The sequence below is a fragment of the Pelobates fuscus genome, chromosome 4, assembly GCF_036172605.1.
Source record: "Pelobates fuscus isolate aPelFus1 chromosome 4, aPelFus1.pri, whole genome shotgun sequence".
NCBI classification, from domain to species: Eukaryota; Metazoa; Chordata; class Amphibia; order Anura; family Pelobatidae; genus Pelobates; species Pelobates fuscus.
In genome coordinates, this window is record NC_086320.1 from 221,013,509 (window position 1) to 221,157,687 (window position 144,179).

At 42.6% G+C, this 144,179-nt stretch overlaps 2 protein-coding genes across 2 annotated transcripts in view; both read right to left on the minus strand.

Annotated features, from left to right (window-relative positions):
- Window positions 1-7,899, minus strand: part of GALNT12 (polypeptide N-acetylgalactosaminyltransferase 12) — an 80,534-nt gene extending 72,635 nt beyond the window's left edge. Inside the window, exon 1 of the mRNA XM_063451897.1 lies at window positions 7,195-7,899. Coding sequence (XP_063307967.1) covers window positions 7,195-7,592 — 398 coding nt within the window. The 5' untranslated portion in view covers window positions 7,593-7,899. The remainder of the gene's footprint in view (window positions 1-7,194) is intronic.
- Window positions 7,900-58,511: 50,612 nt separating this feature from the next.
- On the minus strand, window positions 58,512-117,577 carry GALNT4 (polypeptide N-acetylgalactosaminyltransferase 4). Its single transcript, XM_063451890.1, has 11 exons — window positions 117,310-117,577; window positions 100,693-101,123; window positions 97,219-97,388; window positions 93,584-93,773; window positions 85,361-85,546; window positions 67,870-67,987; window positions 66,430-66,606; window positions 63,378-63,509; window positions 62,260-62,370; window positions 60,747-60,899; window positions 58,512-59,822 (listed from the first exon to the last, which is right to left on the minus strand). The coding sequence occupies exons 2-11, from the start codon at window positions 101,070-101,072 to the stop codon at window positions 59,691-59,693; spliced, it is 1,749 nt and encodes a 582-aa protein (XP_063307960.1). The 5' UTR covers window positions 101,073-101,123; window positions 117,310-117,577; the 3' UTR covers window positions 58,512-59,690.
- Window positions 117,578-144,179: the final 26,602 nt, after the last annotated feature.

Here is a 144,179-nt window from a genome sequence, read left to right on the forward strand (position 1 = left end):
GTAGAGGACGTCTCTCCGTATCCTGGCTCGTTTGTTGGCCCAGACAAAGCGGTCTATTTGTGATTGCAATAGTTTAAAGTCCTTGGCGACTACTTGGACCGGTAGTGTTTGGTATAAGTATAAGAATCTCGGGAGGAGATTCATCTTTATGCAAGCTACCCTTCCTAGCCAAGAGATGGAGTGTGATTCCCAGGTTTTGAGGTCGGCCGTTGCTTTTAGCAGTAAGGGGGAGTAATTGAGTTGGTATGTCTTGGATACGTCTACTGGTAAGTCTACACCTAGATAGTGTATGTGTGTGAGGTTGAAGTGGAACGGGTAGTCTGATTTTAGTGCGTCTAGGTCCTCTGGGGGGATTTGTACCGGGAGTGCTTCCGTCTTGTCTAGGTTAAGGCGGTAGCCTGAGACCCGTGCGTATTCTTGTATGGTGTGTAGTAGGGATGGGAGTGAGTTCCTCGGATCGGAGATGGTGAGGAGTAGGTCATCGGCATAGCCTGCCACTTTATATTCTTCGTTTCTAATGCGTACTCCTTTTATTGATGCGTCAGTGCGCAGGGTTTGGAGTAGGGGTTCTAATGAGAGGGCAAATAGGAGTGGGGAGAGGGGGCAGCCCTGTCTCGTCCCGTTGAAAATGCGGAAGGAGGGGGGCTGAGCATTTGGGATTAGGAGGTTTGCTACCGGTGTGGAGTACAGGACTTCTAGTGCGTTTAGAATTGTGTCCGGGAATCGGAATTTGTGCAGGGTGGCAAAAAGGAATGGCCATAACAGTCGGTCAAATGCCTTTTCGGCGTCTAGGGATAGGAATAGGGTGGGAATTTGTCGGTGAGATGTCGTCCATAGGAGGTCGAAGGTTCGTCTTGTGTTGTCGTATGCCTGTCTAAGGGGTATGAAGCCCACCTGGTCTGGGTGGATAAGTTTGTGTACGTGGGGGTTGATCCTGTCCGCAAGTAATTTTGTTAGTAGCTTTACGTCTACGTTTAGTAAGGATATCGGTCTGTAGTGGCTTGGATCTAGGTGGGTTTTGTTAGGTTTGGGGAGAAGGCATACATTTGCTCTTAGGATGTCGGGGGGTATGGGGTGTCCTTGTAATATTGCGTTAAAGAGGTTGCAGAGGTGGGGGAGAAGGATGGCGGGGAAAGTTTTGTAATATAGTCCTGTAAAACCGTCCGGGCCTGGGCTTTTATTTGGTTTGGTATTTTTGATGGTTTTTGCAATTTCTTCGATGGTGACTGGTTCACTTATTTTGGCTATTGCTTCCGCTTTTAAGGCTGGTAGGGGTATTTTTTTTAGGTATTCGTCTATGGATCGTCTGGTCTTGTCGGGGTCTAGTCGGGTGTTGGGGCTGTGGTCGTATAGCGTGGAGAAATATTTTTGGAAGACCTCCCCGATCTGAGTTGGTGCTTGGTGTTTGGTGCCGTCTGGTGATTGTATTGTGTCTATTCGCTTATGGTCGGCCCTGCGTTTCAGTTTCCTGGCAAGTAGGGTGTCGGCTTTGTTAGATTTTTCATAATAGGTTTGTTTGGTCCATTGCATGGCTTTGTGTGTGTCTTTTGTCATAAAGTCCTTGATTTTGGATCGGCATTCTGTGATTTCTTTGAGAATGTCTTGTGTGGGGTTTTGTTTGTGGCTCGTTTCCAGGGATCGGAGGTTTGTGAGGGCTGTAGTTAACTCTGCTAGTTGGGTTTTTTTCAGATGTGATGCTAGGCTTATAAATTTCCCTCTCAGGACCGTCTTATGGGCAGCCCATAGTATGCCTGGTGAGGATGCTGTGGGTGCATTCAGTGTGAAGTAGTTTGTCAGTTCCGTGTGTATTGCCTCTGTTATTTGTGGGTTGTGTAGTAGCGTGGGGTTAAGTTTCCAGGACCAAGGTCTAGCTACGTCGGGGACTTTGATTGATAATGTAATGTCTGCGTGGTCTGACCACGTGATGTTGCCTATGTCAGCCGCTTGGGTCATGTGCGTGAGGGATGGTGATATCAGAAAAAGGTCAATGCGGGAGTACGAGTTGTGGGGGTGGGAATAGAATGTGTAGTCCTTAGTGGTCGGGTGGAGTATGCGCCAGACGTCTACCAGTCTCTGTCTTTGTACGAATTCCTGTAGTAGTTTGTCCATCTTGGTTGTTGTGTTTTGATGTGTCCGGGTTCGTCTTCTGTCCACTGTAGGTGACAGTGTGGCGTTGAAGTCGCCTCCTACGATTTTGAGGTGGCCTGGGGTTAGAGCTAGGTGGGCTTGGAATGTGTCCCAGAACTCTTTATTTGGGGTGTGTGGCGCATATAGTGAAGTTATGGCGTAGCGGGTGTGTCCTGCTTGGCCTGTGATCGTGAGGAATCTACCTTGTGGGTCTTTGAGTATTTGTTTTATGTTGAGGGGGCAAGTTTTTCTCAGTAGGATAGCCACTCCGTTTTGTTTGGTCATGGGGGAGTTTGCTGTGTAGTACTCTCTGTAGTGTCTGCTAGTAAGGGGGAATGGTTTGGATTGTGTGAAATGGGTTTCTTGTAAAAGAATTATGTCTGCGTTGGTACGGTTTGCCCATCTCATTAGTTTGTGTCTCTTTGCGGGGTTATTGAGTCCTTTGCAGTTGATAGATACGCATGTCAGTTTGGTGTTCATGGCGTCTTGGTGTGTGTGGGGTGGGTCGGTGGGTGGGAGGTGAGTGTGGGTCCGGGGTGGAAGGGTTATCTGTTCCGTTGTTGGCTGTTGAGTGTGAAGAGTCGGGTCTTTGAGTGAGTGAGGTCAGGGGATCGCCTTTGGGTCGGGAGGAGGGTCGGATATGTCCTGGTCTTATACCTACGCTGCCAGGTGAGGTGGGGGCGGAGGCAGAGGGGGTGTAGGTGCCCTTGTATCGGTGCAAACCTATTCCAGGTCCCTCGTGGGTGTTCTATGGGCCTGTTGGAGATGGAAGCGGGTTTGGTCGCTTGTTACCAGGTGGATGTAGTTAAGGGTAGGATGTGTGAGTTGAGTCGGAGGAGTCTGGAAGGGGTAGAACCTCGCTTCCCGTCCTCTCCGAGCCATGGGTGTGTTACCTTGATCGTTTTCTTTTGGCGGGTCATTGTGGCCCGGTGACTGGGGTTGCGTTTAGGAGGAGGCCTCGGCATGGCCGGGTGTGTAAAGGCGGAATAGGTTCTGCGGATCTGTGGAGAGAGTGTAAATATCGTTAGGCTTTGTTATCAGACGAGGGGTGAGCTGAGGTGGCTGGGGGTCCCTGGTGGGTGGTACCCTGGGTTGTCCTTTATGTTGTAGGCTTTACGCCTGAGTGGTGATTGTGCGTTAGTAATCTCTGAGGGGGGGACCCCCTGTGCTGGTGTATTTTGTGTACCTTTACTCTAGGTTGTGTCTCCCTTGGTACTATCACAGGTGGGGTGAGCTTGAGGAGTGTAACCGTATAAAAGTTACACGGTGCAACCTGTTGGGGTAGATAGTTCTTAGTCCTTATCCGGGGTTTAGCGGTAAGATCTGCTGGGTGAGAGGAGTGTCCCTTGGCTTTTGTGTCACAGTATAGAGCGAGTTATAACCTTTTGGTCCTAGTATGGGCAGGGTATTGCTAATTTTTACTCATGTCGTAGTGGATGGGGGGAACAGTGCCTCCATACTCTTGCGTCATAATATCGGAGGCGTTAAACGTCGTGTGAGATTTTTATGCTCGTGGCTCTTTGGGTGGCTGGTAGTAGAGAATAGTGGTCTTGTTGGCCCGTGGCATGTCCGCTTTTCGTGCTGGCGGGTCGTACCATGGCCTGCTGAGCATTGGGGACCTAATTTGGGCTGTATAGAAGTACCTGCCATACCCTCGCCATTTTGGCGGTTCGATGCTGTGGGGGATTGTGAAAAGAGAGAAAGGGGAGAGGGTTGTCTGTGGCCTAGTTGCAGTAGGCTTGGCCCTCTGGTCTGGCATATTTATTATGCTGGTACATCAGTCTGTTACCTCTCATATAGACTTAGTAGCAAGGGTAAGCATAAACAGTATAACAATAAGATATTTCAACATTGTAATGTAAATGGGTGTAGCTGTCTACGTCCCCGTAAGAGGCATAGCGGTAGGTTCCGCTGTAGGGAATACGTGTCTATTGACCTTTGTGCCACCGTGAAGGGGGGATAGTGATACCGCCGGATTTGAGTCCTGGCAGGGTGATTACTGGTAACAAGGGGGTCAGCGTTGTTTGGTGCCCCCGTCTCAATTGGGGGGGGGGGGAGATAGCGCCTTGTCATTTATGAGCCCTGTTACTAGTAGCGTAGTGCTACCCAGGGTAGTTGTGTTGGGCTTATTCGCGGGGTGGACTAGCGTGCCCGGGTGGCGGGTTATATCCTGGCTCTCAGGGTAGAGGGAATGTGAGGTGGGCCGTAGAGTGGTGTCCGCCAAACCCTCATCTTCCAAACGGCCCAGTATTGTGGGTGATTATTAGGGTATCTCAATAAAAAATTGGGGAGGTAGGGACGGGGATTTTCGGCTGTGCTGGTGGCTTAAGCCTTTTTCCCCCGGGTCTGGTGTGTTTTGCGTGGGGGTGCGCCAGCCTATGATTTCACATATTAAAACCTCTTAACGGGAGTGAGTATTAACAGAATAGAAAGTAAACATTAACACAATTCAACATTTCGGTCCTTTAAGGTATACAGGCCTGAGTCCTTGTAGGGTTTACAGCGGTATGGTCCACTGGATAGAGAGAAAGTCTACGGGCCGTGAACGTTTTGATCAAGTCCCAGTGGCCTGGTTTTCAGTCCCGGTTGTCGGTGGGGGCCCATTCCTTGTTTGGTGTCGGTGCGATGGGTGAGGGCGGTTGGTCGCGTTGGCCTCTCTGATTTCGCTGTTGTTGCGTCGGTCTCTTGGCGGTGCTACGGTGGCGAGCTGTAGTCCCAGGGCCGCTGCAAAGTCCTCCATGGCCGTTGGGTGATGTAGGACATGCTCCTGTTCTCCAATGCGTACTTGGAGTTTGAAGGGGTGGCCCCACCGGTATCTTAGCCCTTGTTGTGTCAGGGCCACTGTAAGGGGTTTTAAGTCTCTTCTCTTCCTCAATGTTGTAGGGGCTAGGTCCTGGAAGAAGGCTAGTGTGTGATTCCCATGCTTTGGTTGTGTTGTTCTGGCCGCCGCCATGATTTTTTCCTTTGTGGCAAAGTGTAAGAGGCGTACTATCACGTCTCGGGGGACTGATGGGTTGAGGGCTGCTGGTCTCAGGGCCCTGTGTGCCCTGTCTATCTCCCTGTCTTGGTCTGAGGAGTGTGGGAGTAAGGATCTGAATAGATCTTGCAGTGTGGGTAAGATGGCGTCAGTGTCCACAGTCTCTGGCATACCTCTTATTCTGATGTTGTTCCTGCGTGAACGGTTATTTAGATCTTCAAGGCTGTCTTCCAGAAATTGCACTTTATCACTTAGATAATAGATGTCTTGTTTATGCTGGGTGGTGTTCGCTTTAATTTGTGTGATGTCGGTTTCTGCCTGGGTGGTGCGGTCGTTGAGGGCCTCGATTTCTCCTTTTAGGCCTGAGATGTGTCGCTCCAGTTCTGCAGCCGTGTGTGCCTTTATGTCTGCCGTGGCGTCTTGCAGCATTTGGCGGAGGTCGGCTTTGGTGAGCGGCTCTCGTGGTGTGCGGTAGGTTGTTGATGTGTCTCTGTCAGGGGCTTCACTTTCGTCGGTTTCTGCCCCGGATTCTTGGGCCTCTTGTGACAAAGATGGCCGCCCGTGTTCCCTGGTGGCTCGGAACATCGAGGCCACTGTTAAGGGGGTGTCCTTTTTTTTTTTGGTGCCTCCCATAGCGATGTTGTGTGGGGGGTTCACTGGCAAGTGTGTACCCCTGAATTTGGAAGCAGATTGTCGGATAAAGGTGCCGATGTTAGCTGATTATGGCTCGTGGACGGGAGAGCTCAGGCTTCACACGTCTTTCTCCATTGGCGTCCAGGCTCCGCCCCCATCTTGTTGATTTTTAAGTCCTATGAGTGTGTTTTTCACTTTGGCTTAGATCATCAAACTTGATGATCTCAGCCAATCCAATGCTTTCCCATAGGAAAGCATTGGGAGGCTATATGTGTGGCAAAAAGCTGCGCGGCTAATCAGGATCTCCTTTGGACGCGTTCAGCACCTCCATGGAGACCCACTCTAATACATTACCACCCCCCCCCCTTTCTAAAACACTGCCCCCAAATCCAAATAAACTGCCCATCCTCCCAGCACACAAACTGAATCCCTCCCTCCCCAATTTAATACACTGCCCTCCGCCCAAATTAATACACTGCCCCCCTACCTCCCTCAAATTAATACACTGCCCCCTACCTCAAATTAAATACACTGGCGCCCTCCTCCCCCCAATTTAATGCACTGGCCCCCTTCTCCCCCCAATTTAATACACTGCCCCCTCCCTCCCTCAAATTAATACAATGCCCTCCTCTCCCCAAATCAATACACTGCCTCCCTCCCCCAAATCAATACACTGCCCCCTCCGTACCTTCCCCAAATCAATACACTGCCCCCCTCCCTCACTCCCCCAAATTAATACACTGCCCCCCTCCCTCCCTCAAATCAATACACTGCCCCCCCTTCCTCTCTCAAATCAATACTCCCCAATTTAACATACTACACAGGAAGGTCTCCCAAGCCCCTCTTCCACTACCTTAAGATGAGCCGCCTGTCCTCCAGTTCCAGCCCTGCTCTTCTCTGCTCAAGCGAGCCAGACACTCCTCTGGCACTGCGAGCAGGAGGTAAGGGGAAGTGGCTGGCCTGCGGGAGCACGCGATTGATCGCAGCCACAAGACAAAGTTGCCGCAGGGCATGCGGGCCGTAAATATATCCATTGTGGGCCGCAAGTTTGATATGCTTGCTCTAAACAAAACGCATGTACACACAAAACTGTCGCGCACAGAACAATAATCTATTAGTACAAAATATAAATAATAAAAGGAACATAAACCATAATACTTAACTGGTATCCAATCATCTTTTATTTTATAATGGCTCTTACCTGTTCTTTATAGTCATCATGTATTGGAGTATCTTTGTGCTAAATAAAAAAAAAAAATGCAATGGCACTGGTTCTTGGGCGGAACTAGATTTTGCCCACCCTCTAATAAATGCTCTCTTTTACCTTGCTCTATTGAATCTTGTGTAAATGTCATAATCTGTTGGCATGATATTACGCACCATGGCAATATTCAAGAAATCTCTTGGTACTACAAATTAATGAGTTCCCTAAGCCAAGGCATAAGAATGTGACTTACTTTGGATTCCACCTCTCCTCCAGCCGGCGATGTAGGGAGATCTTGTCACTGAGGTAGATGTTGATTTGGTGCTTCTTGATGCTCTCTTCCTCCAGTTCTTTTTCTTTCCCAAACAAGTTAAGTTTCACAGCTCGTCCAAATTCACCCAAGGCATTGGGATCCAAGGGTGGTTTTTCATACACTGGCCTCTTCAGCTGCTCATAGAATTGTGGGACCGGAGGAGCCTTGTGTACCTCCCTGCGGTCCTCCATCTCCTTGGTTTTCTCATCTCCTTTGCGCAGTGATATCAAACCCCACAGAAATAAACAAGCAATGGCCAACAGGCACAGTCCCCTCTTTCGTCTTGATGGCAACAAAAAGTTTAACAAACCCCTCCGCCTTTTACTCATCATGACCATAACTGTGTCCACACTCACACACTGACTTAGTTTGAGTTAGAAAACTGCCACCAAGTGTATCACTAGTCACTTTGGAATATAAACAGAATATGGCTATGCTTTAGTGAACACCCAATCTTTAAACCAGATATTTTAGTGTTTCATTAAGACAATTACTACACTAAAATAGCAACAGATCCTGACCATGGTGATTGTGAATGATGAATGAAGGGTGTGCCTTTGGGGTTAATTGTGTCAAGTGTAATTTAGTAAATACCAGTTGATCTAGGTTTATGTGTGGCTTTGTACTTTATATTAATACATATCTAACACATACACTTATCAAAGTGATCACACTATAAGTAAGTTAATTATTATTACTAAAATTTGCTCATTACTGGAAATATCATAAAATCAAGTGGTGAAAGAGGGCTATCTACCTTTGCTATCTATGTGTGTGTGTGTGTCTGAAAGGGTTATTATATGTGATTGCCTCAATGTGTCCTAGTAGGTCACACATTTAAAGTGAGAAAGTGCTCCATACATTGGGTCTTACTACATACATCCATTCACACACACATACACACACTAAAGTTCCTAGTTACCAGAGTGCCCGGACAGATCCACTCTCTGCTCACTCTCAGCCACAAACGAACTTCACATGTAACTCTATCCAGGATCTAGAACACAAAGTAAAACCAACTTCCTCCCCAGTTTCTTTACCTCCTCTCTCTGACTCTAAGAAAGTTTACAGTCCTGGGTCTGAGATCACACCCCCCAGCCTCGTACTGCTGAGCCTGCTGTCAGGGCTGGATTAACCCCCCGCCCGCTGTGGAAGCTGTGTGTGAGCCGTCCCAGCTTTAATGCCTCCTTTACACTAATTATCTCCCCCCTCCTCCTCCTCCTCAGCACAGTCACAGCACCTCCACTTCTTCCTCTTCCTTCTGTCACCTTATCGCTTCCCTCCAGGCCACACCCCATCCCAGCCCACTGCCCTTTTCAGTCCGAGTAAGATGTGGCACATCCTAACTACAGCTCATCTTAAAATGGTGCAGCTTACATAGCACTTGTTCCATTATATCTCTATAGTGTAAAGTCTGTCCTTAAACTGCATTATAAGTGTAATTAGTACTCTCTGTCCTGTTAAAACCAGTAAGAAAGAAAGACTTTTACCAGCTCTGTGTAAAGCAGGGTGGAGATTCTTGGTGACAAAACCATAGTTTCACAAATTATTAAATATTTAAATACTATGAATTGGTGCCCTGTTTGAATATTAATAAGAACAGGGAAATCTTCTCACACTCCTTGAACTGCAAACTGTTAAATATATTCCGCTGTAAGGTGGGTCGGGAGATTGTGAGTTGGTAGGGGGACTGTGAGGTAGGTAGAGGGACTGTGAGGTGGGTAGGGAGGTCTGTAAGTGAGTAGGGGGTCTGTATGGTGGCTAGGGGGTTGTAAGGTGGGCAGGGGGTCTGTAAGGTGGGTAGGGGGACTGTGAGGTGGGTGGAGGGACTGTGAGGTGGGTGGGGGGTCTGTATGGTGGGTAGGGGGTTGTAAAGTGGGCAATTGGTTTGTAAGGTGAGTAGGGGGGCTGTGAGTGGGTAAGGGGACTGTGAGGTGGACTGTGAGGTAGGTAGAGGGACTGTGAGGTGGGTAGGGAGGTCTGTAAGTGAGTAGGGGGTCTGTATGGTGGCTAGGGGGTTGTAAGGTGGGCAGGGGGTCTGTAAGGTGGGTAGGGGGTTGTAAGGTGGGCAGGGGGTCTGTAAGGTGGGTAGGGGGACTGTGAGGTGGGTGGAGGGACTGTGAGGTGGGTGGGGGGTCTGTATGGTGGGTAGGGGGTCTGTATGGTGGGTAGGGGGTTGTAAAGTAGGCAATTGGTTTGTAAGGTGGGTAGGGGGGCTGTGAGTGAGTAGGGGGACTGTGAGGTGGACTGTGAGGTAGGTAGAGGGACTGTGAGGTGGGTAGAGAGGTCTGTAAGTGAGTAGGGGGTCTGTATGGTGGCTAGGGGGTTGTAAGGTGGGTAGGGGGACTGTGAGGTGGGTGGAGGGACTGTGAGGTGGGTGGGGGGTCTGTATGGTGGGTAGGGGGTCTGTATGGTGGGTAGGGGGTTGTAAAGTAGGCAATTGGTTTGTAAGGTGGGTAGGGGGGCTGTGAGTGGGTAGGGGGACTGTGAGGTGGACTGTGAGGTAGGTAGAGGGACTGTGAGGTGGGTAGAGAGGTCTGTAAGTGAGTAGGGGGTCTGTATGGTGGCTAGGGGGTTGTAAGGTGGGCAGGGGTCTGTAAGGTGGGTAGTGGGGTTGTAAGGTGGGTAGGGAGACTGTGAGGTGGGTGGAGGGACTGTGAGGTGGGTGGGGGGTCTGTATGGTGGGTAGGGGGTCTGTATGGTGGGTAGGGGGTTGTAAAGTGGGCAATTGGTTTGTAAGGTGGGTAGGGGGGCTGTGGTAGGTAGGGTGCTGTATCGTGGGTAAGGACACACACACATACATACTTATACACTTTTTTTTTAAATCCACCCAGCCTCCCTACATTTGGGAGAACTGGGTGGATTCTTTTTTTTTTTTTACCTGGGGTCCAGTGGGGCTGCTGGCTGGTCTGTGCGTGCAGTTAAGGTCCAGGCGGGTGGCCAAGGGATCGCTGATATGTGAGCACTCCCTGCTCAGCTCCCTCGCGCTCTGCAGAGTGATGGTGGGAGCCGGAATATTACATCATATACCGGCTCCCGGCATCACTCTGCGGCACGCAAGGGAGCTGAGCAGGGAGAGCTCACAGATCAGCGCTCCCTCGCCGCCCGTCTGCCCGTGAGGCTAACAAGGCAAATGCCTCATGGGCAAACAAGTCCTACAGGACTACAAAAGGGAACGGCGTTCCTGCTGTGGAAAAAGTGCAGTAACGCCATTCCCACACATTCCTGTAGGACTCGAGCATTGATACAAACATATACACACACAGACAAACGGACACACGTACAGATCAACACATATACAAAGACACATGCGGATACACAGAGACATGCAGATACACAGGCACACAGATAGATACGCAGACACACATACATACACATGCACATACACACAAAAGACACACAGATACCTATGCAAATAAATTCCCATACACACTGATATACAAACAGACATACATATATACATACAGACAAACAGGTACACACACAGACACACATACAGGCGCACATATATGCGTACAGGCACACATATATGCGTACAGGCATACAGACACACATGCACGCACACAGATACACATACAGGCACACAAATTCACATGCAGACACACAGATACATATACAGACACAGAGATCCACATACAGACCCACATTCACATGCAGACACAAAGATTCACATACAGACACACATATTTACATACAGACACATATATCTAAATACAGATACATAGATAGATACACAAACAGACAAACATGCAAAAAGTTATTTTTTTTAGTCAAACAAATCCACTGCAGTAGAGGTGGAACCGCTATTAAAGGCAAACTATAGTGCCAGGAAAACAAACTTGTTTTCTTGGTACTATAGCTTCCCCCTTTGTCAAGCCCTCCCTTCCCCCCCGGTGCAGAAGGGGCTAATAACCCCTTCTGTCACTTACCTTGGTCCAACGCCATTGTCCCTTGGTGCTGGCTCAGCCCCGCCCACAGTTCTCCCCCGCCGACATCCGCCAGTGGGGGAGAACTAATGCGCATGCTGCGCTCCCATTAGGATCTCCCCATAGCATTGAAAATTTCCTTTCTGGAAGTACTCATGCATAGCGTGATAGCGTGAGGACGTCCAGCGTCGTTTAGACGACCAAAGGCCTTCTAAGAACCCGGAGGTCCCTCTAGTGGCAGCCACTAAAGGAAGACTTAACCCTAGCAGGCAATTATTACAGTTTATAAAAACTGAAAAATTATATGCTCAAGGTTAAGGGTGATGGGAGTTGGCACCCAGACCGCTTCAATTAACTGAAGTGGTCTGGGTGCCTACAGTGTCCCTTCAAACTCTTGCTATTTTAAAAATTCTCAACCCACCAAATTATGTTCTTAAATGACCATTTCAGACACATAAAGCACTTTCGCTCCTCTTTTTTTTCAGTTTACAAAAAAGTGCAATAAAAATTGGCACTTTTATAAATTAACCTGATAACACCTCCTGGTGCTCAATCAGGTAACATGTCCTGTTACTTCCTGGTTTGGTTAGCTCACTTGCCTTGCAAAGACTTCTCATTCATCTGCATTGGGACGTCTGTGATTGGACAACCACAGAATGTCTGAGTGATGGATGAAGAGAAGGGTTTGTAAAGGCCGCTGTAACGGATCACCTGGCACCCCGACTGAGTACCTCCGTTAAAGGATGCTCCTAGTGCTTCCTGAGGACTCCAAGCACTCTGGCAGACACCATAATCACCGAATCCAAGAAACCTTTAAATTCTCCCAAGAGTATGAATGCTGTAGACCATTGAATAGGAACCATACGAATAGGCTTGTACCCCTAGCAGTCAACTGGAACAGCATACAATAAATCCTTCCCCCAATAATGAGACGACACATCACTTTGAGGTTAAAACAGGAACTCTGGACTGGCTCATCCAGCCTGGCTTTTATTACACTAATCCACATACAGGCCACACCCAGGGGGAGGCATAAAATAACCAATCACATACATGGTTCAGCCCACACATCCCCTCCCCTCAGATAACATTAAACTCAATTATCCGGTACACTTTTTCAGCCAAGTTCTGGATGTACCCCAAAACCCGGGGGTACACCTTTAAATCCAGCATCGCTGGATAGCCCTTATTCAGGGGGACAACATATCCAAAATTCAAGTAATTCGGATGAATGGTTCGTGAGATATGGGGTTCCAAAGATTTGACCGACCGCATGGGTAAAGTATCCGAAAACAGTTCCATGTGTTTTGGCCCTGCGGTCGGTCACAAACAAGGGAATGAAAACAGGCAAATTGCCTGTGTTATAGAGCCTGGAGAGGGTTTGAATGAATTCCCTTGTTTGTGGGGTTCTTTCTACCGAACGGCGGGTCATTCGGTAGTTTCCATACGAATTTCTGGAAGTATGGAGGTCTCAGCGGTGTTTGCCTAGTCAAGTGTCCGATTTTAGTTCCAGACACTCGACGGCAAAACACCGCTGTTCGGTAGTTTAAGATGGCCGCCGCCACGTGTTTGTTTCCCGAATGGCGGCCACCCAGAGGACAAAGAATACATTACACTGATTGCCAATTACCCGTTTGCAACATTGTTGCAAACTGTAATTGGAGGCACACTTATTCCTGGGTGGTCTGGTTGTTCGGTAGTTTCACTCAATATAATAAATGGAGGGATTCTACCGAACAATCAGTTGAATGCTGCATACATATCCCAGGTTAAACTTAATACACATATAATATTACAGGCAGTACACTAGAACATGCTTCACAGTCTTAAAGGGACAGTAGTCCCAAAAGTCCCAATGTGTCCATAGATGCTGTTAAAAGGGCCAGTAGCAGCGATATACAGTACAATATGCCCAAATATAAATCTTTAAGTGTACCAATTTTCCAGGGGCCATAGTCAGCAGGTAAGAGGCAGGCAGCCAGGCCCCTCCAATGTCCAGTGGCGAGGTGGGTTCCGCCACAGCCGCAAACAAGAGATCTGCAGCTTATAAAAGCTGTTTTTAGATATACCCTAATGAAAAAAAATGCATAATTAAATGTATGCATGCTTTTATTAGATGTATGTCTACTAAATAGTGATTTATTTATTTTAAAAGGGGGTGGCAGTGGAGTGTCTCTTTAAGTGAATAGACAACTGGACGTATTTTACTGCTACATTGCTTGTGTACATGGTGTTTTTTTTACAAAGCAACCAATGTATTACTGCATTGCAAAATTCAGGCATAATGTGCAAAGCTGTGAGGCGTTTTCAATTCAATAATAATGTTTCAAACACTTTCAGTATTTGTTTAACTGTGAAAATAGTGCTTAAAAAGCCTGAATTTTTCAATAAATATATGTAAATTCTAGTAATGCAAACATTCATCAGTCTTCAAATTATGTTATTCGATGGCTCTTTGAGGAACTGACATACTGAATCCCCCCAACCCCACTGTGCAAATGAAATTAGTTCTCTGGATGTATTATGCAAAGCATTGGTACTGAAAATTAATATATAAAAGAATATAAGTTGGCAGGTCTGATTCGGAGACAGAGTGGGTGGGTGTGGTGCCAGCAGATGGGCATGTTCATGATATAAGTAACAACTTTCCCACCCATATAGAGGGATATCATCCAGAAAAGCATGCATGACAGGCTAATAATTAAATAAATGGTGGCAGCGCATTTGTGTACCAAAAAATGTGTAAAACCAATAACCACTTCACAGTATATAATATGATAGTAAATAGATATACGTATACCCTGTGTAGGATATTTCCAGATGTCACCATAGGATAAAATGCTTACATAGGGCAATACAGTCTCTACCCTACCTAATATCTTATACACAATTAATAAAAAACTTTATTACATCCCACTCACATTTTTCAGACCCTGTGTATAAGTGGCTCAGGTAAAACAGCACAAGTGGGATAAAGTCTTTCCTGGTATGGATCCTCCTATATAATGTCCTCCCGAGATAAAAGTGACAAGCACCAAGTTTGAATTTGATATAGCAATTTATTTAAAAATTAACTTTAAAATTATAAATTTATGTAATCAAGGTGTAGCAACACGTTTATATCCATAGGAGGGCAGGGCCTGATGGGACCTTCAAGCGGAATGGACGTGTAGTGAGAGTTCCTCATCTAATTCTGCTACAGTTGTGTATCATAACCATTGGGTTTATGGTTCAGCCCACGTGGGCAGCACAACACAAGATCCGAGTGTATTGTACACTGAGGAGGAGGATGAGGGTGTTGGGGAAAGGTACACACGCCCCTTAGCCTTATTGGCAAGACGTGGGTACGAACATACCTCCTAATGCTCCATCTTTTGTAATGAGTACGGATGTTTTGCCCATGTAGGCGGCAGAATGTATATTATCCATTGAGGATAAGGCGTGTGTTTAGTAGTTATGCACATATCCTTCAACTCTATTGAGAGGTGTTCACACGCCCCCAAACCTTATTGGAATGGCACCGGCATCATCATCACACCTCCTAATACTTCATCCATTATGTTTAGGATGATTGGTCCACGTGGTCGACAGGAGGTACGGCTCAAATATACTATACGCTGAGGAGGAGGGGTGAGTTAGGAAGTTGCATAACCTTCCCCCAACTGTATTGAAGGCGGGAAAGCAACACACACCTTCAAACTTCCCATTGGTCATCTTGGAGGTAAGTCCAACCTACTTCCTCTTTAAAAAGCAGCAGAGTAAGGCAAACTGCTTACATGCCTCAGACGAAGGTGCTTTAGCAGCGCCGAAACGCTCATCCGGCTTCTTTTCTATTTTTCTTTTAAACTCACTGCACACTTGACTTTAGCACTCATGGAAATTTTGTGAGGGATTTTGGAGAAATCTATGTTAGGGTAGAACTCTCTCCAATACATTATTATACGTAGAAAATGAAAAGAATTAACCTAGGGCCAAAATTTAGATATCACAAGGTAGAGGGCACAAAAAAGGGGGGTAACCCCTAAATGGTGAATATCATTGAGAATAAACAAAAAAAGAAAAAGAAAAAAATGCCATTCTACCTGTGTATGATTTACTGAGAAGATTATAGGCTTAAAAAGTAACTTTTAGGGGGCGTGGCCTGGACGCCGGACGAGATGGCGGCGTGAAACGAGGGCTCCCTCCAGGCTCACAGCTAAAACCCGCTAAACAAGCACTAAACATCGGAAAAATGGGGAAAAACACCAAGCAACAGCAGGCTGCCTCAACCACCGGCACACCGAGGAACTCTCAACCGGCAGGTATGCGCCAATACCTTACTACCCCGGCCGACCACACCGCACAGGCCTCCTGCGGCGCAGAAGCCTCGGGCCTACCACGCCTGTCCTCACCGCAGGGCGAACACTCACAACAGGTACAGCCCGGAATTAATCCACCCCAGGCCCAGTTCCAGCCAGACTGGGTAGCACTAATTAGCAGCTTACCCACTAAAGCCGACTTAAAAGAGGCCAACACGGCACTACATAACTCCTTAAAGGGTGAACTTCAAGCCCTAAGAGAGGACATACAGGGAATCCATCACAAGCTAAACAAACTGGAGGCAGAGTGTGACCAAGTAGTGGCAGCGCAAAATACAGCCGCAGATATCATACAGAAGCAAGCAGCCCAAATCCGCCAAATGGCCCTCCACGTTGAAGACCTGGATAACAGAGGGAGGCGGCAAAACATAAGAATTAGGGGCCTACCAGAAGATCTAGACCAAACTGCCCCAATACGTGACACCCTAACTGAAATATTTAACTCCCTCCTGCAGAGGCCAACCGAGACGCCCATCATCTTTGTCAGGGCCCACAGAGCCCTCCGACCTAGGGGACCTCCAGATTCCCCCCCTAGGGATGTTATCTGCTGCCTACACCACTTTCAAGAAAAGGAAGACATCCTGAGAAGCGCTAGGGACAAGAAACAAGTCTCACATAATGGCCACGACATACAGCTATACCCTGATTTATCGCCGGCAACATTGGCGTACAGGCGGGCCATGCGCCCACTCACACACGTGCTACAGGCCAACCGGATCAGATACCGCTGGAACTTCCCAACAGGACTTCAAATCGCCACACCGACTGGCCCTCTCACGGCGAGGAAAGAAGAAGATCTAGGGGACCTCATGAAGGAACTACAACTACCCCCACTACACATGACTTGGCCGGACCCACTGGCCTTCTATAACTTTGCTCCTGAGACACACCGCCAGGCACAGCAACCTCCCAGAACCCGGAGGACGAGGCAACAGGCTACTCGTCCCTCGGGAGCCAACGCATAAGAAGACAACCGCAACCCTCCACCTCCGGACCCCACGGGAGACCGACCGCAACCAAGCTCACAGTCGCCCACCCCCGCTTCAAGAGACTAAAGATACCCCGCACGTCTGAAACGCAAGTATACAGCCCAACGGGCGATAGACACTCAGAACTTACAGGGCCACAGGGAACTAGAGACACAGGCGGACATGTTCTGCCCGCAGAGTATAAAGGACAATGCGATACCAGGACATTGCTCCGGACTCCAGATTCCACCACTTAGCTGAATAGTCAGGGACAACAGGGTCCAACTGGGGAGGGCCACTATTGGGAAGAGAACAAGCTCGCAAACTTATCCAACCTTAGATGGCATAACACAGGGCGGCCCCGTATCCCGGCTGGGCCCCACCGCCGGAGCCCGCCCGACCTGTGACGAACCTCGGGGAGCAGGCGGGGGGCTCCGCTGGTGGGGCACACCTGGGAGGGGAGGAACAAACGACCAAACTCTGTAGAGCAGACGATGAGTAGACGGGTGATACGGAAGACCCAGAAGGGGGGATTGCAAGAATATCTGCTTTATGAATGTGGGAAGGGGACGGGGCCAACAAAGGGCATGCACCCTGGTGATCATCCTCTTAGCATAGCCAAACCACCCGTACTGCTTCCCTACTAAAACCGCCCTGGGTCTCAGACACCCATAATTCGGTCCCAACCTTCCACACGCATAGACCCAGTCGGGGGTGCCACTCACGACACGAGATAGAGAGGCCCAGAACCTCGAGCACTACCTGACCCAGACGGCCTTGTTATGTTCAATCACCGGGTGGGGGAATTGTGTGGGTTTTGGGGGAGGGGGGGGGGCGAAATGTACACGATCTAGTGAAGTTTACAAACTGTTTAGAACTGTTTAGACCTGTTTTCACCTGTTGTGATATGTAACCTGTTATACCACTGCTATATTAATGCGACCTTATTACAAATGACAGACCAGCCACACGCTGACTTAAGGCACTCAACGACACGCACCCATACAGGCCTTAAGGCCACTACACCCCGAGGCGGGGACGACAGAAACGCACATATCAAACGAACAAAGACGAGCCACATAGGGAAGCCACGTGACCCGACGCGCCACAGGGACACCGACTCGACACACCGGACGCCCAACCGACGCCCTACAGGGAGGCGCCAACCAGGTAACGAACCGCCCACTGACACCTCTGGAGGTGCGGTGGAGTGAGGCTCACCGACGCCTATACCTCATCGTCATTAGGTAGTGACGAGACTCCCGGAGGCACTTTCACACCTCCACCACTCACCCTTCCACCCGAACCCCCATACCACCTCCATCCCCACCCTAACACCCACTCCTCTGACCGTACCCTCCCCGACACACCCGAGACTCGACGTGCCTACCCGACAGACAGAGACCGCGGACGGAGACACCCCCCTTAAACCCGTCCGGACACGGACCGACCACACGACATGACGCTGACTCCCGACCAACTACGTGTCCTCACAATAAATGCTAAAGGACTGAACAAACCGGAAAAGAGGACGGGGGCCCTACGAGACTTCCACAGACACAGGGCCTCAATAGTCATGATTCAGGAAACCCATTTCAAAAAAGGGACAAGACCCAAACTAACAAACCATCACTATAGCCAAGGGTATTACAGCGACTACCATGGCGGTAAGGCCAGGGGGACAGCGATACTCCTTCACAAAAGGCTGCCGTTCCAGGAGGGGGGATGCATGACCGACGACGAAGGTCGATACCTGTTCCTCAAAGGGACAATTGCGGGACACCAATACACGTTCGCAAGCATCTATGCACCAAACAAACAACAAGCGCGCTTTCTCAAACAGACACTACGCAAGCTCCAACACTTCACGGCAGGGACTCTCATTCTAGGGGGGGACTTTAATATTGCTCTAGAACCGGCATGGGACACTTCATCGGGCGTCTCCCATGTCCCCACACAACACCTACAACACATCAAATCCCTTCTCCGTAGCCAGCGCCTAGTTGACTGCTGGAGAGCCCACCACCCAGATGAAAGGAACTTCACTTTCTATTCCCAACCACATAACTCCTACTCTCGGATAGACCATGTCTATACCACGCACCACGACCTTCCCCTGGTGACTACAGTCACAATCGGTGGGGCCACTTGGTCGGACCACGCCCCAGTATTACTGACCCTGACATCACCACTTTACCGTCCCACAAACCCGAAATGGAGACTCAATGAGTACCTCCTAGCTAACCAGGAGATCTCGGGCTTCATAGGCGAGAAAATAAAAGAATACCTCACACTCAACACGGCCGAACAGACCTCCCCGACAATCCGTTGGGAAGCGCACAAAAGCGTGATAAGGGGACACTACATACAACAGGGGGCACTACTAAAGAAACGGACCGAGGCACGGTTAAACGACCTACTGTCCAATATCCACAAGGTTGACGAACAAAACAAACTAACACCTGACATCACACACCAATCACGACTTCTTCAACTAAGGAGAGAGCTCGCCACCCTACTACACACCAAACACCACAGAGAAGCAATAAGACATAAGGCCCTCTTTGCACAACAGGGAAACAAAAGCGGCAAGCTCCTAGCTGCGATGCTAAAAAAACAGAGACAACACACTTACATTGACAAGATTCGAGACAAACAAGGGAAATTACACCATCTCCCGAAAGACATACAAAACACCATCCGCACATATTACTCGGACCTGTACACGCTGCCACAACCACATACTCAAAAGGCGAAAGCCCGCCTGCACGAAGCGATCAGGAAATACCTAGCTGAACACCCACTGCCGACCTTGGACCCAGACATAGCAGACATGATAGACATGCCTATCACGATAGAGGAACTAGCGATGGCAATTAAGCAAACCAAGACAGGTAAAAGCCCAGGGCCGGATGGCCTACCGACCAAATACTACAAGACCTATGCTGAAGACTTATACCAACCAATGGTAGAAGCCTTTAATGCAGTCAGAGAGGGACACAATATCCCTAAACAAGCCCTAGCGGCGCATATCTCCATAATCCCCAAAGACGGTAAAGACAGGGAACAATGTAGTAACTATAGGCCCATATCGCTCATCAATTGCGACATCAAGCTACTGGCCAAGATCCTGGCCACACGGCTCACAAAACATGTCCCATCGCTGGTCCACCCGGACCAGGTAGGGTTTGTGGCGGGACGTGAGGCCCGCGACAATACCATCAGAGCGCTTACCCTCATGCACGGTAGTACAGGTAAGAGGGAAGGCCTTCTTCTCCTGTCAACTGACGCAGAGAAGGCCTTCGATAGGGTCTGTTGGGTATACCTCTTCGAAGTGCTGGCCCAAGCAGGACTAGGACCCCACCTGAGAAGGTGGATAGAGGAACTTTACCGGGAACCGACAGCCCAGGTAATAGTTAATGGAGCACCCACGGAGACCTTCACCATACACAACGGCACGAGACAGGGTTGCCCCCTCTCCCCGCTCTTATTTGTTCTAGCACTAGAACCGTTCCTCTCACACATTAGACACAACACAGACATCACCGGAGTGGAAACAGGGCAAGTGCACCACAAGGTCGCCGCGTACGCGGACGACATGCTCTTTGTGGTGACCAAACCCGAGATCTCCCTTCCAAACCTGCAGAAAGAACTAAGGGAATTCGGGAACATATCAAATCTAAAAATCAACCACGGGAAATCATTCATTCTCAACGTCAGTTTAAATGCCACACAAACAGAGCCCCTACGAAACAGCTTCCCATACCAATGGGCCGAACACAAAATTAGGTACTTAGGGATATGGCTGACAAGACATAGTGAGGACTTGTACAAAGAAAATTTCACGACCACACTACAATCATTCCAAAGAGACATGCGAGAATGGTCCTTCCCACACATCTCCTGGCTGGGAAGAGTCCAGGTCCTGAAAATGAACTTCCTCCCACGTCTCCTCTACCTCCTCCAGGCCATCCCCATAGCGATCCAAAAGACATTCTTCGGGTCCCTTAGATCGGAGATGACCAAATACGTATGGAACGGGGGTAGACCTAGATTGAAATTCACCACACTAACTCGCCCCAAAAACAGGGGGGGAATAGCCCTCCCAGACTTCTACCAATACTACGTCGCGGCGCACCTACTGCGGATCGTGGAGTGGTCAAAGGATACCGTCGGGAAGCTCTGGAAAACAGTAGAGGAGGCAGAAGTGGGCAGACCGCTCTCCGGACTACCCTGGGGCCGGGAGGCAGCGGATGGGAAAGACATGTCCATATACACATGGCACACTTTGAAGGTATGGAGGAGAGCCTCCAAGACCGGTAACATGTCGCCATTCCCCTCCCCCCTTCTGCCCCTTACATATAACCCCGACTTCCCCCCGGGACTAGACCCGAAAGCACTTCGCAACATTCTTCCGGACGAGACCCCTCGCTTACGCCACATCCTCCAAGCAGGTGAATGTAAACCACTGACAGCCCTACTAGGGGAGACACCTATGACATTCATGCACAGGTTCAGACACACCCAGCTGACTAACTTTATCCGAACGCTACCGCAAGGCCCGGCGCTTACTAGGGGCCTGACCACAATAGAAGCGGTCAGCGCAAGCCCAGAACCACTCCCGCATGGAATATCCTATCTATACTCCATGCTACAACTAGAAACCCCATCCGACACACCACTTTACATGGGTAAATGGGAGACGGCCCTACGCACCACACTCACGGATAAGGAATGGGAGTCCATCTGTTACCTAACACACCACTGCTCAACGCACAGTAAAACCCAAGAGACAGCATACAAACTATTAACACAATGGTACAAAACACCACACCTCCTACACCAAATTGACCCAACACACTCTGACCAATGCTGGAGATGCGAAAAAGAGGTGGGAACCATTAAACACATATGGTGGGACTGTGAGAAAATCAAAACATACTGGGAGGGAATACACAAGGTCCTGGAGAAGTTCTCGGATGCGCCCCCCCCCCTGGAACCGGCTGCGATGCTCCTACACCATACTACTGTCCCACACTCCAAATACAAAAAATCTATAACCGTTAGAATACTCAACACAGCCAAACAGGTGCTCCCCCAATTCTGGAAGCAAACTACAACACCCCCGCTACTGACATGGTTTAGCCAAATGGAAGACCTTAGGAAAATTGAGGAACTGACGATGACGGCCAACCAGACCCATAAGACCTACCTAGACATTTGGACACACTGGATCCTTGAGACAGCAAAAGAAGGATTCCAACAGACCATCAGAACTAACGCCAACTGAGACACAGCCAGACTAGACCAACCCACAACAAACACGACTGAGGACGACGGACGAAGGACGCACCCGACCCCCCTCTTCTACCCGACATACCTTCAACCCACCCCCCTCCCACCCCCCCCCCCCCCCTGTTGACCTAGCTACACTCCTGCCTCAGCCCCCAGGAACGCACCGACACAAGGGAAAACGACAAACCCTAAACAAGAGCTTACCCAGCCACCGTAGACCCCCCGCCAACACTACATACAACCCTGAAATCTAAGGAACCAAACAAGTTTCGGACTTACCAACTCACTCAACCCCTCGGGGGGACAGACATAGCATAGGAGGGTCCAACCACAGTAAGGGAATAAGGAAAACAAGGAGGGGAAGGAGCTAACTCACACACCTACTGAAGAAAGCTACCCACAAACTACGCTCCAACAGCTATGGTGGCGCTCACTCTACCTGACTCCCAAACACAACCAAACCACACAGACACTGGGGGAGACACCAGCTAACACACACTTGACTACTTACCCAACCAGAAACGTGACTGAATTGACATTAGTGATTTACGAAACCTACAACAATGCGGGCCTGCGTGCCCAAACTGTTAATGTTGATTTAAATTGTATATAACTCATTATGGAGACCTGCGAGTCTCACAGCTTCAAACGTCTTGATTGAAAAAACAAAAAACAAAAAGAAAAGAAATAATGAACACAAAATCTACAAAAAAAGAGGCTAACACCGTACAGGGATGATATGTATTGCATGGTATTACCCCCGTATTGTTTGAAAACCTTATTGTCTCCCTTTCTACATTCTGTACCCACATGACTTTATGCCTCAATAAAAAAGAGATTTACAAAAAAAAAAAAAAAAAAAAGTAACTTTTAATAAATAAATCTAAAATAAAAATATATTAAAGAAAAATCATATGAACAACAGGAGTGGGTGGAGACTATACAGTGAGTAAAACTCTGACTACTTATACAAGCTGTAAAAGTGTATACATAACACTAATGCTGAAGCAATACTGTTTTGCTACAATATAACATCGGTGTATTCCCAAGTAATAGAAGTGATACTATATTATATATCACTAATAGCTGTAACAAGAGGGGGGAGATAGGACGACTGCTAAACCAGTGCTGTCAATAGTTAAAAGATTTATGGATAAGTAAATCCCTGCATGATAGTACAACTAACGACATGGGTTAGCTCCACATACAATAATTGATAATGTTCTATGGTGCTTAACCTCAGAAAGATCCAAGATAATGGTTCAGCTAAGACAGATTTCTGACAGACGGCGATTAGCCAGTTAAATATCACAAAAGCTGCCTAGATCATAGCAGCGTATTGATAATAAATAAAGGTTGCTGTCAAGCAGTAAAGTGTAAAATAAGGGGTTGCTGACCTGGCTCCGTTTTTTCTGCAAGATACCTAGCAGTATATTCCAGTGTAACAACGGCTGCCTGCACTGAGTTATCTTATGCTTTACCACAGTGGAGCACAAAGTAGTAGCTCACCTGTGAAGGACTGCTGACAGGCAGCAGTTAACCGGTTAAAAGTCACACAAGTTGCCTAAGTGCTAGCTGCATCTAAATAGTAGGTCAAAGTATAAAGAGAGGGTTTGCAAACAGTTTTGAACAGGTTGCCTAGGTAGTAGAAAATATACAGACAGTGACAGAGGAAGGCGTATAGAATAAAGATTCCTGAGTCTTGTGCCTTCGAGGGCACCCCTTAATAAAATGCCTGGTCTTATCAATCTCCCCCCATGAACATAATAAAGGAAAAAGAAAGGGAAATAAAGTATGTACAGAGCACATAAAATTAGTGTTAAGAGTCTCCAATATGCACTCCTGAGATGCTGGACATGAAAGAACTTGATGTCGGTAATTTAGCAATTGATAAGCAGAGAGTTAGGTGCCGACACCAATAATGTGTCAGTATGTGTCCAGAGCCCCTGACGTGCACGTTTCGCCAGTGAAGCTCATCAGAGGGGACATTACAGCTATTAGTGATATATAATATAGTATCACTTCTATTACTTGGGAATACACCAATGTTATATTGTAGCAAAACAGTATTGCTTCAGCATTAGTGTTATGTATACACTTTTACAGCTTGTATAAGTAGTCAGAGTTTTACTCACTGTATAGTCTAGACCCACTCCTGTTGTTCATATGATTTTTCTTTAATATATTTTTATTTTAGATTTATTTATTAAAAGTTACTTTTTAAGCCTATAATATTCTCAGTAAATCATGCACAGGTAGAATGGCATTTTTTTTTCTCTCCAATACATGCACACTGTCACATATACACATTGATGCACAGTTTACCTGTGTATGTGTCTGAGAGTGTGTCCGACAGAGAGTATCCTTGTGTGTGTGTGTGTGAGTGTGTGTGAATGTATGTCTCTGTGAGCATGTTTGCGTTTTTGTCTGGGACCATATGTGTATAGGGGCAGCTGCTTGAAGTGTGTTGTGTGTATGGGGGTCTGCCTGTAGCCTTTGTGCATTGTGTTTATGGCATAGCTATGTTTCTTTTTTTTTTTTTTATAATTAATTTTTATTGTCATTTTTCAAATTCAACAACATTGAACAGATATTGCATATATATAGTTCCATCTTTCAGTTCACAACCAACCATATTGTAACACTCATATATTGTGTACAATTTCCTATACTCAATTATTCTAATAAATATTCTTCACCGTTAGGATCTATATTAATATGGGCTAAAGATGGACTCCTTATCATATTGCGTTTTAAGTTTCCAAAAGTTATAACATACAATATACATAGATTAAACCAACAACATTAAAATATAAACAAACAGCATACAAATATAAGGTCAACTATGCAGAAGGAAAGAAGTGGGCGGTAAACATATTGCTTCTTTAATAAAATAATTTATTAGAGCCATTTTGGAGAAGTTAGTAGTAATTTGTCCCCCCCCCCCCAAAAAAAAAAGAGTGGTCGAGCCAGGATCCTTAGTTTACTAGGATGTATATAGCTTATTCTTTATAATAATCGAACCATTTTTACAACAGCCTTTTTCATTTGCTCTTGATTTTGGATCTGGGATTGGATTGATGATGATGGAGGGGGGGTTGATGGTGAGGGAGTGGGTTGATGGTAAGGGAGTGGGTTGATGGTAAGGGACCATATATATATATATATATGGTATATAGACATATATTATATCGATATTATATATGTCTATATATCATATATATAATGTCATACTAAGTGTATTTTTATATTAAAATGTACATATATTAATATAAAAATACACTTATAATTAAATTACACACATATATATATATATATAATATAACTATAAATTAAATACATTTTTTTTAAAATAATAAAAAATTTAAAAAAATTATATATCTATATGAAATTTTATTCTAACTGTATTTTGATATTAATATATATAGGGCAGAGAGGTAAAGGGCAGAGAGCTCCAGTCCGACTCAGACGCCAGCAAGGTGGAGGTGGAGTATTGGTTTGGGCTGGTATCATCAAAGATGAGCTTGTGGGGCCTTTTCGGGTTGAGGATGGAGTCAAGCTCAACTCCCAGTCCTACTGCCAGTTTCTGGAAGACACCTTCTTCAAGCAGTGGTACAGGAAGAAGTCTGCATCCTTCAAGAAAAACATGATTTTCATGCAGGACAATGCTCCATCACACGCGTCCAAGTACTCCACAGCGTGACTGGCAAGAAAGGGTTTAAAAGAAGAAAATCTAATGACATGGCCTCCTTGTTCACCTGATCTGAACCCCATTGAGAACCTGTGGTCCATCATCAAATGTGAGATTTACAAGGAGGGAAAACAGTACACCTCTCTGAACAGTGTCTGGGAGGCTGTGGTTGCTGCTGCACGCAATGTTGATGGTGAACAGATCAAAACACTGGCAGAATCCATGGATGGCAGGCTTTTGAGTGTCCTTGCAAAGAAAGGTGGCTATATTGGTCACTGATTTGTTTTTGTTATGTTTTTGAATGTCAGAAATGTATATTTGTGAATGTTGAGATGTTATATTGGTTTCACTGGTAAAAAATAAATAATTGAAATGGGTATATATTTGTTTTTTGTTAAGTTGCCTAATAATTATGCACAGTAATAGTCACCTGCACACACAGATATCCCCCTAAAATAGCTATAACTAAAAACAAACTAAAAACTACTTCCAAAAATATTCAGCTTTGATATTAATGAGTTTTTTGGGTTCATTGAGAACATGGTTGTTGTTCAATAATAAAATTAATCCTCAAAAATACAACTTGCCTAATAATTCTGCACTCCCTGTATTTATGTAATATTTTTACATAATTAAGTAATTTTATTGATTGCAATTTGAGGGACCTGACTGCCAACCCAGGTCGAAAGTCCAGAGAATTTAATTTGCTAGCACTGTATTTTCCCTGTAACATTCTACGACACCCTAAAACCTGTACATAGGGGGTACTGTTTTACTCGGGAGACTTCGCTGAACACAAATGTTAGTGATTCAAAACAGTAAAACATATCACAGCGATGATATTGTCAGTGAAAGTGACTTTTTTTGCATTTTTCACACACAAACAGCACTTTTACGGATGATATAATTGTTTTGATACATTTTCCAGTTTTGAAACACTAATATTTGTGTTCAGCAAAGTCTCCTGAGTATATAAGTACCCCCCATGTACAGGTTTTATAGCATTTTTGAAAGTTACAGGGTCAAATATATGGGTCAAATATTTTTACATTGAAAATGGCCAGGCTGGTTACGTTGCCTTTGAGAGCGTATGGTAGCCGAGGAATGAGAATTACCCCCATGATGGCATACCATTTGCTAAAGAAGACAACCCAAGGTGTTGCAAATGGGGTATGTCCAGTCTTTTTTAGTAACCACTTAGTCACAAACACTGGCCAAAATTAGCGTTCAATTTAGTTTTGTACTTTTTTCACACACAAACAAATATGAACGCTAACTTTGGCCAGTGTTTGCGACTAAGTGGCTACTAAAAAAGTCTGGACATACCCCATATTGAATACCGTGGGTTGTCTACATTAAAAAAAATATGCACATGTGGGGTGTTATTCAGAGATTTATGACAGATAATAGTGTTACAATGTCACTATTGATACATTTTAAAAATGTATGTTTTGAAACTGCAATATCCTACTTGTACATATAGCCCTATAACATGCAAAAAAATAGCAAAAAGCATGTAAACACTGGGTATTTTTAAACTCAGGACAAAATTTTGAATCTATTTAGCAGTTTTTTTTCATTCGCTTTTGTAGATGAGTAAAAGATTTTTCACATAAAAGTATAAAAACATGTATTTTTTTCAATTTTTCATCATATTTTTTCATTTTTTTAAATTAAATTACATGAGATTATATAAATAATGGTATGTAAAGAAAGCCCATTTTGTCCTGAAAAAAACAATATATAATTTGTATGGAAACAGTAAATGAGAGAGCGGAAAATTACAGCTAAACACAAACACCACAAAAGTGTAAAAAGATGCCTGGTCGCAAATGTACAACATCGCAAAAATAGTCCGGTCCTTAAGGGATTAAATTCTATTCCCTCGGACTATAACAGTCTGTTACAGCCCGAGGGAATGCAGGAAAGCCTGGCCAGATAAGCTGGAGCGCTGGGTGCTGTTTGTGCAGAGATGCTGGGGCCGGAGAGTGCACTGACAGGCTCCCCGGCACAGGCCGTGCCCCCAAACCAAGCCCTGCCTCCCGCACATAAGCCCCACCCCAGCAGTCTGTGTGTGTGTGTGTGTATAGACGTATGGACTCAGCAGAGTCTGTGTGTGTGTGTGTGTGTGTGCATGGACTCAGCAGTCTGTGTGTGTATGGACTCATCAGTCTGTGTGTGTGTGTGTGTATGGACATAGCAGTCTGTGTGTGTGTATGGACTCAGCAGAGTCTGTGTGTGTATGGACTCAGCAGTCTGTGTGTGTGTGTGTGTGTGTGTATGGACTCAGCAGTCTGTGTGTGCATGGACTCAGCAGTCTCTGTGTGTGGGTGTGTGTGTGTGTGGACTCAGTAGTCTCTGTGTGTGTGTGCATGGACTCAGCAGTCTGTGTGTGTATGGACTCAGCAGTCTGTGTGTGTGCATGGACTCAGCAGTCTGTGTGTGTGTATGGACTCAGCAGTCTGTGTGTGTGTGTGTATGGACTCAGCAGTCTGTGTGTGCATGGACTCAGCAGTCTGTGTGTGTGTGTGTGTGTGTGTGCATGGACTCAGCAGTCTGTGTGTGTATGGACATAGCAGTCTCTGTGTGTGTATGGACTCAGCAGAGTCTGTGTGTGTATGGACTCAGCAGTCTGTGTGTGTGTGTATGGACTCAGCAGTCTGTGTGTGCATGGACTCAGCAGTCTCTGTGTGTGTGTGTATGGACTCAGTAGTCTCCGTGTGTGTGTGTGTGTGTGTGTGTGTGTGTGTGTGTGCATGGACTCAGCAGTCTGTGTGTGTATGGACTCAGCAGTCTCTGTGTGTGTATGGACTCAGCAGTCTGTGTGTGTGTGTATGGACTCAGCAGTCTGTGTGTGTGTGTGTGTGTATGGACTCAGCAGTCTGTGTGTGTGTGTGTGTGCATGGACTCAGCAGTCTCTGTGGGTGTGGGTGTGCATGGACTCAGCAGTCTGTGTGTGTATGGACTCAGCAGTCTGTGTGTGTATGGACATAACAGTCTGTGTGTGTGTATGGACTCAGCAGTCTGTGTGTGTGTGTGTGTGTGTGTGTATGGACTCAGCAGTTTCTGTGTGTGTGTATGGACTCAGCAGGCAGTCTGTGTGTGTTTGTGTGTGTGTGCATGGACTCAGCAGTCTGTGTGTGTATGGACTCAGCAGTCTGTGTGTGTGTATGGACTCAGCAGTCTGTGTGTGTGTGTGTGTGTGTGTGTGTGCATGGACTCAGCAGTCTGTGTGTGTATGGACTCAGCAGTCTGTGTGTGTATGGACATAGCAGTCTGTGTGTGCATGGACTCAGCAGTCTGTGTGTGTGTGTGTGTGTGTGTATGGAATCAGCAGTCTGTGTGTGTGTGCATGGACTCAGTAGTCTGTGTGTGTGTATGGACTCAGCAGTCTGTGTGTGTGTGTGTGTGTGTGTGTGTGTTACAATATGCTTAACTCACTCCAAATTTCAGAATGCACTCTTTTGATAAATAGTAATATGGTGGCTTTAATGTGAGGCAATAGAGAATGACCGTATGTTGGCTGGGGATGGAAAAAGAGAAGAAACAGGCACAAAATGACAACTGAATAGAGACACTACTAGATTGGAAATAAAGAGACACAAGTAGATATAAAAAAAAGTAAATATCTCTAAGAATTTAAAAAGGAGAGAAAGGAGTTTGAAAAGTTTACAAAGATCACAAAGTTTTAAATTCATATTAAATTTATACTAATTGTAAACATTTATGTTGCATGCTTATCACCTTCCTCTTTCTAACCAATAAAGCTAATTTTCACTCCAGGATCTCTGATGCATAACAGTTAAATCATAACAAGCGATGTCATGCTGTGATGTCATAGATGTAACTGCTGCTGTAACTGAACATTTTATTTCCTCCCAGTTGTAACTAAGGCTCTGACAGAGCTTCACCTATATTAATGGTGCTCGTACCATCTTAATGGCATAGAGGCCTATGCCTCACTTGGATGTGTCTGAAGACTTGGAGCTTGACTACCTTCGCTCTAATTGTAGCTATGGAGCTTCTAGCAGGGGAGGTTATATTTTGTGCTGCAACACATATTCCCATTATGAAAAATTGGTGCTTTTTCAAAGATTTGTACTTTGGGAGGTCTGCAAATATTCAAGGGAAGGGTTGTTTTTCCACCCAGATATTAGTATCATCTATAAATCTCTGTTTAATCTACTTTAGTAATCTATATATCTATACACTAAGCAGCCACAACATTAAAACCACTCACAGATGAAGTGAATAACATTGATTATATAATTACAATGGCACCTGTCAAGGTCAAGGAGTGGTATATATTAAGAAGTGAGCAGTCAGTACTTGAGTTTCATGTGTTGGAAGCAGGAAAAATTGACAAGCGAAAAGATCTGAGTGACTTTGACAAAGGCCAAATAGTGATGGGTCAGAGCAGGGTCATTGGATGCCCAGGGCTTATTGATGCGTGTGGAGACAAAGGCTAGCCTGTCTGCATGGGCGTCCACATGTTGGGGGGGTTGGGGGAAGGGCACAATTGTAATGACATTCATGCTTGGCCCCTTTTTTACAGTGTCATGAAGGGGAGGGGCATAGTCATTATCACACAAAGCCAGGGTGACCAGATTTTGGAAATAAAAAAAAACAGGACATTAGGCAAGGAGACAGAGAGATCAGTGTGATGCTGGAAATAAGGTAAATAGTGTTAAGGGGGGGGGGGGAGGGGGAGGGAGGCAGGATACGTAAATAGTGTTTTCACAACAAGTTAAAGGAACATTCTTGTCACCATAACAACTTCATCTATATGAAAATACTATTATCCAAGGAAGCCCCTGGGCGCTCTCTTTCCTTTAATGGGTTAAACCGCTCTCAAATGGTTTAACCCCAAAGTCGTTCTCGATCTCCAGGTCACTCAGTGGTATTCGGCTTCTGAAACTGAGTGTCAGGAAGTGCAGATTGACATCAGGCATGGGTGCTACTGATTGGCTAGAGTGGTCAGCTGTCGCTCTAAGCCAATCGCTAGTTCCCAGGAGGAGCACCAAGTTCATGACTAGGACTCTCTGACTTCCGACTAGGACTCTCGGGGACCTCCATCATGTTGGAAAAAAGGTATTTAGAGGGACACAACAGCTATAGGGGCTGGAATAAAGGGCATGGACCCCCATAAACGGAATCAACAATATATTAGGGAAAATCATAAATATATTTAAAGAAACACATATCCATGGAGTACTGTTAAAGTAAAAAACTATTTGAATTTAGATCTGAAAGTAACCTTAGAGTAAAGATGTCAGAAAAAACAGACAAACTAGTAAATACTTATATCCACAGTTAAATGTCAAGGGAGTAATAACCTCCACATATAAAGGTGTCAGTACATAGATTAACCAGTAAGAGCAATAAATATACAGTTGCAAGAAAAAGTATGTGAACCCTTTGGGATGATATGGATTTCTGCACAAATTGGTCATAAAATGTGATCTGATCATCATCTAAGTCACAACAATAGACAATCACAGTCTGCTTAAACTAATAACACACAAAGAATGAAATGTTGCCATGTTTTTATTGAACACACCATGTAAACATTCACAGTGCAAGTGGAAAAAGTATGTGAACCCCTAGACTAATGACATCTCCAAGAGCTAATTGGAGAGAGATGTCAGCCAACTGGAGTCCAATCAATGAGATGAGATTGGAGGTGTTGGTTACAGCTGCCCTATAAAAAAAAAAACACACCAGTTCTGGGTTTGCTTTTCACAAGAAGCATTGCCTGATGTGAATGATGCCTCGCACAAAAGAGCTCTCAGAAGACCTACGATTAAGAATTGTTGACTTGCATAAAGCTGGAAAGGGTTATAAAAGTATCTCCAAAAGCCTTGCTGTTCTTCAGTCCACGGTAAGACAAATTGTCTATAAATTGTGAAAGTTCAGTACTGCTGCTACTCTCCCTAGGAGTGGCCGTCCTGTAAAGATGACTGCAATATCACAGCGCAGATTGCTCAATGAGGTGAAGAAGAATCCTAGAGTGTCAGCTAAAGACTTACAAAAGTCACTGGCAAATGCTAACATCCCTGTTAGCGAATCTACAATACGTAAAACTCTAAACAAGAATGGATGTCATAGGAGGATACCACAGAGGAAGCCACTGCTGTCCAAACAAAACATTGCTGCACGTTTACAGTTTGCACAAGAGCACCTGGATGTTCCACAGCAGTTGAGTTGTTTGGAAGAAACACACAACACTATGTGTGGCGAAAAAGAGGCACAGCACACCAACATCAAAACCTCATCCCAACTGTGAAGTATGGTGGTGGGGGCATCATGGTTTGGGGCTGCTTTGCTGCGTCAGGGCCTGGATGGATTGCTATCATCGAAGGAAAAATTCATTCCCAAGTGTTTCCAAGGGTTCACATACTTTTTCCACCTGCACTGTGAATGTTTACATGGTGTGTTCAATAAAAACATGGCAACATTTCATGCTTTGTGTGTTATTAGTTTAAGCAGACTGTGATTGTCTATTGTTGTGACTTAGATGATGATCAAATCACATTTTATGACCAATTTGTGCAGAAATCCATATAATTCCAAAGGGTTCACATACTTTTTCTTGCAACTGTATATAACAAGAAAAAGAGGTGGTTAATAACCACAAAAGTAAATAGAAATAAAGATATAGAGAACAATCTTTTTAGTTACTAAAGTATGCTTTCAAGGGCACTTATTCTAAAACCGCACTTTCCTTATAGTTACTAAACTCTAAAGTTACAATAAAGCGAAATTAAATATTAGAAAAAAGTCAAAATAATTAAAAAAAAAAAACAGTAAGGAAATAAATAATAAAATTAAAAGACAATCTCTGTGTGTGAAAAAATCTAATGAATAATCTTGTAGCATTGATCTACAGGGAGTGCAGAATTATTAGGCAAGTTGTATTTTTGAGGATTAATTTTATTATTGAACAACAACCATGTTCTCAATGAACCCAAAAAACTCATTAATATCAAAGCTGAATATTTTTGGAAGTAGTTTTTAGTTTGTTTTTAGTTATAGCTATTTTAGGGGGATATCTGTGTGTGCAGGTGACTATTACTGTGCATAATTATTAGGCAACTTAACAAAAAACAAATATATACCCATTTCAATTATTTATTTTTACCAGTGAAACCAATATAACATCTCAACATTCACAAATATACATTTCTGACATTCAAAAACATAACAAAAACAAATCAGTGACCAATATAGCCACCTTTCTTTGCAAGGACACTCAAAAGCCTGCCATCCATGGATTCTGTCAGTGTTTTGATCTGTTCACCATCAACATTGCGTGCAGCAGCAACCACAGCCTCCCAGGCACTGTTCAGAGAGGTGTACTGTTTTCCCTCCTTGTAAATCTCACATTTGATGATGGACCACAGGTTCTCAATGGGGTTCAGATCAGGTGAACAAGGAGGCCATGTCATTAGATTTTCTTCTTTTATACCCTTTCTTGCCAGCCACGCTGTGGAGTACTTGGACGCGTGTGATGGAGCATTGTCCTGAAAAATCATGTTTTTCTTGAAGGATGCAGACTTCTTCCTGTACCACTGCTTGAAGAAGGTGTCTTCCAGAAACTGGCAGTAGGACTGGGAGTTGAGCTTGACTCCATCCTCAACCCGAAAAGGCCCCACAAGCTCATCTTTGATGATACCAGCCCAAACCAGTACTCCACCTCCACCTTGCTGGCGTCTGAGTCGGACTGGAGCTCTCTTCCCTTTACCAATCCAGCCACGGGCCCATCCATCTGGCCCATCAAGACTCACTCTCATTTCATCAGTCCATAAAACCTTAGAAAAATCAGTCTTGAGATATTTCTTGGCCCAGTCTTGACGTTTCAGCTTGTGTGTCTTGTTCAGTGGTGGTCGTCTTTCAGCCTTTCTTACCTTGGCCATGTCTCTGAGTATTGCACACCTTGTGCTTTTGGGCACTCCAGTGATGTTGCAGCTCTGAAATATGGCCAAACTGGTGGCAAGTGGCATCTTGGCAGCTGCACGCTTGACTTTTCTCAGTTCATGGGCAGTTATTTTGCGCCTTGGTTTCTCCACACGCTTCTTGCGACCCTGTTGACTATTTTGAATGAAACGCTTGATTGTTCGATGATCACGCTTCAGAAGCTTTGCAATTTTAAGAGTGCTGCATCCCTCTGCAAGATATCTCACTATTTTTGACTTTTCTGAGCCTGTCAAGTCCTTTTTTTGACCCATTTTGCCAAAGGAAAGGAAGTTGCCTAATAATTATGCACACCTGATATAGGGTGTTGATGTCATTAGACCACACCCCTTCTCATTACAGAGATGCACATCCCCTAATATGCTTAATTGGTAGTAGGCTTTCGAGCCTATACAGCTTGGAGTAAGACAACATGCATAAAGAGGATGATGTGGTCAAAATACTCATTTGCCTAATAATTCTGCACTCCCTGTAAAACGCAGGTGAGGATATTAGTAGGTGTACTGCCCTGTAATCAAAATGATCACACACAGAGTCTAAACGTCCCGATGTGCGCTTCACCACAACCAGGCTCTGATATTTGATCTTTGCAGTATGGAACTCACAATAAGTGCGCCTGAGCAGCGTGGCTGTCAGGCACCGCCCCCTGCTTTTCTCATGTTAATTCACCTATCGTCCCCAAATTCTCCCATTTAATTTTTCCAGCATCCATTATTTCTCTAAGTCTCTCCTATCATTTCCCTAACATGCCCAACTTCTTCCATTACATGTATCCCTCATACATAAATCACACATGGAACTGTAATGTACATATGATTGCAGACTCAACTGTAATGTTTAGTTGATCTGCAGACTGCAAGATTGTTTGTAGGTTTAGGGGAGACACCTTTAAAATCTATTGCTCTGGCACATGAATGAGAGAGTTGTCGGTTGAATGGCAGTGGATTCCGTGTTGGTATCTTCATCAAGCAATATCTGTGTAAGCAGGGCCGCCATCAGGGCATGACAACCATAACGGTTGTCATGGGCCCGGCGGTCCTGGGTGGCCCGGACCGCTCAGGGAGTCCCGGGCCCCACATTCTATTTGTGCTCATATATATAGCGATTATCGCTATCTATATGTTCACCTCGGGCCCCGGCTACCTGTAGAATGCAGACGGGGACCAGCCAACACATCCTTACTCTCCAGCTGCTCCTGCCTGTAAGTCTCGCGAGCTCCGCGGCTGGCAGAGAGTTGTCACGGGTTATACAGGCAGGAGCTGCTGGAGAGTAAGGATGTGCTGGCTGGTCCCCGTCTGCATTCTACAGCGGCTGGCTCCCTCCACTATACCACCGGACCACCAGGGATGCAATCTCCCCCCTCCCTGGCCAGGTAAGAAGCAGGGAGGGGGGAATAACATGTCAAATTTCCAAAATGGCTCCCCTCCCACCCCCCCCCCATGCAGCCCCCTATTTTACATACACTAAAACCACAACACACACTAAAACCACAACACACACACTGCATACACACACTAAAACCACAACACACACACAAACTGCATACACACACTAAAACCACAACACACACACTGCAAACACACACTAAAACCACAACACACACACTGCATACACACACTAAAACCACAACACACACACTGCATACACACACTAAAACCACAACACACACACACACTGCATACACACACTAAAACCACAACACACACACACACACACTGCATACACACACTAAAACCACAACACACACACTGCATACACACACTAAAACCACAACACACACACACACTGCATACACACACGAAAACCACAACACACACTGCATACACACACTAAAACCACAACACACACACTGCATACACACACGAAAACCACAACACACACTGCATACACACACTAAAACCACAACACACACACACACTGCATACACACACTAAAACCACAACACACACACTGCATACACACACTAAAACCACAACACACACACACACACACACTAAAACCACAACACACTAAAACCACAACACACACACTGCATACACACACTAAAACCACAACACACACTGCAAACACACACTAAAACCACAACACACACACACACACTAAAACCACAACACACACACTGCATACACACACTAAAACCACAACACACACACTGCATACACACACTAAAACCCCAACACACACACACTGCATGCACACACTAAAACCACAACACACACACACTGCATGCACACACTAAAACCACAACACACACACTGCATACACACACTAAAACCACAACACACACACACACTGCATACACCCACTAAAACCACAACACACACACACACTGCATACACCCACTAAAACCACAATACAAACACACACTGCATACACACACTAAAAGCACAACACAAATGTGCACTGCATTCCCCATGCACACACTAAAACCACAACACAAACACGCACTGCATTCAACATACACACACTAAAACCACAACACACACAAACACTGCATACACACACTAAAACCACAACACAAACACACACTGCATACACACACTAAAACCAAAACACAAACACACACTGCATACACCATACACACACTAAAACCACAACACACACAATGCATTCACCATAGACACACTAAAACCACAACACACACACTGCATTCACCATACACACACTAAAACCACAACACACACACTGCATTCACCATACACACACTAAAACCACAACACAAACACACACTTCATTCACCATACACACACTAAAACTACAACACAAACACGCACTGCATTCACCATACACACACTAAAACTACAACACACGCACTGCATTCACCATACGCACACTAAAACTACAATACAAACATACACTGCATTCACTATACACACACTAAAACCACAACACACACTCTGCATTCACCATACGCACACTAAAACCACAACACAAACACACTGAATTCACCTTACACACACTAAAGCCATAACAAAAACAAACACTGCATTCACCATACACACACTAAAACCACAACACAAACATGCACTGCATTCACCATACACACACTAAAACCACAACACAAACATGCACTGCATTCACCATACACACAGTAAAACCATAACACAAACACGCACTGCATTCACCATACACACACTAAAACCACAACACAAACATGCACTGCATTCACCATACACACACTAAAACCACAACACAAACACACACTGCATTCACCATACACACACTAAAACCACAACACACACACTGCATTCACCATACAAACACTAAAACCACAACACAAACACACACTGCATTCACCATACACACACTAAAACCACAACACAAACATGCATTGCATTCACCATACACACACTAAAACCACAACACAAACATGCATTGCATTCACCATACACACACTAAAACCACAACACAAACATGCACTGCATTCACCATACACACACTAAAACTACAACACACACACTGCATTCACCACACACACACTAAAACCACAACACAAACACACACACTGCATTCACCATACACACACTAAAACTACAACACAAACACACACTGCATTCACCATACACACTAAAACTACAACACACACACTGCATTCACCATACAAACACTAAAACCACAACACAAACACTGCATTCACCACACAAACACTAAAACCACAACACAAACACACACTGCATTCACCATACACACACTAAAACTACAACACAAACACACACTGCATTCACCATACACACACTAAAACTACAACACACACACTGCATTCACCATACACACACTAAAACCACAACACAAACACACACTGCATTCACCATACACACACTTAAACCACAACACAAACACACACAGCATTCACCATACACACACTAAAACCACAACACAAACACACACTTTATCTAAAACACACAAAACTACATTCATTATACAAATGTGCAATCTGTATCCATTTTACACACCACACAGGCCATCCTTGTGGGTGGACTCAGAATGGGCCCTCAGGGGCAGACTCGGGGGCGGGCCCAGGGGGCCCACACTTTGAACTGTGTCAGGGGCCCCAAGATTTCTGATGGCAGCCCTGTGTGTAAGTTAAGCACTATACCCGTTTCATGTAATTGAATTGGTTATAGTACCTGGAGTCCTCTGGCACTGTGTTATCCAATATTTCAACAATTCAACACTGAATGACAGTTCCTGGGTTCCCATAGCCCTGCCCCCACTGGAAGTATGACTATGGCTCAAGTTACACACTTCCTTGTAGCCATAATGATTCATATAGGCATGGCACTGTGATAATCTGAAACCAGTCAGCTGACACTCTCAGCTGATCACTGCTGCTCTGGTATATAATTCCTCATTAACTGAAGCAGCATAGAGGAAATGGGCTGCTGGGGACTCTTGTTTGGCATGAAAATAATAGAAGCTGAATGGAAGGACAGTGGTAGGTGACTCAATACACTATAACCACTTCAGGGAGATGAAGCAGTTATGGTGCTTAAAGTGTCACACTCATTCAATTATGCTAGCTTCAAAGCTTGTCAAATTATTTTAGGAAAGGATACACAATTTAGGAAACCAATGGAGTTGGTCTGGGCTCCCAAATACACATCATATGAATCAGAACGATTGCACTTACCTGAAAATGTATACATTCTTGGCCAAATTTACCCTCCTTGCTGCCCTTAGGCAGGTTTCCTCAATATACCCACCCCACCCAAGCCCTTTAATCCCTTAAGGACCAAACTTCTGGAATAAAAGGGAATCATGACATATCACATGTCATGTGTCCTTAAGGGGTTACATTTACATATCCTTGCATAACCTGTTATTGCAAAAAAATAGCCAAGCCTTTTTAAAACTATGTAAAGAATCTGATAAGAGAAACTCTTTAGATAGGTAATTCAACATCTTTATTGTTATTACTGTAAAGAACCCTTTCCACTGCTGCTAGAAAATAAGCCTTTCTTCTGTCTCAATAGGTGATTTATTTTCTGCTGTTTATTTCTGCTAATGATCAGGTTAGCACATAGCAGTTTGTACTGACTCTGTATCATTGGCGGATCCAGGGGGGGGGCAACGGGGCAATTGCCCCCCCCGAGAAAATATTGCTGCCTGAGGCTCTCCCCTGCCGGCCCACGTAGGGCTGGTGCTATCCAAGCACCAGCCCTGCTGATTGCCTGAACGGACCGGAGATCAGTGATCTCCCTCCCCGGCCCACACAGGCAGATTGCTGGGCGGCCGGCAGGGGAGGGAGTGAGAGAGAGAACCCGGGGGAGCTCTTACCTGCAGCTCCGCCGGGTTCTCCTCTCGCGAGCACGGAGCGTTACCATGGCAACGCTCCGTTCTCGCGAGAGTGAACTCTAGCCTGAGCTGCAGGTTAGAGTTCACTCCCCCACTAGAACCACCAGGGAATGGAAGAGAAAGCAATGTCTCCCCCTCCCTCAGCAAAGGTAAGAAGGGAGGGGGGACATTAGCTTTATTTATTTAATTATTATTTAATAATGAAAACAAAAATATATATATTTTATCTGCCCCCCTATCCCCTCACACACTGCACCACACAGCCCCCCTTACCTACACAGCCCCCCCTTACCTACACAGCCCCCCCTTACCTACACAGCCCCCCTTACCTACACAGCCCCCCCTTACCTACACAGCCCCCCCTTACCTACACAGCCCCCCCCTTACCTACATAGCCCCCCTCTTACATACACAGCCCCCCCTTACCTACACAGCCCCCCCCTTACCTACACAGCCCCCCTTACCCACATAGCCCCCCCATACCTACACAGCCCCCCCTTACCTACACAGCCCCCCCCTTACATACACAGTCCCCCCTTACCTACACAGCCCCCCCTTACCTACATAGCCCCCCCCTTACCTACACAGCCCCCCCTTACCTACACAGCCCCCCCTTACATACACAGTCCCCCCTTACCTACATAGCCCCCCTCTTACATACACAGCCCCCCTTACCTACACAGCCCCCCCTTACCTACATAGCCCCCCTCTTACATACACAGCCCCCCCCTTACCTACACAGCCCCCCCTTACCTACACAGCCCCCCTTACCTACACAGCCCCCCCATACCTACACAGCCCCCCCTTACCTACACAGCCCCCCCTTACATACACAGTCCCCCCTTACCTACACAGCCCCCCCTTACCTACATAGCCCCCCCCTTACCTACACAGCCCCCCTTACCTACACAGCCCCCCCTTACATACACAGTCCCCCCTTACCTACATAGCCCCCCTCTTACATACACAGCCCCCCCTTACCTACACAGTCCCCCCTTACCTACACAGTCCCCCCTACATACACAGTCCCCCCTTACATAAACAGTCCCCCCCCTTACCCACACCCCCCTTACATACACAGCCCCCTCTTACATACACAGCCCCCCTTACACACACAGCCCCCCCTTACACACACAGCCCCCCCCTTACACACACAGCCCCCCCTCTTACAAACACAGCCCCCCCTTACACACACAGCTCCCCCTTACATACATAGCCCCCCTTACACACACACACAGCCCCCCTTACACATAGCCCCCAATACACTCACTGCCCCCCATACACACACACAGCACCCCTCACACAAAAACACACTGCGACACTCACGCACAAACACACTGCTCCCAATACACACACTGCACCATTTACACACAAACACACTGCTCCCAATATACATATTGCTACCCCATACATACACTGCACCCCTCTCACACACGCACTACCCCTTCATACACATACTGCGACCCTCACACACACTGCACCCCTCACACACATACACACTACAACCCCTATCCCGGCAGACATGGGTAAGTTATCAAAAATTTTTTAAACAGTTTGACTACTTACTCTGGGAGGGCGCCACAGCAACTCCTGGCACCAAAACCACTACAGAGAGCTGTAGTGGTTATTGTGCCTGGATTGTTTCTTAAAATAATCTGCCAGTGCCCCTCCCGAGATTAGCTTCTGGATCCGCCACTGCTCTGTATATATTTATATAGTGCTATTATATCTTATTAGGCTCCTTTGTTCTAAAGTAAACAAACGCACTTTTTTCTAGCCTTTCTTCATAACATATTTTCCATCCACCCTATTAATGTTGTAGCACGTCTTTGCGCTTTTTCTCGTACTGCAATATACTTCCTTAAAACTGGTAATGAAAATTGCACACATTTTCAATACCACTGACTTATAAAGAAGCACATGCTGACACGTGACTTGCAATGCCCACTTCATGCTCATTTATAAACAGATAACAGAGAAGTGGACCCAGGACATATTCCACACGCAGGGGAGGGCTGGCAGCCTTAGGCCTGGGGGGCAAAACCAGTCAAGTGGCCCATTGCGCCACCAAATCAGTTCACCATCCATGCCCACCTTTTCCTGGTTTTATAACGGATATTGATGTTATGCTAATCCGTAGCTCTTTGCCATACCCGCTCCTTCACGGCTCTGACTTTCAATGTTGTCAGAGCACAGGCTGAGAATCTCTGAGCCTGTGCTCTGACTCACTAACTGAGCGCCGGAACCACGAGGGAGAGGATATGATCTGACTGCACCTACTGCTGGTGCGCACCAGTGGACCACCAGCGAATCGTTTAAATTAAATATGCTGGTGTACCCAACTTGTGAGCTGTGTTGGCCGCCGGGTGCCTCTGGTGTCATGGCACCCTGCGTGACCGCACAGCTTGCCCACCCCAACGGCTGGCCCTGCTGACACACACTGACGTTACTACTTAGACATCCCTCAATATTAATACAGACATCAGAGTAAACACCAATAAACTGTGGAAACAGAGCTGATCCCCCCAAATTTATAAAGGTTTGCTTAGAGGATTTATTGTAAGATTAAATCATGCCTCCTCCTCTCTCTCCCCCATGCGCTGCTCTGTAGGCTGGGAGGAAGTGAAGAGTATTCACAGTCTCCCAGCACAATGCCACCTGTGGCTGCATGGGGAACAGCTGTTTAATGTAATGCTTGCAGGACGGCCAGCTGCCGCAGAACCTCTTTGTTTCCGTCTCTGCAAAGGGCTCGAGGCACTGCTTGTTGTGAGTGTGAGCCACTGTAAATTAGGGGCAGAGGGCACTGCGGTCAAGACGGGTCTGGGCAGGAGGAGAGTGCAGAGCAATCAGTGAATTCCCCTCCTGTGGGTCACCAGTAGACTGGTGCACCTGCCCAGGATCAGAGCCGGTGCAAGGATTTTTGCCGCCCTAGACAAAATATAAATTTGCCGCCCCCATGTGACATCACAATGCCCCACCCATATGATCTGCCATATGAACTAACGCCAGTGCGGCACACAGTGTGTGTTTACATTAAAAAGCCTGCAGGGACCAGCTATAGACACCACAACCACTTCATTAAGCTATAGTGTCCCTTTAATGTGAGGTAAATTATAGATTAGTGTCACTAATAATATACTAGATTGCCTACTTACAATTAGATGAGGATGAGGATGGGCTGCAGTTTGGCTCCACTGGTCTGGGGTAGAACAGGATCTCTGGAGGCTGTTTGCAACTGTGGTCACAAAATTCAATGTTCTGGGAGAATTAGAAGCAGCTCCATTTTTTGGGGGCCTCTTACACAGCTCAAGGTCTGGGCCCCAGGGCCTGACGGTGGGTATGCCCATAACACACACAATCACCCACACCTCTAGAGGAGACGACACCACACCTACACCACACTAGCGTTCCTTCTGAGGAACTACCTCATCGAGAACTAACGCACCACGACAACGCTACCCTCATCCCCCCCCTGACCCAACCCGCACCAACCCCCACCTCACCCAACTAAGAGGGGCCCCGCCGAGACACGCCCAGGCCCACCCGGATCAGGCTCAATACGCTAGAACCAGCAGACTAGGGCCGGAGCGAGCATACCAACACCCCTGACAGACGAAGACAGACCACACATGGCGTACACACCGGCTCCCCTGGTGATTCGATCTCAAAACTGCAGGGGCCTGAACACCCCAGAAAAAAGAACACACCTACTACGGAGCCTTAAGAGACAGCAGGTCTCCATTGCCCTCCTACAAGAGACACATCTCAGAGCGGTCTCAAACACCCTACTTAACCCCTTAAGGACCAAACTTCTGGAATAAAAGGGAATCATGACATGTCACACATGTCATGTGTCCTTAAGGGGTTAAAGACAAGAATTACCCAGTCAACTACTTTAGCAATCATCCAATGTCACGCAAGGGGGGAACCGCGATACTCCTTGCTGCCCACCTACAATTCACGCCCACGGACACGATGATTGATGAAGGAGGACGATATCTCTTCATCAAAGGTGAAATAGCGCGGAAAACATACACAATAGCCACGGTCTATACGCCCAACACCGGGCAAGCTAGCTTTCTCAGACGAACACTGTCAAAGCTATCAAGGTTCACAGAAGGTATACTCATACTTGGCGGAGACCTCAACATCCCACTGGATCCACTTATAGACACCACCACGGGAAGCAGCAGCATACCTCACTCGGCTATCAGAACGGTACACAAAGCCCTCAGAGATTTGAGACTGGTGGACACATGGAGATCGCTACACCCCGATGATCGGGATTACACGTACTACTCCACAATCCACGACAGGTACTCCCGTATAGACTACCTCTTTATCCAACAGGAGGGTCTCTCATACTTGCAAAGAGCGGACATCTTCACCACACCGTGGTCGGACCATGGGGCAGCACAGATAACGATGCTGTCGCCCCTGTACCGACCCACAAGAATCTCATGGAGGCTCAACGATGCGCTCCTGACGGACACGCTTCTCAAGACCCCAATCACGGAACACCTCAACCACTACTTCGCCGACAACGCAATAGAGGGGGTCTCGGATATGACGATATGGGAGGCACACAAAAGCGTCATCAGAGGGCACCTGATCCAAATGGCCACCAGGAGGAAACAGGACGTCGGGCACCAAGTTGCCGACCTGGCACGGAAGATCTCAGAACTGGAAATGGCCCACAAACGAGACCAGCAGGACCAGACCTACAGGGACCTGATAGCACATAGACGACAACTTTCCGATCTACTTGAGCGCAAACACGCCAGTAACACCCGACGGTCGCGTGCATTTTTCTACATGCATGCCAACAAGAGCGGAAGACTACTGGCACGGATGCTACGAGGTGAACAGGGACGAGTGCAAGTCCACGCCATACGCACAACTCGGGGCACAACCACCCAGTTCCCTGAAGACATCGCAAATTAATTTCACAGGTTTTATACCCAGCTATACAACATACGTGGGGACGAGGACCACTCGGTCCGGAATGTGAGGAAGGCGGATACAACACAATACCTAGAGAGCTTTCAACCGGACGCCCTCACCCAGGAAGAAGCAGAGGGATTGGAGGCGCCCATCACCGAGGAAGAAATTAAAATGGCACTGAAAGTAGCAAAAACCGGAAAGGCCCCAGGACCAGATGGCTTCCCGATGGAATACCTCAAAAAATTCGGATCCATCCTCGTACCCCACCTAACTAAGGCCCTCAACAGCTTGCGGGACGGAACAAAATTCGGCAGGGAATCTCTGGCCGCCATAGTCACGGTCATCCCCAAACCAGGCAAATGCCCGGAACAAGTAGGTAACTACCGCCCAATATCACTCCTTAATACCGACATAAAACTCTTCTCCAAGGTGCTGGCGACGAGACTTCAAACGCACCTGAAGAGACTCATACACCCCGACCAGACAGGCTTTATACCGGGTAGAGAGGCTAGGGACTGCACCCTCCGTCTCTTTGCAGTACAACACTTGGCCAGACTAACGAAGACGAAACTACTCCTACTCTCCACAGACGCCGAGAAGGCTTTCGATAGAGTAGACTGGCACTTTATGACGGAGGCGCTACGCAAGATGGGCATAGGACTGGGCATGCTCTCATGGATTACCGCATTGTATAGTGGACCGAACACTAGAGTCAGAGTGAATGGGGCCCTCACGACCAGCTTCGACATTCAAAACGGCACAAGACAGGGCTGCCCGCTCTCCCCACTCATATTTTCCCTCACCCTGGAGCCGCCTCTAGATCGCGTCCGGAAAAACCAAGGGATCACGGGCCTCAACTTTAGGTCGCACGAACATAAAGTCGCCGCATACGCGGATGACATGCTGTTTTTCCTCCGGGACCCGACAAACTCCATCCCGCGACTACTTGAGGAATTCGATGAGTATGGACGCATCTCGGGACTGAAACTCAACTACACAAAGTGCGACATTCTAAACATCACGGTACCCGAAACTGAATGCACACAACTGAGACGACAATTCCCTTTTCACTGGTGCCAGGATCGTATGAGGTACCTGGGGCTGTGGATCACACATGAAGCAAAAGACTTTTATGCGTGCAACTATCAACCCCTACTGACCATCATCCTGGGGGACCTGAAGAGATGGAGCTATGCACACATATCATGGCTGGGGAGGATAGCGGTAATTAAGATGAACATCCTGCCCAGGATCTTATACCTCTTCCACGCGGCACCCCAAATGGTACCTCCCGCGTTCTTCAAGACACTAAAGACGGCGCTCATACAATATGTCTGGAAAGGGGACAGGGCACGAATTAGTTACGAAAGACTCTGCCTCCCAAGAAGTTGGGGAGGGCTAGCTATGCCGGACATTCGAAAGTACCACCAAGCCACCATCCTCCAGAGAATAAGAGAGCTCCATGTGGCTCCGCCCGACAAGCGATGGGTGCGACTGTGGAGAGACTCCACGGACCACCGACTACACACACTGCTGTGGCACAGGGAAGAGACAGCACAGGCCACCCTAGGGGTTGACTCACCAGTGGCACACACGCTCAAACACTGGGACAAGCTGCGAAACGACCAACGGATTTCGCCCAAACCGAGCCCACTGATACCCATAACCCACAACCCAAACCTGGGGGATGGACTCGCACAGTCCGCATGGCCACTAGCTCATCAAGACGGATACATACCGATGCACGCTGTGCTCACCAATGCAGGAGTGAAACCACTAAGAGAACTATCGGATGGTAGATCACCCACGCTCAGGCACCAGTTCCACTACGCCCAATTGCGACACTACTATTTTAACCTTCCGCACAGAACCAAAATTCATAGAGAACTAACATGGTTCGAGACACTTTGCGCTCAAGCACCGGACTCAGATGGGAGAGTCTCAGTTCTATATCGGACCCTGATAACCCGCTCGAAAAATAACCTGTTCAAACGTCCATGGGAGGAATGGACGGCCAAGACCTTCTCGGACGATCAATGGGAAAAAATCTTAACCCTGCTACCCAAGAGTTCCTCTAGCACACACTTCCAGGAGGTCAACTACAAGTTGCTGGCGCACTGGTACCGCACGCCAGCCCTACTCAACCGATACGTCCAGACTATCCCCAACATCTGCTGGAGGTGCCATGACGGTGAAGGAACGCTACGTCACATCTGGTGGGAATGTCGGAAAATGTAAATATTCTGGAGGAACATTGGACAGGAAATAAACAACATACTAGATGAACCTCAGGACCTGACAATGGAAGCGGCCCTCCTACATTACACAGAGAAACCCTTGCAGGTTTACAAAAAATCGATAATGAGGCACTTCACTGGAAGAAGGAGGACACACCCACGACGGAACAGTGGAAACGCACAGTGGAGGAAATAAGAACGGCTGAAGCACGGATAGCAGATCTCCAGGGACGGGGAGAGCGACATACGGAATCCTGGAGGCCATGGCTATTATACATAACGTAGGGGGTCACACACAGTGGCTGACGAAATGGACCCCATTGAATGAAACGGGGAACGGGCCTGGGCGCGCCGAGGATGCGGAACGCATACCTGAGACCCCATGGTCTTCCCCACCCCTCAACCTCTAATTGTTCCCCACATCCCGACCCACATAGGACCCGCACACGAGCACCTGCACTCACGACACAACAGTACACAAACCATTCGACACCGATGTCGCCTGGAAGGCGACTGGTGATGAGACTTGAGACACGACAGGAGAGCACCTCATGGTCTAGATCGGCCCACCACTGACACATAGGGACATGACGCCTCAACACGCCATATGGAGCCTAGGCTACGAAGTACAACTAAGGTACACAGGATATACCATCACCAAGCACGATACAGGGGTTGAGGACAACCACAGACACACATTGACCAACACAAAGTCGGACTGCTAGAAGACCGACATTACACCCAAGGGACCTTTAGACTACCCACACTTAACCTAACGACCTCATGGCCACACTTGGAACCCTACTGAGCGAACACACAAACGCTGACAACGACCGCACACGACTACACTGGGCTGCGCCCGAAGGGAGACCAGCAATTACAGTACAATCTAGAAGACGATGACACCTAACATGACCTACTGGCAGGCAGATACGTAAGGGAAGAGTACCCTGGGAAGGGGAGACGAAAAAAAATAAAAAAAAAATATGGAGGACTGACCACACAACACTCGAGTAACGTTTCACAACTACCAGATGCGCATCCGACACATTAGACAGGCCTCAGACGTGGCGCTTCCCCGAAGAGTCGACAACGACCCATACTATGACACGAACCCGGGACCCGGCATAGGGATCATATATCACACATAGGAACAACACTACGACCACAAATTCCCTACGGAGGTCCTCATAGAGGGTCTTAGCCCACCAACCGACGACACACCCTACCCTAGCTGGACGACTCGTAGCCAGAGAGCCACGGGCATTCACAAGAGTCAGCGAGACCGGTTAGGATGCTTACCCAGAGGGGAGCCCAGAAGAGGCAAGAGACCCGAAAGGGAACCCATTACCAAGGGTGCCTGAGAACCTGCAACAGGTAGTCACACAATAGGCATTGGGGTATGAACACATACCTGAGACCTGCGTGTCCTTATGCTCGCACAATTTATTAAGGTATACATGCTTCTGTAAACATGAGAATCGTCTTACACACCAGCAGCACACTGCCAGGTCATGTTGGAAGGGCATCGAAATTGTTACTGTGCATCAATGCAAGACACATGCATGCTGTATGATGAACACTCAGTTTGCCTTGAGACCTGCGTGTCTCCCTTACCATGGTTACACATGAGATCTGCGTATCTCGATTGATTAATTACTAATTGTTATTTTGTTCACTTGTTCACCTGAAACCTGCGCGTTTCTTAGCATTTCACCCTTTCTTGCTAACGATTTTGAGAATCTTTCAATAAAAAGATATTTACAAAAAAAAACAAAAAAACATTTTGCGCAATTCCTAAAGCATTTCGTAGCCGCTTCAAGTTTATGTTTGTCCTTCGGTCGCGAGGTCATTACGCAGGCCATTAGTACATACACACAATGACGCGGCTATGTATTCACGTCACTACATCCTTCCCCAACCCTCTCTCTGGCACATCCTGATAGTCCAAGTGGCCGCAATGGCATTTTTAAACCAGCCAAGTCAGAAAGTCTGCTATAAAACAAACTAGATAAAAAACATAACTATTAACATTAACAAAAAGCACATACTATCTACTTGGTAATTTTATTCCAAAAATAGACATGAAAAACATAAAAAAAAATATTAAAAATTCACATACTAAATTGGGTATATCTTGGGGTTGACAAAAAGGCATAGAGAATGTGCATAATAAGGAGAAAGATTACATAATAAAAAATACATAATATTAAATCATATTTTAAAAGCACTATATTAAAACAGCCATTTCAAAGTCCCCATTGAGCCCATTGGGAGACAAAGTATTCAGAATAAATATCCACTTCACCTCACATTTGCTCAATGCAGACTCCAAATAACCACCCTTCCAATGTTTCTGTATCAACTGAATCCCATAGAATTGGAGCTCAATGGGATCCTTATTATGACACTTTAAAAAAATGATAATGATGATGGTGATTAAGATATTCCCTTTTAATATTATAAATGAGCTCACGTATCCCTGTTTTCAAATATCTAAGCGTCTTTCCCATATATTGTAAACCACATGGACACGTGAGCACACATTATATTACGTTTTTGGAATGACAAGTGATAAATAAATTAATAAGGAATGCCTAAGTTCCAACATGTGGTTTCGTATTCTCAATCTTTCTATCTTTATGTTTGGTATTTACACACCATATACAATTACTATAATAATAATAATAATAATAATAATAAAAAATCCCTATATAAACTAACAAAATCTGTTTTCTTAATATCAATAAAACTAGATCGTAAACTCTGTTTAAGATTACAGGCTCCTTTAAAGGAAATTTTTTTCTAAAAAGGGTACTATTTCTTGATTCTTTTGCAAAATATGCCAATTTATATTTAAAGTACATTTTAACTGGTTATAGTTAATAATTAATTAAAACTTATCACTTGCTTTATTTACAACTTTGGATTTTCTACAAAATTATGATAAGTAAATCTTCCCTCTCCAGTTCCCAAATTTCTTGAATCTCTTTATTAAAATGGTGTAATTGGTAACCTCAATCTAAGAATTGATTGTTAAGGAACTCGGCTTGGACATCAAATTAATTGACATCCAAGCAGTTGTTCCTCAAGTATTTTGGGATGTGTCTAGCCATAGGCAGAAGTGACAGCTATCTTTGTGAATATAGCTATTCACGTCCACCTTCTTGAAAAATGACACTTTTTAACATTATTGTCCACAATATAAATATCCAAATCTAAAAAATTGATCTAGGTTTCACTCATTTCATGTGTTAGTTGAATATTCCATCTATATATATTCTATAGAGAAACAGGTTCGTAGCCCAGCAATGTTGGGAATACACAAAAAACTTTTCCCAATATGCAATAAAAAGTTTGGCATATCTGGGTGCCAACCTAGTCCCCATAGCTGTGCCTCTATGTTAAAAATAATTAACCTGAAACCAAAATAAATTATTGAGAATAAAAGAAATACCCTCTAAATTAAAATCAATTTGGTCACCAGGAAAAAACGACCAGGACTCCAGAAAAAAATGGTTAGCCTCACAGTCTAAAATGTGATTTATTCAGGTGCAGAGGCTAGTGACATCACATTTGAATAGTAAAAAATATTTTTTCGATTTAAAATCTGTAAAAGACTCATCAAATCTTTTAAACAACATGGACAAGTCTTAACAAGAGGTTGAAGAGGAGTGTCCACATATTTGGATAGTTTAGATTAAAGAGATCCAACCCCGGAAACTATCGGCATTCCAGGTGGATTCTGAGCATATATAATTTAGGTCAAATGTATATTACAGGTACAGTTGGAGAACCAATATTTAAAAACTTGTATTCAGCAGATATTAAAATCCCTTTCAGGACCCATTTATCTAAAAATTGAATATATATTTTCTTAATGTCATTTGATTAAGTGTTGCTTGATTTTAGATGATTAGGATAAAAGGAGGAAGGTTTCTTAAGATCAGTATGCATAAACGTATTTTGTTATTATTTTCCCTTGCATTGTTGATTACACATTCTTTCTAGTAAAATATTTAAGACATCACTTTGATAAAAAAACAATTAATACATGTGTAAGGGGGCGGGGCCTGACTGCAGAGCGGGACGGTCGCAGGTCTCTGCTGCTCCCGCTCTCTACGGCACCAAGAACCGGTTCCAGCGGAGCAGAACCCGTGGACCGAATTCTACTGACTCCCAAACGACTGGGGGCACCGAGACCAGCACAATGGTACCACTCTCGAAGCTCACCGCACTGCTCCCGCTCGCACAGCCATTGGGGCCTACACACGTGGCGGAGGCGGAGGAGACGGCCGCTCTCCCGCCATCCCGCCGCGGTGGGAGACAATGCTCGGGCCACCGTTCCCCCCCCTATGGGCCGGCGGGGGTCATCCCGGTCCCCACCAATCTGACACACTCGGCAACTAGGCCTACGACTGCCCACCCTGGCTGGGGCCCTGTCAATGTAGAGCCCAACAACCTGGCGGACGACAAACCAAGGCCTCCACCGGCACAACCCCAACTTACCAGCCTGGATCTGATTTTTCAGAGGTTCTGGGACCGGCTGGAAAAACGCCTCGCCAAGGCCTCCCCTGTCCGCGAAGTACAGACAGCGGGGATGGCAAAGAGGAGACGGAGCAGACCGACCCCGGGTAACGCTTGTACCCATACGTCTGCAACTACAGCTATATGCCCACCCTAGTTGCGGGTCATTAAGGGGCGCCCCCTAAAGCCTCGGCCACCTCGCCGGAAGCCCGCCCGCCGCTGGCGGCGGCGAAACACCGGGGCTATCTGCAGCGCCCGTTCAGGGAAAGGCCCGGTCCAACTGTGTTCCCGAGCCTGTGGCGTACCGAAGCCGACCCGCCAAGAAGCTTGGGGCTGGGGAGAGGTCCCTCCTCCCTCGCGACGACCCTGCGCAATCCAGCTCACCCACGCCCCGACCGCCACGCTTCCTACCACAGGTATTGGGTGAAACAGAGACCTGAACACCAGGCCGGCACACGAGACCTCTCACCATCTCACACGAACTGCCGGCGGGAGAGACAAGCTCCACCACAGCTGAGTACTGCCTAACACCCGAGCGGACATAGACTCTTTGTGACCTTGTCGCATTACACATGGACCCACACTGTGCCATATCCACTCTTTGGCCTCTCCCCTCTCCTTAGACACGCTAAAGCCCGGTATGCTCTCTATGCCCTGGGCAGATCTTATAAGGGCAATTGTCTGGCCTCTGCTGAGTGTCCCTAGCCTGACCCTAGCAATTAAAGGGGGTTATCCCCCATACACTTGATCTCCAGCTTGCAACTAACCGTAATCTTGTATATGTACTGGAAATGTTTGTGTAAAGCCTGTAATTTCATGCATAGCTCAAGCAAATTGTTCATGTTGTACTTTTACGTTAGATGAAGTGTGGTTCTCCCAGCTATAACTATAGCTTAACCCCTATGGCCTCTAGGTAGACGTAAGTGGCTAGCCTGTGTACTAATCTACCCAAAATCTGTATGAGCAACATGACAGTTAAGAGAGACCTGCCTGCAGAGGCCTAGGCGTAACTCGTTGTTCATATCGCGCTCACTCATTCTACCATTAAACCTAAACGACATGAACATGAACATGCTATGTATAGGTCTTAATAATGTACATCTTGATGCCATACTAACACGATCCTATGAGGTCGGTACTGTTTTTCGTCTTATGCTTGCATATATCTTGAATTCTCTGTTTCTTTAAATGGTGAGCTTACTACTTATCCTTGTGTCACCAGATGCCTGTCTATCATGATCTAGTGAGTTACCATCCGGACCTTAGGGTCCTTAGCTTGTATTGCCAAACGAAAGTTTAACGATAATAAATTTAAAAAAAAGAGGCACCGCACATCTGGAAATGTAAACTAAAGTTTGCGTATTGTTATACCAACCCTATACTGTAAATCATTCAATGTTTCCTCCAACTTCTCTTCTGTACCCCATCTTATATGCCTCGAATAAAAGAAAGATTGACAAAAAAAATAAAAAATACATGTGTAAGCTTCAAATGTATTCATAAAACAACTAGGGGCTTACTTAAAACCTTTATTTAAAAAACATATGTGTTGAATCTAAAGCTTTATCTGATATGTTAAATGCTAAATCCTTATCTCCTCATTATCTTTCCAATTTGTCCTCTTCAATCTCGTTCCTCCGCCCATTTCCATTCCTGTACCTGGTCTTTTTCGATCATTGGTTTACTTCAGAGTTTCTGTACAATTACTCTTTGTAATTAGTGTCAGGATCCCGCGGGCGGCTGCGAGGGGAGGCTGCAGTCCGCTCGCGGCACTCACCCTCCAGCCGTCCGCGGTCCCCTTCCCGGCGTACGCTCGGCGGGTGGCATCCTCCCAGCCTCGGATGCCGCCCGCGTCTTCCTCTCCGTCCCCCAGCGGCAGCATGCATGACGCTGCACGCTGGGAGACCGCCCAGTTTTATAAACGCCGGGGTCAGCCACCTGACCCGGCGTTAAAGGCACAGTGCCTCAATCACAGTGGGAGGTCTAGATATCTCCCACGTGTGATTGTTAATTCTGATTGGAAATTATCCAATCAGAATTAATCTAGGGGTTTAAATACTTACCTTTCCTGTCTCTCTCTGCCCTGTTGTGGTCTTTGCTTTCTAGTATTGCTGTTCTACTTGTGGTTCTCTCTTATTACGTACTCTCTGGCTTGTTTACCCGACCTTGTGACTTTCTCCTACCCTTTGACCTCGGCTTGTCTCTCGTTATTCTGTCTTCTGGTTCCCCTTACTCGGCTTGTCTCCTGACTATTCTTTGTGCGCTTAGCCCGGCCACTCTAAGGTCCGGTACTGCACCTTTTCTGTGTGTGTGTTAGCGTGTTTTGGTTCCCAGAATCGTGACAATTAGTACCAGAATTTCATCCACAACTTGGTCTCCTAGGTTTATTTTTATTATAAAATGTTGGTCTCTTTCTGCCATTGTTAGTCGCATAATAATCTTGTTGATATTTTTTCTTTTTACTTATAATGACGGTAGCTTCTAATTACCTCTGTGATTGCTATATATTTTAAAACAGTGTAATGCTATGTTAGCATTTATGTTTTACAGATTAATCAAGATGTTTATAATTTATTGGGATTAAGTATAACTCACTGTGTGTTGGTGTCCACCATTGCACCCCCCATTTTTCTGTAATTTCTGCTATATGTTCACACGCCAACTAATAAATTAATGTTTCTCTATGTATAATAAAAGCTAATTAAATGAACATTGTAAATGGGTTATAAAATCAAAGAAACAATTAGTTAAATACATGGGTGATGGGGGACAAAACCAAGTAGAATTGAGACCAAATAACCTCAAGTTTAGAGCCTAGGTTACAAATAATGGTATATTGTGACAAACCTAAAGAGAGTTCATTGAAGTGTTGAAAATGTTTCAGGCATACTTCTAATTGCTCAGTAAACATGGAGAACAGACATCAGTCTACAGCAGGGGTTGGCAACCTACAGTCCTACCTGTCCATCACCTTACCATCCGTCATGCCGTCTGCCCCTGCCACACCACAGATTCAAGCAGCAGAGAGGTCGACACACAGCTCCGGGTGGCTCACAACAGCGAACCGTCCGGATACCGGACTAAAGGGAGATATGTAAATGGTCCTGTTTGGCCTACACTGTGCTTGTTGACAATCTACAGCTATTGTTTATGATACCGTTAATTTTATCCTTTACTTTGACTTTGTTTTCGCTCCAACGGCAGGGTCTCCCTTCTGCATTAATTTTGTGTTCAGCTACCTTATATAGTGGTTTCCTGAGTTATCACTTGTGCCTGAATTTATACTCTCTAACGAGTACTACTAATTGGTGAGAAATCATCCCCCTGCTGCCCCCTTTGTTAGGGATACCACACAGTGCAAATAATTTCTTGTTGTATGCTATTAACAGTGCCAGATGTGATATTACCATGCCTGCCCTCCTATCTCTCAGGCATACTTAACATGAAGCTCATATATACTTTGCATCCCACTTCTGTAGCGGACTACACTTGTGATAATCCTTGAAACTATTATGTTCTCTTATAATTATCACAATGTCATGTTTGATCTACTTATATTCATTCATCAACTGGCATGTTTTGCTTCAGCGGGTTTATTTTAAAATGTGTGCAGTTTTATCTCATGTCATACTATTGTCTGCTTTGATCAGTCTGTATTTGCTGTTGTTGCACTATGGGCATATATGTACCTGTTCTGCACAACAAAAATTAAAGTATTTAAAAAAATAAAATAAAAAAAAATTAATGGTAAAACCCCAACTTGAATATGTGGTGCAATTCTGGGCACCAGTTTTAAAGAAGGACATTGCAGTACTAGAAAACATGCAGAGGTAAGCTACAAAATTAGTAAGGGGCATTGAAAATATTAGTTATATTAGTAACCTTTTGTGACACAATTATTATCTTATACAAATTTTTGCATGCTAAATGAACATGTTAACTTGTATTAGTCCTAAAATATGACAACACAACTCATTGAAAAAAAACAAGCATATTTTATTTGCCAGTGCTCATTTTTCTAATTTATAACAAATTTAAATTACATTTTCAATGTATATAGTAACAATTTTAATTAAAATAACGATCAGTAGTTTAAACCCAATAGTTTTTTACTATCATCAACCCCCTAGGAAACAAATAGGAAAATTACCTAAAAACAAAAGATACAACCCCAAAAACATCTGACTGTAGAAACGTTTTGCATCAGATTTTCCAGAAACCCATGCACAATATATATCTATACATATGCATATTACTTGCATAGAGAAAAGTTCAACATTTGACACAGGTGTTGCATACAAAATGAAGGTGCAAATCAAATATTTCTAAAGGAATATCCGCATACAAAAAGCCAAAGACAATGTACGAATCTCCAAGCTAATGATAAATGAAATAAAACATATTTAAATTGCATTATTGATACATAATTTAAAAATACACATTGCCAGGTATATATTACCCTAAATAAATAGGGACACCATCATAAAAAGTGATTGTATGTTAGGGTAATTACTAAAGAGAGAATTGCTGGGAATTCTAGTGAATTCTAACTGAATTTAAAATTTACAACCAGCTATGCTTCCAGGTTAGCTTTGACCTTGAAATTCAGATTCCTGTGTAGTCTGCCCTCAGTTGGCCAATCTGCCTGGTTGACAGGCAGACTAGCGTGCGTCATGCCAGGCTCACCTGCTAATAATTTGGGTGGATCTGACCCCATTCTAAGCACTAGTGATGCAATTCACGTTAGTGGCCCAGCTCCTTTAAGCCTTCTCACTGGCACCCTCTGCATCAGTGTTAGGAATTATGCTTAGAAGCTTTTAGTCACTTGCAACAATGCAGTCATATAAGAATAAATAACCAGATTGTAAACTTGTTTTAAGCACACCCATCTTAATCCCTTTGTTTCTGTTCCCTTAATTTATATGTAATTCATTTGTTGTGTTTATAGCCTCATATTGCAGAGCCATGGAATAATTTAGCACCTTATGCTCAATAACAGCTCAAAGATAAAATATCTAAACTAAAGGAGCAATATGTCCCCATTAAAATGGACACCTATGGAAATACCTCCTACAGAGCTGCATTCAAGTCAGTGCTTTTGGGTACATTTATTTTTTATTTAATTTTTTTTTTTTTTTTAACAGAAACCTTAAATCAAAGAAGTTAAACCTGTTAAGGAAGTATGAAAAAAATCCAAATAAAATTAGCAATCTATATTTATCTATTATTTATTTTATCTAACAAAAAATTTAAAATGAAAGTTGAGTAGAATAATAAAATATTTTCATAATAGTGTCCCTATTATGTGACTGAAAGATGCAACTGAAAGGAACTCTATAGGCACCCAGACCACTTTATCTCATTGAAGTGGTCTGAGTGCAGTGTCCCCGTCACCTTAACCTTGCAATGTAAATCATTGCACTTTCCGACAAACTGTCATCCAGAGCACCACTACTGGCTCTTCATGCATCATTTGTCACAGAGCTTAACTCCATGAAACGACATTGGACACATTCTCATTCTCATAGCAACTTAAAATTCAAAATTTCCTATGGGGAAATTCTAATGTGCATGCATGAGTGTGATGTCACTGGAGGAGGAGCTGGAAACAGGTAAGTGAAAGAGTTTTTTTTTTTTTTTTTTAACCCTTTCAATACCGGACAGGAGGAGCAGTTTTGTATTCCTAACGCTATAGTGTTCCTTTAATTTGCATGTAATGGATTCCATTTCAATTAGGCACATAACTGTGGTACCTGCCTTCACTATTTGTGATGTATAGCTACCAGCAGCCAATTCTTAAACCTTTTGAATGTTTTTTTTTTTCATCATTTAACTCTTATTCTATGGATGAACATTCTTTATCAGCACTAAAATCAGTCATAAAGCAGATTTTAAAACACAAATCATGTTAGGCAGGGAAATATCTTTGTATTACTATTTTGTGCCTTACAGAGGAGAGGGACTGTCACTTCTTTCATAGCTTTTTTCCCCATTATTATTATTATTATTATTATAGGATCACTCCATGCACAGAAAGTGCTTCAGTTTGCTTTCAGTGCATGGGATATCCCATATTAATTGCACATTATAAAAGTGCCACTTTGCATGAGAAATTGGCACTTTTATAAATAAATTTACTTCCTCCTTCCATTAGCTCCCTTCAAGTAGGGCGCGCATTTCCCCCTAGCTTTTCTCAGACAAGCGTCCTTCCCTATCAGGTTGCAGTGTGTGCGAGTAAACATGCAGTGCCAGGAGGGCACAGATTCAGAGGCTTCTCCATGATTGGTTATTTCCCTGTAAAGAGACTGTAAAGAGCTTTTACAAACTCTTTTTAAATATACTCCCAGTGACAACATGCATAAATAAATGCATTGATGTATTCATTGGGGCGTGTAAATTGTTTAAAAAAAAAAAAAAAAAAATATATATATATATATATATATATTATCCAATAGCTTGGCGCACTCATTCCTTGGAAAAATATATATAGGATAACTTGCCTGGGTGCTGCCTGCGTAGATATACAAATAAAAAAAAATGACCAGGGTGCACTCACAGGACCTTATCGTGAAACTTTTTAATGTAGTGAAAAAAAAATGATGTAATTGTATTTTTTTTTCCACTACATTAAAAAGCTTCACGATAAAGTCATGTGAGTGCACCTTGATCATTATATATATATATATATATGACTAAAATACCAAACCATGTAACAGGACTGTTATCTTTGTATCATGGTCTCATACTTTTGCTTGTGCACATTCGAACAAAAGACAGAAATGTGATGATGAAGTCAGTGGGTATCCAGATGATTTGTGCAACTCGGTGCAGTGTGCAAGCGAACAAGCATGATATCAAACCATTTTATGGTAAAACAAACAAACAAACAAAAACAACAACAAAAACATTATGGGAATGTTGGGGGACCAAAGGAGTTAAGTCAAATGTCTGTGCATCAGCAAAAATGTCTGCACTGATTCAATTATAACACTACATTTACAATATTGTTACCTTTCTGGAGACCTTATATTAAGAAAGACATGTATACATTAGAAAACAAATCATAAAAGAAATATTAGATTAGTGCAAGGCCTGCATAATAAATTAGCAGAGGACGAAAATGTTAACAATGTATTTTGTGGGTAGAGAAGGGATAGGTCTGACATAATATAAAGTCTAAAGGGATTTAATAAAGTACAAGAGCGTAACATTGTTGTTGAAATAGATTAAATAGATTTAGAAGACATAATCTTACGCTGGTAGACAGTCAATTTAGGCATAATGTCAGGAGATATATTTTTACAATAGGAGCTTCAGGTGCAGGAAATGGGTGTCTGACAAGGATGGCCAGGAATTCTAAGGTTAGACAATATGGGACTGGAATAATCCTGCAATGAGCCACAAACAACTTTAAGAGTCTATCTTTATATATGGACGGACTATGGAAACGTTCAAGCGCTTTTATAAATCAACCTCCACAAACAATTAACTTATTAACAAATATGTATCTGGTTATTTTTAAAACAGGAACTGTCACTTTGGAAATTACATCATTGAAAATTACATATTTTTTTCTTTTTACATGTGATGCGCTTTCTCCTGTAAATGTATTTAAAAGATCTGGCTAATGACATCACAATCCGGTTTAGTTCAGGCACAGTCAAGGCACGCATTGCAAATTAGGAGTAGACATAGAAACAATGTTTAATTTCTCATGTTCTCTCTTTGTTGAGTGCCAGGTGCAAAGGACAGAACATAACAGTGATTGGCAGGGAGCGATGGTGGTGATGCCCTGTTTCAGGATTAAGAGATTTGAATTTCTATATTTAATTTTCTTGTTATACACCTCACTATTAAAAATCCTGGAAAGTGACAGTTGAAAATATATAACAAATAGGTTTTAAAAGTAACAATACACTGAAAGAAAACTAAATATGAATGTAAAAGTTAGAGGGCTTGTCTATCATGCATTCTGATGATGCAAGAAGTCTTTCATACCAATCATTTGGTATTTCCATTACTTAACATAATTAGAAATTGGCATGGGAATAATTGTAGCCTTCCTGATGCACTATAAATACTTCCTAATAGTAAATAAAATCACATTATATAACATGGGTGGACAAAAGATGGATCAACACCTAAGTCCAACTCATATGATGCTCGGCTGGTCACACCCTTTGGCAATTCCTGTTACATAATCTTTACACATGCACGATTTGAACTTCTACAAATGAGCTTATATTTAGAAATGGAATGCAAGTAAATGACTGCAGTACACAGGATGGATAAATGGAGGCCCAGATCAAAGTGACACGTAGCAGGTAGATTTGGCCCTAATTAGGCAGGGTTTAGATCAGGGATAGGCAACCTTCGGCACTCCAGATGTTGTGGACTACATCCCCCATAATGCTCTTACACACATAATGCTGGCAAAGCATCATGGGAGGTGTAGTCCGAAACATCTGCCGTGCCGAAAGTTGCCTATGCCTGGTTTAGATCATCATGTTAGTATTTGCACAGTACATTTTCTCTCTAGCAGTGCTAGGCACATATTTGCTCTCTTTTTAGAATTATTTCCATTCCATTAATTGTGTATTTTTAGTACAATTCTAGCAATTATTACTCTAACAGCTGCAGCCCCATTTATTTGGTCGATTTCATTTGCAGCATTGAATCCAAATGCCTGAGTTTCACAAACAGACTCCAGGGTTGGGGTCTAGTTTAGATGCCATTGACAAATAGGAAAGCCCTTGCAATGAGGAAAAGATTGACAATAAAACATTACATTATAAACAGACACATTCCAGACTATATAAAATTGCATAAAACATCTAGATGCTGCAAGCACACATTTTCATACAAATATTTTTTTTAAAGAATCAAAATTTCTCTAAACCGTAGGCTTCTGTTTCATGCAAGCCACACCAAAAAGTGCTAAGGGCCAGTATCAAATTGTAAGGAGCACCATTCAACACATACTGGTATATAAAGTATCAAAATGCAAACCCAGTATATGACAGTCTTCATTGGGTACAAGGCACTTCAGAAAATTCTGACAGTTACGACACAGTGGCAAGGAGTTCTGTTACCATACAATCAGGCAGACACAATTAAAGTAAACAAAAAGGTATTTGTTGTGTAATTATTATATTTGTGTTCAGCTGCAAACATTGGGAATCTGTTTTTAAAAGTCCATATAATTGGGTGGGCTCCTTTTTCTACCTCTCAAACTTCCAAAACTGATTTTTGTCCGATGGTTGACACGGCGCCATATGTACATCTCCACGACCTTCAGGTGTACGGTATGATGTAACGCAGAACCCTGAATGTGGGTGGAATATTGTCCCATCCTACAAAGCACAGAAACAAATGATCACAGAGCCATTAAAAATGTAGACATTATTATTTTTTAAAAAGTATGTATGTGTGTGTTATTTGTGACTAAAATGTGTATGAAAGAATACGACTAGTCTGGTGTGCGTGGGTGAGTGGCATTTTTAGATATGTTTGTATGCAAGGCTAATAACATATTCGTAAATATGACTAATTAAGAATGGTAACACTTATAAATGAGAGCAGCATGGTCCCAAATGAGTATGTTGTTTATTTGTCCTCTTTATTTTCACCCTGAGTTGTAGGCCTTCCATTGTTTTGCACCTACAATTATGTAATTAAGTAACAAAGGACATTAACACATTATTGTGTGGCAAATCCATTTCCTGGATATCATACCAGTGTAGAATGGGATTCATAATGCTTGCTGTTATCAGTGATGATTATTAATGACAATATTTGGCTAGTAAGATAGATAGATAGCTCTGGCACACCAGTAAGTGACATATATTGATGCATATATTTGTTATTATTGGTGACAATGACAATGTGGCTGTGATGGTTGCACCTTGGCCACCAGATGTGTTTTGCACCCCCCCGTCCCCAAAGGTCACCCCCCAGGTCACAAGTATTAGTCTTTTTCTGTGCACTTAATTCATTAAAAAAATCCAATTAAGCTCAAATTTTCTAGCAGATAAACACATTAGAGTGACACAGTACAATGTAGGGGTTGCTGGTGTATTGATTCTGTTTTGGGAGAAGGATGAAACTGAATATGATAGCAGTATAGAATGTCAGCTCGTTTGGGCAATTACCTACTGCTCCTGTATACCATGTAAGTTTTGTTAGAAATAAATGTTTATCTTGTTTACATATTTCACAGCGCTGCAAAATATGTTGGCACTATATAAATAATTGTAATTGTATAGGTTTATACTCACTTGTCTAAACTCCCAAACCAAGTTTGTGGCAATAATAGTACCATCTTTCGGACAATGTTTCATTCCAATGTAGGTCTGACTTTCAGGCACTTCAGCACAGAGTTCAGTAACAGAATTAAACCGAATTTCTTTGTTTTCTGTATACTCAAAGAACTGGAAAATAAAAAGGAGCATACAACACAATTACACAAACACATTGTACTGCACAGGAAGAAAACCGTGTCTGTTTAAACGTTAAGCATTTGCTATCAACTCACTGCAACTATTTAGTGAATAAACCACCATGTAATGGTGCTATAGGTTTTCAGATTAACTGGGGTTAATGGTCTAATGGTTTTATATATAAATCATTGGATTAGATTTGTTTTTTTAATAACAGTATTACAGTATATATATATATATATATATATATATATATATATATATATATATAAACGGACTGGGGAGTGAAGGGAGGGTTTCTATTTACTTTTTGGATTGTGTCTCTGTGGAAGTCCCTAGCACAGACGAAACGGATAGGACGCCTAGTCGTGACTGATTCATTACATCTATCAATTTTAACCTATATGTAAGTTAATAAATTTGTTTTTATAATTCGCTCTACTTGCACTACAATTTTATTTCTCTTTTGAGTATATGACCTCCAACCAATCCATGATGATCTGAAAACATCTAGAAGACAAAACCATTTGAGGGGAATTATATACAAGGCATTTCTCCTTCATTGAAATTGTGAGTGACCAATTGAGTGATACACTATGTTGTTTTGCTTTTTGTTGGTTTAGCAGATATTCCCCTATTCTTGTAGACATATATATTCATAAATGCCCTCTGGAGGGAACCACAGGAAAGCAAGGGGTCTCTGAAAGCAGTTTAACCAGTAAGTATTGCAGGTAGCATGTTTATCTCCCATTTTAAAATTAGTGTAGGACTCACCAATATTGGGGTACTGTGATGTAGTGGTGAGCTTAACGCAATTTGGCCATATAATGTAAATGAATCCCTAGATTTGTTTGCTAAGATATGTAGTGTTAAGTAGTCTTCTAAAATGTTGGGGTTTACGACAGCACCAGTATTTAGAAATGCATGTTCTGAGTGTGCCCCTAATTTCAATTAATTCTTGATTCTCCCTCAATTAATTCTTGACATTCTCTTGCTGTCAGTTACACGATAGCAGGGGTTGCTAAAAGGTACCCACCCAGCCCTGGTCACCCTCCTCTATCGTAGATTATTTGACACATGGGATACAGTAGATTAAGTTTTTCATTATCAAAATTGTGTAGCTACATAGCGCTGGGAATAAGAACATTATTCCATTTTATTCCTGAACTAAATCTTTTTAGGGGTCTATCATGCCAAATGGTAACTATATATTAAATACAACTTTTTATTTATATCCAGTGGAATGCAACAGTTTCCATGACACAGAACGGATGATGAACAGACAAACCCTTCATTATAATATAATTAAACTTTTGGTTTGGGCGGTTTATTAAACAATGCTATTTGTTACCTGATTACCACCTTGACCATGGCATCCGAAAAGAGACAGGTGAGCACCAGTAGGGTTATGATCCGGGGCATTGTAATCTAGACACTCAGATGATATGCCTCCACTACGGATCTAAAAGGAAGATCAATACAATTAAAGTCAGGCATTTTTGAGGACAGAAAAGAAAATTGCAAAATTAAGCTAAAATAGCTGAAATACAAGAATTTTCCACATTCTTCTAGTTCAGCTATTTTGGAATAAAATTGCAATTCATTTAACAATTGTGCACAGTTCCCAGTTTGACAAATAACCACATTTGTTTTTAGATTAAAACATTACCTTAGGTGTCTACTCTGTATTTGGTATCGTACAATGGTTGGTGTGTTACTGGACGAATAGTTTGAAGCAAGTTTAAAATAAGTATAAGGAATTTGTACAAAATAATAAAAACATTAGAACAAGACTGTCATCCGATTGTATTTAAGAATAATTAAATGTAATTCAAATATATATTTTCTTTAATATGTGCTAATGTTCTAAATTGATCATCATCTGTCCCCAAACAAAGTAAAAGGCCCCTCGGCGGTTTGTTAAAAAAATAAAAGCACAAAAGAGAAGCATCTTAGTCTACACAAGTCTTAAAAATGTGGTCCATAAAAACATGGATCTGCATTTTGCATTTGCCCATGCTGCTTGCTTTTCTGAAAACGATTTAGAGAACCAAAATGCAGGGATGGCCAACCTTTTGCCCCACAGGTGTTTCTGACTCCTGACTAATCATCATGGGAAATAACATCCAGAAACATTTGTGGTGCCAAGGTTTCTCATCACAAGGACAAGTGGGGAGTTGGCAGAGCTTGGTATAGTTATTTGCTATATAAATACAGATTGATTTGTCCCTTTTATCTCCAACCATATGGTAAACTTGCCATAATAGTGAACACACATGTGAACATGCTGTGTACCTGATGTAGACTGACTACTTTTAAGCAGTCAGAAAACAGACGTTTATTTGTTTCACTATATCCTAATAAAGAATCCTATAGAACCCAAGAGCGAATCACTGTCCTACAAATTTAACAAGGATACTTGCTGGTTAAATGCCCTTGCACAGAATCCCACAACCAATGAATACTTACAGCCCCATGCCAGCCGGGTCGATCTTCTGGCACATGCAAGTCTGGAAAAACATTTTTCAAGTACCAGTCAAAACTTTTGCAATGTAGTCTGTCTCGAAGAATGATCCGTTCAGAAATGTCCCCATATTTTTCCTGTATTAAAATATAACACACGTATGACACTTATGTTAAGATATTCTAAAACGAAGTGAATAGAATACATATGGCCAAAAACATGGAGTCTAGGATACACATGCTGTAAATGAAATGCATTACATGTGCAGTATTGGTGCTCACAGTGTCCCTTTAAGTTGCTATGCACGTAGTATTTAGTTACTTGACAAACAATGTACGTTTTCCAAAACCAGTCCACTCCCTTAGCTGAATACATCACAATGGCATGAGCAGACACAGCGAGATCACACTATGCAATGAATTGGAGCACAGCTTTATAGAATGATTTTGTCAGAACGGAAACACTGCTGGTCCTTTTAGATCTGCCAAACTGCCAAGGAACAACTATTATCATATCAGAGATGCTGAAAAGGTAAATGGTAAATTGACCACAGAATTTTAGGGTGACTGAGTTACCCTTAGCCTTTGTTGTCACAGGCTCTTATGGCACGACAAACACTAAATGCATTCTCAAACTGCAGAAATATCTGGAAAGATAATGTCTCAAGACATCATAAAGTGAAATCTTCAGTTTCTCATTTCTTTAAATGTATAACCATCCCCTGGGAACAAGTGCAGCAAGCAGCCTATTTATCTATTTACATTTCTCAGTAAAGACTTTAGAAATTAATCCAGCACTGATCTATGGCTTACTTAGGATAATTATGAAGTTGGAGAGTGTCCTTAGTATACAAGAGCTTTTGCATTGTTCCAAACTACTCTGTTACTTTGAATTATCTCCTGCAAACATAAAGCTTCAAATATTAACTCTATAGTTTTAATTTGGGAATCCATATACACACAAGCTGCATTCTGCTTGCTGGGTAGAGAAATCTGGGTAGGCAAATATAATGTATACCCTCCATATGTCCATCTGATATGCCAAAAAGTCATAAGGAGTGATGACTTCAAAGAAGGCTGATTAGGCTTAGAAGAGGATTCTCTTCCAGCACTGGATTTACAGGAAAGTTTAAAGGAACACTGTACATAACAGTATGCCTGCTCTGCCAAGGTCGGAAAAACGGTCTGTGCCATTAAAAGCAAGCAGCAAAAGAGATCATTCCATTGCCATACCACTTGATGCTGCTGCTCATCTTTGAGAGTTAATTCCACATACGTTGTGACGGCCAGTCATCAGCTGGTGATAGTCAAGTGAATTGCACAAAAGTTATAGCCGACTTGAGAGAAGGCAAACTGGTAAATTTGCAGGGCTTCATTCATATTCTTAACTTCATCAATTAGAAATCAACACATGAAAATGGTCACTTTTTAATACTATGTTTACTTATCCCATATATTTAAAGTATTAAAGTAACACTCCAGGGAATTGTTTTAAACTATTTAGTAGATATGCTCAAAAAGAAGGATGGCCGGTGCACTCGAGCCCAGCACCCCTCCATTAGCTCTGTTGCACTAACTGAAGCAGAGGTAAACTTCCATGGCTGTCTAAAAGAGAGACAGGGAATTTTTTCTGCCCCCCCATTTATAAACCGTCCAAAAAATGTTACGGATTCCAGGCACACAATGCACTTGAGCAAACTGTAGTGCTCCTTTAATACATATATATTTGAGAGGTGTGGAAAAATGAAAGGGACACTGTAGACACCTTACTGAAGTGGTCTGGGTGCAGTGTCCCTGTCCCATTTAGCCCTGCAATTATATACTTGTGTCAGGAGTACAGTTTTAACTGTAAATTTAGAAATCAACACCTCTTTATTCTGCAACAGGGTACATCCATTTTAGCTGTCTGCCAAACATTGTTATAAGTTATTTCCGCGTTAGATATAATCACAGCATGCATTACAAAATGTGCAATAAGATTCAGGAGACCACCAGGGGATGGCACACTTCAGGTCAAAATAGCGAACATGGGAAATATTCTCTAAACTCAAGATATTTTGCACTAAAAAATTTGCAATTCCCTAGTAAATTCCCTACTTCATCTTTTAGTGAATAACCCTTCATGTATTACACAACTGTGCAAATAACATATCTCAAATCACAAAACAGGAATCAAACAAATCACCTCTCCAATGGTAAACATCGGAACTAAAATGATCAAGTTATACTCCCCTACTGCAGCAGCAATTAAACAGACAGTATACATATACATACTGCAAATTACTGTACAGTTATTGCTAGAGATAACACTATAAAGAGATGGTAATATTCTCAGCCAAGGGAATCATTTCCAGTCCTGGCAGAACTCGTTTAGCTTTAAAGTCCTAATGTGGATCAGCATGACATATTTGTATACATTTAACAAATCATGTTGTTAAAGGGATACTACAGTGCCAAGAATACAAAGCTGTATTCCTGGTACTATGGCACCCTCCGCCTACCCCCTTCCTCGCACCCCCCCCCTCCGATAAATAAAGGGTTAAAAACCTTTTATTAACTTACCTGATCCCAGAGCCGATGTCCCTTGGCGCTGGGTCGGCGCCCTGCCCCTTCCGACATCCCGCATCATGCGGGCGCTAATGTATATGCGCGGCAAAAGCATTAGACCTCCCCATAGGAAAGCATTGAATTAATGTTTTCATATGGGGAAAATTCTGATGTTGGGTGTCCTCATGTAGAGCGTCAGATACTGGACCAAAGGTCCATTTCAATCCATTGGAGGCTGACTTAGTGTGACAATGTAAACATTGCAGCACTATGTGCAAAAGGGACACTGCACCCAGACCACTTCAATTAGCTGAAGTGGTCTGGGTGCCTACAGTGTCCCATTAAAAAAACTAAGCTTAATAAAAATTCACATATGTAAAACTATGATGTATTACAAAGACATTTTAACACATCTGTGTGCAGAACCAACAATTCATTCCTCTTTTTCATGTTAAGAGTCGCTAGATGTTCTCAAACATCAGAGAAAGCCGTATCTGAATACATTTTATACCTTTCTTGCTGGTGGGTTACGGTTGTAAAAATGCTCTTTATAGCTGTCCATCCACACTTCAGCGGCCCGCGCGGTGTTCTGCAGGAAGTTTGGCCGTGCATATGGAGCCTTCTTGGGAAAAACATGGCCAACATGGGAACAAGGATGAATCTCTAGGCTTCCTCCACATTGCCAAACCTATATGTAAGTGGAAAAATCGATCAAATAAAATACCAACGGTAGCACGGCAGACATCATTTGCAAGGTGGGAATACATTGAGAAGGGCATAGATTGGTTGGTATGTGATAAAAATGGCAGACCATTTGCACAGAGGAATGAGAGTGTCCCAGTGAATTTCTTGAGGTCTATAACAGTCCTTACTTTAACGGATGTTTAAAAAGGGAAAGAGCAATTGAGTAACTGCTATAGAAATAGAGGCAATGTATGATAGATTGCTGAAGTGAACACACGGCAAGGAAGTTCTCCAATGCATTAAACAGGAAATAATAGTATACATTACTGCACTGACATGAGGAAGCGACAGCTGCTCTTTTAGACATACGGAGATGTAAACTGTGTATTGCTGGATAGGACTGTATGCATTAATACAAAGCTGTATAACCAAGACAAGTAATAAGGCTGAGACGGGGCTTACACAGAGCACTTTTCTACAATAGCAGATAAAAGACTCAGATTGAGTAGGCCCTGACTGGGTTTAACACACATGTACATACAGCATAGATCTTTAGATTCAGGGTGTTCTATTTATTTATGCAGATCACTTTAGTAGGCTTTGAAACAAAGCATGATAAATGCTTGTGGGACATACTTACTCTTTTTTTTTTTAATCTTTATTTTTAGGTTACAGTTCAGACATATACTTGCTTTTGGATTCTGATGATGGCTTTGGATGTTTAACTTCTTTGTCAGTAGTTTGAGGTGTGATTAATTTAAAGTGTTACTCCAAGCATCATAACCAATGCAGTTCACTGTAGTAGTCATGATGCCAGGACCAAACTGGCCCGGGTCCCTGATAATGGGGCAAACCGTTTAGTAATTGCTTACCCCTATGCCCCATGCCCGCTGGGCTCTGATGCTCCCTGGTGATCCAGTGATAAGCATCCAGCCCCTGCAGAGCTGCAGAGGTTGACATTTATTGGCTGAGAGTATCAGTCAGCTGACTGCTCTCAGCCAATGACTGTAAATGTGTTGCACAGTATTGACATTAACTCTAGTTCCAGGCTGGCTAATGACAACCCTATGATGCTATTGGAGGTGGAGTTACACATCCAGCAAAAGAGGGGTTAACCCCTCTATGTTCAGCACTTTAAAGTTACACACTGCACAGACACCAGGCACTATGACAACTTCATATCACTGAAGTGGTCATGGTGCTTGCAATACCCCTTTAAAGGCATATTATATTTTAACTACATATATCAAATTGTCCTGGTGCATACCCTAAATGATAGTTCTAGATTTTCTCCTCCCCAAACTTCCATTCCCGTGTCATATGTTCCAAGATATTCAAAATATTTCTTGCTCACAGCAAACAAACCACCTGCCATAGTCGGAGATCTAAAATTAACAGAAAGATATAGACATTTATTTACATTTGTTAGAACAATGTAAAGCATACATTAAATGTATATACATTTGTTGAAAGCAGTCTTTCTACTAAACTGAAACATAGATTATGTAGAGCTAGCAGAATAAAGCTTTCAGGGCTATTCACTAAAGGGAGAATTCATAACCATAAATTTCAAATTCAGTTTGAATAGCCAAACTGGAAGCACAGAGATTTTTTTCCAGGTTGGCTATTTAATCATGAATTTGAAATTCACTTTGAATGCTCACTTTAGTGCATAACACCATGTGTGCCAAGAAATGTACTTCTGTAAACAAAATGCATCTAAGATCTATGTTAAACTGATATTCATGTGAACTACTGCCTCTCTTTTCAAACAGTTCAGAATGTTAAGTGTAAAGAAATACATAAAGTTGCACATGAAATACAATCAATAACAATGTTCATTTAAAAGGTCACTTTTTTTAACCTGCTAAGAAAAACATTGAAGTTAGTATATATACACACACACATTATTAGACTGTAGTGTAAGCAAACAAAACAGCTTTTGTATTCGTCAATGGTAATTACAGAATGCATGAAATGATGACCCATAATAGGGGTAACCAGAGAAAGTTAGAATCTTGGTTTGCATGTTTGAGCCGTTTCTCTAGGAGATACTGTGCAAAAAAAATAAAATAAAAAAAATAATGCACATAAAATGTAAAAAATAAAATACAAAAAAGACAGATATTCACATCCGAACTTCCATAATTTGCAGGAGATCTGCAGGAGATTTGCAGGAAGTGACTGAGATTTAGCAGCTGATCCTGGTCTTCCTCACATTGTTCTAAACGTGAGTAATCTACGCACATTCTGCATGACTCCCTGTCAAGAAGATACATGTGAGGCAAGTAATTCAGCAGTCTCAAGTAACAGATAATAAAGGACACTTAAAACACAGAACGAACCACTAGGGGTTGGGGTCCACGCCTTGGGATGGTCACTCTTCTTATTCTTATACCTCCTTCCTACCTCTTTCCCCCACCTACTTAATTCATTTTTCTCCTCTTCTTCTCATTGTTATCCTACATTCTATTGAGGAATGATTCCTCCAAGAAGTTTCAGTTCTATTTTTCATTGCATTTGATCCAACCGCATAGATGCCCTGCTTTGAAAGCACTCCGGTGTGCGGGGGAAGATGTGGCTGGAATAGAAGGTTCTATAAGTTCACCATGCGGGAGGTAACTTATGCCTTAACTCAGGTTCATGGAGTACTCAAAGTCTATTGATGTCCTATTATGCCTCTTTATATGATTGCATACTTTAATTTGGTTTCTTTCATGTCTGATAGGTAGTGGAGTGTCAATGCAGTTATTTGTTAATGCCCCCATGGGCTGGGTTACCTGATGTAGCTATCATTTTCTCCTGGTTTAGCATATTTTCTAGCTTATTGATCTTTGACCATAACTTCTTCATGACTTTTGTGTTACATTTTGTTATCTGTATTATTCATGTCAAAAACCTTAATAATAATAAAAAAAATCTGATTTACTAATAAAACACAGAATGAAGGGAAACCAGGACAAAGCCTACAACAAAATAAAAAAATGAAAGGGGCATGGGTTGTTTTGGTGCCTGCACTGTCCCTTTAAAGTCTGTAGAATATCTGTTGGTCTTCAGTTTCCTTACAGATAATGTAATACATAAACATGGATATGAAAAGTGGTTCAAAATAATTAAGCATTTGAAAAGCATGATGAACAGTTTCACCAATAATCAAAATAGGGATGCTGCACTATAACATCTTTGTAGTGCCCAAAGGAGGCAGTCACTCAAAATTGAGCAGGTTATGCTTCTGTCCCCTATCCCCAATTTCCTGTCAATCTGCATGGTTTGACATAAGTGGGGCTACAGAGGCACACAATGCCTAGCCTCTCGCCTTCAGTTCAGGTAGTAAAAAAGTTTAATGTTTTCATTAACAATTCAAAGTTCTGGAGGATGGACAGCCTTTTGGTGCTGGGAGAACCTTGTGCTTTGTTTTCCCTCCAAAACACTCAAAAGCAGTTTGATAGAAACAAGACTTCATGCACCATAACTACTACAATAAACTGTACTAGTTTCGATGCTTAAAGTGTCACATCAAATGAGCCACTCTAGGCAACATCTCACGTCAAGCCTTTTCCCTGCCGTTTTTCCCCTCCCCTGCCCCTCTCCTCGGGTCGTGGGTGGCCTCCTGTGGGTGGCTATGTGGGTTTGCGGTCGGGCAGGCACTTGCGAGCCTCCGCTCATTTCAGCGGTGGCTCCCTGATGCAGATGGGTCGGCCGCATGGAAAGTGTGCACGCGACCTTCCCTGCTGTTTGCTCTCCATGAGGTGCTCCTCCATACCTTGTGCGGCGGCCATCTTAGACCGGAGTTTTTTGCCGCAATTTTACCGCGAGCTTGCAGGGTTCCCTCTCCCCTTACCCGGCCCTCCTCCTCCTCACCCTGCCAGCCTCTGAGTCTTTTCCTGGTATACCACCGTTCAGGTATTCTGTGTTGCTATTATTTGTATGCCTATTAACCTTTTTCTCTCCTGTGGGTTACTCAACCCTGTCCTGCTAGGTACATACGGATTTATTTTTTCTTATTTATTTTTTCTTGTTGTGCATAGAATGCATTTCATATTTTTTCTCATGATCCGATCACCCTCTTTGTGAGTTTATGCTTTGCCATCTACAAGTAATATAGTAAAATGCATATGTGTGTCCAGATCACATGGGGTTTTATACATCTTACAATGTATTTCTGACTGTTTATTTTATTTGTTTAAAATTTCTTAAAATATTCTCCTTTAGACCTATATGGGTTATTACAGGCTTACAAGTCTGCTTTGTCAAATAGACATTACTTTTTATCTTTTATATGTTAACCCATCTTGCTCTGCAGGCTGAGGGTGATGGGCCTGAGGGCCATTCTGATGACGGTTTGTCAGGCCTTACTAGTCTCCAATATAGCATATTCCATGCCAAGGAGCTTTTTTACCTCAGCCCTGGGAACGGAGTCATCTTCGCTTTCCCAGTTTTTTTGACGCAAGCTCCCTTAGTGCCTCCTGTGGCTAGCCCTGCTCTCCTGGGTATGGGCACCCCCCCCCCCTTCTACCCTGCCTCGCCCAGGGCCCGTAAGGCTATGGCGGAGGCTTATCTCCTCGTCTCCCACTCCTTAATGCAGGTCCTGCCTGTTATGACGGACTCGCTGAGGCAGTCAAAGATGGCGCGCTCCCACCGTGCAAATGAGCCCCTGGTTGGGCATAAAAGACCAGACTATGAATACGGGCTAGTCCCCGTGATAAGAGGTCGGTCGCCAACCGGAGTGAGGAGAAGGATTCTGAGGTTATGGTAGGATGGTTCCCCCACCATGGCGACCCTTACTGGGGCTACTGCCCCCGTTCAGGTACTCCTGCTCGGGCGGGTGTTAGGGGTCCGACCCCTTTTGGGTCCTCGGGGTAATCCCCAGTTCTTAAACAAATCAGGTTGGTAACCGCAATAGATCTGACTTCTCCCTGGAGAGTTTTACTTATGGACACGCTGGGGCCCCCACCCCCTTTCTTGTACAAGGTGTATGTACTACTTGATTCCGCTAAGGCGGGGACTCTGAACGGCCAGGTGCATCAACTATTGGCACTAGTGCCATTATTTCTATGGCCGTAACGGCCGAACGCCAGAAGGCGATTCTATTGAAGGTTGGCCCCAATTGGTGAATATGGCCATCTTCGAACCGGTCCCTCAGCTGAAGGGCTGCTGTTCGGGAGTAGAATTTTGTTATGGAACTGGGGTCCTACTGGGAGACATTCACAGCTATTGATAAACCCCAGGAAAATTGGAATGGATTTTTTCTCCAAAGTATGGTGAGGCCGGGCGTGACAGGAGCCGCACGTCTGGCTGTGATTTCAGGGACTCGTTCCGAACATGGCAAGGCTCCTTCTCCTCCCTTTACGGGATTTCCATGAACCCTAGCCTCCACACTCCTCCACATCAAGGGGGGAAACATTAAATTCCTACCACCCTCGTGGTACCACATCGGGCGGATGCCCTTCTGGTGGATACCCATTGTTCGCCTCATCCTCGAGGATGGGTGGTGGGCAGGTTTGGCCCAGATTTTTATTACGGATGGGCTGCCTTGACTATAGGCTCATGGTCTCTCAGAGCGGTGCGGGGCTACCGTCTAGAGTTTTTTCTATCCTAACCTGTTCAGCATTTTTGTCCCCATAGCACTTGCCTGTCAGGGGGACAGGAATTGTTGCTCTCCACGGAGACCTGCGATCTGCTCGCGTTAGGGGCGATCCAAGAGTTGCCATGCGATTACCGAGCTTCAGGTCAGCCTAATCTTGGTACCTTAGCAGGGAGGAGGGTTTCACCCTGCGCTTCTTCCCTGACCTCTTTATGTTTTTCCCTTGGTACCAACACTTCCATATGATGGGTATCCACTGCCTCCGGGATCATCTCCGGGCATCAGATTGGTTGGCCAATCTGGAACTGAAGGACCATTGCGTCACGGTTCCTATAAACAAGGAATCCAAGGATTTTTTCTCTGTTTCTTTGCCTAGAGAAGGAAATGTTCAACATTTTCAATGGCTACTGTTCGGTCTCTCATCGGTTTCTGGGGGTCCCACCAAAGGGTACTAGGGGTATCCGTCTGAATATCTACCTAGACTACATCCTGGTCATGTCCCTGGTACATGTCAGGGTACCACTTATGGTTGCATGTCAACTAGCCGATTACGGTGCTTCAGATTTGGTGTTTTTGTTTTTTCTAAGCACTTGGGAAGTCAGTTTCTGTATCCCTCACAGGCGGTGAAGTTTCTTGGGTTTCACAGTGTAATTATATCAGGCAGTGCCTGTTCCTCCCTAGCTCCTGGATGAAAGCCATGCCGAAAGTAGTGATATGGACTCTTAGAGCAGTGGACCTGCCGATCAGGCTTTTAGTGAGGGTACCCGACCTGCCACGACTTCCATCCAGGCTACATCTCTAGGACCGCCTTACTTTCGATCCCTTCAAGTCAGAAGGATTCCTCTCTCTGTCCAGGTCACACTTATGTGGCAAGGCGGAAGTTGGACGATGGCTCCAGAAAGAGATTGATCCGATGTCTTGGCTCATAGGGAGGCCTGGATCAGCAGGGCCCTCTGCGAGCCGTGAACCTTTTGAGAAGATGTTGCACATCGACTGCATGTAACTCTTGGTGGGAGCCTTTTGCTTTTCGCCATGTTGCCCCGGTCACGCGAACAGCTGCGTTATCCTCTGGGTGGACTATATGTCAGCGATGAGTTCCATCAACCATCTAGGGGGCACGTGGCTAATCGTGGCATAGGACCTCTGGCAATTTTGTCTTCACAACGTCCCGGTGACAGCAGAACACATTCCAGGCCTGGACACTTCTAGGGCCGATTGGAATTCACGATTATTCAAGAGATTCTGGAGACTGACGCTTACACGCTTCAGCGTTTTTCCAGGTTTGGAACGGTTGTGGAAGCTGTTCGAGGTGGATCTGTTGGCATCTTGCCTTAACACCTAGTTGCCGAAGTTTTACGGCTGGAGGATGGTACCTATCGACTGTAGCGATTGACTCATTCATTCAGGATTGACCGGATACTTTGATGTATGCCTTCCCTCCATTCGATTTGGTTGCTCGCAGGCTCTTGCAATTGGCCCAGCACTAGGTTGCGTTGGTGTTTATTGCTACTCTGCGGAGGTCGCGCCCATGGTTCCCTCGATTACCGAGAATGGCGATTGTTTGCCCAAGTTCAGAGCCCTTCTAGACCGAATGGGAACACTCTTAGTAGACCAAGGCCTTCTACACCGGATGACGTGACTCCTTTCAGGGTTCTTGAATTATCTTGGATGTTCCGCGATTAACTCCCCATCTCCTCTGTATCACATGGACGCCGGGTAATCGATCGGCCTTCGGTCATCATGACAAGTGTGGTCCGGTGGATGCGTGAGACTAACACTGGTTTCCGTATCTAACCCTCGACATTGGATTTTGGGAATTTCGGTCGACATCCTTCGTAGGTCATCTATGTAGAGGATTCACCTTGCTAGGCCACCTGGAGCTGGAATTTTTACCTTGTTCAGGATGTTTTTGACACTATGGCCAGTGGAGTGTGTGAAGACTTACCTGGAGGTTACGCAGCCACTACGTTCTCCGGACCGTGCACTTTGTTCTTTTTCTTCCACGCTCCCCACCTACCAGTGTCCACTCCTACATTGGCGATGGTTTTTATGACTGCCTTGTTGGCCGGTATCGACATGTCGTTTGTTACATCCTACTTGGTACATGGAGGTATGATGTCCAAGGCCTCGGAGGGCAGTTGTCGTTTGGAGGATACCTTATGGGCTGTTGTCCGGTGGCAAGAATCCAGTTTAGTGATTTTCTACTTCAGGCCGATTGATCACATTGCATCTCATATGGTGGCTCAGCTTTGAACTTGCATAATAGGAGCGCTTCCGTGTCTTTAATAAAATTCCCAGATTTTACTGTTAAAATGACGTAAAGTCATGATTTTATTAAAGACACGGAGGCGAGTATTATTCCCACCCTCCCGGTGTTGTGTTTTGGGATGAGATGCTGTTGGACTTTCAGGTATGCTGCAATCCAGTCTGTTTATTATATATATATTTATTGTGTATATTTACTGATGAGGTTTCAAGTTTCTATGGTTTGGTACGAATGGTAATTTCTATATTCTATACTAGGTTTGAGTTCCTAGACTGCTCCTGGCGAATTTTATTTGGCGAGTTTCAGTTTGGAGTTTGGATTTTACCAGATTTCTCTCTCTTTTGTAGCTTGAAGTTCAGTTTGTTGCCGTTTCCTGTTCTTACCGGTGTGTGATGACGTTCATGTTTCCTGGTTTTCAGTTCGCAAGAAAGAGGGGGATTGTGGGAGACACAGGCCTTTTATAGTCACTTCCTCTGTGATTGGTTGCCTGTGTGCCTATACAGTTTTTTCTTTCATTTTGATATATTTATATTTCTCTATCTTTGCTGCTGAGAGTAATAAAGAAAGAGATATGCATAATACTCGCCTCCGTGTCTTTAATAAAATCATGACTTTACGTCATGTTAATAGTAAAATCTGGGAATTATAGGTAAGTTGGCCAAAGTTCTGCGATCATCTCATCCTGTATAGACACTGAGTGGTTTATACACTAAAATACTGACTTGTTAAGTGAAAGATAAAAATAATAATTGTAAAGTTTAAGTTAAAATAGCCACAGTGTAACTACAGCTAACTTGGAAATTGTATTTGCGCAAGACAAAAGCCAACTGTTTTAAGTAGTTTCATAGTTGTATATGAAAGTTTGTGCAACTTATATGTATTTGCACAGGTTTGATTATTTGTCATTCTTTATTATAGTTGTGCATAGTTAGGCATACATACCTCCTGTAGGTTCCAACTCAAAAACATAGCCCGCATCCGTCCCTTTCTTACGCAAGATACTACCAAGGAGCTTGTCCATGCTCTAGTAATTTCCTGCATGGATTACTGTAACCCTCTCATGATTGGTCTCCCCGAAAGCCGTATTGCCCCGCAACAGTCTGTAATGAATGCTGCAGCTAGACTGATTTTCCTCTCTAGTCGGTCCTCTCACACCTCGCCCCTCTGCCAGTCCTTACATTGGCTCCCTGTATCCTCTAGGAGTCAATTCAAAGTGCTAACCCATACATTAAAAGCACTGAACAATTCCAGCCCCTCTTATATCTCTTCACTGATCCATAGGTATGCCCCTCCTCGTACCCTCCGCTCTGCCCGTGACCACCTCCTAATCGCTGCTCGCACCCGTACGGCCAACTCGCGCTTGCAGGACCTCTCGCGGGCAGCTCCTCTCCTATGGAATAGCCTGCCTACCGCCATCAGACTCTCCCCTAGTCTTCAATCATTTAAGAAGGGCCTTAAAACCCATCTCTTCAGGAAAGCTTATGGCCTCCCAGAGTAATCTCTACCTTACATACCTGTCTCTTGCTTTCTCCTATGGGACAGTGCTTTGCTCTCTCCTCCAGCTTTGCTCCACTCCTACTTGATATTTCCTGTCCTAATGTTTCTAATACCCCACCTCCTATAGTCTGTAAGCTCGTTTGAGCAGGGTCCTCTTCAACCTATTGTTCCTGTAAGTTTTCTTGTAATTGTCCTATTTATTGTTACATCCCTCCCTCTCAAAATATTGTAAAGCGCTACGGAATCTGTTGGCGCTATATAAATGGCAATAATAATAATAATAATAATAATAATAATAATAATCGACATACATTTGCATATCTATAGACAACAGGTAAAAATGTAACTGAAAATGTCAAAGCACTGCACTTTTGTTATTAATAAACAAGATAAACTATAACTAACTATAGTAGGAACAACATAATGATTCTATAGGGAGGCCCCATATTAGCTAAATGATGTGACAAACGAGGACTTGTAAAGACTGCTCATCAAGACAGAAACATGTAAAAATGACAATTAACAAATTAGGATGAGCACATGTAGGCAGCTAGTAAAAGATCAAGAAGCTTTACCACATTGGATATGTAGGGAAAATAGAGAGTGGCAAAGAACTTCTTCTTATAGCTTCGTGTAATAGAGGTACCCAGTTGGGATGCCATGCGGTCTATCAAGCTCGCTTTTTAGCTCTCATCTGGGACACAGGAGTGCTTCAAGCCCTAACAAGCGCAGCTCGGCTGGGGTCTCTCTGAAGTGTGTAAAGGAACTGATTTATTAAGGCAAATTTGCCTGCTTATATACACAACCCCCAGCAGGGAGTATCCACACAATACAATACAAGCCCCTCCCAAAGATCTCTGTGCCTGGGAGATAATTGCGTTAAAGACCGGTAAGCCAATTATCTCCCATAAAAATACCCCAAAATACTCCTACGAACCCTTACCACGTACTCTGAAGGCTTAACCCACAAGACACCAAATTAAACCCTAAATCACTACACTAGACACACCATCGACACTCACAACACCCACCCTCACTCACGCACACACCACAAACACCTAAATAATAAAGACTGACAATAAGGACCGGGGATTAAGCCCCGACAGACATAAAACCTACCACAAACCTCTACACAACCCACACCTTCTACACCACCAAAAGCCAAACACCCAAAGACACCAAATGACCTAAGCATCACCAGACAAACACACACTCCAACACCCTATACAACACCTCCAGACCCCAAAGGGGGAACACAGACCACAAGCTCATAACCGTTGGATGAGGACAAAATAATACCAAAGGAAAGGCATCACAAATGCCCCAAATGGTGAAACAAACAGATGACCCACCAAAATCACAACTCAGAGGGGTAATCGTCAAATGTAATGAATATACAAAAACTCTATACCTTAACCCTATTGTACTGCAAAATAAATAATTATGTGTAACCCCCCATGTTGACTACCCTCCCCAAATTCTTTATTCTGTACCCCAAAATTATCTGAAAGTACAATTGAAAAAAATGAAAATAAACAATTTACAAAAGAAATAAAAATACCCCAAAACATCATTAAAATAAATAACCCCACAAAGAACACATCCCCAATAAAAAAAAAGTTCCAGAGCGTTTGGTGCTATGGCTGGTCAACTGTCGGGAGTTCCTGCAGCCGCAATACGGGGTGCTCCAGCTGGCTCTTAGGTAGCGTTTTCCCCTTAGTCTCAGACACCTTCCCTCCAAAAAGTGCTCTCCTGGTGGATTTCAAAGTGGTTCAAAACCGCAAACTAAGTTGTCCGGGAACCCACGAAGTCCTCATGCCGAATTTTGTTCCAGAACGATCGCGCCTAAGTGCCGCTGAGGACAATTTGTGGATTTGGTTCATGCGAACAGCCGTCAGAAAGCCAGCTTTTGGTTACACTCAGGGGCACCCAGGGAAAGCTGCTAATGGCGGCTAAGGAGATTTAACTCACGAACAGGGTCTTTGTATATGGCCCATAGTCCTTGGGCTGGAGGCTAGCAAGCTGGCTCCTCCAGTAGCTTGTGGCATAGGCACATTTGCCACATTCAGTCTCACAGCCCCTTTCAACCCATACCCTCCAAGGGCAGAGCACAGTCACGCAATAAGGAGGCATACTGTATGTCATGAAGCCAAGATGAGAACAGATAGGTCGAATCTCTAGCCATGTTAGGGGTTTCCCCTAATAGCAGTACCCTTGACCTGCGGTGCGTTCCTGCTTTAGTCTGCTTAGGTGTATGCTTCTGTGCGGTCTTGTGTCTGCATGAAACGCGGTGCCTGTTCTGCCACCATGATGGGGTCTTCGCCACTAGTGCAGCCAAGGACTCTGGAGGAGAACTCCTAGATGAGCTATTATCCAGTAGTAATGGGGCTGAGTGGAGCCTCCGGAATTCCAGCTGTCACCAGAAATTGGAGAAAAGTCTGTCCAGCTTTGAAGAAATGTCGTCGCAATGGCAAGTCCTGATGTGATTTTGTTGTGCTTATGGTGTCCCACCGTGCTGCTTCTCAAGCTGGGTAGCCTCCCATGGATGGACCGGGATTCCCCCCACTGGTTCAAGGGGAGGGTAGCAGGGCACTTGTGTGGTTCTGTCAGCCTCTGGGCATCTCTGGTTCGGGAGATCACCCCCTCTCCCATCCAGTGCGCACTAGGCCTCAATTACCACGGTAGAGCCAAGGGTTTGGTCAGTTTTGTCCCAAAACAAGCTATATTGAGCTTGAAATCACTTTTTGTTGCAGGGTAGTTGAGGAGCTCGTCCTGGATGCGACTTTCCCTCATAGCAGTCAGGCCCCACCCCCAGGTTCGATTAAATTGATTCAATAAAATGTTTTACAGAAATAAACACTTGGAAAGAGAAGCCTCAGCATCCCGGTGAGTGTCCTTAAGCTCTTAGTCCAGAGTTAGGTCGTGGCTGCCGCATAAGGTGTTGCGGGTGGTTGCCTTGGTATAAATTCCGGTGCGCTGGCCGCATTCTTCCCAAGGCTGCGTGCGGGTCCCTTCGGTATCGTCCCGGAGTCCAGAGTCATCAGTGGGAGGTTTAGCTTTTCTAAGGCCCATGTGGCCTCTTGTAGATTCCGTATGAGCAATGGGCCGCTTGCGCCCTCTATGCGTATCGCTCGGCCCGATCCCCAGCGGTACCGGATTCAGTGTTGTCGTAGGAGGGAGGTGAACTGCCCGAGGGACTGTCTCCAGGGCAGTGTCCCACTTGATAGGTCCGCGTGAAACGATAGGGTAATTTCCTCAAATGTATATGTCGGTTGGCCCTTAATGGCGTCAAGCACTGCCCTTTTGTCCCTTGCATTTTGAAAGTAGAGGATTACATCCCCTGTAGCTGTAGGTGGTGCTGTAGCTGGCCGCGGTATGCGGAAGATCCCATCCAGCATGATAATTTTTGCCGCCTTTGGGGTTAGTAGCGCGGTTAACAGTCGCCTGGTGTAGTGTGGGTGCCTGGCCTCTGGTATAGAGTCTGCGACCCCTCGTAGTTTCAAGTTGTTTTGGCGCCGCTTGTCTTCTTGTGCGGCCAGTTGCTGATCATGAAGTATCGCCTGTTGTTTCAGGTCGTGGACCGCTGTTTGCAGTTCCGCAATTTGGCGTGTGTAGTCTCTGGAGGTGCTTTCGGTGGTTCCCAGCCTCTTCGGTTCTCTCTGGTCGAGGCCACCTCTGCTGAGATTTTCCCATGGTGGGTGGCCATAAGTTCTTACGATGGTCTCCATGGTGTGGGGGTTGGTGCGGGCTGCCGTGGCCTCTCTAGCAGTGGCGGCACACTGGCTGGCATAAAGCTCCCTTCCCCTCGTCGGATGTCCCATCCGAGAAATCGGAGCATCCTCTGTGCAAGGACGCCATTGTTGCTCCTCAATTTGTAAGTATTTGTAATGCATTTTTCATTTAATGTTAAAAAAAAAAAGGTTCATGTGTAGATAACAGAGCTATTCACTAAAGTGAGAATTGAATGTACATTTTAAATTAAAATAGTTAAACTGGAAAATCTTTAGGTCAGCTATGCTTTCAGTTTGGTTACTCTAGCCTTGAATTTGAAATTCAATTTGGATTCTTACTTTAGCAATTAACCCCGATAGTGTCCCTTGAAATGAACATGTTGCATTGTATTGCTCAGCAGAAACTGACATCAGATGAGATCAGACTTGCTAAAATAACATTTTGTTTCAGCAGCTAATATGAAATCTCTCCTACAGTTACATTCGCACACACAGATACACTTCCTCTGTCTGCCTCTATAAAAAGCAGTGATACACAAGAGAATTGCTTTAAATAAAACACCCTGGAGTTGAACCATCCAAAATAGTAACAGAAAAGTCTAACACAATAAGTGGATTTAGACTTCAAGAGAGTAGATTTAAAAGGCTACCAAAATATGTTCCAAATCAGGCTGTGTGAAGCTGCCTACCCCCAATCAGCACAAATCCATAGTTTTTTTGTTGGTGCTACATTTGTGCTTGTTTGTGCTGTAAAAAATAAGATCTGTGGTGCGTTTATTATTAAGATAATAGCAATTTTTGAGTTATTACCGATTTAATAAAAGGTCACCAAAGATCAATAGCCAAAACAAATGAAACTGGACTGGTTGGTTAGTGCTGTGTTTGTGCCATTAAATTTTTTTGTTTGTGCTGCTTTGCTTGCTTTTTTCTTTTTGTTACAACAATTTGGTTTTTGCCAGGGAAAACATTATGTAACCCGCCATCCATTTCGGCTCAGCTGTGTAAAGTTGACACCCCATGTGTTTAGAATGTGAATAAAAGTATATAATTTGTTTTGTGCTTTTGGAGATATTACGCATTATATATGATCAAACTCTACTTTGTTTTAAATATATTTATTGGTATCGTGTCTTGAGTTCTCATATCAGACAGATTTTCATTAAAGCGAACAGTCGCCTACGCAGAGGCTTAAGTATCGGTTCATAAAAGTAAATGCAGATTATCGCCTGCGCAGAGGCGATTTGATCAGAACATATGAACGTACAAAAAACTTTGTAGGAATGCATTTGCACGTATTACAGCTCCCATTTGCACGTATTACAGCTCCGACTGTACATAATGAACTAATGTAACATGTTATGCTAGCTGCCCGTGGGTGTTAAGCTACATGGTTATGTATCTTATAACAGCGCTTTGTGGGCTTGAACACACATCTTGATGAGAGATTTGAAGAAAACTAATAAGGCAAAAAACAAAACAAAAAAACTGTATGCATTGTATATAAGCTCATATATCCGCTTAAACATATAGTACGGTAATCCTATATGGCAGGAGTATTACATTAGTCAGGTCTCTTGATGTAATGATAAATCCTATCTATTAACATTATAGCAGCGGCTAGTTAATCACAGAATAGGCATGCCTGGCAATGAATGTATAATCGTCAAGGCTGGTAACTTATATATATATGTCTCAATGAGCAAGGTTTAAGCATGTTAATATTCGTCACCCACTGCAACAGCCTGGCTATTTAACCCATTCAGGACGGAGTCAATAGTGCACGTTCTGATCAAAACAAAACAAAAACTGGAATTTGCGCTATATGTCTGTTCACCCGTAGTTCCCCTCTTTCATATTATATGCACCCACACTTATTATATATCATTTTGTTCAGGATAAACAGGGCTTTAATTTATCATTAACTATTCATATATGGAACATAATTCATTATGAATAAAATTTTAAAAAAATGTGAGAAAATAAGATTTTTTTTTAAATTTGTATTTCCGTCTAACATTTTAGCTGTGAATGTCATAATACTGTTTTTACTGCACAAAAATGCACATATTTGTAATCAGCGATGTCTCACGAGTACAACAGTATCCCCCATTAACAGGTTTTATGGTGTTTTGGAAAGTTACAGGGTCAAATATAGAACGTTCCATTTTCAAATAGAAATTTGCCAGATTGGTAATGTTACCTTTGAGACTGTGTGGTAGCCCAGCAATGAGAATTACCCCCATAATGGCATACCATTTGAAAAAGTAGACAACCAATGGTATTGAAAGTGGGGTATGTTTAGTCTTTTTTAGTAGCCACTTAGTCACAAACACTGGCCAAAGTTAGCGTTCATATTTGTTTTTGTGTTAAAAAAGCAAAAAACAAATATTTGGCCAGTGTTTGTGACTAAGTGGCTACTAAGAAAGACTGGATATACCCCACTTGCAATACCTTGGGTTGTCTACTTTTGCAAATGGTATGCCATCATGGGAGTAATTCTCATTCCTGGGCTACCATACGCTCTCAAAGGCAACATAACCAATCCGGCAAATTTCAATGTCAAAAAAATGAAATGCAAGCCTTATATGTGACTCTCTAACTTTCCAAAACACCATGAAACCTGTACATGGGGGGTACTGGTATTCTCGGGAGACTTCACTAAACACAAATATTAGTGTTTTAAAACAGTAAAACATATTACAACAATAATATAGTCCATAAAAGTGCCGTTCGTGTGTGAAAAATGCAAAAAATTTAACTTTTACTAAATATATCATCGTTGTAATACAATTTATAATTTTGAAACACCAATATTGTTTATGCACAGCTCGCTTAACCCCTTAAGACCGCAGGACGTTCTATGCCGTCCTTATTTAGATGGCTCTAAATGCTGCAGGGCGGCATAGAACGCCCTGCGATCTTTTGTACTTATCCGGTCGCCTTACCTGGGAGCCCAGGGAGTCCCCCTCCGTCCTCTTCGGCCCCCCTGAGCAATGCAATGCAGCACTGCCCTAGGAAGCACGTCTATTAATATTATCATTATTGCCATTTATATAGCGCCAATTTATTATAGTGCTTAGTAGTCTAGTAGCCATATGAGGAGTGGCAAGTGAAGGTATCCCTTGGCTAAAATGTAAACACTGCACTTTGTCTGAAAATACAGTGATTACTGCAAAAAGCCTGAAGGGGATGATTATGCTCACCAAAACAAATACAATAAGCCTTAATAGGAGTATTTAATTTAATGTAATATTAATACTTCATTGTACCCGATCATAACAATGCAATGTTTGTGTGCACAGGAAATTACTTGAAAATGAGAGAAATATCTCACTGCATCCTTCTTGGTAAAATATTTTATAAATAAAAAACTAAATAATCGCCCCAACCCTGACAAATTGCTACACATTTAGTAATCCTTAGAGGGAGGTAAAGTAAGCTTTTTTTTTTTTTATTTATTTTTCTCAGCTCACAAAAGGGTACAGCATTTGTTCGTGAAGCATATACTGTTTGAAGGCATTTCTGAAACAGCTCGTTTAGATATTAGATGATACATCACAAGAAGATTAAAAGCTGCATGGTGTTGCGTGTGAGTGCGTCAGTGAGTTGAGATGTGTTTTGTTTTTTAGTGTAAGCCTGACGGAGTGTCATATGAGTGGGGTAGCCACGGGGTTGCACATCGTGGGAGTGGTACAGGTGTTAGGTGTGTCCGTGGCAGTGTAAAGTAAGCTTTTAAAGAAGCACTTTCATTTTAATATAAATCAGGTTTTTATCATTTGAAACCTGAAAAGGGAAATGAAAGAGTCAATTGAAATGCCAGGCTGGGTTGACCTCTTTAGTACAAAATGTGTGTGTATGTTTTGTCAGTAAATGTGTGTGTGGGGAGTGTCTGTGTGTATGTCTGTGATTGTGTGTGCGCAAGTCAGTGATAATGTGTGTGGGTGAGTGATTGTGTGTGTATATCTGTCATTACGTGTTTGTATTTATGTGATATAAAGGTGTGTGTGTTGGAGACTGTGTGTGTGGATCGTTCTGTGATTTCATGTGTGTGTGGGTCTGTGATTGCACGTGTGTGTAATTGTGTTTGTGTATCTGTGTGTACACATCTGTGATTATTGGTCTGTGATTGTTTGTTTGTGTTTATCTATGATTGTGTGTATAGGTATGTGTGTGTGGGTCTGTGATTGTGTGTGTATGTCTGTGTGTGTACATCTGTGATTATGTGTGTGTGTGTGTATGTATGCGATTGTGTGTATATGATAATGATTGCATGTGTGTGGGTCTGTGATTGTGTGTGCGTCTGTGTTTATGTATATGACTATGTGTATAGGTCTGTGATTGTGTGCATGTGGGTGAGTGTGATTGTGTGTGAATGTATATGTGTATATGTCTGTGATTGTATCTGTGTGGGTCTGTGATTGTGTTTTTGTGTGTGTGTGTGTATGTATTTTACTTTGTGTATAGGTCTGTGATTGCAAGCGTGTGTTTGGGTCTGTGATTGTATGTGTGTGTGTGCATATTTGTGATTATGTGTGTTTAGGTTTGTGACTGTGTGTATAGGTCTGTGATTGTGCATGAATGTGATTGTATGTGTGTGTGTGTGACTGTGTGTGTGTGTGTGTATATTTGTGATTGTGAGAGATTTGAGAGAATGGATATTTGAATGACACACACGCAGATTTAATTAACCAGCTTGTTTTTATGTCCTTGTGCTTTTGTACGCAGGCATGGTTACCATAATAAAATAGTTCATAACTTGAAACCAAAGAAAAGAGACAGAAATTAGATTTAAACGGCACAAACGTGGCACTAATGGACAAGTCTAGTTTCAATTGCCTGGGCTGTTGTTGGGGGCTGGGTGATATTTTGTGATTTTGAAATCATTAATATTTCAGTAAATAGATTATATCTAGTTTTGCAAATCAGATGACTGATACTTTTCTTTATCAAGATGCACCTAATGCTTTTGAGTCAGAAGAAAAGCACTACAACAGATAAACATTTCAATCACATTAAATATCTTAAGAGCTTTAGCAATGAAAGGGGACGCCCAGGGTGGGTACATGATCCTAGCAAGAGCGTGACGTGAAGGAGTTTGTTGCAGAATTTCTGTCAGTATTAGAGTTTGTCTAGACTAAAAATCAGTGGCTCTGTGAATATCTTCTGCCCGGGACTGTGAATCTAATTAAACAAAGTTGAGGAGCCAACTAAGCAAAGTATGAATCACATATTTATTTAGCTGTATAAGTAACATACTGCCTTACTCAAAATAGATGATGCTATGCTATCCCCTCGAAACCTCAAATTATATGCAAAAACATAATTTCTTTAATGTAAAACAGATGCCTACATCTTATATATGCAGATGAAAAATATACACGACTTATACTGCACAAACTAGATTATCCAAATTTTGGACAAAATCCACTACAAAGTTTCTGTTTCTCTTCAAGTGTACCTGCCATGATACAGAATACTTTTCAAATTTAGAATCTTGTAATTTCACCTGTATATTATTCTAGTAGAAACATTAGCAAACTTACAGATTTATTAAAGAATAATTTTAATTATTTTAAAAAAATAAAAGTAAAATAATCAAAAGTTGGTCTTGTCCCTGTTGTCAAATTCTTGGACTAGGTCTTTGCTGAAGATTGGCCAAACTGATAGTTAAGAGCATTACCTGATTGGGTCTATCCTGGATTTCCGTCTTTGGCGCTCCTGCTCGGGGACTGCATGCCACTGGAAGGTCAGACGCCAGTCAAATCCTCCAATCATTGGCTCTCCTGTCTGCATATAAAACTCAAACGTGTTCCAATCAATGGTATCAATCACCGGGCAGACAATTGCAGTTTCATTTTCCGCAATCCTACATTTGGAAAGTGCAATAAAACAAGAAAATGTTGATCACCCAACATATAACACTTCCATTATGAACTACTTTTACCATCCCATAAAATATCTTGCCACACCTCTAATTACCTTGATAAAATATTTGACCTCTCTTTTATTACATATTACCAGAATGAAAGTGTGCAATGTCTAGCATAAGGTGGAATAAAAAAAAAATAAATAAAAACACACACAAAACAAATGCCCATTTAAGCAAATTAAAGCGGCACTGTCATGCCGAACTTACCTTTTCCCAACCCCTTCTCTTCTCTCCCTCTCTCAGGATCTGTTAAATGTTTCTTCCTATCTGATCTAGTTTTCTTTAAAACATAAGACAAAGTAGGGACTACTTTCTCTTATGTATTTTTCCTACGCCTGACCAGTTCTGACCTACTTCCTGTGGGTCAGAGAAATTTTCCCACAATACTCACCCTTTCCCCTGTGATCTCGCGATGCTTCCTCTCAGTATTCCCAAACGTCCTGTCACATAGACAGGGTGCCGGCGAAACTACCGAATTTCGCCCCAACAGAATGAGAACAGCTTTTTCGTTCATGTTAGGATGCAATTCTGTACTTTCTGTTCGGATTGGAATTTCATTGAATGAATGAAATGCCGATCCTAATTGTGCCGCCTCTGCATCTTGCAGCTGGTTAATAAATAGCTTCCTGATACCGTGGGAATTGGGGAGCTATCTACTGAAAGGCTGAAAGACCAAGATTGGTATTTCAGCCAAATTTACAAATACTAAGTAAAGATTACTTCGTAATAGTAAATCAGGGATATTAAAAGCGGTGGGTGGGGGCCCTAATAGGGGGGAACTTATTGTCACCCCTGGCCCCCGCCCATGAAAGGCGGGTGGGGGCCCTAAGTAATCAAAGAAGGGGGGGACCTATTGTCTCCTCCCCCACCCCCCGGCCCACACCCATGAGCGGTGGGGTGGGGGCTAAATATAAAAAATAACCCCCCCCCCCCACAAGTGACTAGAGGTCCCCAAGCCCCTAGTCACCCCCCTCCCCAATACAGTTGAACCCTATTTTAAGTGGGAGTCAATAGGTCCCCCCCCTATTTGTTTCAATACTTATCTGCATCAGCACATATCTCCAATATAAGCTATGGAAACTGGTTTGTAACTCAATAAACAGGTCATATATTTACAAGCACTGGTCTCCTTCAACACATTAAAGGGACGCTATAGGCACCCAGACCACTTCAGTGAGCTGAAGTGGTCTGGGTGCTGTGTCCCTATTGCACTTTGTGTTGCAATGTAAAACAATGAAATGAAACAGACCTTTTGTCAGACCTTTTGTCCTCACATACCCTGCAACTTTAGCTTAATGAAGCAGTTTTGGTGTATAGATCATGCCCCTGCAGTCTCACTGCTTAATTTTCTGCATTTTTTTAGAAAAGCATTGGCTTAGTTGAGATCATAAAGATTCATGATCTCAGCCATGGACCAGCTATGGCGAAACTTTCACTGCATGGGGAAAAAAAGGGGAGTAAAAAGTACTTTCCCCATACGATTGGAGGTGGGCAGGTACCTAAACAGACACACTCACTGACAGACACACAGAGAAAGAGACAGGCAGACATACACAGAGGACAGACACACACACACACACACAGACAGACAAACACACATTTTCTCAAACTTACAAATTAACATTTTTCTTTTAATTTATGTCCACCCACCCTCCCTACCTTTGGTAGAGCTGTGGATCTTTTCCTAAGATTCAGTGGGACTTGTCCGATCATCTTCCTGCAGTTCTGTTCACCGGTGCACTCTCTGTTGTGACAACATATTCTGGCTCTCTGCATTACTAAACAGTGCGAGTGAGCATAGTAGAACTGCAGGAAGATTACTGCTCCCTCGCTCACCGCTTCCCACGCAACCCCAGGCTGGCAGCCGGCTACCATGCAACCCCGTGTGGGCAGCCGCCTTTGCTAAAGGGCTGTCAGGAAAAAATCTCAGGAACCATGACAAAATTTCTAGTCGCCATGGTGCCTGGGATTCGTTGAGCCCTGGCTTAAACCCAAAGTACTGGATTTAATGCCGGTTAGCTCTGCCTCTCTCCTTTCACTTTTAATAGAGCCTTGAAACAAGAAGCTTAGGACAGTGGAACAGAAGACTGGCTGTGTCAGGTGACACTAAACAAATCATTTGCACCCCATTTAAAAAATGGCTTGAAAAATTTGAGAAAGTGCATATTTTTCTCAAGCCATTTTGTGAATGGGGACCTACTGATTGGGGACCTACTGATGCTCCAAGTCAATCAGTAGCGTACCCTTTTACAGCTTCCGGATTCAAGCCTTGACAAAAGCGGAAGTAGAGAGGCAGATCTAAGAGGGCTGGATGCAACACTTTCGGGTTAAGTCATTCATTAGCAGTCTAATTCCTAATGGTAAGTCGGCGCCAGGAACCTCTTAGCACCATAACTGATTAAATTGTTATGGTGCCTAGAGGGTCCCTTTAAACCTTTGTCTAATCTCACTGAATGAATGTATCTTACATTCTGTTGTAAGCCACTCTGTTTACACCTTTCTTAACTAAACACTCTCATCATCATACTCTCATAGTTCCATATAGCTTGGTTGCTTCATCTAAGTGCTGCTTCTAAGTGTGTGGTTGGAGATATTCTGGAGAGTTTTACAGAAGCCTCAACTGCCTAAGATTTTGCTAAGAGTTTTATTTTCTACTGTTACAGGTAAGATTCATCTGTAGGAAAAGGTTGCTGATTGTACAAGGTTTGATTTCCTGTTGGTAATTTGGTAATGCATTTGATTTGATTAGCTAAATACTTGCTATTGATTGCTGGTTAATTAGCTATTGTTTGCAAATAAGCATAGGCCTACCCAGGTGTCATTAGCTTGGCTAATATAGCTTGGTTGCTTCATCTAAGTGCTGCTTTCGAGATATTCTGGAGAGTGCTGCTTCTAAGTGTGTGGTTGGAGATATTCTGGAGAGTGCTGCTTCTAAGTGTGTGGTTGGAGATATTCTGGAGATAAACTGGAGGTAATCTGAGGTATTCAGGAGGTCAACAATTTAAGATTTGTTTGATTTAAATTATTTACCTAATTGAAATGGCAGACTTAGTTCAGTGTAATGGTTATTATGCATTTGTTTCACGTTCCACTTTTTGGAGATTTGGATGCTGTCTAATCTGTAGACTGTTCTCTATATTGCGGCAGGAGATTGTATTTTTGAAATCTGAGATTTGTAAATTATCTGGTAAACAAACTCGGGCTGGAACTGCTGCAAAGCTACTGCCGCAGAGACGTACTAGAAATGGCAGATGGATTACTGTAGGATCTGGTAGACTTAGAGTTGTGGATAAAAGGTATATTGCACAGTATGTTTGCTTTACATAATTCATTTTCTGCACTTTCAGAGTGTAATGGTGTTGTGAAGACATTCTCAGGCACCAGGTGTAGTGGTGTTATGGAGACAGGCACTGAGGGTAGTGTTGTTGTGGAGACATGCTCAGGCACTGAGGGTAGTGGTGTTGTAGAGACAGGCTCAGGCACTGAGAGTAGTGGTGTTGTGGAGACAGGCTCAGGCACTGAGAGTAGTGGTGTTGTGGAGACAGGCTCAGGCACTGAGAGTAGTGGTGTTGTGGAGACAGGCTCAGGCACTGAGAGTAGTGGTGTTGTGGAGACAGGCTCAGGCACTGAGAGTAGTGGTGTTGTGGAGACAGGCTCAGGCACTGAGGGTAGTGGTGTTGTGGAGACAGGCTCAGGCACTGAGGGTAGTGGTGTTGTGGAGACAGGCTCAGGCACTGAGGGTAGTGTTGTTGTTGAGACAAGCTCAGGCACCAAGTGTAGTGGTGTTGTGGAGACAGGCTTGGAGACTATGGTGAGGCCTAATAGAAAGCAGTTGTTGTTGGGGGGATTCCATCATAAGAGGTGTAGAGATGAAAAATGGTGGTCTTGTGAGATGTCTTGCCGGAGCTACTGCTCAAAGAGACAGGAGACGTATCTGTAATATTGTTAAGCGAGCAAAGCAGGAAGGGGAATTGGATGTACTTGTCCATCTAGGGACAAATGACTTGCCTTGCAATTAGGTTTCAGAGGTTAAGGAAGTTTTTAGTGTTTTTGCCAGTGATATACGGCAGGTTGCTTCCACACGGTCATTCTCTGAAGTTCTGCCTGTGCATAACACTCAGAACGACAGGCGGATGCGTATTAGGGACTTTAACTTGTGGCTTGGTGAATGGTGTCGGGAGCAAGGATTTGGCTTTATTTCTCATGGTAGCTCTGTTTGGAATGGAAATAAAGTGTACAAAAAAGATGGTTTGCATCTTTCTCAAAAGGGAACAAATGTTCTCAGTGAGCAGTTCAGAGGTTTTGCTAGGATGTATTTAAACTAGGGGGAGGAGGGGGGTCAAAAGGGTGATACAACATCAATCCAATTGCCCCCCAAAACAAGGACAGAAGGTGCCTGTAGCAAGTGTGTTAAAAAATGATAAGCGTAGAGTCATGTCTACAAATGCTCGCAGTTTAGGGAATAAGATCCATGAACTTGTTGCAATAATGGCAACTGATAATGTAGATTTAGTCGCTGTTACTGGGACATGGTATAATGAGAAAAATGACTGGGACATAGCAATACCAGGGTACTCTTTATATAGAAAAGATAGAGAAGGCAAGAAAGGGAGAGGTGTGGCCCTGTATGTGAAAGATAGCATAAAATCTAGCCTAATGAAAGTTAGTGAGGCGAACATAGAGTCCGTTTGGGTTATGTTAGAATTTGGTAATCAAACAGTAACTCGTTTAGGTGTGATTTATAGGCCCCCAGGACAAATAGAAGAGTTAGATAATCTACTAGTTAAAGGAAATAGCTCAAATGACAATAAGGGGGGAAGTTATCATAATGGGTGACTTTAATCTTCCTGATGTGAGTTGGAAAACCAAAAGCTGCTTGTGCCAGGAGCACACATATTCTAAACTCCCTACTGGGATTGTCTCTAAAACAAGTTGCTGAGGAGCCAACTCGTAAAGAGGCCATACTAGATTTAGTGTTAACAAATGGAGATTTGGCATCAGATATTACTGTAGGTGAAAGTTTAGGATCCAGTGATCATCAGTCAGTGTGGTTTACTATAAGAACAGTGACTGAGTCAAACCACACAAAAACAAAAGTTTTAGACTTTCCAAAAACAAACTTTTCTAAAATTAGAATAGGTGTAAATGAGTCATTATCAGACTGGATTAATTTAAACAGAGTCCAAGAGAAATGGGATTATTTAAAAGTTGCACTGCTGAAGGCAACAGAAAATTGCATTAAGCTTGTTAGTAAAAGCAAACAATTCAAGAAACCACTGTGGTACACCACAGATGTGGCCAAAATAGTAAAAAACTAAAAGTTAGCATTTAGTAATTATAAAAAAAACAGAGTGAGGAAGACAGAATGATCTATAAGTTAAGGCAGAAAGAGGCTAAGCAAGTTATAAGAGCTTCCAAATCACACACAGAAGAGAAAATAGCACAGTCAGTAAAAAAAAGGTGATAAAACTTTTTTTTAGATACATAAATGAGAAAAGGAAAGTAAAACAAGGATTAGTTAGATGAAAAACAAAAGAAGGAAGGTATGTAGAAGAGGATAAAGGTCTAGCTGACTGCCTCAATTCATATTTTTGGTCAGTATTTACAAATGAAAATTAAGGAAAGGGACCTCTTACAGAGGAAGAGGTTCTATTTCAACTGTCAAAAGTAAAGACAAATAAGTCAATGGAACCTGATGGAATACACCCAAAGTTATTAAAAGAGCTTAGTGGTGTACTAGCAAAACCATTAACAGATTTATTTAACCAATCATTGTTAACAGGAGTAGTCCCAGAAGATTGGAAGTTACCGAATGTTGTGCCCATTCACAAGAAAGGTAGTAGGGAGGAGTCGGGCAACTATAGGCCAGTAAGCCTTACTTCAGTAGTGGGGAAAGTAATGGAAACCATGTTAAAGGATAGGATTGTTGAACATCTAAAAACACATGATTTTTAGATCAGATTCCAAGATCAGAGACAACATGGGTTTACTTCAGGGAGATCATGCCAAACTAATCTTATAGATTTTTTTGATTGGGTAACTAAAATAATAGATCAGGGTGGTGCAGTAGACATTGCTTACCTAGATTTCAGTAAGGCTTTTGATACTGTTGCACATAGAAGGCTTATCAATAAACTGCAATCTTTGAGTTTGGATTCCAATATTATTGAATGGGTAAGGCAGTGGCTGAGTGACAGGCAACAGAGGGTTGTAGTCAATGGAGTATATTCGAAGCTTGGGCTTGTCACCAGGGGGGTACCTCAGGGATCTGTAATTGGACCCATTCTCTTTAACCCCTTAAGGACACATGACATGTGTGACATGTCATGATTCCCTTTTATTCCAGAAGTTTGGTCCTTAAGGGGTTAAAGGACCACTCTAGGCACCCAGACCACTTCAGCTTAATGAAGTCGTCTGGGTGCCAGGTCCAGCTAGGGTTAAATAATTGTTTTATAAACATAGCAGTTTCAGAGAAACTGCTATGTTTATCAATTAGTTAAGCCTTCCCCTTTTTCCTCTAGTGGCTGTCTCACTGACAGCCGCTAGAGGCGCTTGCGTGATTCTCACTGTGAAAATCACAGTGAGAGCACGCAAGCGTCCATAGGAAAGCATTATGAATGCTTTCCTGTGTGACCGGCTGAATGCGCGCGCAGCTCTTGCCGCGCGCAGCTCTTGCCGCGCGTGTGCATTCAGCCGACGGGGAGGAGAAGAGGCGGATCGGAGGAGGAGAGCAGGAGGAGAGCTCTCCGCCCAGCGCTGGAAAAAGGTAAGATCTAACCCCTTTCCAGAGCCGGGCGGGAGGGGGTCCCTGAGGGTGGGGGCACCCTCAGGGCACTCTAGTGCCAGGAAAACGAGTATGCTTTCCTGGCACTAGAGTGGTCCTTTAATATTTTTATTAGTGATATTGCAGAAGGTCTTGATGGTAAGGTATGTCTTTTTGCTGATGATACTAAGATATGTAACGGGGTTGATGTTCCAGGAGGGATAAGCCAAACGGCAAAAACCCAAGGGCAGAGTACAGAATATTTGATAGAGTACATCTGAGGAAAGGGATTTAGGGGTGATTATTTCTGATGACTTAAAGGTAGGCAGACAATGTAATAGAGCAGCAGGAAATTCTAGCAGAATGCTTGGTTGTATAGGGAGAGGTATTAGCAGTAGAAAGAGGGAAGTGCTCAATGCCATTGTACAGAACACTGGTGAGACCTCACTTGGAGTATTGTACGCAGTACTGGAGACTGTATCTTCAGAAGGATATTGATACTTTAGAGAGAGTTCAGAGAAGGGCTACTAAACTGGTTCATGGATTGCAGGATAAAACTTACCAGGTAAGGTTAAAGATTCCTAACATGTATAGCTTGGAGGAAAGACGAGACAGGGGGGGATATGATAGAAACATTTAAATACATAAAGGGAATCAACGCAGTTAAGGAGGAGACCATATTTAAAAGAAGAAAAACTACCACAACAAGAGGACAAAGTCTTAAATTAGAGGGGCAAAGGTTTAAAAATAATATCAGGAAGTATTACTTTACTGAGAGGGTAGTGGATGCATGGAATAGCCTTCCAGCTGAAGTGGTAGAGGTTAACACAGTGAAGGAGTTTAAGCATGCGAGGGATAGGCATAAGGCTATCATAACTTTAAGATAAGGCTAGGGACTAATGAAAGTATTCAGGCAATTGGGCAGATTAGATGGGCCGAATGGTTCTTATCTGCCATCACATTCTATGTTTCCAGGTAGCTATAACCTTTGTTTTTATTCCACAGGATGCCAAACCATTAAATCAGTTATAATCTTTTCCCTTAGTCTAGCATGACAGGACATGTTTTATGCCTATGTCTCTTGCAATTGAAGTAAGCAATTCCTAAACTGGAGAACTAAGCAAATAAAACAAAACAAAACAAAATTAAATATCAGAAAATAACTTTTTTGTACCATTGTAATTTTTCTTTTGATACAGTCTATAACATACCTCTCCAGAAGTGGTTCTAGCCAACCAGTGACACATTCACAGTGGCAGTCCAGAAATGTGAGCACATCACCTATGGCATAAGTAGCACCGATCAACCGTGCACGCACTAATCCTTCACGTTTGTTCGTCCTTATTAATCGGACTCGTTCCAAGGAGCTGATATATGTTTCAAGTTGAGTCTTCAAATACACTAGAAATAAATTTGCACAAGGATATAAAATGAATTCATTCATGCATAATGTCTACACATACTTGGCATAACTGAATGAATACATACATATATGGATGAAACATCTTACTACTGGCAAAGTTAATTACTGTATTAGCAATATGGCCTGCAGGTGCCTAGGTACCACCACTCTTTCAAACAGAACTAAGAGACAGTGTCAACAGCTTACTATTACCTCATCTACAACAATGGGCTGTTGTGGTGTGGTGCTTAGGCAGGCAAATGAAACACAAACATTACATGCAACAGAGTTACATTGAACATCAAACCCACTGCACTTTGAACATTTTAAAATTGCTCATAGCATGCATATTCGCTTAAAGGGATACTATAAGTGCTAGGAATACAAAGCTGTATTCCTGGCACTATAGCTCCCTCTTCCTACCCTCTCCCTCGCCGATGTGAATAATACTTTACCCGAGCGCTGATGTCTATCGGCGATGGGTCACGGCTCCGCCTTCTCCAACATCCCACAAAGAGCGGTTGCTAATGTGCATGCGCAGCAAAAGTTGCACGTGCATTAGGCCTCCCCATGGGAATAGGGAATAATCTGACGCTGGATGTCCTCATGCAGAGTGTGAGGACGTCAAGCATCAGTTACCGGACCAAAGGTCCATTAGTATTCAAGAAGCACTCGGAGTGGCTGTCTGGGAGACAGTCACTGGAGTCAGACTTAGTACTGCAATGTAAACTCTGCAGTTTCTGTGGAACTGTAATGTTTAACATTGCAGCACTAAGTACCATAGGGAAATTGCACCACACCATGACCACTTCAATGAGCTGAAGTAGTCTGGGTGCCTATAATGTCCCTTTAAATACAACTCAATGTTTGAGGGGGGAGGGGGGGGAACAGAAATACATGCAGAAATCTAGACATTTATGAAGTGCTTGTTGAGCGGCATTTGTTGGGGATAGTTCAATAATTGTTCATCAAATTTTTCTTTAGTTATTTGGTCCCTGATCAGGGCTGAGTAGGGGTAATATGGACAGGGAATAAAAATGATGAGCATTCTGGAGTTTAGCTTCTTAAAATCACAGGAGAATAAATGGTGTTAATGTAATCCATTCTAAAGGTTCAAAGTGTTTTCCCATATAGAGGACTTGAGAAATGACTCAATTGGTGGCAGAACAACAGTGTCAGCTGAAGTTCCAGTTGCTCTACTAGAATAAAACATATCCCTGACAAGCACTTAGCAAGTTTCCATTGATATAATCATTTAAAGAAACCATGAATAATAAAGCATGCTATATTGCACACCCCTCTAATTCTTTCCAAGTGACCGGATGATTCATAGTATTGGGGTTATGCAAGTTGTCACAGTCAGACACTGACACGTCTTGGTAAAGGCAGTAACTTAAAGCTGTTGCAATAAAAGTAATTCAGTTGAGCCTGGGGTTATGCCATAAACCACTGCCAAGAATACTTAGATAAGCAAGGTATGAGGAAGCCTGCTAGCTGAGGTGGGAATTTGCAGAAGTTGTATAAATTGTTGGACAGGAAATGAACGAGGTATTGCTGCCTCCTCTGATGTTAGTCACTAGAGTGACAGGCATACACTTGAAATACACCTGCAGAGTATTTGTAAATCACTGCAATTAGAATCTACCATGTTCATGGTGAAAGGGACAAGGAACCTCCTTGCACCATAACCTATGCAACCAGCGTATGTTATTATTGTGCTTGGAGAGCCCCATATAATATTATAAAATGAATATGAAACAGTGCAGGCTAGAAACAGAAACAAGTTTTTCTTAAAATATATAATAATTGTTTTGTTTTTCGTGAAAGCACCTGCAAAACGGTGAGTGGAAACAATGGATGTTGATGGTATGCCCTGAAAATGTATTTGTGCATTTAACTCTGTAGTAATTATGATGCCAGGAGCATCCTGGTGCTATTCCTTGGTAAGGTGGCAAACCCGTAAGTACGCCACTCACCTGTGTGCTGTGCCTCCAAGAAAGGCAGCTGTGCCATCTGTAGAAACAGGATGCCAATACTGGTGTTCATTCATTGAGTGACAGCCCATGACAAAGTGTCATTGCAGTATATATCTACAGAATTAGCATGAGATCTCTTGAACCGGCTAGCTAATTAAACCTGTCTGAGGTGAAGTTAGACCTCCAGCAGGAACATTAACCCCTTAAGGACACATGACATGTGTGACATGTCATGATTCCCTTTTATTCCAGAAGTTTGGTCCTTAAGGGGTTAAAGGGACACTATAGTCACCAGAACAACTACAGCTTAATGTAGTTGTTCTGGTAAATGCAATCATTGGCTCAAGCATTTTAATGCAAACACAGTCTTTTCAGAGAAAAGGCAGTGTATACATTGCCCCTAGGGACACCTCCAAATGGCCACTCCTCAGATGTCCACTGGAGATGCTTCCTGGCTCAGTGCTTCACAGTAGGCAGCTCTGCTGTTCAGCGTCTCCACGCTCTGCATTTGATGCAATGCATCTCTATGATTGGCCAAAACTGTGTCTTGCACCACCCCCTTGCTGATTTTAGCTAATCCAATGCTTTCTCAAGATTGGCTAGAAATCGGCAATTCTGATGATGTCACTCACCAAGGGGATGGGGCCAGTGCCGGCAGACCCGTGGAGAGCTGAAAGTAAGGTGAGTTTTATCCCATTCTGAGGGGGGCAAGCCACCTAAATGGTGGGTTTTCACTATAGGGTCAGGAATACATGTTTGTGTTCTGACCCTATAGTGTTTCTTTAAATATATCTATATGTGCAGTGTTTCATACAGACACTCTGTATAAACAGAGTCCTTGCACCATGACAATTTCAAAACACTTTAGGAGTCAAGGTGCTTGAAATAACTCTAATTTTCCCCTCCTGAGAACTGTCAAACAAATTTTGTGTTAGGTGTTGTCCTGCCTTACAAAGAGATGTGTAAATCAAAGAGCTTATAGGGAGTGCTTCAAATATGGACTTCAGCAGATCTGGGCCAAGCCATGAGCTTGATGTAGGAACTATACCGGGTCATAATATATGTCCCTCTTATCCCTAATGTCATTAGTAGTACAAAATCATATGGTTACCAAACAGAATATATGCATTTCCAGTGTTCGCAATCTCTTTATAATGCATGTAAAGTCTGTTTATCCTAAATAATGCAGTGGGAAATGCACCAACCTTGATAGTTGCACATAGGACAACCACTGTCTAGTTGTACCCGCAGGCCTTCCAGTAGTCCATAACTTGCCACTAGAACTCTGGGGTGAACCTTGGTGCACACGTTCAATTAGAGGGTGCTACCACCAAGAAAAAGGTTAACTACAAATTAGATGTGCCCAGCTTTTGAGGTAACATTAAAAGTATGAAATGTATTAAAATGAATCAGACAATGCACATTCCAGAAAATATATTTTTACCAATTATCAATAAATGTAAAGTACCTTTATCACTGAAGTCATCAACTAATATAATTTCTTTCAAAAGTACCGAAGGAGACATTTCTAAAACACTATGAATTGTTCTGAGCAACGTTGACATGGCTTCATTGTAGAATGCAATGATGACTGATGTCGTAGGAAGCTTCCTGTAGTTGAATGTCTGAGATTTGCATCTGTAAATTAGTACAGAAAAAAAAATAGTTAGTGCGTTCCCATTACTTTACAATCACTAAACCTGCATTTAAAGCAGAACCCATACACAAGTGCTAAACCAGTAGCAAACTATTTGGAACACTGCCTTAACCCCTCATAAGAGAACAGAAAGGACCAGGCACTGAAAGACAAGGGAGTAATATGGAGACAGTTTAAGTCAGAGTGTCTCCATAGGTCTATTTTGCAGGGGGGCAGAGGGAGGGGACAATACAGCTAAAGCTAGTCCTCTTAAACGTCCTCCCTATACGTAGATCACACTGCTTCAAGGCAGTCCCCTTAAATCTAGCCTCAAAAGATTCTTACTATCAGCATTTCATTGGTCTAAAAAGGGTTCCTCCTAACAAGATTAAAAATCAGCGTCAGCTCAGTGCAATATTGCGCCTTTATCGAGCGCTGTGACTTTTCTCTAACGGTTTCCAGTTAATAGTTTGGCTTGAAAAAATAGAAGTTATATCCACGTTAATGTGTATTTTTTACTGAGCATGTTACAACGGAGTGTGAGTCAGATCTTGTATATATGTGGTTTAACCATCAAAGTGCACTGTGTGTAGCTAGAAAAATGTAGAAACCATGACTCTAAAGACACTTGTTATACCACTCCAGGGGGAAGGATAAAAAAAAAAAAAAAAACATAGTCTGTCCTCATAGGCTTGTTTCCCATGCTCCTTCTATCAAAAAGGTACATGAAGCATGATAAACAAGACAGCAGAAAAGGAGAGTGCTAGAAAACATGCAAATATTGTAGAAGTGTTGGGATAAACCAGGTATAACCATACAGAAATATGTAATTTGCCAATGACTCGATTTGTATTGTGCTATTGTAGCATGTAATAATAGTACTCGAAGCCCAGCTACGCAGGGTTAAAGGTTAGCCTTTAATCTACAATGTATTTGCTGTGGATTTGCATAGTCTCTTCCTGCATTCACACTTGTGACTGGAAGTAGGCCATATTCCGTTAAGCATACTGCTACAGGATTCCTATTAATTTTAGTTATGTCACTGCACTGCACAGATGTGTATGGTTTCCCAAATGGAACATTTGAGTGCTTGGCAGGCAGACAGCATGCTGGGATAATAGAGACTTTGTATGAAGCTGCCATTTCACACAGGTAAAACAGGAAAACCTCCTTCACATTTATGTTATAAAATATATATATTTTTTCCTTTTATTCTTTATTTAGTTGTGCTCAGTTAACAAACAGATCTACACATCAGAACAGTGTGGCAGTCGAGATATTAGCACAATTTTTGGTATATAGACAAAAGGTAACACGATAATGCATGTCAGTAAACTGTATCAGGCTAAGCTTTAAGTACTGAAAAATACATCTTAAGAATTATAAGTGGTGTATACATGCCAGATTAATTTGCTTGAGCCAAGACTACTAACTCAAATGAAAACAAAAGGCAATGACTCGTAGCTGATAAAGCCAACGGGCCTGGCAATGCTGCCAGATCACTGTACCACAGTAGTTGTGCATATAAAGTAGAAAGAGTAAAGAAAACCAAAAATGATCATTTATCAATGGCATGGGTGATAGCAACTATATACTAAGCATAGAGAGCTAGTATGTGGTTTCAGCTTATGTCAGGTAAAGGCCCTGTGGGGCAAGAGGCCAGAGGACAGAGTCAGCCAAGTCCTCAAAGTGGCAGGGTTGATGTGCAGCACTCCCCACCAGTTCTGGGCTTGTACATGGGCCGGCGTTCCATCTCCATCGAACCGCATGTTCCAGAAGACCATGACTGCCATATTCCTTGGTTGGTCGGAGAGCCGAGGTGATGGTCGCCGCTTGGTGCGGGTACACTTCTGTCCGAGCGGTCGGTGTGTGGGAATATCACATGTTTTTAACAAACAGCAGCCACTTCACGTATATTTCATATCACAGAGACAACAATTTGTACACACTTACAGTTTAATACTGCAACATTCTAAAAACATTTTTAAAATTAAGAAAAGGAAAATAATATTTATTAGAAAGTTCTACAGAAGTGAATAGGTCTCCCTTTTCAAGAGGGACAGTTCCAATTTTAGGCCCAAATCCACCTGTCCCTCTTTTCTATGAGTTCCATATTGTTGGTGTGCCTGATGTGTATAACAGAGCTCTACAGTAATAATACTCACAGTAATGTGTCTTAAAACTACAATTAATGTGTTTAGAAATAAGTCTTTGTAAAAAGGATAAACTGTTCCTGTTCTAAATTACATTTTATTTCCATAAATTGTTATTAGCAAATCAACTAAAGTTTCTCAAAGCCACACCTTCACTCACACCCCTATAATTAAAGTCTCTTATTGTCTATTTGAAATGTTGGGAGATATGGGTAAATCCTTTTACTAATGTAAAAACATTTTTCTATTCAAGCATCCTCAAACTTTGCTTCTATCTAAACTGTGTCTTGACAAAAAAAAAAAAAAGGTTTGTCTCCTGAACCTCCCAGTTTTCTGCTGCCATTGGTTTATGACAGAATGTAGGGTCAGCACATATGCCAATGGCCCCAGACTGTAGAACTCAAGAACTCCTCAAGATGAGATAAATGTAGATCTCCAGAGCTCACAATATAGACAGCATAAAACATTATATACACTTCATCTTCCCAGTCTTGTGTTTAAGAGCTTTTCTGGGAAGCTCCCACCCTACCTGAGCAGAATGCTCTCCTCGGCTGTTCCCACCTCCTATAACCTCCGATCCAGTACCAGCACTTTATTTAGTCTACCTCAATACAAAAAGAAAGCAGCCCGATCATCCTTTTCCTACAGAGCACCACAATTGTGGAACGACCTCCCGCACACTTTCAAATCTTCCCCAAGCCTAAAGTCCTTTAAGAGATCCCAGTCTACGTACCTCAAAACAGAATGCATGTGTTATGGTTGATTATATATTTCCTACCTGTTCCATGTTAAATTTTGTATATATTGTGTATTAATATTGTTTTTGTATTTTATTGTACCCTAATGTATCAATGCAATGTTTTGTGAACCCAGGAAATACTTGAAAACAAAAGAAATCTCAATGTATCTTTCCTGGTAAAATGTTTTATAAATAAAATAAATAATATCCTGATTGACCAAATGTGGTTCTTCAGATAAAATTAAGAATGTAAAATCAGATCTTTGTTAAAAACAGAGCTGCCTCCATAAATCTTTGCCAGGCACGTCTTTTGGGGTTTAGAGCTTTGTGAACATTGAGAATAAATATCAGGCTTCATAATCACATCTGATATTGCAAACATATAATATATAGGAGCACATTAGGTATACTTACTCATACATTCTATTATCTTGTATGTGTCGATGCAATGATATTTTATCACTCAAATAAATATTAATGGCATATTTCTCAATGCTGTTGTCCTGCATCTTTTTTTCCTCTACTCCAACCTGCAATCTGGCAGCCTTGCCCCATTCTCCTGGAGAGTTTGGATCTGGGGGTGGTTTTGCATGAACTGGGTGACTCAAATCCTCCATTTCCTCTTGCGTAGCAGCAAATTCTCTTTCCCACCTTCTCTTGGTGGTAAGCCCCTTACCCTCAGGAGAGTAAAAAGAAGAAACAGAAATTTCCACTACCACATAAGTAATCATAAAGAGTCCAAATAAAACGCATGTCTTCACGATTAGTGGCCATTTTCTCAGGCGGATCCTCATTGCATGAGACTTGTAGCCCAGCCAAACCAGAAATTAACACAAATGGCAGGTCTGAGGAAAAAAAAAAATACAAATGTAAGTCATTCTAATTGCATATATGTTGAAGGTTGCAGTTCATAATTGCGGAATCATAAAAAAATACAAGAATAGCAAGCAGATTCTTTCAAGGACCTACAATAACTTTTTTAAATGAATACTCAAGACACTACAGCTACTTCATCACGTTAACGTGGCTACAGTCTCCCCGGTAAGTTACTCGATTTAGTGGTAAACCATTTTTTTAATGGTTTAACACTGAATGATAGTGCTTAGCAGCCCATAGACTTGTCTCCTTTGGAGGTATGGCTGAGGAGGAAGAGAGTCCATGCCACTTCAACTATACAGAGTAATACCAGCAATGCATAAAAATTAGGCTGAGCAGCAGACATGGGCCAGGTGCTGTTTAAAAACTGCTTAACACTAAACAAATAAATTTTCCCAGGGGACGACAGGCACTATAACCACTTCAATATGATGGCCCCTGGCTTTCCTGATAGTAAAACACAACTGAGTTCACTAATACCAAACTAGGCTGTGTATGAATGTGTATCAGCTGTGTCATGGCTGTTATCAGTTTATTGAGCAGTTCCTATCATCCTAGGTTTGTCTTAGTTAAACTACTTATCCATTAATTCCCCTGCTAAGGGACTATGCAGAGCTTGGAGACGCTGAACATCAGTGACCCAGAAAGCACATCTAGTGGCAGTCTGAATGACAGCCACTGGAGGTATCCCTAGGCAGCAGTGTAAACACTGCCTTTTCTCTGATGTTTACATGAAAAAGGCCTGCAGGGACAGGCAGAAGACACCAGAACAACTATATTAATCTGTAATTGTTTTGGTAATTATATTGTCCCTTTAAGTAATGCATTAAAAACTATGAACGGTTAAGATTTGACATAGACAATCCCTTTACAGCAGCTATTAAAGTATGAGTTAATTTATAACTCTGTGCTAGATATCATTGGATGCAGGAGTGTTAAGCTGCAGCAAAGGTTACAGAAATACTATAAGGGTGGAGTTCAGATATATTTACACGTCAGCATACCATTATAATGCCAGTGTGTATCTTTCCAAGAAAAGCTGTAAACGCGGAGTTATTACAAGTACATTCAGCTAAGAATTAACCATACTAATGTATGCCATTAGTCAACTTCACGTGCCACTTTATTAATGCATTAATTTAATCAATTTCTTTTAAAATTCCATTTCAACAGTTTTTATTATTAAAAAAGAAAGTGACATTCATGTAGAATAATCATACATTATCTCTAAATTGTTTTGCGTTTGGTTGTGAAAATGGGCCCATCCCAGGTTAGTTTCCAAGGGGTCCCACATCTGTGGCACCAGGAAAAGCATGCATTCAGCACAGCACAAACTCATCAAAAGACACACATGACCTATGCAATATGCTCTCAGAGCATTAAAGGTCTGGGTGCCAGGTCCAGCTAGCTTTTACCCTTTTTTTTATAAACATAGCAGTTTCAAAGAAACTGCTATGTTTATACTGAGGGTTAAGCCAGCCTCCAGAGCCTCTAGTGGCTGTCTCATTGACAGCCGCTAGAGGCGCTTGCGTGCTTCTCACTGTGAAAATCACAGTGAGAGCACGCAAGCGTCCATAGGAAAGCCCAGAGCCCCCCAGAGCCCGGCGGGAGTGGGTCCCTGAGGGTGGGGGCACCCTCAGGGCACTCTAGTGCCAGGAAAACAAGTGTTTTCCTGGCACTAGAGTGGTCCTTTAAGGCAATGCCCTGAGAATTTAAAAAGTGATCTGTCTGTGTACTACGCTTACAAGCACCCTTTTTTTCAAGCTATCCTGCACTTTTCTATTTGGAACACTCTTTCACCTTGCCATAGGCCCACACAACCCTGTGTATATTTCATACCTCCCACTGTTGGGAGTTATGATACAATGGCTCCAGTTTAGACTGGAACAAAAAGTAAACCTATATATTGTTTATTTTTTTAATCTGTTGAAACACTTCACAGGTTTTCGATCTTTTTACATCAACATATAAAAATTAATAAATATGACAAGAACGTCTGTCTTTTAAACCATGTTTAAGTCGTAGCATTGGCATATCTATCTACTAAGTGATGGTCGGTCACAGGAACCTCACTGTAAAAATAGACACTCCAGCTGAGTGTCCACATTAACTACCATCCATCCTCTGAATTATCTTTATAACTGGAGCTTTGCAGAGACATGGTTTGATGGAAAAGCCTTAAAGGGTCGGTCTAAACACCAAAACCATATCAATTTAAGGAAGCAGATTTGGTGCATAAATTCTGGCCATACAGTCTGTCTGCCACTTAGTAGTTATATAAAACTTTATTTATTCCGCCATAGCCATACCTTGTCAATGTCTTCACATTGTCTGAAAAGATATATCCATTTAGACTGTATGCTACTTTCAGGGGGAGCTCTGGGGTTATCTCTCTGCACAGAGCTGCCAAGCATGAAACACTTCATAAAACATTGATCCTTGCCACCACCTGCCTTTTCCTCTTTCTGTATTCATCCATTTTTTGCACCTCCCAAGTTCTGTAATTTAAACTTATAAAAAAAAGCACTGACATCACCTATACTGTGTTAACCTGCTTTTCCATGAGATTTATTTATATTAAAGATTTTGTAAACAACTTTATAATTCAGTACAAAGATGAGCGAACTTTGCAAATGAGGAAGAGATATAGCAACACTGTTTCATCCCACGCAACATTTCAAATGGACAAAAATAGGACACTTTAATTTTAGAGGTGAGAGTGGTGGTGTGGCCTGGGCAGGGCTCTTGAGGAATTGTAGGTGAGTTACTCATAACAAGGTATGCAACAAAAATGTGATTTAAAACAAGAACAATGTATCTTATTTACACAGATTGATTTCTACACACATTTGTAGTTTAAAGATAGATTACTGGGGCAGAGCCTGACTGGCAAGCAGAGTGGACGCATGTAAGGCGAGCTCCTGAGCAACAACTGCTAAATAAGCTTTATTCCTGCGAAAATACATTTGTCTGCTCTAAGCTACCAAGTTTCTCACTGCATAGTGGGGAATCTGGCAAATCGATTGGTATCGGCCTCGGTACTTTCTTGTACCGGATTACCCTCCCCTTCACTCGCTGCGGCACTTAAGTCTGTCAGGCGTCTGGGCCACAATAGAAGTGAGACAGCAGTCTAAGCTGCCGACCTGCTCTCAAACCTCAGACACATGTCCATAAGCAGTCCAATCCACGTTGCCCTCGAGGCCTCCTGGAGGCCCGCCTAATCTCGGAGCACCTTTGCCTCCACGGCAGTGACCAAGAGAACAAGGCGCTAGCCATCTCTCCAGCCCTTATGCTACTCAAAGTTCAACAATCAGGTACACTAACTCCTCAAAATGGCAGCTCCAGCACTAGCACGGATCTGGGGACATCAGAGTACGGCTCGCCATACGTGCTCCCGCGCTACACATGACTCTCCTTGAGGTGTCTGAGTGCCCACCTCGGGTGAGGATGCAGGGGGCTGGCGGTGGCTGCCCCGAAGACATCCTACTGGCTTACCTTTCATATGGTGAACTCCTGTATTTTCTTTGCATTGACTATTTGCTTTTTATATTCTTTGCAGTACCAGTCCACTCTTTGTTTATATTCTACTCTCCTAAGAAAAGTTTACATAGCAAGTTAATATGTCTCTCGTAACTAAAACACAAGGATATGTGCCCTATTATAACGCTACGACTTCTCATATATCCACTGACATACCCTCGATAAGGGTATGTTTTAATTAATTAAAAAATTGTGCAGTAATATATCATGTCATGATCCTGTCTACTTTAAACTGCCTGTAATTGCTATACTGGCAATGCATGACTGCTTGTTAACCTTTGCACAGCAAAAATAAAACATTTAAAACATAAATAAAAAAAGATAGATTACTGCAAATACTAGGTATGGCACTCTGTTATAAATTCAGACACACCACCAAAATATGAACCTCACAGAACAAAAGGGACAATAGGATAGAAAAGAGGGACAGAGTGATATAGGCTTTAAAATAGGGACACTTGGTCAGTATGCTGTTTAATGTCATCCTTTTTCTCTGTGCTGACCGCCATGTGCAAGGATTTTTGCCACCCTAGGCAAAAGAAAAATTTGCCGCCGCCCTTCCCAAGTGACATCACATTGCCCCATCCATTTGATCTGCCATATGAACTAACGCCAGTGCTGCACACAGTGTGTGTTTACATTAAAAAGCCTGCAGGGACCGGCTATAGACACCAGAACAACTACATTAAGGTGCAGTGGTTCTGGGGACTATAGTGCCCCTTTAATGTGAGGTAAATTAGAGATTAGTGTCACTAATAATATACTGGATTGCCTACTTACAACCAGTTGAGGATGATGATGGGCTCTGGCTGCAGTGGTCTGGTGAAGAACAGGCTCTCTGGTGGCTGTTTGTAACTGTGGTCACAAAAGTCAATGTTCTGGGAGAATGGGAAGCAGCTCTGTTTTTTTGGGCCCCTTGCACAGCTCAAGGTCTGGGCCCCCAGGGACTGACTGTGAGTATGCCCATAAGGCCCACCCATAAGTCCACCTACATGTTCCACCCATGAGTTCGCTCACAGGTGGTGGAGTGTGTAGGGGATGTGTTATTGTAGAGGATCTAAAGTGTGTGCTTATGGAATGTAGTGTATAGGGACACCAGTTTATGTAGGTGATGCAGTGGATGCAGTGTGTTTTTGTGTATAAAGGATGTATTGTGTGTTTCTGGATGTGTGTAAGGGATGCATTGTGTGAATCTTCGTTTGTATGTGTAAGGGATGTAATGTGTGTTTCTGTGTATGTAAGGGATGCGGTGTGTGTATCTGTAAGGGGTACATTGAGTGTGTGTGAGATGCATTGTGTTTCAGTGTGTGTAAGGGATGCATTGTGTGTTTCTGTGTGCAAGGGATGCATTGTGTGTTTCTGTGTATGTAAGGGGTGCATTGTGTGTGTGTGTAGCGTGAAATAGAGAGTTTGTGGGGTAGGATAGGTGCTGAGTACTACCTGCTCCTTTTTGCCTCTCTCTCCCTCCTTCCTCAGCCGCTCTCCCCTCTTGTTCCTTAGAGCTCTCCCCTGCCCCACTGTCCCTTAGTGATCTCCCCTGTTTCTTAGTGCTCTCCCATCCTGTCCCACTATCCCTTGTTGCTCTCCCCTGCCCCCCAATCCCATAGAGCTCTCCCCTCTCTGTTATTGTCTTACTCCCCCCCTTGTCTCCCTGCCTCCTCCCTCTCCCGTCTAGCCACCCCACCCTCTCTCGTCTAGCCCCCCTCCCCTCTATCAGCATTAATTTTTTTTCTGCAACACTTTAATAAAAAAAAAAAATAAAAAAAAATCCCCCCCAAAAAAATCACTCAACTCAAACAGGACCTTCGTAGCAATGTGTTCTATTTAACTATAATGCAGTGGTTTGGCCTTAAATGTACACTTTCAGACCAAATTAAAGGGACACTATAGTCACTAGAACAACTACAGCTTTGTGTATTTGTTCTGATAAATAGAATAATTCCCTTCAGGCTTTTTGCAGTAAACTGTTTTTTTTCAGATAAAATGTAGTGTTTACATTACAACACTGACATTCAGTGTATCCACCCTCTGAATGGAGACACTGAACTTTCTTGATAGAGATGCATTGATTCAATATATCTCATATATATGAGGAGATACGGACTTACCAGGGCTGTGCTTGGCTTGTGTTGGCTCTGCCCCTGATCTGCCTCTTTTACAAGCTCAGATAATCCAGTGCCATCCTGTGGGAAAGCATTGTGATTTGCTGAGATCACAACTTCTGATGTCAGCCAAGCAGGCAGATCAGGGGCAGAGCCAGTAGCAGACTGGAATAAAAGTAAGATTTGACTATATTTAGGGAGGCTACGGGGGGGCAGAGGGGGCTAGATGGTGTTTCACCCCCCCTCAAGTGTGCAATCAGGCAGCTCACAGAGAAATTCCATATCAGCACACGTGAGCACGCATTTAGTTAGACAAAAAAAAATTTATTGCCCTTTAAGGAGTTTATTAGAATTTTTTTTTTTTTTTTTTTAACCAATGGGTCAATGTGATGTGCAATGCAGCTACCTGCTGAATTACATTTAATAGGGGTGGGGGGGGACATCCTCGTATAGGAGTGCATCTTTTTGTTTTGGCAATCAATGAAAATTCAGGTGTATCCTTATTTCTTTCTTATTATGGCTATTTAATTACATGGTCAGAAATACATTTAAAAAGATGTTCAGGGTTATTTACTAAAGTGGGTTGTTTTGGAATTCAAAGTTAAATTCAAACATAAGCTCAAAAGAGCTGAACTGAAAACAATTATCCATGTCAGTTGAGGGGTATGCAAAAAATTTTTTTTAAATCTACTTGACCAAGGGTCTAAAGTGGTAGCCCAATCTACTTGTTCATCATAACAATCTACTTGTCCTAACACAAAATATAAAATAAGATAGTTTGGTGACCCTGCTTAGACCTGGACATTAGCAGGATTATTCAATAAACTTTGAATTTTCCCAGATTAAATCTGAAAAAAAAAAATGGAGGCCAAAATAGCTGCTTTGGAAAAATAGTTCCCACAAGGTTATAGTCAAAACATGCATTTTTTTCCCCCATTTGGTTTTAAATGGCAACAAACTGGAATTGAGGGTCTCTGTCCTTCCCTATAGTGTGTTTGGTGTGTTTCTGCTGGCTATACCTAATGTGTGTGGTGTGTGTGGGCTGTATGTAACATGTGCTGGCTGCCATTTGGTTCACAGTAAGAAAAAGTAGCCAACAGAGGGAAAAACGAGGAGGGAGCAATTAAAAAAAAAAATCTATATATTTTAAATAAAAGAATATATTTCTTTTTATTTACTGCTTTATTTTATTTTTTACTTTTTCTCTCTTGCTCAATTCTCACTTGACCAGTGAATAAAATCAATATTTAGTGACTGTGCGCTATCCAATAATCATCTTTTTCTTCCCCCTTTAATCATCTCTTATTTTTATACCCGCAGGCAGAATTAACATCACAAATAAAAACAAACATGCTTGGACATTGTGCAACTGGTCTGTTTTGTGATTTGGCTACATTTTGGCTCAGAGTTTGGGATGTTGATCAATCACCTGAACCAAATTCAGACAAATAGCAGTTCAGTTTTTTTTGTTCTGATCTTTTTTGGTTGAATGTTAGAGCTAAACTAAAGTCATGTAATGAAATGCAATGTACAGACACATGCAGAACAAAGATATACATTTAATGATGACAGAATGATTTCCTAGTTCATTTATTCCAATTTTAGATAAAGGTCCTAGAGAATTGCTATGGTCAGCATTCCTCAAGACAAACAGAGCAGTCCTCAAGGAATGTAATACGTATTGGCTAAAATAACTGTGGGTATTAAGTGAGTGCTAAAGGGTAATTTTGAAGAAGAAGAAAAAAAAAAAAAAAAGGATAAGATATTGCTTACATTACAAATAGCTTCTAGCGAATGTTCACCACAAGATAAACACAAAATTGTATTTTGTATTTTACAACATCCAATAAACAAAAACAAGTCACATCTGTTTTTAAAAGAAATCTGTCTAATAATATTCAGACAGTTTAAAGGCAGATGGAAAAATTCAATAGGCAAATTGTATTTTCCAAACCTGTACTGACATACAGAGAGCTTGTTTATATACATTGTTCTATAGCAATAATAATTGGTGCAAATGAAATGTAATATACAGTATACAATGAACGAGAGAAAGCACCAGTTAGTTCTATTAAACATTTGTACACCATAGACAGGTCAGTAGATTTAAGCAGATCGTGTCCAAGAATTGGATGCCGTTCTCGTTAACCAGGAGCTAAATTGGAAATAATGATATGTCGTTCGCAAGTGATCAGCTATATGGGGAATGAAGAAGGACCATATAGCACAAAAAGTCCTTCTCTTATTTACCATTTATTTGTATTACTACAGCCAATTTATTGAGAAACTACGGAAAACGTACAAAATAAAAAGAGAATCTCACACTTGCCAACGTATATATAAGATAATGTTATATTATTTCTAACTGGCAACCTTATTCTGGCAATTGTTTTTTATCAAAATGAGAGAGAGAAAAAAACCAACCTAAAAGTTATAGAAGTGAGAGGATTAGCAGAAAACAGACTTTCAAAATGTTATATTTTACTGAATTATCCCTATAATGCATTTGTAAATGGGTGTCTCTTTAAATGTTTTAACCTTTTTTATAATCCTCTTTAAACACAATCTTTTAAAACAAGGATTATAATATTTTAAATGTAGTTATAGCATAAAAGGATGTGCTAACTGGTTATTTAACAATTTTAATAATAATCACACTGCTCTAAGGAATGGAGACTGTTTCTCTCTGGGATAAGTTAAAGTGTTGCTCAACACTAAAAAACAAAAAAAGCTGACTTTAAGATTAAAATATTTAAATATATGAATTTAAAATGAAAAACACACTTTTAGAAACACTTAAAAAGTACATTACAGTCATGGGAAAAATAAAGTACACCCCTCTTTGTATTCCATGATTTTACATATCAGGGTAAAACAATCATACGTTCCGTAGCAGGTCTAAAAATTAGGTAAATACAACCTCAAGGGGAGGTCACCAGTGCCGAGGGAGCTTGGCGCTGGAGAAAGGCAAGTGGCTGAAGGGTAACCCCTTCAGCCCAGCGGGAGGGTGGCTTCGAGAGAGGGCGGGACCTAATAACCCTATAGTGCCAGGAAAACAAGTTTGTTTTCCTGGCACTATAGTGTTTCTTTAACAATAATAAAGCTAAAATGGAGAAGCCATATGTGAAAAACTAAGTACACGTTTTACGGCTTTCACAGGAATTAACCCCTTAAGGAATGAGCCAAATGTACACGCACGTTTTGATAAAAATAAGAACAAACAAAACTTAGAATTTGACTATATGAAATAACCACGGGGACACAATCAAATGTTCCTCCAGTCTAAAATCCTTTAACCCCTTCAGGACGGAGTCAATAGTACACGTTCTGATCAAAACAAAATGTAAACAAAAACTGGTATTTGCGCTATATGTCTGTTCAACCGTAATTCACCTCTCTTTCATATTAACTGCACACTTATTATAGATAATTTTATTCAGGAGACATAGGGCTTTCATTTAAAGGGACACTATAGTCACCTGAACAACTTTAGCTTAATTAAGCAGTTTTGGTGTATAGAACATGCCCCTGCAGCCTCACTGCTAAATCCTCTGCAATTTAGGAGTTAAATCCCTTTGTTTATGAACCCTAGTCACATCTCCCTGCATGTGACTTGCACAGCCTTCCATAAACACTTCCTGTAAAGAGAGCCCTCTTTAGGCTTTTATTGCAAGTTCTGTTTAATTAAGATTTTCTTATCCCCTGCTATGTTAATAGCTTGCTAGACCCTGCAAGAGCATCCTGTATGTGATAGAAGTTCAATTTAGAGATTGAGATGCAATTATTTAAGGTAAATTACATCTGTTTGAAAGTGAAACCAGTTTTTTTTTTTCATGCAGGCTCTGTCAATCATAGCCAGGGGAGGTGTGGCTAGGGCTGCATAAACAGAAACAAAGTGATTTAACTCCTAAATGACAGTGAATTGAGCAGTGAAATTGCAGGGGAATGATCTATACACTAAAACGGCTTTATTTAGCTAAAGTAATTTAGGTGACTATAGTGTTCCTTTAACATCAAATATTTAGCTATGAAACGTAATTTAATATGAAAAAAATATTGAATTTTTTTTTGAGAAATTGACACATTTTGTTATTTCTTTTGTTCTGCATGACATCTTGCATGAAATTCGCCAGATTGGTTACATTGCCTTTAAGACCGTATGGTAGCCCAGGAATGAGAATTACTCCCATGATGGCAAACCATTTGCAATAGTAGACAACCCAAGGTATTGAAAATGGGGTATGTCCAGTCTTTTTTAGTAGCGACTTAGTCACAAACAATGGTCAAAATTAGCGTTAAAATTTGTTTGTGTGTGAAAAATGCAGAAAAAAACAAATTTGAACGCCAATTTTGCCCAGTGTTTGTGACTAAGTGGCTACTAAAAAAGACTGGACAGACCCCATTTGCAATACCTTGGGTTGTCTACTTTTGCAAACGGTATGCCGTCATGGGGGTAATTCTCATTCCTGGGCTACCATACGGTCTCAAAGGCAAATTTCAATGTGAAAAAACTGAAACACAAGCCTATTTGACTCTGTAACTTTTCAAAACACTATAAGCCATATACATGAGGGGTACAGTTATACTCGGGAGACTTGGCTGAACACAAATATTAGTGTTTCAAACCGTAAAATGTATCACAAGAATTATATCGTCAGTGTAAATGCAGTTTGTGTGCGAACAATGCAAAAAACTTCACTTTCACTCATGATATCATCGTTGTAAAACATTTTACTGTTTTGAAACTAATATTTGTTTCAGCGTGGGATCGCCGGCGAGCAGGGCGTGGACATGCCATGCCGCCTACGTTTAGAGCTGGGTCGCCAAGGACGGCATAGCACGCCTGACGTCCTTAACCCCTTAAGGACCAAACTTCTGGAATAAAAGGGAATTATGACATGTCAGACATGTCATGTGTCCTTAAGGGGTTAAGGGGTTTAGAGGTTACGTAGCAGACAGGTGCTGTTAATCAAATGCCCTAGATTAATTGAACATCAGCAAGTGTGACCACCACTATAAAAGCCAAAGTTTTATAAATGTGCTGGTCTATAGCATTCAGTTGTGTTATACAATGCCAAGGAGGAAAGACAACAATGTTCTTAGAAAAGCAATTGTTCCTGCCCATCAAACTGGGAACGGGTTATAAGGCCATTTCCAAACAATGTAAAGTCCATCATTCTACAGTTAGAAAGACTATTCAAAAGTGTAAAACATTCAAGACCATTGACAATCTTCCCAGGAGTGGACATCCCAGCAAATTCACCCAAAGGTCAGATCGTGTGTGCAATGCTAGGAGAAATTGCAAAAAAAAAAAAATTAAATAAAAGAGTTACAACTCAATTACACCTGACTCTACAGGCCTCAGTTAGAATGTTAAAATGTTAAAGGAACACTGTAGGGTCAGGATCACAAACATGTATTCCTGACCCTATAGTGTTAAAACCTCCGCTCTCTAATAGGAACATGGTAGCACGGCTTGGGTTTGCAAAGTTGCTTCTGAAAAACTACACAATTTCCGGAACAATGTCCTTAATGCACAGTGCCACATTTGGCGAAAACAGCTTATCAGCACAAACACCTCACACGAACAGTCACGGTGGTGTAGAAGTGAGGATCTGGGCCTGTATTGCAGCAACAGGATTTGGGGACCTTGCAGTCATTGAGTCGACCTGGAATGTCTCTGTATACCACAGTATTCTAGAGTAAAATGTGAGGCCATCTGTCTGTCTAAAGCTTGGCCAAAAATGGGTCATGCAACAGGACAATGATCCCAAGCATACCAGCAAACCACACCAGACCTTAAGTGAGATGGGCATAAACAAATGCCAGCAAACCGCAATGAACTGAAGCAATGTTGTAAATAAGAGTGGGACATAATTCTTACACAACAATGTGCCACTCACTAGGGGGGTCCCGGAGCAGACTGTGTCGTGGGGGGAGGGATATAGGATCCGCCCCGGGTGCCAAGTGCTCCAGGTCCGGCCCTGGTTGCTAGTGCTATGCAGAAAAAAAAAAAAAGTTAAAAATATGGAAACCTTGAACTATGCACATAGGAGCATCTCCAGAAAAGTTTTCAAAGGGAAGTTTCCAAATTCCAATGATTAGGCCGTTGCCCTATGCTGCAGATGCCCATGCAGAGCTGCTATCAGAAACTGTGAGGCCCCTGACACAGCTCATGGTCTGGCCCCCCCGGGGCCTGCCCCCGAGTCCACCCACATGGCTGCTCTCGAGTCCACCTCTGAGTCCGCCCACAGAGATGCAGTGTGTATACAGATAGTGGTGTGTGTAGTGGATGCAGAGTGCGTATGTAAAGGGGATGCGGTGTGTGTATTTGTGTACTGGAGGTAGAGTGTGTGTGTTTGTGTCTATTAGATGCAGTGTGTGTAGTGAATGCAGAGTGTGTGTTTGATGTGGTGTATATAGTGAATGCAGAGTGTGTGTTTGTGTCGTGGATGTAGTGTGTGTATAGTGAAGGCTGTTTGTGTATATTAGATGCAGTGTGTGTAGTGAATGTGGAGTGTGTTTGTGTCATGCATTTAGTGTGTGTACAGTGGATGCAGTGTGTGTGTGTAGTGTGTGTACAGTGAATGCAGTGTGTGTTTGTGTAGTGTGTACAGTGAATGCAGTGTGTACAGTGAATGCAGTGTGTGTTTGTGTAGTGTGTGTACAGTGAATGCAGTGTGTGTATATAGTGAATGCAGTGTGTGTTTGTGTAGTGTGTGTATAGTGAATGCAGTGTGTTTTTGTGTAGGTATGTAATGTGTGTAAAATGGGGGTTGGGGTGCACATTTAATTTTTTTTAAATTTCCCTGGCTCTATCTTCTGTTCCCTATTGTGGTTTCTGTTCCCAGTACTCTTTAGTGCATTTCTTGATTCCTTTAGTATTTTCTGGTATTGAACTTGGCCTAGTTACTGATCCTGTGTTTATCTTTAACCCTTTCCTGTGTTTGCTTGTTTGACTGATTACCGTGTACCAGATTCTGGCTAGTTCTTGTTTTTGCTCTCCGTTATTATGACCTCGGCTTGCTTTTCTCTCTGTCTAATGTTAAGTCTAGCTATCCTAAGGCCTGCTAATACATTTATTTCCTTTATTACGTTCATCGCTATCCTAAACGCTGCACGCTGGGGTTTTACCTAGTGATAAACATGAAAGAGTACAGTACACAAAAAAAAAAAAAACCGTGCTTTGTTTAAATGTATTTAAAATTAATATTATAACATTTCCTTTAATTGCACTAGAATGTCAAATTATCAAATATCTGTAGCAATCTACTATGCTTTCAGCAATCAGAACCAAGTGAATTTGAAAACCAAGAGTAGATTTACCGTACCATTATCCCAAATAGGAAATAGATGTAAAGTTGTAAAAGCAGATCAATAAACAAAATGTTCTGGTGGCTTCTATTGGATTTCAAAGTCCAGATTAGATTGTCCAACTATGAGACAGGTCTACCCCTTTTGAAATCACATTTTGATAAATCTCTCCGATACAGTCACGGAAGCACCACTGCCAAAAGACTGTAGCAGTGTGAGTATTGCATTACATTGAACGAGCCATAAATGATGACTGTTTATACTTTCTAATCACAGCTGACTTCCTCAGACTGGGAGAGGGCCTGTGCTTTTTAACAGTTCAGATCTAATTTTATAACGAGAAAAAAAAAACTGTAAGACTTGTCAAATGATAAGAATCTGCACAGCCTTCGTATACATGCAAGAGGACAAGACTTTCCTAGAGGCTGCACAACTCCAACAATCAATCTGCATAGTTTTATTGGTGGCAACTTATTGATATCACGCTGCTGACATGTGTAACAAAAGCTATATGCAATAAAAGGGACTCTATAGGCACGCACCCAGACCACTTCATCCCAATGAAGTGGTCTGGGTGGCATGCCCCTGTCTTTTTAACTCTCCAAATGACTACGCTGCCACTTTGCAGGAACAGCAAAGTATACAGTTGCATGGTTAACATGCCTTTAGTGGCTGTCTTCCTGCCTGACCGTCACCAAAGGCATTTCCAACCCAATAGCCGAGTCTCAGCTATTCATTCATATGGTCTTAAAGAGTTCCAACCCTTTACACTGCAAATCTCTGAAAGTAAATCCAAAACTTACAGTTGCCATTCAGTGAATAAAGAAACAGAGCATAAATCTTTGTGCAGGTATTGTGTTTACAGCAAATGCTCTGGACCAGGAAAAGGCTGAGAAATATATGCCAATCGTGGTGTCCCTATGGGTTTTCATATCGTTTTTAGATATTCCATGATTTCACATTCGGCTGTCAGTTTTTTTGGCCCCACTGCAGTATACTTCATTCATGTTTTCTGCGCAAGGTGATTGCTAAAAATAAATTGCCATGTCTTTTTTTAATGTAATTACTCAAGACTGTGTACACAAGTGTGTGAAATTACATGGCAAGCACTGTTTGAGCATAAGGGGGGGGGGGGGAACTTAGGAGCATTGAGAGTTCTGGTGGCTATAGTGTTCCTTTAGTAAGACACTATAAGCACCATAACAATTACAGCATATTGTATTTGTTCTGGTGAATATAAATATTCCCTTCATGCAGTAAACATTTGTATTTTCAGAAAAAAATGCGGTGTTTACATTACAGCCTAGTGATAACTCCACTGACCACTCCTCAGATGGCTGTAGAGGTGCTTCCTGGGGCAGTGTTCACAGTGTGACTGGCATTCAGTGTCTCCACTCTCTGCATGGGAACACTTAACTTTCCTCATAGTGATGCATTGATTTAATGCATCACTATGAGGAGATGTTGATAGGCAAGGGCTGTGTTTGATTGTGCTGGCTCTGCCTCCTTGACAGTCTCAGCCAATCCTATGGGGAAGCATTGTGATTGGCTCAGAGAATCACTTATGATGATGTCAGCCAAGCAGGCAGATCAGGAGCAGAGCCAGCAGCAGCAATATTAACTAAACAAATTTTTACTATATTTAGGAAGGGGTGGGGGCCAGGTGGGCTACATGGTGGTTTTAACACTACAGGATCAGGAATACAGGTTTGTGTTCCTGACCCTATAGTGTTTGTTTAAATATATGTGTTCATTACTTGGAATACATCTCCCCTTCCTTGAAGAAAAAAAAAAAAAGCACAAGCCAAAAAACAACAGTAAACAACCCTTTTATCCAGAACAGGGAAGACTGTCGAGTATCACCAAGCTATGCCAATCAGATGCTTTTTATAGAGAAACTTTAAGCATTGCAACACTGAACGTGTTTTAATTATTGAAAGTCCTCACGAGGAAGTTTGCCTAGAGGCTGATCAAAGCGTACAAGTGAGAAAGGCAGCACTGATGGATGCTGGTGAACCAATCTCAGAATTAAACAATTTGAAACTGTTTAACCCCTTAAGAAACAAACTTCTGGAATAAAAGGGAATCATAACATGTCACACATGTCACGTGTCCTTAAGGGGTTAAACCCCGAAGGAAAACTAGCACACAGACACTCCTGCCCTCCTAACAACTACATTGAGATAAAGTTGTGTTGGGAGTGTTCATTTAAATCATTTGCCTATAGGTTGAACACAGCAAGATAATGTGTGTAAACATTAAACAGAGTTATAAATATGTACAATTATTACATAAACTAGTGCATGCATAAAAAAATAAAATAAAAAAAACTTCAATGTGTTCAAAACTATAATGGTTAGATACACACAATTTCATACTTTGACATAAAGCTTAATGGGAGTAGTGATTCAGTAGATAAGACCTATAGACTGAATAGTAAACCAGGCTACTAAAATACTAAAAAAGTTTTCTATTTACCAAAAATGATACAACACTGAGTCATTACTAGCATATAATGATAAACATACAAAGTTCCTTCCTGAAACATCTTTATTTTAATAAAACAATAGGACACTGGCGGTAAGCATTAGCTTAGGATTTTAATTTTTTATAATTATGCTGCAAAATTCCAACTGGACCATTTCGATAAGTCAGAATAAAAGCAACACTAAATTATGGAATGACCAAATGTTTGTTGTACTTTATAAAAAAAAATAAAAATTATATATATATATATATATATATATATATATATTATATATAAAAAGGTATTTCTCATGTTAGTACAAGTATAAAACTACTTCCTCAGTTTTCTTGCTTGCAGTAAGCATGCATAAATAATAATGCACTCATTCAAAAGACTACAAAGGGAGCAAAATCACAGCAGAGTTGCCTCAGAGGTAGGACAGTGTACCTAGCACCTGTAAGACCTAATCACATCTCACTGCAAACAGTGCCACTGGGCATCCATAAAAACACTGAATCCCCAAAAATCACACACACAGAAAGAGACCCGATATGCTGGGTAAGGCAACCATGAATACAAAACTACCCCTCCGTGGGATTTACAGTCTGAGTGTACAATGCCCATTGCATGCCATCATCACTGGGTCACATTCTAGGGCACTTTTACCAAAGCAGATACCAGACCAGGGGCATTTAAACAAAGTGGGATTTAAAGTGGTCAAGTGGTACTCACAGTAAAGGCTGCCAGTGAGTGGGACATGAGTGCTGGCAGTGAGCAGACTGGCACTCTTGGCTCAGACAGTGTGGCCTCCCGTGCTCCCTGTGGCTAGTGTCCTGGTCCTGTTGCTGTGTGTGTCCGCTTCCTTTCACTTTCTCAGGGTCTCTGAGTCCTGACGTGTCTGAGATGGCCCCTCCTCTGTGTGTGCAGTCACTGTCAGGACTGATCCTCCCTCCTCCTCCCCGTGGCTCCTTATTCATAGGATCATGTGCTGAGAGCTGGCTGATGGCACAGGCTGACTGACCCTTCCATAGAAATCAGGCCAGAGCTGTATTTCTAGTTGTGATGTGGAAAACGAATGATTTCCTTATTTACAGAACCAGTCTGTCTGCATTTCTCATGGCAGGTAATGGCTGGTAAGGAATAATGAACATGTTCACTCAGGGTTTTGGTCACTAATACTGAATTGTATAGAATTAAAAATACAGAATATAGGCCACATTTTCTGTATTTTTAATATGCTCCAGTTTAGTCGTTTTACTATTTTTTTTATTTTTAAAATGTGTTATCCAATTCGCAGGAATTCACTGTTTAGGGGTTTATTCACTAAGTATTTATTTCAAAATTAAGCAACAAATTACCTAGAGGCCACCTTATACTTCCTATTTCCACTGTCCCTACAGCCAAGCTATCTTTGGTATTTTCTCTGACAATCCCCCATGACGTGATAGACGAAATTTCTGCTGCGCTCTTCAATTTTTTTATGACTCTAGATAACCCTTTATGCCAGGTATTATTATCATTCCACTTGATAAAGCCTTTTTGTAAGGATAAATGCATTGTGGATGGTTACTTTTGTTTTATTTATTTTTTAATTTATTTTATAGTTAAGTGTTCTTGCATGGCAAAACCACTTACTATTATCTCACATATATATTATTCTTATTATAGCCAAATTTACCACCCTAACTCCTCCCACAGTTTTTACACTACATAGACAGTAATATGCCGAAACGTGCGGATTGTTCCCGATCGGTGTGCTATTACTTTGTGGAACGTTTCACCGAATGGTTCAAGAAATATCGTCCTTTTTGTGGTGAAATTGGTCCCATAGGAATGAATGGTGGAATGCTCAAAACCAGAGTGGGAGCTGACAAAAGCTAGAGTGTGAGCTGAAAAATCAGGACATTATTTCTAAACTGTCACCACTCCCTCATTTTCAAGCCCACCTACACAAATCATATATCAAAACGTTCAGCTATCCCTGCTGCCACTAAAAATGTCCACGACTATGCCATAGTCCTGATAGTTTTCACAATATGACCATTTGTTTGCAACTCACGCTCTCCATTGGCATTCATTGAAACTCCACTCTAGCCAGTTCAAATTTGAAGGGCAATTTCTAAACTGCGACTGTGCCTTCATTTTTAATATTTCAGACAAATACTATGCATGAAAATGTAGGTCTGGGTCTTGTGATTCTCACAATATAAAGCTCTTCGCTGTAGGATTTATAGTATTTAAACTACGACCGTTTGAAGATGGCAACCGCCACTGAAGTGAGCAATTTGGAACAGTTTGTTTTTAACTGCTCTTCTCTGCCCTTGAGTGAGTTGCCATAGGAACCCAGGTGTGTGAGCAGCCAGCAGAGCCACTCTAAATAGTTACTTTACTCTCTCCAAACACTCCACACAGTTACTCTGCCCACTCCATAAAGTTACTCTGCCCAGTCCAACCTTTCCACAGTTACCCCACCGTGCTGGACCCACATACATGTCACTCCCCAATCACCACATATAACATGTACCCCACACCCAGTCTATGTACAGACAGTGACCTGGGCACTTACTGGCAGCAGGAGGAGATCGGACCCACAGCTGCTTGAGCGCCCCCGCCCTCTCCTCATTTCTCCTGCCGGGCACGCCCACCCTCTTCACACTATAACTGTGAGCGCGCTCCAGGCCCGCTCTCACCAGTCTCCCGGTGCATGCTGTCAGACCGCTCTCACCAATCTCCCAGTGCGCGCTCTCACCATTCCTCCAGTGCGCGCTCCCAGCTGGGCACTCTTCACACTGTCCGCTTCCTATTTCCTCACACTGGTTACCTTCCTCCCCCGGCCGGGTGGCGGTCTCAGTGTGAGTGAGTGCTCCCTCTCTCTCATTGAGCAGCACTCTAACCAGCAGTGAGAGAGAGAGAGAGAGAGCTCCCACAATAATAGTGACTGACTGTGCAAAGTGTAACATTGACGCACTGCTACATTTACATAGTAGGAAAACAAAATCACATGAGCTCCAATGCAGCCAAATGTTATTAGAGGAGAGATAATAACTGTGTGAGATTAACCAACACCTGTTGCCTGTAAGAAGGGAAGGTTTTTTTTCTTCTTGTGTTTTGTGAATCATTACTTTTTGTGCATTTGTTGATGTTTCCTGAGAATCTCTGCATTTGTTAACCCCGGGAGTAAATGACAGAGGGAGCACTCCATGGCCACTTCAGACTTCGGGGTATAGGTTTAAATTTACTTTTTTACACTAGTCAGCGTTATTAATAGTTAGCTGTTTGAATATCCTCACAGGGCATATGGAAGGACAGCAAGGCATTTTCAAAAGATGTCTGTCACCAATAAGAAGAGGACATACATCACCAGCCAATAGAGAGCAGATGCTGATTTTAAGTTGAAGCAGAAGCAATATATCATTTGCAAATATGCAACAGATGCCAATTTCATAAACTGAGCATGAGCATTGCCAGGAAGCGGAGGACGTCAACATGCTTAGAGCCCGCATAAACGGGGGAATGAGCGTTGCCAGAAAACAGTGGTTGTGAACACTGATCATCATCAAACAGATAGCACTCCAACCACACAACAGTTACTCCGCCCACTCCAGTCGTAGACTACTGGTGGAGGCAAGAACACTTCACACAATTTCCCCAGAAATTGTAGCTTTTCTAGTTATAAAGTGTTATTTTGCTTTTGCCGTTTGGTGTTGCCATATATTTAGTTTATTTTTTGTCATATTTTTACTATTACTATATTATTTTCTAAATAAAACAAAAAGGTACTGTAATAGATTCTTTTAAGCAAACCAATAAGTTTGAATGACTATCTGTTCCTGTCCAAATTAGAAATAATAAAGTTGCGTGCACGCAGAAGTAAATTCACACTGAGACACGAGGTTCAGGTTAATGAAAGAACTTCAGAAAATGTAATGGCATCTGTTAAAAAGTGGGTGCGCAGACCCTTATAAAGGCATAATTACATCACTTTAAGAAATTCAAGATAACAACAAGTAAACATTATTAATTGGTTTAGGTGTTAAGTGGTTAGTTAAATGCCCTCCCTACTGGGTGTTATATCTTGTGTCACTACTGTCGTCATGAACTTCTCCTCCAGATTCCAGCGCCATCTTGCTAGCACGAGGAGTTCACTCGATGGGAGGGGGCTTTGGCAGCCATTTTGAGTAGTTGGCACATTAGTTTCAAGGTTAGTTTCTCAAGGCTTTTTAGTAACTTCACATTTTATTAGACTAGCTGCTACAATGTTTCACTCAACAGGAACCTAACATTTCCTGCTGACACACAATTTCTATGAACAAAGCATTCTTATAAGACTATGAGGCCTGAGAAAGAAATATAAGGGTATAGATTTAAAGGGGCCTAATAATTCTACAACAGTATAACTAGGGAACCAAATAACCGTGCCCGAGAGGCTCCAAGTGAGGGTAACCCACAACAATTCAATTAGATTACAAAATAGGCTCAAAAAAAGGGCATATGAGTCAAAAAAAATGGAGATCCGCCAATAGATAAAATAATGGTATAACAACTTTATAAGAATATGCCAGAATTAGAAAAAATAGAATAAGAGAGAATACACATGCACTTTAAAAAGCCATGAGGCTGTGGTGGATGATGGGTGTTAAGCACTGTGGGTTAAAATTTGAGAAGATACAATAAACCAACCATTTCATAGAAGGAGCAATTCACCAGGGTCTTGACAGGAGTAACCCCTGATGCCGTAAAGAGCCAGACAAAATGTCTCAGAAAAAGAGATTTTAAACTTAAAAAAACAAAAACAAAATACTACCACTAAAAAACGCTTTTCTGGTATATATGAGGTGGGAATAGTGGAGTTAAAAAATATAAAACAACAACTCGTGTCAGTACAAATTGTAACCACAATAATATTTAGAATAGCAGATTCTCCATTAGAGAGATAGAAACCATGTCCCAATAAACGTATTTAGATAATATGCCCCCAAAGTTATTGGAAGTAAATCTTACCCAATATAAGACTAAAACAACAATATATGTGAACACAACCCAGTGAAGAAAATATATATATGGTTTAAAGCAAACCAGGACTTCCCTTAATGATTTAGGTGAAGTGTCCCGGTAAATCCCCGAAGACTTCCTCTTATCTTCAATAGATATATGCAAATAGGATAGGGGATAATCTGCTAAATACAGATAGAATAAAGAAACATAGCGTTTAACTGTGTGGGGACTGATACTGATATATAATCACAATTGGTCACTCACAAAGTTGTAGAATTAAAACAGCCTTGAGTGGTTTCTTTTCTTTCAGTATCCAGTGTATTGTCCCTCCTCACATGTTCATCATAGAGTAGATGTATGTATCTCAAAAGAGAAAGATATATGCAAAAATGTAGTACACTTCCAGAGTAAGGTAAAAAAGTAAAAACATTAAAACATTCTAAGGATAATTATAATTTTTCCTTCACTACCCAATACAACACACAACACTGGAAAATAAAAAAGATCCTCAATAAACATTGGGACAACCTGCGCCAAGATCCCATTTTAGGTAAAGTTCTACCAAAAAAAAACACCAGTCATTTTTAGGAGAACGAAAAACCTAAAAAATGTATTAGCCCCAAGCTATGCTTTAAAAATTCCACGTAAAAGCATGACTTTGAATATTGGTGGCTTTATCCCTTGTAATTCCTGCAAAGCCTGTAAAAATCAAAAATTTGTACAAAAAATAGATTTTACAAGCTTTACTACAAAAGAGAGATTTAAAATAAAATCTGATATTGAGAAAAAGAGGACTAATGGGTAGGCAAATGGAGACCCAATGCCTCCCAAAAAGACCTAGTATCTGTATATGACAATGCTCTGCAATTATGAGTGTACCTAATAAGGCGCAGAGGGTGTAAATAAAATAAAAAACTCTTTGATATTCCCTCGTAGGGGAGGAACACAAAACACAAAAATGTATAATAATAAATAAATAAACACACAAAAATATGTATATAAAATAGGACCTAGTGGGATCAAATTAGTCCAAAGTACATAGAAATAACTGTTAATTTATATATAGCAAAATTGCCTATTTATAGTTATAAATTCTATGAAAAAATGGAAACCCTTAGATGCAAAAAAAGAGTACATGCATCAAGATATATGGATAGTGGAAACAGTTTGTAAAGTTGCAAACTGTAACAGCTTATTTAGATACCCAGCGATACAAGTGTAAACAAATTCTATGAAAAAATGGAAACCCTTAGATGCAAAAAAAGAGAGTACATGCATCAAGATATATGGGTGGTGGAAACAGTTTGTAAAGTTGCAGACTGTAACAGCTTATTTAGGTACCCAGCGATACAAGTGTAAACCAATACCTATAAAACTATAGGAGATTTGGGGGAAAGGAGTCCCTAACATAGGATAAATAGCCGAGGTATAAACGTCCATATAATAAACAGGGTTAATGAGAGATCCAGACGGGATGTCCTAGGTTAAAAGCATCCGCTCAAATACATGCTTGCTCGACGCGCGTTTCGGCGAAACAGAGTCACCTTTGTCAAGAGCAATTTGCGGCGTGGAAGGCGCCTCTTTTTAAACCTGCTCAGTGCTCCGCCCATAGATTATGACGTTAGTAAGAATCCTTCAGTCATTGGGCTGCAGGAAATAGAGGGTGGAGAGCTGTGCTGCTCGGGATGATTCATGACAAAGTTAACCCTTACAGGGGTTTATCCCGCATGCTGCAGCTCCGTTAGACTGTGACAGTGATATACAGAGTATAACTGTAGCGAGAGAATTTGGGACAGTATACAGCGGTCTCACAGGGATATAACAGTTATGGGGCATATTATAACAAATGCCCTGACAGTGTTAGTTGATCACACAGTGATATTGTGTATTTGTAAATTATCTGGTAAACAAACTCAGGCTGGAATTGCTGCAAAGCCACTGCCGCAGAGACATACTAGGAATGACAGATGGATTACTGTAGGATCTGGTAGACTTAGAGTTGTGGCTAAAAGGCATATTGCACAGTCTGTTGCTCTACATAATTAATTTTCTGCACTTTCAGAGTGTAATGGTGTCATGGAGACAGGCACTGAGGCTAGTGGTGTTGTGCAGAGAGGCACTGAGGCTAGTGGTGTTGTGCAGAGAGGCACTGAGGATAGTGGTGTTGTGCAGAGAGGCACTGAGGCTAGTGGTGTTGTGCAGAGAGGCTTGAAGACTATGGTGAGGCCTAATAGAAAGCAGTTGTTGTTGGGGGATTCCATCATAAGGAATGTAGAGATGGACAATGGTGGTCTTGTGAGGTGTCTTCCCGGAGCTACTGCTCACAGAGACAGGAGACGTATCTGTAATATTGTTAAGCAAGCAAAGCAGGAAGGGGAATTGGATGTACTTGTCCATTTAGGGACAAATGACTTGGCTTGCAATGAGGTTTCAGAGGTTAAGGAAGTTTTTAGTGTTTTTGCCAATGATATATGGCAGGTAGCTTCCACACTGTCATTCTCTGAAGTTCTGCCTGTGCATAACACTCAGAATGACAGGCGGATGCGTATTAGGGACTTTAACTTGTGGCTTGGTAAATGGTGTCGGGAGCAAGGATTTGGCTTTATTTCTCATGGTAGCTCTGTTTGGAATGGAAATAAACTGTACAAAAAAGATGGTTTGCATCTTTCTCAAAAGGGAACAAATGTTCTCAGTGAGCAGTTCAGATGTTTTGCTAGGATGTGTTTAAACTAGGAGGGGGGGGCAAAAGGGGTGATAAAACATAAATCCAATTGTCCCCCAAAACAAGGACAGAAGGTGCCTGTAGCAAGTGTGTTAAAAAATGATAAGCTTAGAGTCATGTCTACAAATGCTCGAAGTTTAGGGAATAAGATCCATGAACTTGTGGCAATAATGGCAACTGATAATGTAGATTTAGTCGCTGTTACTGAGACATTGTATAATGAGAAAAATGACTGGGACATAGCAATACCAGGGTACTCTTTATATAGAAAAGGCAGGGAAGGCAAGAAAGGGTGAGGGGTGGCCCTGTATGTGAAGGATAGCATAAAATCTAGCCTAATAAAGGTTAGTGAGGCGAACATAGAGTCCATTTAGGTTACGTTAGAATTTGGTAATCACACAGTAACTCGTGTAGGTGTGATTTATAGGCCCCCAGGACAAATTGAAGAGTTAGATAATCTACTAGTTGAGGGAATAGCTAAAATGACAATGAAGGGGGAAGTTATCATCATGGGTGACTTTAATCTTCCTGATGTGAATTGGAAAACAAAAATAGCTGCTTGTGCCAGGAGCACACATATTCTAAACTTCCTACTGGGATTGTCTCTAAAACAAGTCGTTGAGGAGCCAACTCGTAAAGAGGCCATACTAGATTTAGTGTTAACAAATGGAGATTTGGTATCCGATATTACTGTAGGTGAAAGTTTAGGATCCAGTGATCATCAGTCAGTGTGGTTTAATATACAAACAGTGACTGAGTCACACCACACAAAAACAAAAGTTTTAGACTTTAGAAAAATAGACTTTTCTAAAATTAGAATATGTGTAAAGGAGTCATTATCAGACTGGAGCAATTTAAATGGAGTCCAAGAGAAATGGGATTATTTAAAAGTTGCACTACTGAAGGCAACAGAAAATTGCATTAGGCTTGTCAGTAAAAGCAAAAAATTAAAGAAACCACTGTGGTACTCCGCAGATGTGGCCAAAATAGTAAAAAACTAAAAGTTAGCATTTAGTAATTATAAAAAAAACCAGAGTGAGGAAGACAGAATGACCTATAAGATTAGGCAGAAAGAGGCTAAGCAAGTTATAAGAGCTTCCAAATCACACACAGAAGAGAAAATAGCACAGTCAGTAAAAAAGGGGGACAAAACTTTTTTTAGATACATAAATGAGAAAAGAAAAGTAAAACAAGGATTAGTTAGATTAAAAACAAAAGAAGGAGTAGATGAGGATAAAGGTCTAGCTGACTGCCTCAATGAATATTTTTGTTCGGTATTTACAGATGAAAATAAAGGAAAAGGGACCTCAGTTAAGAAAAAGGATAAATGAGTCATTTATTACACGTGAGTTTACAGAGCAAGAGGTTCTGTTTCAATTGTCAAAAGTAAAGACAAATAAGTCAATGGGACCTGATGGAATACACCCAAAGCTATTAAAAGAGATTAGTGGTGTACTAGCAAAACCATTAACAGATTTATTTAACCAATCATTGTTAACCGGAGTAGACCCAGAAGATTGGAAGTTAGCGAATGTTGTGCCCATTCACAAGAAAGGTAATAGGGAGGAGTCGGGCAACTATAGGCCAGTAAGCCTTACTTCAGTAGTGGGGAAAGTGATGGAAACCATGTTAAAGGATAGGATTGTTGAACATCTAAAAACACATGGATTTCAAGATCAGAGACAACACTGATTTACTTCAGGGAGATCATGCCAAACTAATCTTATAGATTTTTTTGATTGGGTAACAAAAATTATAGATCAGGGTGGTGCAGTAGACATTGCTTACCTAGATTTCAGTGTTGCACATAGAAGGCTTATCAATAAACTGCAATCTTTAAGTTTGGATTCCAATATTGTTGAATGGGTAAGGCAGTGGCTGAGTGACAGACAACAGAGGGTTGTAGTCAAGGGAGTATATTCGAAGCTTGGGCTTGTCACCAGTGGGGTACCTCAGGGATCTGTACTTGGACCCATTTAATATTTTTATTAGTGATATTGCAGAAGGTCTTGATGGTAAGGTGTGTCTTTTTGCGGATGATACTAAGATATGTAACAGGGTTGATGTTCCAGGAGGGATAAGCCAAATGGCAAATGATTTAGGTATACTAGAAAAATGGTCAGAGTTGTGGCAACTGACATTTAATGTGGATAAGTGTAAGATAATGCATCTTGGACGTAAAAACCCAAGAGCAGAGTACAGAATATTTGATAGAGTCCTTACCTCAACATCTGAGGAAAGGGATTTAGGGGTGATTATTTCTGATGACTTAAAGGTAGGCAGACAATTTAATAGAGCAGCAGGAAATGCTAGCAGAATGCTTGGTTGTATAGGGAGAGGTATTAGCAGTAGAAAGAGGGAAGTGCTCATGCCATTGTACAGAACACTGGTGAGACCTCACTTGGAGTACTGTACACAGTACTGGAGACCATATCTTCAGAAGGATATTGATACCTTAGAGAGAGTTCAAAGAAGGGCTACTAAACTGGTTCATATCCTGCCCCGGTCATGTTAACAATGTATTTGTCCTTAAGCTTAGGGAGAAAGGATTCTAAAGACTGATATGTTAATATTTTAATTTGCCTTAATCTACTTTAATACGCTATGCTTAGCCTAGTTCCCTGCTAGCCTAATGTTATACTTACAATTACTAACCACCTAGGATGAGATCTAGGCAGGTATATTCCAAACCGATGAGGTTACTGCTATAGACAACATATAGTTAAGGCAATTTGGACACGAAAGACAGAAGTGTCATTATGTTGTTTTATTTTACTCTATTTGAGCCTAATATGCTGTTATTTTACAAAAGTATATTTTAATATGTTGGTCTCATTGGACATTACTACCCCCTCCCACCCCCCTCCACCCCCACACACATACCTTGGTTTAAAAAAAAAAAAAAAAAAAAAAGAGGAAAAATAATACGTTACGTTGCTAACGTATTACCTGGGGGAACCAAGAGGCATATGGCTACCACTCATAGAGACCAACTACTGAGGCACAATAAAGAACCTCCAATAGCACAGGAGGAAAAATACAGAAAGCACTAAAATGCTCACATTTAAAGCAAACTTAACTCAGCAACTAACTGGCATGTATATTTCTATGTCTGCGGGCGGGGGCAACCTAATTGCAAATAACCCAAAGCTGTCTAACCCAAGGCTAGAGTGACTTTTGCACACTCTCTCACTCGAAAAACACACCCCCGAGAGTGGTGCAAGACCTTATCTGACACCTCTTTACCCAACCGATCCCGTCTGATTTCAATATCGGTGATACAACGGAAAATGCACCAGCTCAATAATCACAATTAGTACTCCAATACACTTAAAAGTGGTATACATTATATTGAGCTTTACACTGTTTTAATTATGTTATTAGTTGACTTTTTTGTTACAGCAATGTTAGTTTTCACGGTTCCATAGTGGACTCTACGGGTAACTTGATGCAGGGAATAAAAATGTGCTAAACTAAGTGATGGGTATGATAAATATCATCTCCCAAAACGTTAGAGGTCTGAACAATCCAGAGAAACACAACGTTGTTCTCAGGAACATAAATTGTCCACAGACATAGTTTTCCTACAGGAAACACAACTTAGAGGCGTTTAGGCACTTAAACTATTCCACAAGAAATATCCACATGTATACTAGAGTAATTATGTTAAAAATGAAACCAGATGAGTGGGAATATTGATTGGAGCGCAGGTCCCGTTCATATACAACAATCACCTGTCTGATGAAGGAGGGAGATTCCTGATACTAAAGGTCACACTAGGGGTGACAAGGTTGACACTGGTGAACATCTAACTCCCAAACACAAACCAATGTGCATCATTCGGGCGTAGATACAGGCTCAGGTAGAAGGGGAACTAATAATAGGCGGGGATTTCAATGTATCCCTACACGCACACCATGACTGCACAATGCAAAATACACGATATCTTAACCCCACTAGCACTCTTATTCTGTTCTTATTTAACACCTACTAGCCAGTATTATCTTATTCACCTTTTATTGGTTTTATGTAAAACCTCTGAAATACATCTTTGGAAGTTTCCTGTACCTAAAGAAATCCTTAGGTGGGGATAAATCCACCCACGCTGTCATCACAGAGCAGTTGGTCTGCTCTTGTCTTGTAAGTACATTCTTTTATTCTTTTATCAATATTACCATACAGTGAGCACTATTGGTTGTCTCTTTTTATCCGAGAATTGGACAACAGTGACGGAGAGGAATCCATTTATATCCCACAAGCGGGGATTAAACCGCTGAATGCGCTTCACCCCAGAGCTGGTTATTAGCTCTGGCAAATGTGAGTTTTATATTATTACTCCTTTACGTCTATACTTGAATTTTACATACTGCACCATTGGTTGTCCTTCTCTCTTTTTATCTTTCATATAAAGTGGATCCACTGCAATAGTAGAAGACCTCATCACTAAAGACCATTTGTAAGGATAATATATTTGGACTTTTGCCTTTTAACTGGACTTTTTATTACTGATTGTGGCGCAGCCTTTTTTATTGTTTTTCTTGTCTTATTTTAAAGGGTTTGAGGGATTCCTTTTAAGGTTGCTGCCTATAAGTTAAGTAAGCGCTGTCTCATTCTTCCATTTTTTTAGAGTTCACTCTAGCCCAGGAGCTGCCTTGGAAACCCCGGCAACGATCGCGAGAGGAGACCCGGCGGAGCTGCAAGCTAGAGCTCTCTCTGATCTTTCTCCGTTCCGTTAAGGCACCCAGCAGGGCTGGCGCTTGGATGGCACCGGCCCTGCAGGAGAGAGCGTCTGCTCTCGGGGGGGCAATTAGGGCGCCCTATGGCTGCATGCCCACAGAGAGGGCTTGGCATGCCAGCTGTGCAACGCGTGCCATAGGTTCACCAACCAACTAGTAGACTGCTGGAGAATACTAAACTCTGTAGTTAAGGATTATTCATTCTACTCAAACTCCTGCAAGGTATACACGAGGATAGACATGTTTTGGGTCCAACATAATACCCTTAGATTGGTGAAGGCATCTTCCATAGGAAGTATAACATGGTCGGACCATGCCCCAGTATATTTGACAATAGAAATGCCTTCAGTTCCTAACTACAGGCATCCATTGAAATTAAATACCCACATCTTACAACACTCGCAGGTGAAACAACACCTCCCGCACACGCGATGTCTCTCCAATTATACAGTGGGAAGCACACAAAAGTGGTGAGCTAGACTAAAAAGAGAGAGATCCCGTACTATGCGGATCATTATGACAGAAATTAGGACAGTAGAAGCGGCACATAAATCTTCACAATCTGAGGCTGATTATCGCAAACCTCTTACTCTCAGGAACGATTTAAGAATACTCCTAAATTACCAGGCTAAAAAACACATTTTATAGAGCAAACACAAATATTACACTCAGGAGAATAGGTGTAGCAAAACTTTAAAACTTTAGCAAAAGCACTCTAACAAAATCAACTAAACGCATACATACCCAAAATTAAAGCCTCCAGAAAAGAAATGGTTCATAAGACGGAAGAAATAACAAAATCGTTCCGAGACTTTTACGACTCACTATATAACCTTAATGAATCTCCTCCTACCAGAGAAGAAATTGACACCTATTTAAGGAACAAATTTGACCAAACTATTCCTTCTAATATCACAATCCCTGGAAGAACCCTTCACACAGAAAGAACTATAGGCAGCTATTAAATCCAGCCTATCAGACGAAAGTCCAGACAGATTCTCGTCTATATACTATAAAACATTCCAAAAGGAATTGATCCCACAGCTATTAATGGGGCTGAATTCCCTGACCAAGCAAAATATCATCCCTAGATTAAGTTTAGAGGCACACATAACAGTTCTCTCTAAACCAGGGAAAGACACAGAACTGTGTAGCAGTTACCGTCCCATATCCCTTATTAATGTGGATATGAAATTATTCATGTAATGGAACTCCCCGTACTCCAACCGAGTACCTTCGGTTGATGGACGCTTCGTAGCTTGTGCCGAGGACCACAAGCACCGCACCGGACACCACAACCACTGCAGACTCCACAACCGCCATAGCTTAACTGGAGTCTCGCCGTCTTCTGTCCACCCTGATTCAACTTCTGTCCTCCAGGAACGTGTGGGGAAGACCTCTCCTCCAGGAGAACGTATCAGGAACAAGCTGTCATGAACGCACCCTAAGCCAAGAGTGTGCGTGACGTAGTTGTGGTGGTGAAAGGGTTAAAGTACACTATTTGTCTGCACTAGACCGGAAATAATGACAAAATCCCCCTTTTTAACACCACCCACACTTAAACATAATAATAAAACTGTTACTATTTTAACACTGCCACCACCAAGACAATTTATAAATGGGGTGCCTTGGTCACCCAGGTTAATCAATAATAAAACCCACCAAATATTACTTAGCACAATATTTCAGGAATTACAAAAATACTAACTAGTCTCTTCAGGTAACGCGATTTTTTTTTTTTATTCTTTTTTTTGCAGTGCATAAAGATATCACAACGTGTATGTGGTACCCCAACGGCAATCCACATACTATCAATAACAAGTATTACAGTGGGGTACATGTTGATGCTTGCACATTTTTATGTTTATATTAGGGATCGGTTCTATTACCAGTAGCTTATGTGTAAGTTTTGTGTGTGTAATGTTGCTGGTTCAAAAGCTTGAGGTGGGTACTGGTCAGCTGTCAGGCTTTACAATGGTAGAGTTAGTTTTCTAAGATGTGTATTACTGGTTGACAGTGTACCCTGCTTGTATTTTGCTGGGCTAGTGTGTCGAGTGTTAAGGCTAAGCTCTGCTACACCGGGTGGCTTAAGCTAGGGACACGGTAGTGTAGGCAGGCTTGCCTGGTAGATTGTGGGGTGAGTGTGGTGAAACAATAACATTTAAGCATTAAGCTTTGCTGTTCAGGTCGGGTAGAACGCCCAGACCCTTCGGTACCATCAGGGTTGCAAAGGAAGTCCAATGAGGTCAAATTAGCAGGTGATTTGGCACAGACAGTTCAGGCAAGGGCCGGGGCAGATCGGTCAGTGTAATAAAAGCATGGTAGTCACTGAAATGCCTAGGCATAACCTTGTTAGGAGTTCACCCCATCCCCTGTCTTGGCTCCTGATCTCTTTGTTGTGTGCTATTCTCATAGCGGGTGTTGAGCGGATTGTGGTAGGTGGCAACCTTCAGATGGTTCTGCTGCTTCATTGGCCCCAAGCAAGTACACAAGAACCCTTCAGGATCATTAGATATATACCCTGTGGTTTATCAAGTCTTGCCCAGGGGTGGAGTTGAGGCGTACCTACAGAAATAATAACTCCTTTGTTCCAGACCACTGTCAATCCAAATGGAAACATTTGGCTCTATCTTCTTTTTTGTACCTGCCACAGAAATAATAATTGCATCTACAAATTTGTTATTATTTTCCCATTCCATAGACATGTTGCACGTCCCACCCACGATCCAATAGGACGTCACAATTCCTGCCACACGGTTTAAGTTGTGTAACTCATGTTTAGGCTTAATTAAAAGATTGGGCTTGTCCCATTCCAAATATAATAAAATGAGGCTTAATTATTAAGCTGTTGGTAAGTATTAATGTTTCCCTTGGATATGATACTGGAACACAAGGGTCTTCATGAAGCTAATCCCATTACCATATCAAAGGATTGAACTATCCCTTACAAGGTACATGCCAAATGGGAAGAGACATTCAGACTTTTTCCAAGTGTAGAACCTCACACCTTGCAGAGCCTTGATTACTTCACATCCATATAGTAAAATCCTTTTCACATTGCTATGCCATTCATACTAACCCTTCTGTCATCTGACCTCTGTGGGGGTCCCAGCTTCAAAAGATGTAACCCCTTTTGACCTCAACAATACCATCTCTGTAATTTGTGCCATTTACTACACAAATTACATTAAAGGATAATATTCCATAGTGTAACAATAAATTATGCACCCTTGCCGTGAACCAAGCTCTTAAAAGAGCTAAGTGATTAAAACTCTGGGGAGTATGCAGAGCATAGCAATCCCCAGTGTGAGTATAGCTGTCCCCTCCAATCACAAGACAAGACTACGTGTTGAGGGTCAAGAAGAACTGACTCCAATGAGCGTTTATTCCTGCTAATATACAAATTTCCCAGCAAGGATACCACCAATGTGGACCTTGTGGGGCACTGAAGCTGTACACTTTGCAACCAATCAAATAAAGGCACATGGATAATCACACTCACTTATTACAGTAAGAATCCTCCCCTCTGCTTGGGAGATAATTGAGTTAATTACGGTATCAACTCAATTATCTCTAAGCTAAAAAACATACTTTTATGCAATTTTTATAACTTTGTGATTTTACATGCAATACGAATAAAACTTATATTTTTTTTTTACAACCAGCATAACATATCCAAAATTCACTTGAATCGGTTAAGTGGTTTAAAAGTTAGATGGAAGTCCCTTTTTGACCGACCGCAAGCACATTTTCATGCCCAAAACAGTTCCATAGATTTGGGCTGTGCGGTCAGGCTATTTCAGGCAGAAAAATGACTAAGTCCCATTCGAATTCACGAATGGGGCACCATTCGTGAAATTGGCTCAGTATAGCAGTACATTCAAACCGCCGAACGGGACTTTCCAGCCGCAAAGTCTAGGTGAAGGAGAAGGTAAGGGTCACCGGTGTTCGTTGAAATGTGTAGCCGATTTCAGTTCCATGAATTTGGCTGCACACACCTCTGACCGCGTTCAGCTGAATAAAGATGGCCGCCGCCACGTGTTCGTTTGTACGAACGGTGGCCCCCCAGCGGTCGGCAATTTACCTACAGCAGGCTCCCAGCCTGGGAGGCAAATTGCCTGCATACTTCCACTTCTAGGTGGTCTGCCTGTGTAGTAAATGGTTCAGTAAGCCCCAATTACCGAACCATAAGGGAAAAAGCCATGTAAAAGTTATTTCCACAGTCTGGGGAATCTGGGGACACAGATTTAAAGGGGCATTGTTCCAATTTTCACTATGTCCCAAAAATGTGCTTAAAGGGCCAGCACCAGTGCAATGAAAGTCCATAAGCCGCAATAATGTTTTTAAAGAGCCATACACTCCCGGGCAATAGTCTTAGGGCAGGAGGCTGGCAAGCAGGCCTCTCCAGGACCAAGTGGCAAAGGGCAATTCATCACAATTCACAAAAATACTTGCAATCAGGCTGCAACCACATGTGGAGGGGCTAGACCTCCCTGTTTATCTTGTCTTTGTAACGGCCCGTGAAGCCAAAGATAATACAACAAAAATCATAGATCTCGCTTCACGGGCACAGATAAGTCAAAAAACCACCACAATGCTTTCAATAGATGGTGAGAAGGCTTTTGACAGGGTGGAGTGGTCCTTCGTGATGTCTACAATCAGACACCTGGGGTTAGGCCCAAACTAGATGAGCTGGATGGGAGCTATCTACTTTCACCCGATGCCCCACGAATTAAAGCAAATGGACACCTATCCCAAGCGTTCGGTATAGGGAATGGGACTCGCCAGGGATGCCCCCTATCCCCACTGCTTTTTATACTGACTGTCTAGCCTTTTCTATAAGGAGTATGGAAAAATGAAGGTATCAAGGGGATGAGAGCATGATCCCTGGAATCCAAGGTCTCAGCATTCACAGTCTCTAAACCAGATGGAGGAATTTGATGGAGGAATTAACAACCTATAGCATGGTCTCCAACTTTAAAGTCAACATAGAAAAAGGTAGGAAAGAGAGAGCAATCAAGGCTTCAAACTGCCTTCCCATTCCCGTGGACCAAGGGTCTCATGAAATACCTTGGTGTCTATATCCCACAAGACTTTGGGGATCTTTAGAAAAAAACAATTTCCCTTCCCTCCCCACAGCCATTAGAAAAGACCTGGATACATGGAACAAACCAAATTTTAGCTGGCTAGATAGGGTTAACATAATCACAATGAACGTCCTCCCACAGCTGCTTTATTTGCTTAATGCTTTGCCCATTACACTACAGAGACAGTTCTTTAAGGCAATTAAAAAAACATTCTCAGACTTCATCTTGGCTGGTAAGAAACCGCACATAGCCTACCACATACTATTGAAGTCTAAAAAGATGAGAGGTGCAGGTCTACCAAACATCCTGTTCTATCAACACGCTGTGCACCAAGGTAAAATTGTAGAATGAACCAGGGAGGCACACTCCAAGATATGGATACAAATAGAACAAGCACATCTAAAAACACTGATACAGACTGCCATAGTAGCATTCTATCACTTCATATGACTTCATCCCAACACACCGAACCATATCTACAACACTGTCGATATTGTAGAAAATGAGCACCACTGCAGAGTGTGACAGACCACCTGGCACCCCGACTGGGTACCTCCATCAATATCTGCTTCCTAGTAGTTGCGAGCACCATAAGCACTGCACTGGAACACCATAACCACCATAAACCCCACAAACTGCCGCAGCTAGTTTGGGGTCTCGCTGTCCTTCACCCACCCTGGACCCAAGACCAGGATCCAGCTTCTAGTGGGTAGACCTCTCCTAGACCAGAGAGCAAAGCAGGCTGCTCTTACAAGGGCAATCGTTGTGATCCAAGGGAGTATAGTGATTATAGCAATCCCCATAGCTCTCCAACCCCCCAAACATGAGCATAGACTTCATAAAGGGTAAAACAAATCTGTTTAATGGCAGCCACACTGGACTTATATGCAGGTTCCCATGCAAGGGGCACTCCCCTGGACCTGAGAGTAGACAACAGTAAAAACATATACACAATTACATTGGCTCTCAGGTCCAGGACACTTCCATACAAAATAGGTAAATCCTTCCCATATGCCTGGGAGATAATTGAGTCAGCTGTATTAAACTCAATTATCTCTAGGCACAGAAAACATATATTTAAAATAAAAAAAAAAAATACCTTAAAACACACAAAATCCCCACAAAAATTACATCCCCTGATAGCCCCGATCTGGATGACCAACATATCCGAAAATCACCCAGTTCGGTTCAAGGATTCAGGAATTTCCTGGAAGTCATATATTTGACCGACCGCCCGCATGGTCCCATGCCCAAAACAGTTCAAGAGAATCAGGGCTTGCGGTCGGTCTAGTTCGGTAGTTTAAAAACTGAACAAACTACCAAACAGAGTCAATGTTCTTACCCTGGAGCTTGTTCCCCTTGTGCGTGGGAACATTTCCACCAAACAGCGCCTATCTAAGTGTTGTAGAACCGAACGCAGTCTAAGCACCATAGTCAGCACATGCCAATGACTGCTGACACTATACCCCTGTTCTGGGTCAAGCCACTTGGGTTACACATGTTTTGAAGAGCTTGCCCTCTTTTCACCGAATACCATTACCAATTACACAAGTGTGTTACTGGCACCCTTCCCCTCCCCCCCCCTTAGGTTTCCAATGTCTTATTCCTTTTGTATCTAATTGATTATACTCCCCCATTGCCATTTGCCCATATTTATATTCATTATCTTTGCTTTCTTCTGCCAGATCTCAATACCTAGATGCCTCAATTTGGTTCTCCTCTGTTCATGATGTCTGCAGTTTGCCATCTATTAAAGCGGTCCTGTCAATTTAGGGGGGTTTTGCATATTTTGACTCTCAAAATGGATGGGTCTGGTGGCCGTGGGTTGCAGGGGAGGTGAGTTGTACTTAAATCTGGCTGACAGTTGCCGACGCAGCCATGTTAAAGCCCCAGGACTCTTCAGCTCCTGATGCTTCAACTGCCAGGAGCCATGTCAGTGCTGTGCTCTCGTGCAGATTATGCCTAAATCTCACATCCATCATTTGTGACGGCTGCTGGGATTGGAAAAAAGTTAACAGACGAGCATCTCCTTTTGTCAACCTCAGGCTTTATCAAAAGAGAAAGTAGCAACTTTTGGTTGCTTTGGAATTTCAGTGAAATTCAAATCCAGTCTTAATCTTTCATAAAGATTACATAGATCACCTTATAATATCCTTAACCCTTTCCTAAACCTACTTCTCACTTCCACTAGCACACAAAAGATTTTCAAATTTCAAAGGGAAAGTCTAAGCATCATAACCACAATAGCTCAGTGTAGTGATTAAAGAGCAAAGAGTCTGTGGCTACCATTCGACCAGGTTCTAACAAACCGAGTATAAAACGATAAAGATATTATTTTTCTTTATTTACAATTTCATCTAAATTTTTTTTCCTGACCGTTTTGTAATATATTCATATTGCGTGCGCAGCCTATTACATTAAAGTGTGCACCCTAAAGCACAAACACACACACGCCACGTGTATATGTATGTTTATATATATCTCTCTCTCACTCTCTCTCTCTCTCTCTCTCTCTATATATATATATGTATATATATATATATATATATATACATACACTGATGTGTGTGTGAGGCTGCTGTGTGTGTGTGAGGGTGCTCTGTGTGTGTATCTGAGGGTTCTGTGTGTGTGAGAAGGTGCTGTTATTGTGCGTGTGTGTGAGGGTGCTGCTAGTGTGCTGTGTGTGTGGATTTGTTTGGAATAATTGTGTGTGGGGGTGGAGGGATAGATTAGGAAATAGCCCCCCTCCCTTCTTACCTTTTGCCTGGGAGGGGGGATCCTTGCTGCCATCCCTAGTGGTCCTAGCCATGAGTGAACTCTAGCCTGCCACAGCAATGCTCCGACCTCGCGAGAGGAACCCGGCGGAGCTGCTGGTCCTCTCCTGCCTCCCTCCCTGCAGGCCGGTGAGAAGATCTTTGATCTCCCCACCGGCCTGTGGAGGCACACAGCAGGGCTGCACTTGGATTGCGCCGGCTCTGCATGAACAGACAGGGGAGATCCTGTGATCTCCCCTGCCGGCCTTGATCCATGCGCGGGCTGTGGGGATTAGGGTGTGCCCAGGCACACCCCGTGCGCACACCTATGAATATATTTGTGTGTACCTTTATCTCTATTGCAGAGATAAAGGTACACACAAATATATTCATAGGTGTGCGCACGGGGTGTGCCTGGGCACACCCTAATCCCCACAGCCCGAACATATACAGATGTTTATATGCAATGCTTGCCTTTTTATATAATTATATATTGTACACAGTGCCTTTTTTTTTAATAAGATTTTTCTTGTTGTATTTTAAATCTCTCCTTGGATCAAGAAGGTGTTAAATTATATCCACGAATGTTATGTTTTTGCAATACTTCATCAAGTCACTGTGTAAAAATCTGCATAGACTCTGATAAAGCCACCTCTTTAGGCGCAGAAATCCACTTCCTTTCTGTTCTTACTGTAAGGAACTCCTTTGTCTATATCTAATTTCTTCTCATCCAAATGGGTGACCTTGTGTCCTTTGTATAGTCCTGTTTATGAATACATTTCCATACAATGGTTTGTATGGGCCACAAAATATATTTTTATAATTAGTGACAGAATTCCCAAAGGCCAGCAAGGCTAGCTCATAATCATACCATGGGGTCGAGACTGACAAGAGCCAAGTGATCTCCCTGGCCGGCACCTGCGCTATTCGTGTGCTGGCCCAGATAGGAGGTTACATTGTGGGGAAATCAAAGATCTTTCTCACTGGCCAGGCTGCCCTGCTGCTTGGGGTTAGGATGGGGCTAAAGAACACTGTGATACATTCTAGGCATGTGCATGGGGCAAATATTCGGCTCGGTTTGGCATTCCGAAATTCGGGACTTCGTCAATTCGGGACTTCGGCGATTTGGCACTTCGACACTTAGGAACTTCGCCACTTCGGAACTTCGGATCTTAGACACTTCGGCAACTTCGGAACTCCGGCATTTCGGGACTTTTGTTGCAGCCGCTTGGTAGATAACTCCCTAATTCCCACGGTATTAGGGAGTTATCTACCAAAAGGCCGAAAGACCTAAATTGGTCTTTCAGCCAAATTTACTAATACTAAGTAAAAATTACTTAGTATTAGTAAATTGTGCCCCTACTCGCTATATAGCCTGTGGCTGCTCACTGTTAAAAAAAAAAAAAATGGGTCCCCCCTCCCTGAGCGGCGGGTGGGGGCCCTAGATAAAAATTGGGGGGGGACCTAATGTCCTCCACCCTGAGCGGTGGGTGGGGGCCCTAAATACAAATGGGGGGGCCTAATGTCCTCCCCCCTGAGCGGTGGGTGGGGGCCCTAAATACAAATTGAGGGGGGACCTAATGTCCTCCCCCTGGCCCCCACCCCTGAGCGGTGGGTGGGGGCCCTAAATGAAAATGTAACCCCCCTCCCTCCAGGTGACTAGGGGTCCCCAAACCCCTAGTCACCCCCTCCCCCAAAAATAAACTCCTACCTACCCCCCTCACCCTAAAGATAATGAGGGGGGACCTATAACTAAATACCTGTAAAAATAAACCTACCATTCAATGTTTTCTTTATTCTAAAATCTTCTTTTTTGAGCCCCAAAAAAGGCCAAATAAAAATCCATAATAACCAACGCAATAAAAAAAAAAAAACGAGCGCAAAACAAAATGATCCATCTTCACCCGGCGAGGGCCCTGCGCAGGCTGCTCACTGTTCAATAGACATGCCCCTACTCGCTATATAGCGAGTAGGGGCATGATTTACTAATAATAAGTAATCTTTACTTAGTATTAGTCAATTTGGCTGAAAGATTAATTTAGGTCTTTCAGCCTTTTAACAGATAGCTCCCTAATACCGTGGGAATTAGGGAGTTATCCACTTATTTATTCCTGTCATTACATGACTGGCTAAGTAACTTACATTTTATATGAATGTATGTTACTTGATTGTTGTAAGTGTTGCAAATGCTTACAGCTGAATCCTGTCTATGTTTGTATACTTTTCATTTGAAATTGTATACAGTGTAACATTCTTCTTCTTTCACTGGGTAAGTATATTAGGCAATACTGTGCTTCGGAACTTCGGCACTTTGACACCTCGGAACTTCGGCACTTCAGCAATTCGGCACTTCGGCACTACTACACTTCGGAAATTTTTTAATTTCGGCACTTCGGGACTTCAGCAATTCGGCACTTCGGCAATTCAGCTATTCGGACATTCGGAAGCACCCGAATGTCCGAATTACCCGAAATTCGGCCGAATTTTAATTCGGACCAAAACGAATTGCACATATCGAATACATTCTTCAGTGCCAGCCGTAAGGAGTTGTCCGCACTTAGATCAACTGTATCTCTCACCGGACCACCAAGGATCACAATTCCCCACTCTATGACCCAAAATTAGATTTGGATGTTTTTTTTTTTTTGTCTTTATACTTAATCCAAGAATAACATAGCACATCAGCAATATATATCATATAGATGTCTAAATATCATAGAAACAGTAGATTAAATGGTGTTTTTTTTTTTAAATAATATAAGAAATTCTAGAATATAATACCAATTTAAAGCCTCCAGCTGTTAACCATTTTGTTACAATCTATGTAGTAAAAGTGAAACAAACAAAGGAAAAACATTACATAAATGAATGATATTAAAGAAAATTGGTGAAAAGTCCTCAAGTCCCTTCAGGTTGGTGGATTGCTTGATGGAACGCACATATGGCGTTATCTCTTCCACTGCTCATGTGGGATGAAACGCTGCTCATTTTGATCCTCCTGGTAGCCAACGACTTTAATAGAGTAGATACTTCAGAGAGCTGCATGATAGGATTCATTCTTCCCCTCTTTCCTACCAGATGTCTTTGGGAACCCCATTTATACTAGAATTTTTTCTCTCTAAGTAGCTGAGAATCCCCTTGAATTAACTGTCTCCATAGAATAGTTTATCTGGATAAGTCTCAGTAGAGAATGAGCTGGTTTCCGTCAAAGAACATGGAAAGAATGCCCCTAGCAGCCACAGGAAGCATCCTCTATCAGAGTCCCGCAAAAATAAAGAGGTTTTATAGCTCTTGGAAGATGAAAGCAGTGATCTATCAGGATCAATTTAGCTTGTTTAGGAGAGTACATAGTGGAGAAGTTCCTCGTTGGTAATGGCCTCAGCTGTACATTCCTAGCTTTGGCTCTATCCTCCATGTTTGCCGTGCAGCCACATCTGCATACTACTTCTGTAATGTGCCATGGGTTCCATCAGTGACTGTCTGGGCCATCCTAGCACTCCCAAGTTCCTCTTCCACTGCCACAATACAGTTAGTAAGTGCTGCCACCTCCTCCCAAACTACCGCCATGTGTTCCTGGAACATTGCTTTAATGTTAGTTAGCAATGCCTTAATATCAGCTTTAGTGAATGTGGCATTATCTTCCAGTTTTAGGGGTCCACTTGAGGCTAATAGTACCTGGGAGTGTGCAGGTGTTGGATCAGTCAGGTTGTCCTCAGCTGAGGAAACAGAGGAGTAGGTGGCTCTAGGCGCCCTCTTAGATATTTCAACCTTGTTGCACGATGCATGAAAGTTCCTATATCTCGGAACCGGGAGCTCGGATTCCTGGACTTCTTCCCCATGCTTAGCTAGGTTGTGTGAGTCACAAGCTGGAACAAGAGGACACGTGCGTCTCGCATGGGTGCTGACTCCACTCTTCAACTTTTTTTTTCTTTCTAAATAATTAATAATGTTTGTTTTTGGTTAAAGTTGTCCCTCAGCCCCTATCCACCCTCTATCCATCCCACTACTGCCCCTATCCTCCCACTACAGCCCCTATTCGCCTCACTGCAGCTTTTATCTCACACACTACAGCCCTTATCCCTCACACTACAGTTTCCCTTTTCTCCCTCAACAAACACAACTGTTTTCTCCCTTAACACACACAATGTCTCGCATGGGTGCTGACTCCACTCTTCAACTGTTTTTTTCTTTCTAAATAATTAGTAATGTTTGTTTTTGGTTATAGTTGTCCCTCAGCCCCTATCCACCCTCTATCCATCCCACTACTGCCCCTATCCTCCCACTACAGCCCCTATTCGCCTCACTGCAGCCTTTATCTCACACACTACAGCCCTTATCCCTCACACTACAGTTTCCCTTTTCTCCCTCAGCACACACAACTGTTTTTGTCTCTCCCCCAACACACACAACAGTCCTTATCACCCTAAACACACACTACAGGCCCAATATTCCCGAAACACACATTATAGCCTCTATCCCCCAAATACACCCTAGTGCCCCATCCCCTAAATACAAACACTCCCCCTACAGCCCCTCTGCACCTAAATACAAACTAAAGCCACTATACTCCTAACACACACACTACAACATAGCTCCCGTACTGATTTTATTTTTTTTCCTCCTTTGTATTGTATGCCCTGGCTGTGCCTTGACTGAACTGGATTGTGGATCACATGAAAAAAGGGCCACCATAATTTCCAGGTTTATTATTTTTTACCTATTACCTATGTTTATGAAACAAGCTTCTTTGAGGTTTGAAAAATACAAGTAATTGTGAAATCCACAGTGGAAATGAACACCTCCATCTTGGCTACAGTCCGGTATTTTTACAAACTCTGCCATTTTCTGTCAATGAAAATAGTATGTGGAAAAATACAAACAATACTGTACTACTTGGGTCCAAGAATAAAGAAAGTACTGCCCCCTTGCAAGCTAAAACTAAACTAGTTAAACCACACGCATACAAAGCACCTCCCACATTAACATAAGTTGGATTTGCTTCTGAAACAGGAGACCCAGATCTGTGTGTAAGATTTTCTATATGACTAATAGCACTGGTTACTGTATAGTGGGTACAAAAACCAGAAAAACACTTCACCCCTACACCAATGATTGCACTCACAAGATTGTGGATTTAAAAGTGCCTTAAAGCCAGAAATGATGTCCCCTCTCCTCCTTTGCCTGGAAGCAGTGACTTGTAGCAGTGGCTTGTATAGAGTAGGAATTTCAACGAACAAAATTAGGAATCAGATAAAAAGATTATTTATTTAGGCAAGATAAAGCCAAAATAATCATGAAAATGCAGTACATTCGCTCTTCGCCACTTGTGCCTGGTGAGGACTAATTGCCGGCCTCTTGCCATGTGACTATGGCTCCTGGGAGACTTTTCCAGTTAAAAACACTATTTGGACTTATTGGTGTTTAAAAACTGTTCTGGCCCTTTAATTGGAACTGGCACAATTCTGCACCTTTGATTCCATGGGAGACACTGCCAGACCAGTTTAAACTGGCTGCTTTGCCCCTCCTCAATCTCTTGCTAAACTTAAACCCCATGGCGATTTGACTGTGTTCGTGTGATCTGAGCGCTGTTTGGATATATTGAGCGCTCAGACCCAAGCTATCTGGGGATCGGTTGAATGTGGGGGTTCTGTTCAGTATGATAGGGATTATGTATTTTTGTGTAGTTTTGCTGTTGTTGTGAATAGATATATTTTCTGTACCTGGAGATAATTGGCTTACCACACCCAAGCCATGCTTGCAGTCGGTCAAAAAGGACTTCCACCTAACTTTTAAACCACTGGACCAATTTGTATGATTTTGACATATGTTTGTATACTGCGTATGCTGGTTCAGAATATGTTTTAAGTATTGTGTAAAACTGTATATTTTCCTGCCTGTGATAATTACGTTAGCCCATTGTGTTCAGTAATTATATCACAGGCAGAGGGGAGGATTTTGCTGTAATGAATGGGAGTGTCAGACATTGTTGTATTGTTTTGATTGGTTTGTGTCCTTTGTATGCCTGTGTACCATCAGGTCCAGGGGGTGTGCCTCTGGCCTGGGGAATTGTATAAATTGTGAGTGCTTGCTTCCATTAAAGATAACCACTTGACCCTTTCTTGAAGCCTTGGCTCATGTTTGGGGGCAGAGCCGGTGCTAGGATTTTTGACTACACAGGCGAAGATGCATTTTTACCCCCCCCCCGAAAAAAAATAAACAATGAATCTTCACCTCTGTGTCTCGTAGCCCCTTTCGAATTTCTTACCCCCATTAGTGTTGCATATCCACTCTCTTGAATGTCTTACCCCTTTGGCCCCTTTGTGCCTTACATCCCCCTTTAGTGTGTCTCCTACAACCCCTCTTATGTATTTTTTACTTCCCTGCCAGCCCCTTTCTGTCTCTTTCTTCCCCCCAGCCCCTATCTATCTCTCTTTTTCTCCCACATAGACATAGATACAGGCAAAAATACATACATGCACAAATACACAAACATACAGACAAACAACCATACAAGCACACAGACATAATTATTCAGGCACAAAGATATACAGACACACAGTCATAAAAGGCACACAATCAAACAAACACAGTCATACAATCTACACATACAGGTACATTGTCGTACAAACACAGACATACATTCATACAGACACAGGCACACACGGAAATACAGACACAGACATAAAGAAACATAGAGATAGGCATATAGAGACATACATACACAATCATACAGAGACATACATACACAGACCGTCATAAAGAGACATACAGACAAGGCATACAGAGACATACATACACAGACAAACAAAGAACCCTGCACACTGATACCGTGTAAATGCTCCGGCCATCCACAGTGGTGGATGCTCCGTGTCAGGCGGACATCGCTGGATCCACCAGTAAAGTCTTCAAACGGAATAAACGCAGGCAACACTCCAATAGTAAGGATGGTATATTTATTGGTAGGTGAACCACCCCATAGAAAGTGTGACGTTTCAGCTCATGCAATAAGGCTCTGCTGAGCCAAAACCTAGCACTTTCTTTGAGTGGTTCCCCTATCAATAAATATACCATCCTTACTATTGGAGTGTTGCCTGCGTTTATTCCTTTTGAATACATACACAGACAGTCATACAGAGATATACAGACTGAATGTCTCTGTATGCCGGTCTGTGTATGTACACAGGATGGCTAAAAGATAGATCCCCATCTGTTGTGCAACTTCAACAATGCTTTGAAAGCTGGGGCTCTACCGATTCCCCATGCTTGCAGGATTGTATTGAGCACGGAGCAGTATTTGTGTGTTTGACTG

Excerpts from the sequence above, each read along its gene's own strand:
- GALNT4 (XM_063451890.1), bottom strand. The coding sequence starts at position 101,072 with ATGAGGATCCGCCTGAGAAAATGGCCACTAATCGTGAAGACATGCGTT. Across the intron at positions 66,607-67,869 it reads ATCTAGAACTATCATTTAGG|GTTTGGCAATGTGGAGGAAG; the intron begins GTATGCACCAGG and ends ACTTACATATAG. Across the intron at positions 62,371-63,377 it reads GACCCGGCTGGCATGGGGCT|ATCCGTAGTGGAGGCATATC; the intron begins GTAAGTATTCAT and ends TCTTCCTTTTAG.